Source organism: Scyliorhinus canicula, chromosome 7, assembly GCF_902713615.1.
Source record: "Scyliorhinus canicula chromosome 7, sScyCan1.1, whole genome shotgun sequence".
Taxonomy (NCBI): Eukaryota; Metazoa; Chordata; class Chondrichthyes; order Carcharhiniformes; family Scyliorhinidae; genus Scyliorhinus; species Scyliorhinus canicula.
Genome location: NC_052152.1, coordinates 2,230,082 through 2,337,316, shown reverse-complemented (window position 1 = coordinate 2,337,316; position 107,235 = coordinate 2,230,082). Strand labels below are relative to the sequence as shown.

The 107,235-nt window shown below is 53.4% G+C and overlaps 1 protein-coding gene across 1 annotated transcript; it reads right to left on the bottom strand.

Moving 5' to 3' along the window:
- Positions 1-18,425: 18,425 nt before the first annotated feature.
- On the bottom strand, positions 18,426-99,994 carry trappc10 (trafficking protein particle complex 10). The gene is made up of 18 exons (XM_038801309.1): positions 99,861-99,994; positions 99,330-99,577; positions 94,642-94,788; positions 90,696-90,810; positions 80,885-80,961; positions 75,547-75,638; positions 72,741-72,881; positions 70,573-70,685; positions 69,504-70,018; positions 68,145-68,286; positions 65,682-65,840; positions 52,701-52,939; positions 50,839-50,939; positions 36,844-36,970; positions 34,483-34,650; positions 33,189-33,366; positions 30,894-31,088; positions 18,426-18,700 (listed from the first exon to the last, which is right to left on the bottom strand). Exons 1-18 carry the CDS (start codon positions 99,946-99,948, stop codon positions 18,462-18,464), a joined length of 3,084 nt encoding a protein of 1,027 aa, XP_038657237.1. The 5' UTR covers positions 99,949-99,994; the 3' UTR covers positions 18,426-18,461.
- Positions 99,995-107,235: the final 7,241 nt, after the last annotated feature.

Below are 107,235 nucleotides of genomic sequence, written 5' to 3'. Positions count from 1 at the left end.
TCAATTTATAAGAACATAAGATCATAATAACTAGGAGCAGGAGTAGGCCATCTGGCCCCTCGAGCCTGCTCCGCCATTCAATTAGATCATGGCTGATCTTTTGTGGACTCAGCTCCACTTTCCGGCCCGAACACCATAACCCTTAATCCCTTTATTCTTCAAAAACTATCGATCTTTACCTTAAAAACATGTAATGAAGGAGCCTCAACTGCTTCACTGGGCAAGGAATTCCATAGATTCACAACCCTTTGGGTGAAGAAGTTCCTCCTAAACTCAGTCCTAAATCTACTTCCCTTTATTTTGAGGCTATGTCCCCTAGTTCTGCTTTCACCCGCCAGTGGAAACAACCTGCCCGCATCTATCCTATCTATTCCCTTCATAATTTTAAATGTTTCTATAAGATCCCCCCTCATCCTTCTAAATTCCAACGAGTACAGTCCCAGTCTACTCAACCTCTCCTCATAATCCAACCCCTTCAGCTCTGGGATTAACCTAGTGAATCTCCTCTGCACACCCTCCAGTGCCATTACGTCCTTTCTCAAGTAAGGAGACCAAAACTGAACACAATACTCCAGGTGTGGCCGCACTAACACCTTATACAATTGCAACATAACCTCCCTAGTCCTAAACTCCATCCCTCTAGCAACGAAGGACAAAATTCCATTTGCCTTCTTAATCACCTGTTGCACTTGTAAACCAACCTTCTGTGACTCATGCACTAGCACACCCAAGTCTCTCTGAACAGCGGCATGCTTAATATTTTATCGTTTAAATAATAATCCCATTTGCTGTTATTCCTACCAAAATGGATAACCTCACATTTGTCAACATTGTATTCCATCTGCCAGACCTTAGCCCATTCACTTAACCTATCCAAATCCCTCTGCAGACTTCCAGTATCCTCTGCACTTTTCGCTTTACCACTCATCTTAGTGTCATCTGCAAACTTGGACACATTGCCCTTGGTCCCCAACTCCAAATCATCAATGTAAATTGTGAACAATTGTGGACCCAACACGGATCCCTGAGGGACACCACTAGCTACTGATTGCCAACCAGAGAAACACCCATTTATCCCAACTCTTTGCTTTCTATTAATTAACCAATCCTCTATCCATGCTACTACTTTACCCTTAATGCCATGCATCTTTATCTTATGCAGCAACCTTTTGTGTGGCACCTTGTCAAAGGCTTTCTGGAAATCCAGATATACCACATCCATTCGGCTCCCCGTTATCTACTGCACTGGTAATGTCCTCAAAAATTCCACTAAATTAGTTAGGCATGACCTGCCTTTTACGAACCCATGCTGCGTCTGCCCAATGGGACAATTTCTATCCAGATGCCTCGCAATTTCTTCTTGATGATAGATTCCAGCATCTTCCCTACTACCGAAGTTAAACTCACTGGCCTATAATTTCCTGCTTTCTGCCTACCTCCTTTTTTTAAACAGATTTCTCTTTATTTACCATCTCAATTATTCCCTCTCAGTCCCTCACCACTCATCCTGACACGGGACCGTTCCTTCACTGTCACTGAGTCAACATTGTCCCCAATGTCCTGACCGGTATTTATCCTTCAGAATTCTCCACTTCCTGCCACCGGCAGTGAGAATAGCGATTTGTGCCTGCCACCAATTCCATCGCCAAGTCTGGTACCCACTGGCAGTGTTACCGAACCTCCTGCCCCGCACCAGCAGTCCGTGCAAGACCGACATCTGCCTGGGTTTAAATATCATTAGCCAGTTGGACACTTCATGCTCGCCCCCTCACAAAGCTCCGCCCCTCCATGATGCTCCGCCCCTCTGCGATGCTCCACCCCTCCATGGTGCTCCGCCCCTCCATGATGTTGCACCCCTATGCGATGCTCCGCCCCTCTGCGATTATTCGCTCTCCACGCTGCTCCGTACTTTCGCGATGTTCCACCCTCTTAGGCAGAGGTCACACAGGCGCGAATGGGTCTAATTATTTACAGGCGGGGACTGGGCGCCATGGCTGCTGAGGGGGAGCAGGAGGTTAAAACTGAATAACTGTCAGGCTTACAGAGGGTTAATTACCCGGGCTGGGGGGTATAGATTACATAGAATTTACAGTGCAGAAGGAGGCCATTCAGCCCATCGAGTCTGCACCGGCTCTTGGAAAGAGCACCCGACCCAAGGTCAACACCTCCACCCTATCCCCATAACCCAGTAACCCCACCCAACACTAAGGGCAATTTTGGACACTACGGGCAATTTATCATGGCCAATCCACCTAACCTGCATATCTTTGGACTGTGGGAGGGAAACCGGAGCACCCGGAGGAAACCCACGCACACACGGGGAGGATGTACAGACTCCGCACAGACAGTGACCCAAGCCGGAATCGAACCTGGCACCCTGGAGCTGTGAAGCGATTGTGCTATCCACAATGCTACCGTGCTGCGGGGATAGACTTGGTCCCAGGTCCGTGGACTCGAGGTGTCCCCATCGGGATTGGGGTGGCCTAGCTCAGACTGCCATTGCTGCAGTATGTGGACTTCTTTTTCATTTTTAATTTTAAAAATTTAACACGGGGAGAATGTGCAAACTCCACAGGGTCAGTGACGCGGGGCTGGGATCAAACCTTGTTCCTTGGCGCCGTGACCATTTGCCTTCCTAACTGCCGACTGAACCTGCATGTTAACCTTAAGAGAATCCTGAACGAAGACTCCTAAATCACTTTGTGCTTCATAAGAACTAGGAGCAGGAGTCGGCCATCTGGCCCCTCGAGCCTGCTCCGCCATTCAATGAGATCATGGCTGATCTTTTGTGGACTCAGCTCCACTTTCCGGCCCGAACACTTTATTGGGGCAGCACGATAGTACAAGTGGATAGCACTGTGGCTTCACAGCTCCAGGGTCCCAGGTTCGATTCCGACTTGGGTCACTGTCTGTTCGGAGACTGCACATTCTCCCCGTGTCTGCGTGGGTTTCCTCCGGGTGCTCCGGCTTCCTCCCACAGTCCAAAGACGTGCAGGTTAGGTGGATTGGCCATGATAAATTGCCCTTAGTGACCAAAAAAGGTTAGGAGGGGTTATTGGGTTACGGGGATAGGGTGGATGTGAGGGCTTAAATGGGTCGGTGCAGACTCGATGAGCTGAATGGCCTCCTGCACTGTATGTTCCAAGATATCTATCTTTATCTTGAAAACATTTAATGAAGGAGCCTCAACTACTTCACTGGGCAAGGAATTCCATAGATTCACAACCCTTTGGGTGAAGATGTTCCTCCTAAACTCAGTCCTAAATCTACTTCCCCTTATTTTGAGGCTATGTCCCCTAGTTCTGCTTTCACCCGCCAGTGGAAACAACCTGGCCGCATCTATCCTATCTATTCCCTTCATAACTTTATTTGTTTCTATAAGATCCCCCCCGCATCCTTCTAAATTCCAATGAGTACAGTCCCAGTCTACTCAACCTCTCCTCATAATCTAACCCCTTCAGCTCTGGGATTAACCTAGTGAATCTCCTCTGCACACCCTCCAGTGCCAGTACGTCCTTTCTCAAGTAAGGAGACCAAAACTGAACACAATACTCTAGGTGTGGCCTCACTAACACCTTATACAGTTGCAGCATAACCTCCCTAGTCTTAAACTCCATCCCTCTAGCAATGAAGGACATATTTCCATTCGCCTTCTTAATCACCTGTTGCACCTGTAAACCAACTTTTTGCGACTCATGCACTAGCACACCCAGGTCACTCTGCACAGCAGCATGCTTTATTATTTTATAATTTAAATAATAATCCCTTTTGCTGTTATTCCTACCAAAATGGATAACCTCACATTTGTCAACATTGTATTCCATCTGCCAGACCCTAGCCAATTCACTTAACCTATCCAAATCCCTCTGCAGACTTCCAGTATCCTCTGCACTTTTTGCTTTGCCACTCATCTTAGTGTCATCTGCAAACTTGGACACATAGCCCTTGGTCCCCAACTCCAAATCATCTATGTAAATTGTGAACAATTGTGGGCCCAACACGGATCCCTGAGGGACACCACTAGCTACTGATTGCCAACCAGAGAACCAATCCTCTATCCAACTTTACCCTTAATGCCATGCATCTTTATCTTATGCAGCAACCTTTTGTGTGGCACCTTGTCAAAGACTTTTTGGAAATCCAGATATACCACATCCATTGGCTCCCCGTTATCTGCTGCACTGGTAATGTCCTCAAAAAATTCCACTAAATTAGTTAGGCACAACCTGCCCTTTATGAACCGATGCTGCGTCTGCCCAATGGGACAATTTCTATCCAGATGCCTCGCTATTTCTTCCTTGATGATAGATTCCAGCATCTTCCCTACTACCAAAGTTATGCTCACTGGCCGATAATTACCCGCTTTCTGCCTACCTCCTTTATTAAACAGTGGTGTCACGTTTGCTAATTTCCAATCCGCCGGGACCACCCCAGAGCCTGGTGAATTTTGGTAAATTATCACTAGTGCATCTGCAATTTCCCTAGCCATCTCTTTTAGCACTCTGAGATGCATTCCATCAGAGCCAGGAGACATGTCTACCTTTAGCCCCATTAGCTTGCCCATCACTACCTCCTTAGTGATAACAATCCTCTCAAGGTCCTCACCTGTCATAGCCTCATTTCTATCAGTCGCTGGCATGTTATTTGTGTCTTCCACTGTGAAGACCGACCCAAAAAACCTGTTCAGCTCCTCAGCCAATTCCTCATTTCCCATTATTAAATCTCCCTTCTCATCCTCTAAAGGACCAATATTTACCTTAGCCAATTTATTTTGTTTTATATATTTGTAGAAACTTTTACTGTTTGTTTTTATTCTGAGCAAGTTTACTTTCATCATCTATCTTACTCTTCTTTATAGCTTTTTTAGTAGCTTTCTATTCACAGAACATACAGTGCAGAAGGAGGACATTCGGCCCATCGAGAACGTGCAGACTCCGCACAGACAGTGACCCAGCGGGGAACGAACCTAGGACCCTGGCGCTGTGAAGCCACAGTGCTATCACTTGTGCTACCGTGTTACCCCTAATGATTTCCCAATCCTCTAGTCTCCCACTAATCTTTGCCACTTTGTGTGCTTTTTCCTTCAATTTGATACTCTCTCTTATTTCCTACGATATCCATGGTTGATTTTCCCTCTTTCTACCGTCCTTCCTTTTTGTTGGTATAAACTTTTGCTGAGCACTGTGAAAAATCATTTGGAATGTTCTCAACTGTTCCTCAACTATTTCACCATAGCGTCTTTACTCCCAGTCTACCTTAGCTAGTCCTTCTCTCATCCCATTGTAATCCCCTTTGTTTAAGCACAAAACACTAGTGTTTGATTTTATCTTCTCACCCTCCATCTGTATTTTAAATTCCACCATATTGTGATCGCTCCTTCCGAGAGGATCCCTAACTATGAGATCATTAATCAGTCCTGTCTCATTACACAGGACCAGATCTAGGACCGGTTGTTCCCTCGTAGGTTCCATTACATACTGTTCTAGGAAACTATCGCGGAAACATTCTATAAACTCCTCCTCAAGGCTGCCTTGACCAACCTGGTTAAACCAATCGACATGCAGATTAAAATCCCCCATGATAAATGCTGTACCATTTCTACATGCATCAGTTATTTCTTTGTTTATTGCCTGCCCCACCATAATGTTACTATTTGGTGGCCTATAGACTACTCCTATCAGTGACTTTTTCGCCTTACTATTGCTGATTTCCACCCAAATGGATTCAACCTTATCCTCCCTAGCATCGATGTCATCCCTTACTATTGCCCGGATGTCATCCTTAAATAACAGAGCTACACCACCTCCCTTACCATCCACTCTGTTCTTCTGTACAGTTTGATACCCTCGGATATTTAACTCCCAGTCGTGACCATCCTTTAACCATGTTTCAGTAATGGCCACTATATCATAGTCATTCACAATAATTTGCGGCATCAACTCATTTACCTTATTCCAAATACTACGAGCATTCAGGTAAAGTACCGTTATGTTGGCTTTTAGATCTCTGTTTTGAATCTTAACACCTCTATCAGTGACCTCTCCTAAGTTATTTTTCCTTTGAACTTTTCTAATTGTCCTTATCGTTGAACCCATATCCTCCTGTAACAACCTGCTGCACAGCTTTCCATTGATGTTTTTACTTCCTGTTGGGGTTTAGCTCAGTAGGCTAGACAGCTGGTTTGTAATGCAGAGCAAGGCCAGCAACACGGGTTCAATTCCTGTACCAGCTTACCCGAACAGGTGCTGGAATGTGGCGACTAGGGGCTTTTCACAGTAACTTCATACTTGTGATAATAAAAGATTATTATTATACAGGGGCTGGTTTAGCACAGGGCTAAATCGCTGTCTTTTAAAGCAGACCGAGGCAGGCCAGCAGCACGGTTCAATTCCTGTACCAGCCTCCCCGAACAGGCGCGGGAATGTGGCGACTAGGGGCTTTTCACAGTAACATCATTGAAGCCTACTTGTGACAAAAAGTGATTATTTATCTTTTATCTTTATTTTATTCTTTTTGGTATTACTGGGCCTATTCACTGAGCTCCCCTCAGTCACTACCCTGTACTGTCGCCCTTTAGTTTCTGTCCCTGTTTACTCCCCTCCGACTTCCCATATTGCTTCCCATCCCCCTGCCACATTATTTAAACCCTCCCCAACAGCTTATGATTTCCTAAGTCTTTTCCCATTTAGAACATAATCTATGCCTCCATTCTTCCGACCAAAGTGCATAACCTCACACTTTTCCACATTGTATTCCATCTGCCACTTCTTTGCCCACTCTCCTAGCCTGTCCAAGTCCTTCTGCAGCCCCCTTGCTTCCTCAATACTACCTGTCCCTCTACAAATCTTTGTATCATCTGCAAACTTAGCACAGTGCCTTCAGTTCCTTCTTCCAGATCATTAATGTATATTATGAAAGGTTGTGGGCCTAAGGCCGAGCCACCACTAGTCACCAGCTGCCATCCTGAAAAAGACCCCTTTATCCCCACTCTCTGCCTTCTGCAAGTCAGCCAATCCTCTATCCATGCCAGGATCTTACCCTTAACACCATGGGCTCTTACTTAACTTATTTAACAGCCTCCTATACCGCACCTTGTCAAAGGCCTTCTGGAAATCTAAATAAATCACATCCACTGGTTCTCCTTTGTCTAACTTCCTTGTTACCACCTCAAAGAATCCTAACAGATTTGTTAGATACGGCCTTCCCTTGACAAAGCCGTGCTGACTCAGTCCTATTTTACCATGCACTTCCAAGTACTCCGCGATCTCATCTTTAATAATGGACTCTAAAATCTTACCAATGACCGAAGTCAGGCTAACCGGCCTATAATTTCCCATCTTCTGCCTCCCTCCCTTCTGAAACAGTGGTGTTACATTAGCCACCTTCCAGTCCTCTGGGACCCTTCCTGCCTCCAGTGATTCCTGAAAGATCATCACCAATGTCTCTACAATTTCCTCAGCTATCTCTTTTAGGACCCTGGGGTGTAGTCCATCCGGTCCAGGTGACTTATCCACCTTCAGACCTTTCAATTTCCCCAGAATCTTCTCCTCAGTAATGGTCGCGGCACTCACCACTGCCCCCTGGTTCTCCTGGAGCTCTGGCATCCCACTGGTGTCTTCCACCGTGAAGACTGATGCAAAGTAACTATTCAGTTCATCTGCCATTTCTTTGTTTCCTATTATTACTTCTCCAGTCTCATATTCCAGTGGTTCAATGTCTATTTTTGCCTCTCTCTTACTTTTTATATATTGAAAAAATCTCTTCCTATCTTCCTTTATATTACTAACTAGCTTGCCCTCGTACTTCATCTTCTCTTATTGCTTTTTTCATTTTCCTCTGCTCACTTTTAAAGGCCTCCAAATTCACTGATTTCTCACTAATCCTCGCCACATTGTATGCTTTTTCTTTTGCTTTTATGCTGTCCTTGACATCCCTTGTCAGCCATGGATGCCTTGTCCTCCCTTAGCACGTTTCCTTCTCCTTGGAATGAATTTCTGTTGTGCCTCCCTAATAACCCCCTAAAACTCCTGCCATTGCTGTTCCACTGTCTTCCCTGCTCGGCTCCTTCTCCAATCAACTCGGGCACTGCTCCCTAAGCGTTCCTTTACCTTAAGCTCTTTAATCAAGTCTGCCTCATTACACATCACCAAATACAAAATTGCCTGTTCCCTAGTAGGCTCTGTCACAAGCTGCTCCAAAAAAAACATATCTTAGACATTCCACAAATTAATTTCCTTGGGACCCACTGCCAACCTGATTTTCCCAGTCCAGCTGCCTATTGAAGTGTCCCATGATTACTGTACTACTTAATATTAATACTATTCGGATTTAATATTACTGCTGTCATGTGAGTGTCCCTTTAAGAAAGGTTTTTGTCTTATCACATGGCTTCAGTGATGTCATTGTGTGGGTGGAGCTGGGCTGTGGCTCTGGGAGCTGTTTTGGTTTAGTTTTCACATTTTGGCTGCTGTGGACTCAGACAGAGAAGTGTTTTGGCCTGTTTCTCTAGCTTCATTTTAAATCTCCGTTCCAAGAAAAGAAAGCATTGATTATAGCTACCTGCTATTTTAGTAACTTAAAAGATATAGTTTGCTTTCTTGAAGGGTTTAAACCTGCTGGTGAGACGGGGTCAGAATCTCAGGAAAAGCCAGTCTCATTCAAGTGAGGATGCAGACTGCTGGGCCACGCCTTGAAAAGGGGTTTTTGGTTTGTGGGATTTTGTTTTTGAATTGGAACAGTTATGGGAGAATTCATTAGAGGTTGTACATGGATTACTGCAGCTGTGTGGGGTCCTTATGTTTGTAATTGTTAGAGCAGCATGGTGGCCTAGTGGTTAGCACAGCTGCCTCACGGCGCTGAGGTCCCAGGTTCGAATCTCGGCTCTGGGTCACTGTCCGTGTGGAGTTTGCACATTCTCCCCGTGTTTGCGTGGGTTTCGCCCCCACAACCCAATAAAATGTGGAGAGTAGGTGGATTGGCTACGCTAAATTGCCCATTAATTGGAAAAAATAATTGGGTTAACTAAATTAAAAAAAAAAAATGTTTGTAATTGTTTAAAAAAAAAGTCCTGCTGTGTGTGTTTATGCAAATGTTAACTAAATTCTTCGAATAAAGCTTGTTTTTTTGATTAAAGTGTCTGGGAAGACTGTTGAATCACACCTGAAGGATAGGATCTTGTGCTCACCCAGCCAAACTCAACATAAAAGGTTATTGGTCAGGTGAACTCCATAATACACTTCAGAGTTTATGGATTTTATGATATTGTGTCCAATATCTGTCAAATTTTATTTCTGATAACAGAACAAAATTCCAATTCTTTAAAAAAAATTTTTTTAGAGTATCCAATTATTTTTTTCCAATTAAGGGGCAATTTAGTGTGGCCAATCCGCCTACCCTGTAACTACATAAGCACTGGCATCGGATGAAGCATACAGGGTGTAGTGTTAATGAGGTCAGTCCATAAGAGGGTCATTTAGGAGTCTGGTGACAGTGGGGAAGAAGCTGTTTTTGAGTCTGTTCGTGCGTGTTCTCAGACTTCTGTATCTCCTGCCTGATGGAAGAAGTTGGAAAAGTGAGTAAACCGGGTGGGAGGAGTCTTTGATTATGCTGCCCGCTTTCTCCCAGGCAGCGGGAGGTGTAAATGGATGGGAGGCAGGTTCGTGTGATGGACTGGGCTGTGTTCACAACTCTCTGAAGTTCCTTGCGGTCCTGGGCCGAGCAGTTGCCATACCAGGCTGTGATGCAGCCCGATAGGATGCTTTCTATGGTGCATCTGTAAAAGTTGGTAAGGGTTAATGTGGACATGCTGAATTTCCTTAAGTTTCCTGAGGAAATATAGGCGCTGTTGTGCTTTCTTGGTGATAGCGTCGACGTGGGTGGACCAGGGCAGATATTTGGAGATGTGCACCCCTAGGAATTTGAAACTGCTAACCATCTCGATTCCTGTTTGGGCTACAGTCGACTTTTGATAATAATACACATTAGTGTCACAAGTCAGTTTATATTAACTCTGCAATGAAGTAACTGTGAAAACCTCCTCGCGCCAGGATGAAGCAGTAGCAAAAACCGAGCTTTTAGTAAATCTCCTCTTTACCATCACGAGCGCGATCAGGTGGGGGGGGGGGGGGGGGACCCAAATCCTCTTTTACAGGGTTGAAAATAAATTAATTTAAATGTTTTTCCTTACCATTCAGCATCTCCGGATCCCCAGTGAAGTATTTATTTTGCAAGTTTAGTTCATAAAACATTGAATCTGCAACATTTCCCCCTCATTCTTTCAGCCAGAAAGTAAAGGAGCTGCTTTCACTCTGCCTGGAGCACAGTGAACACAACCCCCCCCCCCCCCTCTCATCACCCCACCCCCACCCTGTCCCCCTCCCTCATCACCCCCACCCCCCCACCCTGTCCCCCTCCCTCATCACCCCCACCCCACCCTCCCTCATCACCCCCCACCCTCCCTCATCACCCCCCACCCTCCCTCATCACCCCCCCCCCCACCCTCCCTCATCACCCCCACCCTCCCTCATCACCCCCACCCTGTCCCCCTCCCTCATCACCCCCACCCTGTCCCCCTCCCTCATCACCCCTCCCCCACCCTCCCTCATCACCCCTCCCCCCACCCTCCCTCATCACCCCCCCCCCCCTCATCACCCCCCCCACCCCCCTCATCACCCCCACCCCCCCGACCCTCATCACCCCTACCACCCTCCCGACCCTCATCACCCCTACCACCCTCCCTCATCACCCCGCCCCCCACCCTCCCTCATCACCCCCACCCCCCCCACCCTGCCCCCCGACCCTCATCACCCCCACCCTGTCCCCCTCCCTCATCACCCCTACCATATCCCCCTCCCTCATCACCCCTACCACCCTCCCTCATCACCCCCACCCTGTCCCCCTCCCTCATCACCCCCACCCCCCCCCCCGACCCTCATCACCCCCACCCTGTCCCCCTCCCTCATCACCCCTACCACCCTCCCTCATCACCCCACCCTGTCCCCCTCCCTCATCACCCCCACCCTGTCCCCCTCCCTCATCACCCCCACCCTGTCCCCCTCCCTCATCACCCCCCCCACCCTCCCTCATCACCCCAGCCTGTCCCCCTCCCTCATCACCCCCCACCCTCCCTCATCACCCCTCCCCCCACCCTCCCTCATCACCCCAGCCTGTCCCCCTCCCTCATCACCCCCCACCCTCCCTCATCACCCCTCCCCCCACCCTCCCTCATCACCCCTCCCCCCACCCTGTCCCCCTCCCTCATCACCCCCACCCTCCCTCATCACCCCTCCCCCCACCCTCCCTCATCACCCCACCCCCCCACCCTGTCCCCCTCCCTCATCACCCCCCACCCTCCATCCTCCCTCATCACCCCCCACCCTCCATCCTCCCTCATCACCCCCCACCCTCCATCCTCCCTCATCACCCCCCACCCTCCCCCTCCCTCATCACCCCCTCCCTCCCTCATCACCCCCTCCCTCCCTCATCCCCCCCCATCCTCCCTCATCACCCCCCATCCTCCCTCATCACCCCCCATCCTCCCTCATCACCCCCCACCCTCCCTCATCACCCTTCGCCCCCAACCAGCATCCTGTCCCCCTCCCTCATCAGCTCTCCCCCCACCCTGTCTCCCCCCTCATCACCCCTGCCCATCCCATCTCCCCTACCCCCCAACCAGCACCGTCCGCCTCTCACCCTCCCTCATCTGCCCTCCCCCTCCACTCCCACCCTGTCCCCCCAACTCATCACCCCCACGCACACTATCTCCCTCCCACTTCCACCTCATCATCCCTCTACCTCCACCTTGTCTCCCCCCTCCCCACCCCTTCCCCCTCCCATCACCAGAGAAATCTATCTGCCTTTTTGAAGAGTTTGTGAACAGAAGGTTCCAGAAGATAAGTCAGACACTGATTGCAATGAAAAATGTTGAGATGCTGACCTTTAATCATGTTTTTACAATGTTGACAGTTTACTGACTATCCAGTATTTATACTCGGTGACCAGCCGTGAGGTTATTACTGACCTGTGAGTTACGCTGTAGATCATTGCCCCCTGACCTCACTGACAGCGTTTCATCCTCTGGCAACTGCATCTATACCGAGCAGTGTGGGGGGGCTGGAGAAGGCGGGGGGGCTGGGAAGGCGGGGGCTGGGAAGGCGGGGGCTGGAGAAGGCGGGGGGGCTGGAGAAGGCGGGGGGGCTGGAGAAGGCGGGGGGGCTGGAGAAGGCGGGGGGGCTGGAGAAGGCGGGGGGGCTGGGAAGGCGGGGGCTGGAGAAGGCGGGGGGGCTGGAGAAGGCGGGGGGGCTGGAGAAGGCGGGGGGGCTGGAGAAGGCGGGGGGGCTGGAGAAGGCGGGGGGCTGGAGAAGGCGGGGGGGCTGGAGAAGGCGGGGGGGCTGGAGAAGGCGGGGGGGCTGGAGAAGGCGGGGGGGCTGGAGGAGGCGGGGGGGCTGGAGAAGGCGGGGGGGCTGGAGAAGGCGGGGGGGGCTGGAGAAGGCGGGGGGCTGGAGAAGGCGGGGGGCTGGAGAAGGCGGGGGCTGGAGAAGGCGGGGGGGCTGGAGAAGGCGGGGGGGCTGGAGAAGGCGGGGGGGCTGGAGAAGGCGGGGGGGGTGGAGAAGGCGGGGGGGCTGGAGAAGGCGGGGGGGCTGGAGAAGGCGGGGGGGCTGGAGAAGGCGGGGGGGGCTGGAGAAGGCGGGGGCTGGAGAAGGCGGGGGCTGGAGAAGGCGGGGGCTGGAGAAGGCGGGGGGGCTGGAGAAGGCGGGGGGGCTGGAGAAGGCGGGGGGGCTGGAGAAGGCGGGGGGGCTGGGAAGGCGGGGGCTGGGAAGGCGGGGGCTGGAGAAGGCGGGGGCTGGAGAAGGCGGGGGGGCTGGAGAAGGCGGGGGGGCTGGAGAAGGCGGGGGGGCTGGAGAAGGCGGGGGGGCTGGAGAAGGCGGGGGGGCTGGAGAAGGCGGGGGGGCTGGAGAAGGCGGGGGGGCTGGAGAAGGCGGGGGGGCTGGAGAAGGCGGGGGGGGCTGGAGAAGGCGGGGGGCTGGAGAAGGCGGGGGGCTGGAGAAGGCGGGGGCTGGAGAAGGCGGGGAGGCTGGAGAAGGCGGGGGGGCTGGAGAAGGCGGGGGGGCTGGAGAAGGCGGGGGGCGGGAGAAGGCGGGGGGGCTGGAGAAGGCGGGGGGGCTGGAGAAGGCGGGGGGGCTGGAGAAGGCGGGGGGGCTGGAGAAGGCGGGGGGGCTGGAGAAGGCGGGGGGGCTGGAGAAGGCGGGGGCTGGAGAAGGCGGGGGCTGGAGAAGGCGGGGGCTGGAGAAGGCGGGGGCTGGAGAAGGCGGGGGCTGGAGAAGGCGGGGGCTGGAGAAGGCGGGGGCTGGAGAAGGCGGGGGCTGGAGAAGGCGGGGGCTGGAGAAGGCGGGGGCTGGAGAAGGCGGGGGCTGGGGAAGGCGGGGGCTGGAGAAGGCGGGGGCTGGAGAAGGCGGGGGCTGGAGAAGGCGGGGGCTGGAGAAGGCGGGGGCTGGAGAAGGCGGGGGCTGGAGAAGGCGGGGGCTGGAGAAGGCGGGGGCTGGAGAAGGCGGGGGCTGGAGAAGGCGGGGGCTGGAGAAGGCGGGGGCTGGAGAAGGCGGGGGCTGGAGAAGGCGGGGGCTGGAGAAGGCGGGGGCTGGAGAAGGCGGGGGCTGGAGAAGGCGGGGGCTGGAGAAGGCGGGGGCTGGAGAAGGCGGGGGCTGGAGAAGGCGGGGGCTGGAGAAGGCGGGGGCTGGAGAAGGCGGGGGCTGGAGAAGGCGGGGGCTGGAGAAGGCGGGGGCTGGAGAAGGCGGGGGCTGGAGAAGGCGGGGGCTGGAGAAGGCGGGGGCTGGAGAAGGCGGGGGCTGGAGAAGGCGGGGGCTGGAGAAGGCGGGGGCTGGAGAAGGCGGGGGCTGGAGAAGGCGGGGGCTGGAGAAGGCGGGGGCTGGAGAAGGCGGGGGCTGGAGAAGGCGGGGGCTGGAGAAGGCGGGGGCTGGAGAAGGCGGGGGCTGGAGAAGGCGGGGGCTGGAGAAGGCGGGGGCTGGAGAAGGCGGGGGCTGGAGAAGGCGGGGGCTGGAGAAGGCGGGGGCTGGAGAAGGCGGGGGCTGGAGAAGGCGGGGGCTGGAGAAGGTGGGGAGGCTGGAGAAGGCGGGGGCTGTCACACATTCACAATGAACTCCCTCCCATCGCGATCTTCTAGTGTCAGTTAATGTGAGCAATCGCAGAATCCCACTCACACAAACACCAATCTCTAAACTTTATATTAATCTTTTTCTCTCTCTCTCTATATATAATATATATATATTTATATAATTAAACTTAATGAGAAATGAAGGATTATGTAAATAAATAATTATTCAATTTGACCACAATCTGGTTCTGAAATCCGTTCAATCAGAAACGCTCGGTTTGGGGAAAGACTCGCACTGACCTGTGCTCACAGCAGTCAGGTCACAGGGCGACATGGAGAGCGAACGCAGGGCGACATGGAGAGAGAACGCAGGGCGACACGGAGAGAGAACGCAGGGCGACACGGAGACCCAACGCAGGGCGACATGGAGAGAGAACGCAGGGCGACATGGAGAGAGAACGCAGGGCGACACGGAGAGAGAACGCAGGGCGACATGGAGAGCGAACACAGGGCGACATGGAGAGGGAACGCAGGGCGACATGGAGAGGGAACGCAGGGCGACATGGAGAGAGAACACAGGGCGACATGGAGAGGGAACGCAGGGCGACATGGAGAGAGAACGCAGGGCGACACGGAGAGAGAACACAGGGCGACACGGAGAGAGAACGCAGGGCGACATGGAGAGAGAACGCAGGGCGACATGGAGAGAGAACGCAGGGCGACACGGAGAGAGAACACAGGGCGACACGGAGAGAGAACGCAGGGCGACACGGAGAGAGAACGCAGGGCGACATGGAGAGGGAACGCAGGGCGACATGGAGAGGGAACGCAGGGCGACATGGAGAGAGAACACAGGGCGACATGGAGAGAGAACGCAGGGCGACATGGAGAGAGAACGCAGGGCGACATGGAGAGAGAACGCAGGGCGACATGGAGAGAGAACGCAGGGCGACATGGAGAGGGAACGCAGGGCGACACGGAGAGAGAACGCAGGGCGACACGGAGACCCAACGCAGGGCGACATGGAGAGAGAACACAGGGCGACATGGAGAGAGAACGCAGGGCGACACGGAGAGAGAACGCAGGGCGACATGGAGAGCGAACACAGGGCGACATGGAGAGAGAACGCAGGGCGACACGGAGAGAGAACGCAGGGCGACACGGAGAGAGAACGCAGGGCGACATGGAGAGAGAACGCAGGGCGACATGGAGACCCAACACAGGGCGACATGGAGAGAGAACGCAGGGCGACATGGAGAGAGAACGCAGGGCGACACGGAGACCCAACGCAGGGCGACATGGAGAGGGAACGCAGGGCGACATGGAGAGAGAACGCAGGGCGACATGGAGAGAGAACGCAGGGCGACATGGAGAGAGAACGCAGGGCGACACGGAGAGAGAACGCAGGGCGACACGGAGAGAGAACGCAGGGCGACATGGAGAGAGAACGCAGGGCGACATGGAGAGAGAACGCAGGGCGACATGGAGAGAGAACGCAGGGCGACATGGAGAGAGAACGCAGGGCGACACGGAGAGAGAACGCAGGGCGACATGGAGAGAGAACGCAGGGCGACATGGAGAGGGAACGCAGGGCGACATGGAGAGAGAACGCAGGGCGACATGGAGAGAGAACGCAGGGCGACATGGAGAGAGAACGCAGGGCGACATGGAGAGAGAACGCAGGGCGACATGGAGAGAGAACGCAGGGCGACACGGAGAGAGAACGCAGGGCGACACGGAGAGAGAACGCAGGGCGACACGGAGAGAGAACGCAGGGCGACACGGAGAGAGAACGCAGGGCGACATGGAGAGAGAACACAGGGCGACATGGAGAGAGAACGCAGGGCGACATGGAGAGAGAACGCAGGGCGACACGGAGAGAGAACACAGGGCGACACGGAGAGAGAACGCAGGGCGACACGGAGAGAGAACACAGGGCGACACGGAGAGAGAACGCAGGGCGACACGGAGAGAGAACGCAGGGCGACACGGAGACCCAACGCAGGGCGACATGGAGAGGGAACGCAGGGCGACATGGAGAGGGAACGCAGGGCGACATGGAGAGAGAACACAGGGCGACATGGAGAGAGAACGCAGGGCGACATGGAGAGAGAACGCAGGGCGACACGGAGAGAGAACACAGGGCGACATGGAGAGAGAACGCAGGGCGACACGGAGACCCAACACAGGGCGACACGGAGAGAGAACGCAGGGCGACACGGAGAGAGAACGCAGGGCGACACGGAGAGAGAACACAGGGCGACATGGAGAGAGAACGCAGGGCGACATGGAGAGAGAACGCAGGGCGACATGGAGAGAGAACGCAGGGCGACATGGAGAGAGAACGCAGGGCGACATGGAGAGGGAACGCAGGGCGACATGGAGAGGGAACGCAGGGCGACATGGAGAGCGAACGCAGGGCGACACGGAGAGAGAACGCAGGGCGACACGGAGAGAGAACACAGGGCGACATGGAGAGAGAACACAGGGCGACATGGAGAGCGAACACAGGGCGACATGGAGAGCGAACGCAGGGCGACATGGAGAGCGAACGCAGGGCGACATGGAGAGAGAACGCAGGGCGACATGGAGAGAGAACACAGGGCGACATGGAGAGCGAACGCAGGGCGACATGGAGAGCGAACGCAGGGCGACATGGAGAGAGAACGCAGGGCGACACGGAGACCCAACGCAGGGCGACATGGAGAGAGAACGCAGGGCGACATGGAGAGAGAACACAGGGCGACATGGAGAGGGAACGCAGGGCGACATGGAGAGAGAACGCAGGGCGACACGGAGAGAGAACGCAGGGCGACACGGAGAGAGAACGCAGGGCGACACGGAGAGAGAACGCAGGGCGACACGGAGAGAGAACGCAGGGCGACACGGAGAGAGAACGCAGGGCGACACGGAGAGAGAACGCAGGGCGACACGGAGAGAGAACGCAGGGCGACACGGAGACCCAACGCAGGGCGACATGGAGAGGGAACGCAGGGCGACATGGAGAGGGAACGCAGGGCGACATGGAGAGAGAACACAGGGCGACATGGAGAGAGAACGCAGGGCGACATGGAGAGAGAACGCAGGGCGACACGGAGAGAGAACGCAGGGCGACATGGAGAGAGAACGCAGGGCGACACGGAGACCCAACACAGGGCGACATGGAGAGCGAACGCAGGGCGACACGGAGAGAGAACGCAGGGCGACACGGAGAGAGAACGCAGGGCGACACGGAGACCCAACACAGGGCGACATGGAGAGAGAACGCAGGGCGACACGGAGACCCAACACAGGGCGACATGGAGAGAGAACGCAGGGCGACATGGAGAGAGAACGCAGGGCGACACGGAGACCCAACACAGGGCGACATGGAGAGAGAACGCAGGGCGACATGGAGAGAGAACGCAGGGCGACATGGAGAGAGAACGCAGGGCGACACGGAGACCCAACGCAGGGCGACATGGAGAGAGAACGCAGGGCGACATGGAGAGAGAACGCAGGGCGACATGGAGAGAGAACGCAGGGCGACATGGAGAGAGAACGCAGGGCGACATGGAGAGAGAACGCAGGGCGACATGGAGAGAGAACGCAGGGCGACATGGAGAGAGAACGCAGGGCGACATGGAGAGAGAACGCAGGGCGACATGGAGAGAGAACGCAGGGCGACATGGAGAGAGAACGCAGGGCGACACGGAGACCCAACACAGGGCGACATGGAGAGCGAACGCAGGGCGACACGGAGAGAGAACGCAGGGCGACATGGAGAGAGAACGCAGGGCGACATGGAGAGAGAACGCAGGGCGACATGGAGAGAGAACGCAGGGCGACATGGAGAGAGAACGCAGGGCGACACGGAGACCCAACGCAGGGTGACACGGAGAGCCACACACAGGGCGACACGGAGAGCCACACAGTTTTGCAACTTCGCTCTGGCACTAGTTTGAGGGGCAGTCTCGCACAGGAGTGGGAATAGACTCCTGGGTCACTCCTGGGACCCGAATATGAGGATATGTACAGCTGGAGTGCCGAGACAGTGCAGGTTTTGTGGAGTAGTGCAAGGGACCAAACAGCTCCTACAAAGTGACTTTGGTATCAAATCACATCACGTCTTTCTCATTTTAAAGAAAGTCACTATTTTTTCAGTGTAACTGATACAGAGACTGAACATAAAGACACCACTCCCACATTAACATACTGTACAGCAATATTTACACAGGGTGATAGCTCTGCTCACGTTACACTACAGCACTGTCATGTTATGGAAAGCTGTAACATCACTGTACATTACAGAGGATCCTTCCATCACAGAGCACTGCTACATAACGTTACTGAGCAGTTAACCCATTGATGGTAGTCAGGTTACATTAATCTCCAACATGTGCTCATCCTGACTTGGAATCACTAGGATCTGCATGCTGGCACTAGTATTGAAGACCTGTCCAGTTGAGAATGGTAATAAGCGTGGCATCGGCACACCCTTGTGCTCACTGCTGCCCGAGGAATGGGTGCTTCCCCGGCTCCTCAAACTGCTGCTGTCAACCTGGTCATCGAGGTTCCTGTCCAAGGACAAGGTGTCGTTCTCAATCAAACTATCTGCAGAGACAGACACAAGACAATCAGACCAGAAATAACCATGACCCGTCCCCACCAGTACTGTATCCCAGTGTTATACAGTGACAGATCTGACCCCACCATACTGTAACCCAGTGTTATACAGCGACAGACCCATCCCCACCAGTACTGTACCCCAGTGTTATACAGTGACAGACCCGTCCCCACCAGTACTGTACCCCAGTGTTATACAGTGACAGACCCGTCCCCACCAGTACTGTATCCCAGTGTTATACAGTGACAGACCCATCCCCACCAGTACTGTACCCCAGTGTTATACAGTGACAGACCCATCCCCACAGGTACTGTACCCCAGTGTTATACAGTGACAGACCCGTCCCCACGAGTACAGTACCCCAGTGTTATACAGTGACAGACCCGTCCCCACCAGTACTGTACCCCAGTGTTATACAGTGACAGACCCATCCCAACCAGTACTGTACCCCAGTGTTATACAGTGACAGACCTGTCCCCACCAGTACTGTACCCCAGTGTTATACAGTGACAGACCCGTCCCCACCAGTACTGTACCCCAGTGTTATACAGTGACAGACCCGTCCCTACCAGTACTGTACCCCAGTGTTATACAGCGACAGACCCGTCCCCACCAGTACTATACCCCAGTGTTATACAGTGACAGACCAGTCCCCACCAGTACTGTACCCCAGTGTTATACAGTAACAGACCCATTCCCACCAGTACTGTACCCCAGTGTTATACAGCGACAGACCCATCCCCACCAGTACTGTACCCCAGTGTTATACATTGACAGACCCATCCCCATCAAGTACTGTACCCCAGTGTTATACAGTGACAGACCCGTCTCCACCAGTACTGTACCCCAGTGTTATACAGTGACAGACCCATCCCCACCAGTACTGTACCCCAGTGTTATACAGTGACAGACCTGTCCCCACCAGTACTGTACCCCAGTGTTATACAGTGACAGACCCGTCCCCACCAGTACTGTACCCCAGTGTTATACAGTGACAGATCTGACCCCACCATACTGTACCCCAGTGTTACACAGTGACAGACCCATCCCCACCAGTACTGTACCCCAGTGTTATACAGTGACAGACCCGTCCCCACCAGTACTGTACCCCAGTGTTATACAGTGACAGACCCATCCCCACAGGTACTGTACCCCAGTGTTATACAGTGACAGACCCGTCCCCACGAGTACAGTACCCCAGTGTTATACAGTGACAGACCCGTCCCCACCAGTACTGTACCCCAGTGTTATACAGTGACAGACCCATCCCAACCAGTACTGTACCCCAGTGTTATACAGTGACAGACCTGTCCCCACCAGTACTGTACCCCAGTGTTATACAGTGACAGACCCGTCCCCACCAGTACTGTACCCCAGTGTTATACAGCGACAGACCCGTCCCCACCAGTACTATACCCCAGTGTTATAGTGACAGACCAGTCCCCACCAGTACTGTACCCCAGTGTTATACAGTGACAGACCCATCCCCACGAGTACAGTACCCCAGTGTTATACAGTGACAGACCCGTCCCCACCAGTACTGTACCCCAGTGTTATACAGTGACAGACCCATCTCAACCAGTACTGTACCCCAGTGTTATACAGTGACAGACCTGTCCCCACCAGTACTGTACCCCAGTGTTATACAGTGACAGACCCGTCCCCACCAGTACTGTACCCCAGTGTTATACAGCGACAGACCCGTCCCCACCAGTACTATACCCCAGTGTTATACAGTGACAGACCAGTCCCCACCAGTACTGTACCCCAGTGTTATACAGTAACAGACCCATTCCCACCAGTACTGTACCCCAGTGTTATACAGTGACAGACCCATCCCACCAGTACTGTACCTCAGTGTTATACAGCGACAGACCCATCCCCACCAGTACTGTACCCCAGTGTTATACATTGACAGACCCATCCCCATCAAGTACTGTACCCCAGTGTTATACAGTGACAGACCCGTCTCCACCAGTACTGTACCCCAGTGTTATACAGTGACAGACCTGTCCCTACCAGTACTGTACCCCAGTGTTATACAGTGACAGACCCGTCCCCACCAGTACTGTACCCCAGTGTTATACAGTGACAGATCTGACCCCACCATACTGTACCCCAGTGTTACACAGTGACAGACCCATCCCCACCAGTACTGTACCCCAGTGTTATACAGTGACAGACCCGTCCCCACCAGTATTGTACCCAGTGTTATACAGCGACAGACCCATCCCCACCAGTACTGTACCCCAGTGTTATACAGTGACAGACCCGTCCCCACCAGTACTGTACCCCAGTGTTATACAGTGACAGACCCGTCCCCACCAGTACTGTATCCCAGTGTTATACAGTGACAGACCCATCCCCACCAGTACTGTACCCCAGTGTTATACAGTGACAGACCCATCCCCACAGGTACTGTACCCCAGTGTTATACAGTGACAGACCCATCCCCACAGGTACTGTACCCAGTGTTATACAGTGACAGACCCGTCCCCACGAGTACAGTACCCCAGTGTTATACAGTGACAGACCCGTCCCCACCAGTACTGTACCCCAGTGTTATACAGTGACAGACCCATCCCAACCAGTACTGTACCCCAGTGTTATACAGTGACAGACCTGTCCCCACCAGTACTGTACCCCAGTGTTATACAGTGACAGACCCGTCCCCACCAGTACTGTACCCCAGTGTTATACAGCGACAGACCCGTCCCCACCAGTACTATACCCCAGTGTTATACAGTGACAGACCAGTCCCCACCAGTACTGTACCCCAGTGTTATACAGTAACAGACCCATTCCCACCAGTACTGTACCCCAGTGTTATACAGTGACAGACCCATCCCACCAGTACTGTACCTCAGTGTTATACAGCGACAGACCCATCCCCACCAGTACTGTACCCCAGTGTTATACATTGACAGACCCATCCCCATCAAGTACTGTACCCCAGTGTTGTACAGTGACAGACCAGTCCCCACCAGTACTGTACCCCAGTGTTATACAGTGACAGACCCATCCCACCAGTACAGTACCCCAGTGTTATACAGTGACAGACCCGTCTCCACCAGTACTGTACCCCAGTGTTATACAGTGACAGACCCATCCCCATCAGTACTGTACCCCAGTGTTATACAGTGACAGACCCGTCCCCATCAGTACTGTACCCTAGTGTTATACAGTGACAGACCCATCCCCACCAGTACTGTACCCCATTGTTATAAAGTGACAGACCCGTCCCCACCATTACTGTACCCCAGTGTTATACAGTGACAGACCCATCCCCACCAGTACTGTACCCCAGTGTTATACAGTGACAGACCCAACCCCACCAGTACTGTACCCCAGTGTTCTAGTGACAGACCCGTCCCCACTAGTACTGTACTCCAGTGTTATTGTGACTGACCTGTCCCCACCAGTACTGTACCCCAGTGTTATACAGTGACAGACAGTGACAGACCCGTCTCCACCAGTACTGTACCCCAGTGTTATACAGTGACAGACCCGTCTCCACCAGTACTGCACCCCAGTGTTATACAGTGACAGACCCGTCCCCACCAGTACTGTACCCCAGTGTTATACAGAGATAACCCATCCCCACCAGTACTGTACCCCAGGGTTATACAGTGACAGACCCATCCCCACCAGTACTGTACCCCAGGGTTATACAGTGACAGACCCATCCCCACTGGTACTGTACCCCAGTGTTATACAGTGACAGACCCGTCCCCACCAGTACTGTACCCCAGGGTTATACAGTGACAGACCCGTCCCCATCAGTACTGTACCCCAGTGTTATACAGAGACAGACCCATCCCCACCAGTACTGTACCCCAGTGTTACACAGCGACAGACCCGTCCCCACCAGTACTGTACCCCAGTGTTATACAGTGACAGACCCATCCCCACCAGTACTGTACCCCAGTGTTATACAGCGACAGACCCGTCCCCACCAGTACCGTACCCCAGTGTTATACAGAGACAGACCCATCCCCACCAGTACTGTACCCCAGTGTTATACAGTGACAGACCCGTCCCCACCAGTACTGTACCCCAGTATTATACAGCGACAGACCCGTCCCTACCGGTACCGTACCCCAGTGTTATACAGAGACAGACCCATCCCCACCAGTACTGTACCCCAGTGTTATACAGTGACAGACACGTCCCCACAAGTAGAAATTCAAGAATAGTTAGAATGAATACGTGGCTTGAGAGATGGTGCAGGAGGGAGAGGTTCAGATGTTTGGGACATTGGAACCGGTTCTGGGGGGCGGTGGGACGATTACAAATCAGATGGGGTCTACACCTGGGCAGGACTGGAACCAATGTCCTAGGGGGTGCTTTTGCTAACACTGTTGGGGAGGTTTTAAACTAATGTGGCAGGGGGATGGGAACCAGATTAGGATGTTAGAGGTCAGTAAAGAGGCAGCAACTAAAGCCAGTAAGGTACGAGACAATAAACTCAATGTGACTAAGGGGAAGAGTAGACAGGGAAGAGATGATGAACGCAAAGGGACAGGTCTTCTGAGGTGCATTTGTTTTAATGCGAGAAGTGTAGCAGGTAAGGCAGATGATCTTCGGGCCTGGATTAGTACCTAGGAATATGATGTTATTGGTATTACTGAGACTTGGTTGAGGGAAGGGCAGGACTGGCAACTAAATATTCCAGGATATTGACGTTTCAGGAGGGATAGAGAGGGAGGTAGAAGGGGTGGAGGAGTTGCATTACTGGTCAGAGATGATATCACAGCTGTGATTAAGGAGGGCACGATGGAGGATTCGAGCACTGAGGCAATATGGGTAGAGCTAAGAAATAGGAAGGGTGCAGGAACATTGTTGGGACTTTACTACAGGCCTCCAGAAGCGAGCGTGAAGTAGAGGTACAAATATGTAGACAGATTATAGAAAAATGTAGGAGCAATAGGGTGGTCGTGATGGGAGATTTTAACCTCCCCAACATTGAATGGGACTCATGTAGTGTTGGAGGTGTAGATGGAGCAGAATTTGTAAGGAGCATCCAGGAGAGTTTTTTAGAGCAGTATGTAAATAGTCCAACTCGGGAAGGGGCCATACTGGACCTGGTATTGGGGAATGATCCCGGCCAGGTGGTTGAAGTTTCAGTCGGTGATTACTTTGGGAATAGCGATCACAATTCCGTAAGTTTTAGAATACTCATGGACAAAGACGACAGTGGTCCTAAAGGAAGAGTGCTAAATTGGGGAAAGGCCAAGTATAACAAAATTCGGCAGGAGCTAGGGAATATGGATTGGGAGCGGCTGTTTAAGGGTAAATCCACATTTGAAATGTGGGAGTCTTTTAAGGAAAGGTTGATTAGAGTGCAGGACAGACATGTTCCTGTGAAAATGAGGGATAGAAATGGCAAGATTAGGGAACCATGGATGACGGGTGGAATTGTGAGACTAGCTAAGATGAAAAAGGAAGCATACGTAAGATCTAGGCGACTGAAAACTGATGAAGCTTTGGAGGAATATCGGGAAAGTAGGACAAATCTCAAACGCGCAATAAAGAGGGCTAAAAGGGGTCATGAAATATCTTTGGCGAACAGGGTTAAGGAAAATCCCAAAGCCTTTGATTCTTATATAAAGAGCAAGAGGGTAACTAGAGAAAAGATTGGCCCACTCAAAGACAAAAGAGGGAATTTATGCGTGGAGTCAGAGGAAATGGGTGAGATTCTTAATGAGTACTTTGCATTGGTATTCACAAAGGAGAGGGACATGACGGATGTTGAGGTTAGGGATGGATGTTTAAACACTCTAGGTCAAGTTGATATAAGGAAGGGGGAAGTTTTGGGTATTCTAAAAGGCATTAAGGTGGACAAGTCCCCAGGACCGGATGGTATCTATCCCAGGTTGATTGAGGGAAGCGAGGGTTGAAATAGCTGGGGTCTTAACAGATATCTTTGCAGCATCCTTGAGCACGGGTGAGGTCCCGGAGGACTGGAGAATTGCTAATGTTGTCCCTTTGTTTAAGAAGGATGGCAGGGATAATCCAGGGAATTATAGACCTGTGAGCTTGACGTCAGTTGTAGGCAAACTGTTGGAGAAGATACTGAGTGATAGGATCTATTCACATTTGGAAGAAAATAGACTTATCAGTGATAGACAGCATGGTTTTGTGCAGGGAAGGTCATGTCTTACAAACCTAATAGAATTCTTTGAGGAAGTGACAAAGTTAATTGATGAGGGAAGGGCTGTAGATGTCATATACATGGACTTCAGTAAAGCGTTTGCTAAAGTTTCCCATGGCAGGTTGATGGAAAAAGTGAAGTCGCATGGGGTTCAGGGTGTACTGGCTGGATGGATAAAGAACTGGCTGGGCAACAGGAGACAGAGAGTAGTGGTGGAAGGGAGAGTCTCAAAATGGAGAAAGGTGACTAGTGGTGTTCCACAGGGATCCATGCTCGGATCACTGATGTTTGTGATATACATAAATGATCTGGAGGAAGGTATAGGTGGTCTGATTAGCAAGTTTGCAGATTGATGGAGTTGCAGGTAAGACAGTATTTTATTATTTTTATTTTAGAGTACCCAATTATTTTTTTCCAATTAAGGGGCAATTTAGCGTGGCCAATCCACCTAGCTGCCACATTTTTTTGGTTGTGGGGGCGAAACCCACGTAAACACGGGAAGAATGTGCAAACTCCACACGGACAGTGACCCAGAGCCGGGATCGAACCTGGAACCTCGGCACCGTGAGGCAGCAGTGCTAACCACTGCGCCACCGTGCTGCCCTGAGGTAAGACAGTATTAAACTAGAAATAAAGTATAGAATTGCAGAAAGACGGCTCAGAAGATTGGAAAGAATATAAAAAATACAAAGAATGACAAAATGATTAATGAGAAGGCACAAATTAGAGTACGGGGGAATAGAAATACATAAACAGACAGGGAGTTTCTGTTGATATTTAAAATGAGAGAAGAGTTAACAAATTGAGTTTTGATCCGATAGAAAGGGAGTCTGGGGAACCAATAATGGAGAATATGGAGCTGGCCAATGAATTGAACAGCTCTGAAGGAAATCTGGAAATGGGAGGGACTGAGGAAGGGAGGAAATTTACAATCACCAGGGAAGTGGCACTGAGTAAATTGTTAAGCTGCGGGCTGAGAAATCTCCCGGTGCTGATGGACTTCACCATAGGATTTTGAAAGAAGTGGCGAGATAGTTGATGCATTGATTTAAATTTTCCAAAATTCCTTCGATTCAGGGAAGGTTCTATTAATTTGGAAAATAGCAAATGTAACTTCATTATTCAGAAAGGGAGGGAGACAGAAAGTAGGAAACTGTTGGCCAGTTCGTCAAAAACTGTCACAGTGAAAATGTTAGAAGCTGTTATTAAAGATGCTATAGCAGGACACTTACAAAGAGTCAAAGAAACATCCAAGGCCATCACAGAATCCCTACAGTGCAGAAGGAGGCTATTTGGCAATTTAGCATGGCCAATCCACCTAACCTGCACATCCGGAGGAAACCCACGCAGACACAGGGAAAACGTGCAGACTCCACACAGACGGTCACCCGAGATTGGAATCAAACCGGGTCCCTGGTGCTGTGAGGCAGCAGTGCTAACCACTGTGCTACCTCGCAGAGTCAACATGGTTTTGCGAAAAGGAAATCATGTTTAATCAATTTATTGGACTTCTTTGAAGGAATCACATGATGTGGATAAAGGGGAACTTAGATTTCTAGAAGGTATTTGATAAGGTGCCACTTCAAAGGTTATTTCAGGCTCGAAGGGCCAGATGGCCTACCCCTGCTCCTAGTTATTCTGTAAATAAAGGATCACGGTGTGGAGGATAACATATTGGCAGGATTGAAGATTGGCGAATAACAGCAAACAGAGTCGGCACAAATGGGTCTTCTCCTGGTTTGCAGGATATAGAAGATTATAGAACAGTACAGCACAGAACAGGCCCTTCGGCCCTCGATGTTGTGCTGAGCAATGATCACCCTACTCAAACCCACGTATCCACCCTATACCCGTAACCCAACAACCCCCCCCCCTTAACCTTACTTTTTTTAGGACACTACGGGCAATTTAGCATGGCCAATCCACCTAACCCGCACATCTTTGGACTGTGGGAGGAAACCGGAGCACCCGGAGGAAACCCACGCAGACACGGGGAGGACGTGCAGACTCCGCACAGAGTGACCCAGCCGGGAATCGAACCTGGGACCCTGGAGCTGTGAAGCATTTATGCTAACCACCATGCTACCGTGCTGCCCCGATATGTTGAGTGGAGTACTACAGGGATCAGAGCTGGGGCCTCAACTATTTCAAATTTATATCAATGACTTGGATGAAGGGACTGAAGATCTGGTTGTGAAATTTGCTGGTGACACAAAGATAGGTAGGAAAGTAAGTTGTGAAGAGGACATAAGGAGTCGACAGAAGGACATGGATAGGTTCCGTGAGTGGGTAAAAGTCACTGAAAGTCAATGGAGTACAATGTGGGTAAATGTGAAATTGTCCCTTTTGGCAGGAAGAATAAAAAAAGATGATATAAATGGTGAGAGATTGCAGAGCTCTGAGACGCAGTTTGTGTCGCGTCCAACAAGAACGGATGCACTGCTTGACCTGGTTCTGAAAAACGAGGTGGGCCAAGCAGATCGAATCTCAGTGGGGGAAATGAAAATCGCTTATTGTCACAAGTAGGCTTCAATGAAGTTACTGTGAAAAGCCCTTAGTCACCACATTCTGGCACCTGTTCGGGGAGGCTGGTACGGGAATTGAACTGTGCTGCTGGCCTGCCTTGGTCTGCTTTAAAAGTCAGCCATTTAGCCCTGTGCTAAACCAGCTCGTTCATTTAGGAGACAGTGATCATTGGGGCAGCACGGCAGCACAGTGGTTAGCACTGTTGCTTCACTGCAGTGGAGCCAGTGGTGCAGGAGGCGAAAGAGGCCCGTGTTCTGGCCTTTGCATCCCTAGTAGCCTGGCGGAGGATCTTGCTTCAGTGGAAGGATGCGAGGCCCCCAAGCGTGGAGACCTGGATCAATGATATGGCGGGGTTCATTAAATTGGAGAGGGTGAAATTTGCCATGAGGGGATCAGTACAGGGGTTCTTTAGGCGGTGGCAGCCTTTCCTAGACTTCCTGGCAGAACTGTAGGATAATAGGCCGCCAGCAGCAGCAACCCGGGGGTGGGTATGGGGGGGGGGGGTTGTTTCGGCGGAAGGGAGAAATGTGTATGTGTTTATTGAATATGCCGGGTGTTTATCTATTTCTTCTTTGTGTAGTTACGGGGGGGGGGGGTTTGGTTTTGGGTGTTAGTGTGTTTTTCTTGTTGATGTTGGTAATATTGTTTTCTTGTTGTTATTTTCTGTGTTTGATATGTTTACGAAAATCTCAATAAAAATTATTTAAACAAAAAAAGCACTGTTGCTTCACAGCTCCAGGGTCCCAGGTTTGATTCCCGGCTGGGTCACTGCACGGAGTTTGCACGTTCTCCCCGTGTGTGTGTGGGTTTCCTCTGGGTGCTCCGGTTTCCTCCCACAGTCCAAAGATGTGCAGGTTAGGTGGATTGGCCAGTGCAGACCTGATAGGCCGAATTGCCTCCTTCAGCACTATAAATTCTATAATTGTTTTGTAAGGTTTAAGATGATGGTAGAAAAGGAAAACAGACAATCCAGAGTACAAATAATTAACTGGGAGAAAGTCGACTTCAATGGGAAAGGAAGGGAGCCGGGCTGGTTACACTGGACACAGTACAGGTATATTCCCTTGAAAAAGATAGGAGGGAAAACAAATCCAGAGATTCCTGGATGAAAAAGGAGACAGAAATTAAGATTATGAAGAAAGAGTATGCTTCGGCAGGTGTCAGCTGGAAGATATAGTTGAGAACCAAGACGAATACAGAAGGTTCAGAGGGATTCGGGAAATGTCAGTCAACGTAAAAGGGAATCCCAAAGTCTTCTATAGGCAAATCGACAGTAAAAGGGTGACAAATGGAGTAGCAGGGCCGATGAGGGGGCTGAGGGAATTCACACATGGAGGCTGGGAGCACAGCAGAGAGATTAAATTAATACTGTGAATGAGTCAGATGCTGCACAGGACATGGAGACAGACAAGATAACTGTGTCCCTCCAAGGGTTCAAAGTTGCTAAGGACGAAGTGTTGAATGGGCATGTCGGTACTGAAAGTTGACAAGGTGCCTGGGCAGGATGAGATGCATCCAAGGATATTGAAGGAAGTGAGAATGGAAATTTATGGCACACTGACCATAATCTTTCAGTCGTTCCTTATTCCAGAAAGGTTTAGGAATAGCCCCAGAAATTACAGAGCAGTCAGTTTAACATCAGCGGTGGGCAAGCTTCTGGAAACAATTATTCGGGATAGAATTAAGAAACATGTGGAAAACTGTGGGTTGATTAGGAAGAGGCAACAAGGATTTCTAAAGGAGAAACAGTGTTTAACTAACTTGCCGGAGTTTTTTGAGGAGATGTAAGTAACATAGAACATAGAACATAGAACAGTACAGCACAGAACAGGCCCTTCGGCCCTCGATGTTGTGCCGAGCAATGATCACCCTACTTAAACCCACATACCCGTAACCCAACAATCCCCCCATTAACCTTACACTATGGGCAATTTAGCATGGCCAATCCACCTAACCCGCACATCTTTGGACTGTGGGAGGAAACCGGAGCACCCGGAGGAAACCCACGCACACACAGGGAGGACGTGCAGACTCCACACAGACAGTGACCCAGCCGGGAATCGAACCTGGGACCCTGGAGCTGTGAAGCATTGATGCTAACCACCATGCTACCGTGAGGCCCCATCTTTTAAAGGTGTGTCCTTTGCGTCCCTAGTAGCCTGGCGGAGGATCTTGCTTCAGTGGAAGGATGCGAGGCCCCCAAGCGTGGAGACCTGGATCAATGATATGGCGGGGTTCATTAAATTGGAGAGGGTGAAATTTGCCATGAGGGGATCAGTACAGGGGTTCTTTAGGCGGTGGCAGCCTTTCCTAGACTTCCTGGCAGAACTGTAGGATAATAGGCCGCCAGCAGCAGCAACCCGGGGGTGGGTATGGGGGGGGGGGGGGGGGGGGGGCCCAAGCGCATCCTTCCACTGAAGCAAGATCCTCCGCCAGGCTACTAGGGACGCAAAGGACACACCTTTAAAAGATGGGGCCTCACGGTAGCATGGTGGTTAGCATCAATGCTTCACAGCTCCAGGGTCCCAGGTTCGATTCCCGGCTGGGTCACTGTCTGTGTGGAGTCTGCACGTCCTCCCTGTGTGTGCGTGGGTTTCCTCCGGGTGCTCCGGTTTCCTCCCACAGTCCAAAGATGTGCGGGTTAGGTGGATTGGCCATGCTAAATTGCCCGGACCTCTTTTAAATCCTCGTGCCCCTTTTAATTACTGTCTTGCTGGCTGCTGCAACATTGCAGATTTTGGGTTTAAACAACAGATTTGACCCCCCCCCCCCTCCCAACACTGCATGCTACTAGTCCAAAGATGTGCAGGTTAGGTGGATTGGCCATGCTAAATTGCCCTTAGTGTCGGTTGAGTGGGGGTTGAGTGGGGTTGAGTGGGGTTGCTGGGTTATGGGGATAGGGTGGAGGTGTGGGCTTGGGTAGAGTGCTCTTTCAAAGAGGCAGTGCAGACTCGATGGGCCGAATGGCCTCCTTCTGCACTGCAAACTCTATGATCTATTTGAACTGGGGATTCCTCTCCATCCAGTGTGCTATGTGGCAGGGTCTCGTGATGCCATTTTGATGAACTTGGCTAGCAGCCAATCAGCTCTTTTGAAATCCAGGTCTTTGTCCGGTTCTCCAGAAAGTTCTACAAAGAAAGGCAGGCTAGCTTTGAGACAGAGCTGATGAAGGCCTCGCGCTCTCTCTCCCTGAAGGGGGTAAGATCTGTCTCAAACCCAAACGTTGGCGGCTCTGTTTTCTCCCCAGCCGAGCTTTCACCTCATTGAGGCTGAGGGTTAATCTGGCTGAGACCAGTCAGGATTGAATCGACCCCAGTGGAGAAAGTCAAGTCCTGGAGTGAATCCTGTACAACATTGTTACTCACTCACATGTACCACCCTTCCCTCTTTGTGTCTATTCCTTCTCTTCTAACCAGCTTTTTCAAACAACTTGTTACCTTCCACATCCTTACCCTTCTCAAAGGATCTCCTGTGAGGATCGTTCTTCCTCAATCCCTTACCTGTGTCCATTTGTCCAGATTGGCTGGGCTGGAACGGGAGGTACTTGAAGAGTCGGATGTCAGGAAATGGGAGGAATCCAGCAAACAGAGGCATCACTTCCAGACGGACTTTGTGAGTGGCACGAGCAGCAAGTGGCATGGAAATAACCCCGGAACTCTTCCCACACACTGCCCAGTTACTGCTGTTATCAACAACTGAAAAGCAAAATCAAACCATTTTCAAACTCTACACAGCTGAATAGATTAACTGACGGACAAAAGCAAATTACTGCGGATGCTGGAACCAGAAACAAAAGGGAAATTGCTGGAAAATCCCTGCAAGTCTGGCAGCATCTGTCGGGAGAGAAAAGAGCTAACGTTTCGATTCCCATGACTCTTTGTCAACGCCTTTGTCAAAGCTTTGACAAAGAGTCATCGGACTCGAAACTTTAGCTCTTTTCTCTCCCTACAGATGCTGCCAGACTTGCTGAGATTTCCAGCATTTTCCCTTTCGTGAATAGATTACCTGCAGGACTCAGGAAGCAGGTCACACACATTCTTCAATCAAATCATTTTAAACATATTTCTACTGTGTACACTATAGCATCAGGTGTCAGGGACTGTTTCACTTCATTTGTAATGTCAACATCAACTAGATCCAGAGTAAAGCTCCCTCTACACTGTCCCCATCAAACACTCCCAGGACAGGTACAGCACGGGGTTAGATACAGAGTAAAGCTCCCTATACACTGTCCCCATCAAACACTCCCAGGACAGGTACAACACGGGGTTAGATACAGAGTAAAGCTCCCTCTACACTGTCCCCATCAAACACTCCCAGGACAGGTACAGCACGGGGTTAGATACAGAGTAAAGCTCCCTCTACACTGTCCCCATCAAACACTCCCAGGACAGGTACAGCACGGGGTTAGATACAGAGTAAAGCTCCCTCTACACTGTCCCCATCAAACACTCCCAGGACAGGTACAGCACGGGGTTAGATACAGAGTAAAGCTCCCTCTGCACTGTCCCCATCAAACACTCCCAGGACAGGTACAGCACTGGGTGAGATACAGAGTAAAGCTCCCTCTACACTGTCCCCATCAAACACTCCCAGGACAGGTACAGCACGGGGTTAGATACAGAGTAAAGCTCCCTCTGCACTGTCCCCATCAAACACTCCCAGGACAGGTACAGCACGGGGTTAGATACAGAATCAAGTTTTTCTGGAAGCATCAGGGTTGATGGTGAGAGTGACTAAGGAAAAGGAAGCGATTTAGAATCTGAGAAATTAAGATACAAGATCAGGAAGAGATGATATCCTGATTTCAGGTTGTAATGGGTGACCTCATTGCGCAAATGTATCTCAATTCCTTTATAAATATATATCAATCTCCACCTTAGGGCAGCACGGTGGCCTAGTGGTTAGCACAACCGCCTCACGGCGCTGAGGTCCCAGGTTCGATCCCGGCTCTGGGTCACTGTCCGTGTGGAGTTTGCACATTCTCCCCGTGTCTGCGTGGGTTTCGCCCCCACAACCCAAAAATGTGCAGAGTAGGTGGATTGGCCACGCTAAATTGCCCCTTAATTGGAAAAAATAATTCGGTAATCTAAATTTAAAAAAAAAAAATCTCCACCTTGAGCATTCTCAAAAAAGTACCACCCAGTGCCCTGTGGGCAGGGTATTCCCACCCACCGCCCTCTGGGCAGGGTATTCCAACCCAGTGCCCTCTGGGCAGGGTATTCCAACCCAGTGCCCTCTGGGCAGGGTATTCCAACCCAGCGCCCTGTGGGCAGGGTATTCCCACCCACCGCCCTCTGGGCAGGGTATTCCAACCCACCGCCCTGTGGGCAGGGTATTCCCACCCACCGCCCTGTGGGCAGGGTATTCCCACCCACCGCCCTGTGGGCAGGGTATTCCCACCCACCGCCCTGTGGGCAGGGTATTCCAACCCAGCGCCCTGTGGGCAGGGTATTCCAACCCAGCGCCCTGTGGGCAGGGTATTCCAAAGATCCCTAACTCTCTAATTGAAGACATTACTCCTAACCTTAGTCCTAAATGATCAACCAACCCGTGTCCTCAGTCCCTCCCCATTCCGGAATGTCCAGCCAGCCATCCCCCTTTCTATCCGATCACTTCCTATTCTTTAAACACCAGTAAATCTAGGCCCAATCCTCCCTGTGACAAATGAGAGGTTTTATGTGGACTAATGAGGCACTGAGACTGGGCCGGTCCATAGGCAGACACTGGCACAAGCAGCCATGAAGTTTAAAACACTGAAGCATATTGGTTAAAATGGAGTGGACACACCGTACCTTCATACATCAACTTTGTGGTACAATACCCATCACAATCCACTAAAGCTTCATCCTTATCCACCTCTGTCAGCTCAGAGAGACGAACAATCGATACTTCCAAGTTACACAGAGTTCCTGTTTTACACATCTCGGCTCCGAATGGAGGGAATATTTCAGCTTTAACATCGTACAATGTCTGAAAAGAGACAACAGTTACTGTGTTACCGGCGACACTGTTATTGCACTGTACAGTGCCCGGGGACGCGGTCACTGCACTGTACAGTGCCCGGGGACAGGCTTACTGCACTGTACAGTGCCCGGGGAGACGGTCACTGCACTGTACAGTGTCCGGGAGATGGTTACTGCACTGTACAGTGTCCGGGGACATGGTTACTGCACTGTACAGTGCCCGGGGACGCGGTCACTGCACTGTACAGTGTCCGGGAGATGGTTACTGCACTGTACAGTGTCCGGGGACATGGTTACTGCACTGTACAGTGCCCGGGGACATGGTTACTGCACTGTACAGTGTCCGGGGACAGGCTTACTGCACTGTACAGTGTCCGGGGAGACGGTTACTGCACTGTACAGTGCCCGGGGACACGGTTACTGCATTGTACAGTGCCCGGGGACACGGTTACTGCACTGTACAGTGCCCGGGGACACGGTTACTGCACTGTACAGTGCCCGGGGACACGGTTACTGCACTGTACAGTGCCCGGGGACACGGTTACTGCACTGTACAGTGCCCGGGGACACAGTTACTGCACTGTACAGTGCCCGGGGACACGGTTACTGCACTGTACAGTGCCCGGGGACACGGTTACTGCACTGTACAGTGCCCGGGGACACGGTTACTGCACTGTACAGTGCCCGGGGACACGGTTACTGCACTGTACAGTGCCCGGGGAGACGGTTACTGCACTGTACAGTGTCCGGGGAGACGGTTACTGCACTGTACAGTGTGCGGTGACACAGTTCCTGCACTGTACAGTGTGCGGTGACACAGTTCCTGCACTGTACAGTGTCTGTACTGCCAGCAAAGTGTCACGGGAGCGGCAAGTGCATTACAAATATACATTGTTCGCAAAGAGTGAGCCAGTGTAATTTGGAAAAAGGGAACCGTCAAACGCAAAGAAAAACATTGGGAAAATCCAAAAAATTGTCAAGGACTCAAAGGAGGTCGGCTTTGCCAGTAAACACATAAGGGAACGTTCATGGTGATCTGTACTGATTCTCAACACACACTGGGGTTAATTCCTTACAGTCGGTGCTGGCTGAAGACCCGGATTTGTGAATTGCTACAACTTACACAGAAATTGTCGAGTTTGAGCTCGTAGGTAAACGGTTTCATCAATCCAAGTTCTTGGCCTGTAAGTGGTGTGAAGGACACACTGAATTGGCAGTGCAGCGAGGCCCCTGGCTCCTGGATCCACTTGAACTCCCACAGGAAGAAGGTGGCTTGCTTGCTGTACATGCACTAACACAGTAAAACAGAGCATATATAGATCACATTAAACATGCTGTCACTGACTGTGTGGAGTCTGCACATTCTGCCCGTATCTGCGTGTGCTCCGGTTTCCTCCCACAGTCCAAAGATGTGCGTGTTTGGTGGGGTTAGGGGGATAGAGTGGTCGAATGGACCCAGGTAAGGTGCTCTTTCAGAACTTCGGTGCAGACCCAATGGGCTCCTCATGCGCTATTGGGAATGTATGGATTGCCAATGTTAATCACTCCCCACCTACTGCCCATCAGTATTAATCTGGGATAATAGAGCGGAATGCAGATAATCCCCCTGACCCAGAATATTGAGGTAGTGAGGGGGACGAGAAAGCAAGAGGCACTGACTAGCTCGAATTTCAAATATTGAGATACAGGAGCTGCAGTCGGCCAGATTATCTTCCAATCTGCTAACCCTTCAGAATGATTGTGTGGCTGAACCTCGTAACTCCACGTTGTGTCCTGTCCCCACATCCTACCACTGCCCAAGTCCAACAATCTCGGAATCTCGGTCTTGAACATATTCAACAATTGGAACCTCTCCCCGTTTCCCTCCGGAACCTCTCCCCGTTTCCCTCCGGAATCTCTCCCCGTTCCGCTCCGGAATCTCTCCCCGTTTCCCTCCGGAACCTCTCCTCGTTCCGCTCCGGAACCTCTCCTCGTTCCGCTCCGGAACCTCTCCCCGTTCCGCTCCGGAACCTCTCCTCGTTCCGCTCCGGAACCCCTCCCCGTTTCCCTCCGGAACCTCTCCCCGTTCCGCTCCGGAACCTCTCACCGTTCCGCTCCGGAACCTCTCCTCGTTCCGCTCCGGAACCTCTCCTCGTTCCGCTCCGGAACCTCTCCCCGTTTCCCTCCGGAACCTCTCCCCGTTTCCCTCCTGAACGACCCACCCTTATTCTGAGGTTCTGACCTGTCACCTGTGGTCCAGAGTTTGCAGCCAATGGAAGAAGCCGCTCAGCATCAACCTTCTCATCATCTCTCCATGATTGGCCCATTCTCCGCAATGGGAACTATGATTGGCCCATTCTCCCCAATGGGAACAATGATTGGCCCATTCTCCGCAATGGGAACAATGATTGGCCCATTCTCCCCAATGGGAACAATGATTGGCCCATTCTCCCCAATGGGAACAATGATTGGCCCATTCTCCCCAATGGGAACTATGATTGGCCCATTCTCCGCAATGGGAACAATGATTGGCCCATTCTCCGCAATGGGAACAATGATTGGCCCATTCTCCCCAATGGGAACAATGATTGGCCCATTCTCCCCAATGGGAACAATGATTGGCCCATTCTCCCCAATGGGAACAATGATTGGCCCATTCTCCGCAATGGGAACAATGATTGGCCCATTCTCCCCAATGGGAACAATGATTGGCCCATTCTCCCCAATGGGAACAATGATTGGCCCATTCTCCCCAATGGGAACTCTGATTGGCCCATTCTCCCCAATGGGAACAATGATTGGCCCATTCTCCGCAATGGGAACAATGATTGGCCCATTCTCCCCAATGGGAACAATGATTGGCCCATTCTCCCCAATGGGAACTATGATTGGCTCATTCTCCCTAATGGGAACTATGATTGGCCCATTCTCCCCAATGGGAACTATGATTGGCCCATTCTCCCCAATGGGAACTATATTTGGCCCATTCTCCCCAATGGGAACTACGATTGGCCCATTCTCCCCAATGGGAACTATGATTGGCTCATTCTCTCCAATGGGAATTATGATTGGCCCATTCTCCCCAATGGGAACTATGATTGGCCCATTCTCCCCAAATGGGAACTATATTTGGCCCATTCTCCCCAATGGGAACTATATTTGGCCCATTCTCCCCAATGGGAATTATGATTGGCCCATTCTCCCCAATGGGAACTATGATTGGCCCATTCTCCCCAATGGGAACAATGATTGGCCCATTCTCCCCATGGGAATTATGCCAAAGATAGTGAAAGTCAAAACTTTTATATCTATTGTCCAGGAATGGGATAAACTGATGATTCAGATAGATGGTGCTATCGTGGGAGGGGAAGGGTTGGGAGGGGAAGGGTTGGGAGGGGAAGGGGGAGAGGGAGGGGGAGGGGAAGGGGCAGGGAGGGGGAGGGGAAGGGGCAGGGAGGGGGAGGGAAAGAGGGAAATGTTGTGAAACAGCCAATAAGAAGCTTACCTGCTGTTTGAGGGAATTCATCGAGACAAAGTCCAGCTCTGAGCTTTTGGTAACTTCCACCAACTGGGGGTCAAACAACTGGAAGCCAATATGTGACAGGTTGTACGCACACACCTGCAGATACTTCCTACACAGCAGAGAGAGGTAGAGACACTCAATAATCAGCACAGATCCAGGGGAACAGATCATCAAACATTCAGTATAACCAGTAATATTTAACAGACTGAAACTGTGTCATTCCAATTCACATGACACACTTTCACACTCAGAGAGAGAGAGGAGGCAGCACAGTGAAGATTCACTGGATTGGTCGCTGTGAAAAGAGGCTGAGTAAGTTGGGTTTATATCCTCTGATTTCATAAGAACGTAACTAGGAGCAGGATTCGGCAATTCAGTCCCTCGATCAGCTCTGCCATTCAATACCATCATGATTGATCTCCTCTCGGCCTCAACTCCACTTTCCCACCCGTTCTCCAGAACCCTTCAACCCCATTACCAATCAAAAATCTGTCTGACTCCTCCTTAAATTTACTCACTGTCCCAGCATCCACTACATTCTGGGGTAGCGAATTCCACAGATTCACAACCCTTTGAGAAGTAATTTCTCCTCATCTCGGTTTTAAATCTGCTGCCCTTTATCCTAAAACTAGGACCTCCAGTTCCAGATTGCCCACAAGAGGAAGCATCCGCTCTAAGTCTACTTTGTCAATACCTGTCAGACACAGACATAGAATTTACAGTGCACAAGGAGGCCATTTGGCCCATTGAGTCCGTACAGAATTTACAGTGCAGGAGGAGGCCATTTGGCCCATTGAGTCCGCATTGGAAAGACCAACCCACCTGAGCCCACACCTCCACCCCATTCTCACAACCCAGTAACCCCACCTAACCATTTTAAAAAATATATATTTTTTCTCCTCCTTTTTCATATTTTCTCCCAAATTTACACCCAACAATAAACAATAATCAGTAACAAATATAATGTCAATCCCCATATCAATAACAACGATCCCACCCTCCCACCAAACCCCAAACATTGGCCCGCATGTTAACATAAACAAATGACCAAAAGGAATCAGGAATCACCCATAGTCACCATTAACACACAGTTCCCCCCCCCCCCCCCCCCACCAACGCTCCCACCCCCCAACCCCCAAGTGATCCAATTCTCGAAAGTGCATAATGAATAACGCCCATGAATTGTAGAACCCCTCCATCCTTCCCCTCAGTTCAAATTTCACCTTTTCAGGCATTAAGAATTCCAGCAGGTCCCCCACCACGCCAGGGCACAGGGTGGAGAGGTTCATCTCCACCCCAACAGGATCCGCCTTCGGGCGATCAACGAGGCGAAGGCTACAACATCTGCCTCCGCACCCGTTTCCAACCCTGGCTAGTCCGACACCCCGAATATGGCCTCCCGGGAACCTAAAACCTCCTTCCAGTCTTCCAGTAATCCTCCAGCTTTGGACAGGACCAAATCATATGAACGTGGTTTGCCTGCCCCCCCCCCCCCCCCCCCCCCGCAATGCTCACACACATCGTCTACCCCGTCAAAGAGCCGACTCATCCTCGCCCATGTGAGGTGGCCTCTATACACCACCTTCAGCTGTATCAGCCCCAATCTCGCACACGAGGTGGGGGAATTCACTCTCCATAACACCTCACACCAGAACCCCTCCTCCATACCCTCTCCCAACTCTTCCTCCCACTTTGCCTTGATCCCTTTTAGCGGTGCCTTCTCCTCCTCCAAAATAGCCCGTAAGCCGCTGACACTACCCCCTTCTCCAGTCCCCCTGGCGTCAGCACCTCCTCCAGCAATGTGGAACCCGGCTCTACCGGGAAGCTCTGTACCTCCTTTCTGGCAAAGTCTCGAACCTGCAAGTATCTAAATATTTCTCCCTGCTCCAGTCCATACTTCGCTTCCAGCTCCTTCAATCCGCAAAACGACCCCCAAGAAACAAATCTTTTAGTTACCCAATTCCTTTCTCCTCCCACCTAGAAAAATTTCCATCCCACGTCCCTGGCTCAAATCTATGGTTCCCCCGAATCGGCATTTCACTTGACCCTGCCCCCAACCCGAAATGTTGGCAAAACTGCCTCCAAATTCTCCCAGATTCACCTGAGGAAGGAGCTGCGCTCCGAAAGCTCGTGTTTGAATCAAACCTGTTGGACTTTAACCTGGTGTTGTAAGACTTCTTACTGTCCAAATTCTCAACAAAGCTATTACTACCGGACTCCCAGAGTATCATCCCGGGGCAGTCAGGAACGGCCCTATCGCTAGCGCCTTCAAGCCAGACCCGCCACCCAAACTTCACGGAACCATTTTGAACACTATCAGCAATTTAGCCTGGCCAATCCACCTAACCTGCACATATTTGGACTGTGGGAGGAAACCGGAGCCCCCGGAGCAAACCCACGCAGACACGGGGAGGAGGTGCAGACTCCGCACAGACAGTGACCCAAGCCGGGAATCGAACCCGGGACCCTGGCGCTGTGAAGTAACTGTGCTATCCACTGCGCTACCGAACTGCCCTTTTATACATCAATTAGATCTCCTTTCATCCTTCTAAACTCTTGAGAGTATCGTCCTAAACTGCTCAATCTCTCTTCAAACGACAAACCCCTCATCTCTGGAATCAATCTAGTGAACCTCCTCTGAACTGCCTCGAATGCCACTACATCTTTCCTCAAATAAGGGGATTAATACTGTGCCCAATACTCCGGGTGGGGTCTCATCAATACTCCAGGGGCCGTGTCACCAATACTCCGGGTGGGGTCTCACCAATACTCCGGGGGCCGTCTCACCAATACTCCGGGTGGGGTCTCACCAATACTCCAGGGGCCGTCTCACCAATACTCCGGGTGGGGTCTCACCAATACTCCGGGTGGGGTCTCACCAATACTCCGGGTGGGGTCTCACCAATACTCCGGGTGGGGTCTCACCAATACTCCGGGTGGGGTCTCCCCAATACTCCGGGTGGGGTCTCCCCAATACTCCGGGTGGGGTCTCCCCAATACTCCGGGTGGGGTCTCCCCAATACTCCGGGTGGGGTCTCCCCAATACTCCGGGTGGGGTCTCCCCAATACTCCGGGTGGGGTCTCCCCAATACTCCGGGTGGGGTCTCCCCAATACTCCGGGTGGGGTCTCCCCAATACTCCGGGTGGGGTCTCACCAATACTCCGGGTGGGGTCTCACCAATACTCCAGGGGCCGTGTCACCAATACTCCAGGGGCCGTGTCACCAATACTCCGGGTGGGGTCTCACCAATACTCCGGGTGGGGTCTCACCAATGTCTTGTACAGTTGCAACAACACTTGCGAACCTTTGTATTCTATTCCTTTAAGCTCTAAAATGGCAAACTCCATTTGCCTTCTTATCACCTGCTGGATCTGCATGCTAGTTTTGAGATTCATGCACAACGACACCCAGATCCCTCTGCACTGAAGCATTCTAAATTTTCTCTCCATTCAGACAATAAGCTGCCTTTCCATTTTTCCGACCAAAATGGATAACCTCACATTAAACTCCATCTGCTACATTTTGGCCCATCTCCTACCCTATCTACATCCATTTGGAAGGTTCTCACTGCAACTTAACTGTCCCACCTACTTTAGTGTTGCAATAATCTGCACGAGACCTACAGACTTGGAGCAATCAGTCTCCCCATGAGTCTCGTCGAATAGGACCCCCCCCCCCCCCCCCCCCCCCCCCCCCCCCCCCCCCCCCCCCCCCCCCCCCCCCCCCAGTAAGGGGGCAGGAAGCTCGAGGACATTCATGATTGAACTCTACATAGTCGTTCAGGTATGGAACCAACAGAACAGACCAGCTGGGATCTGATGTACAATGCAAAATCATTGCTTTGCAATAAACATAGTGTTCTTTTTACCAACTCGATTCCAACTTGTTTGTGGCCTTCAAAACTGGCAATGAGGATAAAATTGATTAGTGTTGATGCTGCTACATCATGGAATGATCAGCCACCTCCTTTCCATTGCTGGACTAAGATTGAAGTATTTTTTTCCCCTATCGCAAGAATGCCTTTGTTCGGAAGACTGGCCGTGTTCCATGCGAGCGTAGATTATTGGCATAATACACAGAACGCATGCGTAATGTTTTCTGGCCGATCTTTATCACAAATGATGATTGACAGGCAGTGATATTACTGACTGCCCGTGCACAGTCTCCACCTCGGCATCATTGATTTTTTTTTCTTCTTTTTTTAAAATATAAATTTAGAATACCCAATTATTTTATTTTCCAATTAAGGGGCAATTTAGTGTGGCCAATCCACCTATCCTGCACATCTTCGGGTTGTCTAAAACAGGGGTTGGGGAGGGGAGGGTCTCGGAATTATATAAGGAACTGATGGAGTGGGAAGGGGCCCCAATCGGGGAGGTGAAGAGGAAGTGGGAGGAAGAGTTGGGAGGGGAGTTGGCAGTCGGGCTATGGGAGACGGCCCTGAGGAGAGTCAATGCTTCCTGATGGAGTGGGAAGGGGCCCCAATCGGGGAGGTGAAGAGGAAGTGGGAGGAAGAGTTGGGAGGGGAGTTGGCAGTCAGGCTATGGGAGAAGACCCCGAGGAGAGTCGATGCATCCTCTCCGTGTGCCAGGCTCAGCCTGATCCAGTTCAAGGTGGTTCACATGACTGTGGACGAGTAGGTTCTTTGGGGAGGTGAAGGACAGGTGTGGGTGGGGGTGCGGGGGGAGTTTTGCGAACCATGTGCACATGTTCTGGGCGTGTCTGAGGCTGAGGTGATTTTCAGATGTCATGTCAGAGGTCCTGGAGGCATGGAAGTGACGAATAAGGGCAGGGAACCTAATAGATTTTTTGGACACTAAGGGCAATTTATCATGGCCAATCCACCCCAACCTGCACATCTTTGGACTGTGGGAGGAAACCGGAGCACCCGGAGGAAACCCACGCAGACACGGGGAGGATGTGCAGACTCCGCACAGACAGTGACCCAAGCCGGAATCGAACCTGGGACCCTGGAGCTGTGAAGTAATTGTGCTATCCACAATGCTACCGTGCTGCCCTTAAGAACAAATTGATCCACACTCCATTATTCTACCGTAATCCATGTACCTATCCAATAGCCGCTTGAAGGTCCCTAACGTTTCCGACTCAACTACTTCCACAGGCAGTGCATTCCATGCCCCCACTACTCTCTGGGTAAAGAACCTACCTCTGACATCCCCCCTATATCTTCCAACATTCACCTTAAATTTATGTCACCTTGTAATGGTTTGTTCCACCCGGGGGAAAAGTCTCTGACTGTCTACTCTATCTATTCCCCTGATCATCTTATAAACCTCTATCAAGTCGCCCCTCATCCTTCTCCGTTCTAATGAGAAAAGGCCTAGCACCCTCAACCTTTCCTCGTATGACCTACTCTCCATTCCAGGCAACATCCTGTTAAATCTCCTTTGCACCTTTTCCAAAGCTTCCACATCCTTCCTAAAATGAGGTGACCAGAACTGCACACTAATGTATGGGGAGTGTGGGTTTAGGGATGGGGGAAGTTGGGTTTGTTATTGTGGGATTTTTGCATGCAATGAATCTCTGTTGTTTAAAATGTGAAAATGGTAAAATCATAAATGCCTCAAAAAATATTTTCTAAAAAAAAAACACAGGGCCTCCCGGCTGGATCCTTACCCGATGCTGAACATCGAGGTTCGAGACACAAAACTGGCCAGTGGACACATATTTATGAAGCTCGATATGAGCCATGTGTACTCGTAGTTAGAATTAGACCCTGCCTCATGTAAATGTGTCACCATAACACGCAGCGAAGCCTGGACGAGAACACCAGACTACCCTACGGAGTGTCATCGGCCGGTACAATTTTCAGAAGATAATGGAAAACATACTGAGGGGATTGCCGCGAGTGGCAGTGTATCTGGACAATGTGTTAGTCAGGGGAAACTGAACAGGACGTTTAAGTAATTAGGACGAGGATCACCGCTGTTTCTCAGAGACGGGCGTTCGCCTGCAGAGAGAACAATGTGTGTTCCATACGAGGAAGTAGTGTACCTGAGCTACCGAGGGGACCGTGAGGGGGTTACACCCGGTTGCAGAGAAAGTACGGGCAATTCAACAAGTTCCTAAGCTGAAAACACCACAGAGCTGAGGTCTACCCTGGGATTAGTGAACTAATACGGAAAGTTCACCCCGGCAATTTGCCCACCGACACCACCTCTTGAAAAAGAACCAGAAATGGGCGTGGGAAAAGCAACAGGAAGATGTATTCACACAGGTGAAAAAACAACAGACTTTCTCAGGCTTGTTAACACATTATGATCCCAGCAAACAAATAATCGTCACGCGTCACTGTACGGCACTGGCGCAGTTTTATCAAGCGGTATGGCAGATGTCAGAGAGGCCGATCGCTTTGGACACTGGCCGTGGCCGAGTGTAATTATGCGTAAATTGAGAAAGAGGGTCTGGCAGTTGTCTTCGCCGTGAAGTTCCATCAGTATGTGGACGGCCGACAGCTCACAAACATCACGGACCACAAGCCGATGCTGGGTCTTTTAAAATATGCAGCGATTCCACCTATTACCTCTGCCAGGATACAACGTTAGGCCCTCCTTCTGGCTGCTTCTGAATATGTCCAGGTCCCCAGATCGCTAACGTGGATGAGCTAAGCAGATTGCCTTGGCCATCACACTTCGCCTCCCAGGACTGGCGAGGTAGTGGACATGCTAAAGTTTATGGACCTGTTGCCTGCTACAGTATCCCAAATCCGTGAGTGGACACAGACTGACCCGGTCCTTTTGAAGGTTCGACACACAGTCCTATATGAGGGTCAGCAAAGACAACTGTCCAATGAGTTATTGGCATTCTTGACAAAACTGTTTGAGTTTAGTGAGGAAGACGGCATCCTTTTGTGGGGTCATCATGGGTAAGCGTCAAGATCTGATCTTGAGGGACCTGCACAATGGGCACCCAGGGGGCGTCCAAAATGGAAATGCTTGCCCGCAGCAATGTTTGGTGGCCGGGCCTGGACTCAGAGATAAAAAGGGTAGCCCAGCAGGTTGACATTTGCCAGGAACAGCAGCAGCTTTTGCCAGCTGCGCCCCTTCACCCATGGGAATGGCCGTGGCCAACATGGGTGCGGTTCCATACAGGCTTCACTGGTCCCTTATTCTCAGTACTGATTGGTGCCCACTCAAGTGGTTGGAAGTCCATCGAATGTCGTTGAGCATCGAGAAGGCGACCATTCAGAAACTGCGCCTGTCTTTCAGCACGCACGTTATCCCAGAGGTGTTGGTGACCGACAGCCTTTCACCAGTGAGGAATTCACGGGATTCATGAAAACAAACGGGGTAAGGCACATCCGTATAGCCCTGTATCTCCTGGCTTCCAACAGGCTGACAGAAAGGGTGTCACAAACATTCAAACAAGCGCTGAAAAAGCAGACTTCGGGATTAATAGACACGAGACTGGCCGAATTATTGTTCTGTTATCGGACCCTCCGCATGTCACGACTGGGGTAGCACTGGCTGGATTGCTGATGGGCCAAAGGCTTCGAACAACATGTAGCCTGGCTTTCCCTGATATTGTCGGGAAAGTATATCCCGGCTGGGAGCAGCAAGGGTGTTGCCGTGTTAGACGAAAGCAGCCAGACTCTTGTACCAGGTGACGCAGTCTATTTTCACAACTTTGCAGGTGGCGACCCATGGACTTCCAGGACAATCGTCCGCCAGACAGGTCCAGTATCATATCAAGTTCATACACAGGCCAAGTCATGACAAAAACACAGCGATTACACAAGGTCCAGGGGACCTTTTCCAAGAAATTACAGTCAAACAAAATCCGATGCCGGTATGGTTAGATCCACTATCTCCGCTGGCACTATCTCCGCTGGCACTATCGCTGCTGGCACTATCTCTGCTGGAACTTCCTTTAAGACCCTGACTTAAGTCCGCTCTGACTCTCAGCTCCCGCTCTTTACAAATCTCCACCCTAAGAATGAGATTTGATCTCATTCTAACATACAAGATACCGATGCCGTTGGATAGATGTTGAGAGGATAGACATTGAGAGATTGTTTCCACTGGCCGGAGAATCCCTGTCCCCGTTGCCGCTCCCTGTCCCCGTCGCCGCTCCCTGTCCCCGTCGCCGCTCCCTGTCCCCGTCGCCGCTCCCTGTCCCCGTCGCCGCTCCCTGTCCCCGTCGCCGCTCCCTGTCCCCGTCGCCGTTCCCTGTCCCCGTCGCCGCTCCCTGTCCCCGTCGCCGCTCCCTGTCCCCGTCGCCGCTCCCTGTCCCCGTCGCCGCTCCCTGTCCCCGTCGCCGTTCCCTGTCCCCGTCGCCGCTCCCTGTCCCCGTTCCCGCTCCCTGTCCCCGTTGCTGCTCCCTGTCGCCGCACTCTGTCCCCGTTGCCGCTCCCTGTTCCCGTTGCCGCTCCCTGTCCCCGTTGCCGTTCCCTGTCCCCGTTGCCGCTCCCTGTCCCCGTTCCCGCTCCCTGTTCCCGCACTCTGTCCCCGTTGCCGCTCCCTGTTCCCGTTGCCGCTCCCTGTCCCCGTCGCCGCTCCCTGTCTCCGTCGCCGCTCCCTGTCCCCGTCGCCGCTCCCTGTCCCCGTCGCCGCTCCCTGTCCCCGTCGCCGCTCCCTGTCCCCGTCGCCGCTCCCTGTCCCCGTCGCCGCTCCCTGTCCCCGTCGCCGCTCCCTGTCCCCGTCGCCGCTCCCTGTCCCCGTCGCCGCTCCCTGTCCCCGTCGCCGCCCCCGTCCCCGTCGCCGCTCCCCGTCCCCGTCGCCGCTCCCTGTCCCCGTCGCCGCTCCCTGTCCCCGTCGCCGCTCCCTGTCCCCGTCGCCGCCCCCCGTCCCCGTCGCCGCTCCCCGTCCCCGTCGCCGCTCCCTGTCCCCGTCGCCGCTCCCTGTCCCCGTCGCCGCTCCCTGTTCCCGTTGCCGCTCCCTGTCCCCGTTCCCGCTCCCTGTCCCCGTTCCCTGTCCCCGCTCCCCGTTCCCTGTCCCCGTTCCCGCTCCCTGTCCCCGTTGCCGCTCCCTGTCCCCGTTGCCGCTCCCTGTTCCCGCTCCGTTCCCATTGACGCTCCCTGTCCCCGTTGCCGCTCCCTGTCCCCGTTGCCGCTCCCTGTCCCCGTTGCCGCTCCCTGTCCCCGTTCCCGCTCCCTGTCCCCGTTGCTGCTCCCTGTCGCCGCACTCTGTCCCCGTTGCCGCTCCCTGTTCCCGTTGCCGCTCCCTGTCCCCGTTGCCGTTCCCTGTCCCCGTTGCCGCTCCCTGTCCCCGTTCCCGCTCCCTGTTCCCGCACTCTGTCCCCGTTGCCGCTCCCTGTTCCCGTTGCCGCTCCCTGTCCCCGTCGCCGCTCCCTGTCTCCGTCGCCGCTCCCTGTCCCCGTCGCCGCTCCCTGTCCCCGTCGCCGCTCCCTGTCCCCGTCGCCGCTCCCTGTCCCCGTCGCCGCTCCCTGTCCCCGTCGCCGCTCCCTGTCCCCGTCGCCGCTCCCTGTCCCCGTCGCCGCTCCCTGTCCCCGTCGCCGCTCCCTGTCCCCGTCGCCGCCCCCCGTCCCCGTCGCCGCTCCCCGTCCCCGTCGCCGCTCCCTGTCCCCGTCGCCGCTCCCTGTCCCCGTCGCCGCTCCCTGTCCCCGTCGCCGCCCCCCGTCCCCGTCGCCGCTCCCCGTCCCCGTCGCCGCTCCCTGTCCCCGTCGCCGCTCCCTGTCCCCGTCGCCGCTCCCTGTTCCCGTTGCCGCTCCCTGTCCCCGTTCCCGCTCCCTGTCCCCGTTCCCTGTCCCCGCTCCCCGTTCCCTGTCCCCGTTCCCGCTCCCTGTCCCCGTTGCCGCTCCCTGTCCCCGTTGCCGCTCCCTGTTCCCGCTCCGTTCCCATTGACGCTCCCTGTCCCCGTTGCCGCTCCCTGTCCCCGTTGCCGCTCCCTGTCCCCGTTGCCGCTCCCTGTCCCCGTTGCCGCTCCCTGTCCCCGTTGCCGCTCCCTGTTCCCGTTGCCACTCCCTGTCCCCGTTGCCGCTTCCTGTCCCCGTTGCCGCTCCCTGTCCCCGTTGCCGCTCCCTGTTCCCTGTTCCCGCTGCCGCTCCCTGTTCCCGTCGCCGCTCCCTGTTCCCTGTTCCCGCTGCCGCTCCCTGTTCCCGTCGCCGCTCCCTGTTCCCGTTGCCGTTCCCTGTCCCCGTCGCCGCTCCCTGTCCCCGTTGCCGCTCCCTGTTCCCGCTCCGTTCCCATTGCCGCTCCCTGTTCCCGTTGCCGCTCCCTGTCCCCGTCGCCGCTCCCTGTCCCCGTCGCCGCTCCCTGTCCCCGTCGCCGCTCCCTGTTCCCGTCGCCGCTCCCTGTCCCCGTTGCCGCTCCCTGTCCCCGTTGCCGCTCCCTGTCCCCGTTGCCGTTCCCTGTCCCCGTTGCCGCTCCCTGTCCCCGTTGCCGCTCCCTGTCCCCGTTGCCGCACTCTGTCCCCGTTGCCGCTCCCTGTTCCCGTTGCCGTTCCCTGTCCCCGTTGCCGCTCCCTGTCCCCGTTGCCGCTCCCTGTTCCCGTTGCCGCTCCCTGTCCCCGTTCCCGCTCCCTGTCCCCGTTCCCTGTCCCCGTTCCCGCTCCCCGTTCCCTGTCCCCGTTCCCGCTCCCTGTCCCCGTTGCCGCTCCCTGTCCCCGTCGCCGCTCCCTGTCCCCGTTGCCGCTCCCTGTTCCCGCTCCGTTCCCATTGACGCTCCCTGTCCCCGTTGCCGCTCCCTGTCCCCGTTGCCGCTCCCTGTCCCCGTTGCCGCTCCCTGTCCCTGTTGCCGCTCCCTGTCCCCGCTCCCTGTTCCCGTTGCCACTCCCTGTCCCCGTTGCCGCTTCCTGTCCCCGTTGCCGCTCCCTGTCCCCGCTCCCTGTCCCCGTTGCCGCTCCCTGTTCCCTGTTCCCGCTGCCGCTCCCTGTTCCCGTCGCCGCTCCCTGTTCCCTGTTCCCGCTGCCGCTCCCTGTTCCCGTCGCCGCTCCCTGTTCCCGTTGCCGTTCCCTGTCCCCGTCGCCGCTCCCTGTCCCCGTTCCCGCTCCCTGTCCCCGTTGCCGCTCCCTGTCCCCGTTCCCTGTCCCCGTTCCCGCTCCCTGTCCCCGTTCCCTGTCCCCGTTCCCGCTGCCTGTCCCCGTTCCCGCTGCCGCTCCCTGTCCCCGTTGCCGCTCCCTGTCCCCGTTGCCGCTCCCTGTTCCCGTTGCCGCTCCCTGTCCCCGTTCCCTGTCCCCGTTCCCGCTCCCTGTCCCCGTTCCCGCTGCCTGTCGCCGTTGCCGCTCCTTGTTCCCGCTCCGTTCCCATTGCCGCTCCCTGTCCCCGTTGCCGTTCCCTGTCCCCGTTCCCGCTCCCTGTCCCCGTTCCCGCTGCCTGTCCCCGTTGCCGCTCCCTGTTCCCGCTCCGTTCCCATTGCCGCTCCCTGTCCCCGTTGCCGCTCCCTGTTCCCGCTCCGTTCCCATTGCCGCTCCCTGTCCCCGTTCCCGCTCCCTGTCCCCGTTGCCGCTCCCTGTTCCCGCTCCGTTCCCATTGCCGCTCCCTGTCCCCATTCCCGCTCCCTGTTCCCGTTGCCGCTCCCTGTTCCCGTCACCGCTCCCTGTTCCCTGTTCCCGCTGCCGCTCCCTGTTCCCGTCGCCGCTCCCTGTCCCCGTTGCCGCTCCCTGTTCCCGCTCCGTTCCCATTGACGCTCCCTGTCCCCGTTGCCGCTCCCTGTCCCCGTTGCCGCTCCCTGTCCCCGCTCTCTGTTCCCGTTGCCGCTCCCTGTCCCCGTTGCCGCTTCCTGTCCCCGTTGCCGCTCCCTGTCCCCGCTCCCTGTCCCCGTTGCCGCTCCCTGTTCCCGCTCCCTGTTCCCGTCGCCGCTCCCTGTTCCCTGTTCCCGCTGCCGCTCCCTGTTCCCGTCGCCGCTCCCTGTTCCCGTTGCCGTTCCCTGTCCCCGTTGCCGCTCCCTGTCCCCGTTCCCGCTCCCTGTTCCCGTTGCCGCTCCCTGTCCCCGTTCCCTGTCCCCGTTCCCGCTCCCTGTCCCCGTTCCCGCTGCCTGTCCCCGTCCCCGCTCCCTGTCCCCGTTGCCGCTCCCTGTTCCCGCTCCGTTCCCATTGCCGCTCCCTGTCACCGTTGCCGCTCCCTGTCCCCGTTGCCGCTCCCTGTCCCCGCTCCCTGTCCCCGTTCCCGCTCCCTGTCCCCGTTCCCTGTCCCCGTTCCCGCTGCCTGTCCCCGTTGCCGCTCCCTGTTCCCATTGCCGCTCCCTGTCCCCGTTGCCGTTCCCTGTCCCCGTTCCCGCTCCCTGTCCCCGTTGCCGCTCCCTGTTCCCGCTCCGTTCCCATTGCCGCTCCCTGTCCCCGTTGCCGCTCCCTGTCCCCGCTCCCTGTTCCCGTTGCCGCTTCCTGTCCCCGTTGCCGCTCCCTGTCCCCGCTCCCTGTCCCCGTTGCCGCTCCCTGTTCCCTGTTCCCGCTGCCGCTCCCTGTTCCCGTCGCCGCTCCCTGTTCCCTGTTCCCGCTGCCGCTCCCTGTTCCCGTCGCCGCTCCCTGTTCCCGTCGCCGCTCCCTGTCCCCGTCGCCGCTCCCTGTCCCCGTCGCCGCTCCCTGTCCCCGTCGCCGCTCCCTGTCCCCGTTGCCGCCCCCTGTCCCCGTTGCCGCCCCCTGTCCCCGCTCCCCGTCCCCGTCGCCGCTCCCTGTCCCCGTTGCCGCTCCCCGTCCCCGTTGCCGCTCCCTGTCCCCGCTCCCTGTCCCCGTTGCCGCTCCCTGTTCCCGTTGCCGCTCCCTGTCCCCGTCGCCGCTCCCTGTCCCCGTCGCCGCTCCCTGTCCCCGTCGCCGCTCCCTGTCCCCGTCGCCGCTCCCTGTCCCCGTCGCCGCTCCCTGTCCCCGTCCCCGTCGCCGCCCCCTGTCCCCGTCGCCGCCCCCTGTCCCCGCTGCCGCTCCGTCCCCGTTGCCGTTCCCTGTTCCCTGTTCCCGTTGCCGCTTCCTGTCCCCGTTGCCGCTCCCTGTTCCCGTCGCCGCCCCCTGTCCCCGTCGCCGCCCCCTGTCCCCGCTGCCGCTCCGTCCCCGTTGCCGTTCCCTGTTCCCGTTGCCGCTTCCTGTCCCCGTTGCCGCTCCCTGTTCCCGTTGCCGCTCCCTGTCCCCGTTGCCGCTCCCTGCCCCCGTTGCCGCTCCCTGCCCCCGTTGCCGCTCCGTCCCCGTTGCCGCTCCCTGCCCCCGTTGCCGCTCCCTGCCCCCGTTGCCGCTCCCTGTCCCCGTTGCCGCTCCCTGTCCCCGTTGCCGTTCCCTGTCCCCGTTGCCGCTCCCTGTCCCCGTCGCCGCTCCCTGTCCCCGTCGCCGCCCCCTGTCCCCGTCGCCGCCCCCTGTCCCCGCTGCCGCTCCGTCCCCGTTGCCGTTCCCTGTTCCCGTTGCCGCTTCCTGTCCCCGTTGCCGCTCCCTGTTCCCGTCGCCGCCCCCTGTCCCCGTCGCCGCCCCCTGTCCCCGCTGCCGCTCCGTCCCCGTTGCCGCTCCGTCCCCGTTGCCGTTCCCTGTCCCCGTTGCCGCTCCCTGTTCCCGTTGCCGCTCCCTGTTCCCGTTGCCGCTCCCTGTCCCCGTTGCCGCTCCCTGCCCCCGTTGCCGCTCCCTGCCCCCGTTGCCGCTCCCTGCCCCCGTTGCCGCTCCCTGTTCCCGCTCCCTGTCCCCGTTGCCGTTCCCTGTTCCCGTTGCCGTTCCCTGTTCCCGTTGCCGCTCCCTGTCCCCGTTGCCGCTCCCTGTCCCCGTTGCTGCTCCCTGTCCCCGTTGCTGCTCCCTGCCCCCGTTGCCATTCCCTGTTCCCGCTCCCTGTCCCCGTTGCCGTTCCCTGTTCCCGTTGCCGCTCCCTGTCCCCGTTGCCGCTCCCTGTCCCCGTTGCCGCTCCCGTTTCCTCTCCCCGTTCCTGTTCAAGTTCGCATTCCCTGTTCCCAAACACACTCCTCCTTCCTGTTCCCACTCCCCGTTCGCAATCCCGTTCCTACTCCCCGTTCCTGGCCCCACTCCCCCTTCCCGTGCTCCACAAGTTGTTAAAAGTTTGTAATGTAGATGGAAAGTCCAGTTCTGATGCAGTTTTACCTTGGACCCGATGATAGGAGCAAGTGTTTGGCAGTGAATGGTATATTGAAGGTCAGGGAGATCAGGGTTGAATAAATGGTCCAGGGACAGTCAATGGAAATCTGCATCGAAAATACAAAAGCACAAGACAGTTATTAACTCAATGATATCAGGAGGACAGAGCTCAACACAGCTCACCAACACACTCGATACACTCCCCCCTCCCCCCGACAACAGCATTGACAGTCAGCCCCAGAGGACTGGAAAGTGGCTAATGTAACACCCCTGTTTAAGAAGGGAGGGAGGCAGAAGACGGGAAATTATAGGCCGGTTAGCCTGACTTCGGTCATTGATAAGATTTTAGAGTCTGTTATTGAAGATGAGATCGCGGTGTATTTGGAAGTGCACGGTAAAATAGGACTGAGTCAGCACGGCTTTGTCAAAGGGACGTTGTGTCAGACAAATCTGTTAGAGTCATTTGAGGAGGTAACAAGCAAGTTAGACAAAGGAGAACCAGTGGACATGATTTATTTAGATTTCCAGAAGGCCTTTGACAAGGTGCCGCATAGGAGACTGTTCAATAAGTTAAGAGCCCATGGTGTTAAGGGTAAGATCCTGGTATGGATAGAGGATTGGCTGACTGGCAGAAGGCAGAGAGTGGGGAAAAAGGGGTCTTTTTCAGGATGGCAGCCGGTGACTAGTGGTGTGCCTCAGGGGTCTGTGCTGGGACCACAACTTTTTACAATATACATTAATGATCTGGAAGAAGGTACTGACGGCAATGTTGCTAAGTTTGCAGATGATACAAAGATCTGTAGAGGGGCAGGTAGTATTGAGGAAGCAAGGGGGCTGCAGAAGGACTTGGACAGGCTAGGAGAGTGGGCAATGAAGTGGCAAATGAAATACAATGTGGAAAAGTGTGAGGTTATGCATTTTGGAAGGAGGAATCTAGGCATAGACTATTTTCTAAATGGGGAAATGTTTAGGAAATCAGAAGCACAAAGGGACTTGGGAGTCCTTGTTCACGATTCTCTGAAGGTTGTTGTGCAGGTTCAGCTGGCAGTTAAGAAGGCAAATACAATGTTTCAGGTCAAGAGGGCTAGAATACAAGACCAGGGATGTACTTCTGAGGCTGTATAAGGCTCTGGTCAGACCCCATTTGGAGTATTGTGAGCAGTTTTGGGCCCCATATCTAAGGAAGGATGTGCTGGGGCCTTGGAAAGGGTCCAGAGGAGGTTCACAAGAATGATCCCTGGAATGAAGAAGTTGTCATATGAGGAACGGTTGAGTACTCTGGGTCTGTACTCGTTGTAGTTTAGAAGGATGAGGGGGGATCTTATTGAAACTTACAGGATACTGCAAGGCCTGGATAGAGTGGACGTGGAGAGGATGCTTCCACTTGTAGGAAAAACTAGAACCAGAGGTCACCATCTCAGACTAAAGAGACAATCCTTTAAAACACAGATGAGGAGGAATTTCTTCAGCCAGAGGGTGGTGAATCTCCCACAGAAGGCTGTGGAGGCCAAATCACTTTAAGACTTCCCGTACCATTCTCCCGAACAGGCGTCGGAATGTGGCGACTAGGGGCTTTACACAGTAACTTCATTTGAAGCCTACTCGTGACAATAAGCAATTTTCAGACAGATATTGATAGGTTCTTGATCAATAAGGGGATCCGGGGTTATGGGGCGAAGGCAGGAGAATGGGGATGAGAAACTATCAGCCATGATTGAATGGCGGAGCAGACTCGATGGGCCAAATGGCCAAATTCTGCTCCTATGTTTTATGGTCTTTCCCCTAACACAGCAACCCCGCATCCCACAGCCGCTCCCCGCAGTCCCCCATCACCCCCTCCCCTCAATAAGGCAGCGCTCTAACTGCACCTTCTGTTCGATGGAGGTCATACAGGGCATGTCCAGTTTGCTTTTCTCTTGAGCTTTGCGATTTGCCTTTAAGTCGGTGCTGGGTCTCTCTGTATCTGGAGGTGTTGGCAGTGTGGATGGCAAGTGGCAGATTACATGCAGTTGAAACTCGATTTGGTGATAAGCAGGAGCCAGGGGCAAGGTGATGCTGCTGAGTTTTCCAGATGATTGAATGGTTAAGGGAGCCTCAGAGATTTTGTCTATTTCAAAAGAATACATCAGTTCGATTAAAACCAAATTAGGAAGATCTTTGTTAGAAACTGGTAGCACTGTGCTGATGGTTTGGGAACCAGCTTTCACACTGCTCAACACAGTTCAGATTGTTAACACCAGATATCCTGTATCGGATATCCCAAAACCAAACTATTTTGGATCAGACCAACGGATGTCAGTGACCTGAGGCGACACCAAACTCCACCAACATCTTGCTTCCCAATCCATGTTATTTGCTTTAGATTATAAATAGCCAAGACTTGAGTTATTGAATATAAGTAGGGCCAATTCTACATACATCTGAAAACTGCAAACTATCTGAATTCCAAATCACATTCAGGCCCAAGAGTTTTAGATAAAGCATTCTCAACCTGTACTACATTCCTCTATTCCCAGAACAGGTACAGCACGGGGTTAGATACAGAGTAAAGCTCCCTCTACACTGTCCCCATCAAACACTCCCAGGACAGGTACAGCACGGGGTTAGATACAGAGTAAAGCTCCCTCTACACTGCCCCCATCAAACACCCCCAGGACAGGTACAGCACGGGGTTAGATACAGAGTAAAGCTCCCTCTACACTGTCCCCATCAAACTCTCCCAGGACAGGTACAGCACGGGGTTAGATACAGAGTAAAGCTCCCTCTACACTGTCCCCATCAAATACTCCCAGGACAGGTACAGCATGGGGTTAGATACAGAGTAAAGCTCCCTCTACACTGTCCCCATCAAACACTCCCAGGACAGGTACAGCACGGGGTTAGATACAGAGTAAAGCTCCCTCTACACTGTCCCCATCAAACACTCCCAGGACAGGTACAGCAGTGGGTTAGATACAGAGTAAAGCTCCCTCTATACTGTCCCCATCAAACACTCGCATTACAGGTGTAAACATAGATAATCAGTGCAGGAGGAGGCCATTCTGCCATTCGAGCCCGCACCAACATTCAATATGACCATGGCTGATCACGCAAATTCAGTATCCCACTCCCGCTTTCTCTTCATACATCTGGATCCCTTTAGTCATAAGGGCCACGTCCAGCTCCCTCTGGAATATATCCAATGAACTGGCCCAACAGCTTTCTGCCGTGGAGAATTCCACAAGTTCGCAACTCTCTGAGACAAGTTCTTCCTCATCTCAGTCCTGAATGGCTGACCCCTTATTCTTAGGCTGTGACCCCTAGTTCTGGACATTCCCAACATCGGGAACATTCTTCCCGCATCCAGCCTGTCCAGCCCCATCAGGATTTTAGATGTTTCTATGAGATCCCCTCTCATTCTTCTAAACTCCAGTGAGTACAAGCCCAGTCCATCCAGTCCTGCCATCCCGGGAATTAGTCTGGGGAACCTTCGCTGGACACCCTCAATAGCCAGGGGGATTGTCCTTCCGCAAACTAGGAGACCAAAACTGTACACAATAAATTGATGCTTTAGCATTTCAAACTTTTCCTGCTCTTGAAGAGACTTCTAATTATTTTCTATATTTTTATTCCCCATATTGCTAACAGGACAGAGACCAACAGAAGTGGAGGTTAGCTTTCATCCCTAAGGATAACAGACAGACAATATCCACGTGTTGCAAAGCCCATTGGCAGACTGGGAAACTTTCAAACATAAATAAAGGGATACTAAAAAAGTAATAAGAGAATTACGAAAGTAAACTATCGCAAAATATGAGAAAGGACAGCAAAAGCTTCCATAAGTACATAAAAGGGAAGAGAGTCACTGAGGTGAAATTTGGTCCCTTGGAAGATGAAATCGGAGAGTTACTAGTGGGGAACATTGAAATGGCAAAGATTCTAAATCAATATTTTACCTCAGTTTTCACGCTGGAGGACACGAGTACCATTCCGATAGGAACGGGCAATTCAGAGGTGATAGAAAGGGTGGAATTTGGAACAATCAGCATCAATAGAGAAACGGTACTCAACAAACTATTGGGATTGAGGGCAGACAAGTCCCCAGGGCCTGATGGCCTACACCCGAGGGAGAGGGTGTTTCTTCTTCTTCTACCAGGTTCACAAAGTATACTCCCACATTGACTTCTTTGTAGTGGGTAAAGTGGTGCTTCGAGGGGTAGTGGGAGAGGAAACCTCTGCAATAGTAATCTCACGTTCCACTCTACTTGGACGTGAGTTTGGAGACGGGCTGGGCCTAGCTCACCCCATGGAGGCAGGACACAGCCCTCCTCGCTGACAAGGTGTTGTGTGTGAGAATGTCACAAGCCATCGAAGGACTGGAGGTGGTGATCAGGTGGGAATAGCATAGGGCACTCAGGAACAAGGAGAGGGCAGCTAGGCAAGAGCTGATCAACTCCATATTGGATGTGGATCAGCGATACTCCACGGCCCCAACTGTGGAACTACTGGCGGAGAGGAAAAATTTATAAATGGAATTTGACCTGCTCTCCATCGGGAAAAGAATGAACCAGCTCCTCCAGTCACGGAGGACCATCTGTGAACATGGAGGCAAGGCCAGCAGTCTGCTGGCTCACCAGCTCAGAAAGCAGACAGTTACGAGAGAAATAGCGCAGATGAAAGACAGAAACGACAGACTAGCTCCAATGCCAGATAATAAGGCGGCCTTCGGGACCTACTACCGAGAGCTGTACTCCTCCAAGCCCCTGGAGGGAGACTTAAAAGATGAGACAGTTTCTCGAGGGACTGGACATCGCAGTCATGCGGCTGGAGAGAAAGCAGAGACTGGAAACACCACTAGAACTGGGAGACATCACGGAGAGTATTAACTCCATGCAGTCAGCCAGGACCGGGTCCAGGTGGATTCAGAGCAGCACTGACCCAGGGACCCTGCCGCTCTGGCTGGCACAGGCCTCCATATCTCTGATCCCTAAAAAAGACAAGGACCCAATGGAGTATGGGATTTACAGACCCATTTCATTCCTAAACACCTGAAAGATACACCAAAATCCTGACGAAAGCCATGGCGAGGGGACTGGACAGTTGTGTGCCAGAGGTAGTAGAGGAGGATCAGATGGGCTTTGTCAAAGGCATACAGCTGACAACGAACATCAGACGCCTGCTGAATGTGATTCTGACCCCACCCCGCGGAGGAGACACCAGAAGTGATCATCTCTCTGGGTGCAGCGAAGGCCTTCAACACAGTCGAATGGAGGTATTAGAACGGTTTGGATTTGGGCTAGAGTCTCCTGGATGAAACCACTGTACAGCACTCCCATGGCGAGCGTACGGACAAACGCCAGCAGCTCAGAATACTTCTGGCCTCACAAAGGCACGAAGCAGGATTGCCCCTTATCCAGCTGGTATTTCGCCTGGCAACTGAGCCACTGGATCCACTGGCAGGAGCCACTGACACTCTTAGATCAACAAAGGGGTGGAGAAGCATCTGGAGGGGAGACTGAGAGCACAGAGTCTCACTCTGTGTGGATGACCTGCTCCTCTATGTGTCAAACCCCCTGGCTAGCATGGCAGGAATAATGGATCTCTTTAGGGAGTTCTCAGGTTGCAAATTAAACCTGAGCAAGATACAAATATTGCCCATGAACCTGCGTTGGAACGAGACGGGACAGGACGGGGTCAGAGCTGGGAAACCTGCCGTTCAAGTTGGTCAAAACCAAATTCCGACACCTGGGTATCCAGATAGCTCACGACTGGAACCTGTCAAGCCTGATGGAGATGGTAACGAGGGACCTGCGGAGGTGGGACTCACTCCTGCTCTCTCTGGTGGGGAGAGTGCAGACGATCAAGATGAACGTGCTGCCCAGATTCCTTTTTCTTTTCCGATTCCTCCTGTTCTTCGTCCCCAAGGCCTTCTTCACTAAGTTAGACAAAGCAATCATGGCGTTTGTGTGGGGGGGGGAAAGAAACCGGGAACCACAAGAGTGTCCCACAGAGATGGAAAACATGGGGGGGGGGGGGGGCGACTGGCCCTTCCAAATCTACAACTCAACACTGGGCAGCCACCACAGAGAGAGTACGGGGATGGGTGAAGGAATCAGGAGCGGAATGGGTAATGGAAGAGAGCTCCTGCTGTATGGAGACTTCCCTCTGAGCACTGGCCCAGTAGTGGCAGCCATGCTCAGAACATGGAACCAACTCGGGCGGCACTGTTGACTGGTAGCAATGTCCGCCACCTGCAAAAAAACGGAGGAGGGGAGGGGCAGGACACCAACCAGGGCACAGGGGAAGTAGGGCAAACGGATCAAGATGTACCATATGGGGAAGAACCCAGGAGGGCACAGCAACAACAAGAGGGCGCACCCAGGGGACCCCAGACAAGCCCTTGGTATGTTCTAATACACGGGACCACATGTGGAACAAAGCAGTCGGGAGAACCAGCTACTGGTGGCCCACGCCCAACAGGCCCCAAATCTGTACAGGGGCTGGTTTAGCACAGTGGGCTAACAGCGGGCTTGTAATGCAGAACAAGGCAGCAGCACGGGTTCAATTCCCGTACCAGCCTCCCTGAACAGGCGCCGGAATGTGGCGACTAGGGGCTTTTCACAGTAACTTCATTGAAGCCTACTTGTGACAATAAGCGATTATTATAATAAACCATCCAGGAGTCTATCCGGATCACTTTGTTCCCCATCTTCCTTATATTTCATACTCTGGGTTTTTTTCCTGGGACTGTTCATCCCCTTTTCCTGGATATTACGTTTTTTTTTCACAATGCTGTTACAACTTAGAAACAAACCAATAACTGTTGGAGGGGCCTTTTTCTTTCTGTTGCTTGTTTCCTATATTCTTGTTTGCTGTAGATATCGATGCAGGTTTTACTGTTTGATTGTTGTTTATATATAAAATGCTGACATTCAATAAAAATATTTTCAAATACATTTTTTACCCTGTCCCCAGCGCGCGAGGGGGCGGCACGGTAGCACAGTGGTTAGCTCTGTTGCTTCACAGCTCCAGGGTCTCAGGTTCGATTCCCGGCTTGGGTCACTGTCTGTGCGGAGTCTGCACTTTCTCCCCGTGTCTGTGTGGGTTTCCTCCGGGTGCTCCGGTTTCCTCCCACAGTCCAAAGATGTGCTGTTAGGTGGATTGGCCATGATAAATTGCTCCTTAGTGTCTAAAAAGGGTAGGTGGGGTTACTGGGTTAAGGGGATGGGATGGATGGAGACGTGGGCTTGAGTAGGGTGCTCTTTCCAAGGGCCGGTGCAGACTCGATGGGCCGGAAATGGCCTCCTTCTGCACTGTCAATTCTAAGATTCTGTGATTCCACAAGGAGCATGGGGAAGATAAGCATTTCCACCACCTATGTCCAGCGGAATATTACATTCCTCCTCCCCCATGAGGCCCCAAGGCCCCCTCAATGAGCAATGATGCCGAGGAGCAGGTGGAAGACATGAGAGTCTCTTTGGCTCTGGCAAATCACCATGGAGCAGGCGTGCCGGATCAGTCGGCAGATGCCTCGCCGGTGAATGGTGTCTGCGGTGGGAACGGCATGGCAGATAAACGTCAGGAGGCGGCTCAACTCTGGGGTTGGCGCTGGAGACCCAGGAAGTCTGCGATGCCATTTCAGAGTCAGGCATCTTGGTGATGAGAGTCTGGAAGCATCACGGCAGCTGGTTCAGTAATGGAGCTGGAGAATCCAGGCTTCTTTCAGGGCACTTCACGAGGGAACAACCTCCGTGAGCGAATGTGATCCAGGTACCGTCTTATTAGTTGCCCCCAGACCGAAACTTGGTAAGAGGCTGGCCCTGTTTGATGGACAACAATCCCAGATAGCCAGAGAGCACAGTCGTTGAAGTTATGAATGAACACCGTGTCGTCAGGTGCGAAGCGGTGAAGGTGTCGACGTTGGGTTCCGTCGGTCCTTTGCGCCAATATCCTGTAGAATCAAACTCCGTCAGGTATGAAGGCAACAAACCATTAACATCTCAGCGGGGGCCACCCCAGTTACTGCATGTGGTGTGGTTCAGTACGAGAACACAAATCTTGCCGTCAGTCTTGTGTCCATCAAGCCGGACGTCTGTTTCTTGAGCCCCCATTTAACCGTCTGCACGGTCCTCTGCCAAACCATTCAATGCCGGATGGTATGGGGAGGCGTGCACACGGCGAGTCCCGTTACTTTTCACAAAAGCGGCAAATTCGTCACTTGTGAAGAGGCCGTGTTATCAGCCACAAGCACCTCAGCAATTCCGTGGGTGGAAAAAGAAATGCATAATCGTTCGATGGTCGCCGGGAAGTGATTGTCACCATCTTGTGAACTTCCAGCCACTCTGAATGGGCATCCATCAGATTGAGAAACATGGAGCCCAAGAAGGTACTGCCAAAATCAGAGTGTACGTGAGCCCAAGGGCACCCTGGCCACACCCAAGGGTGCAGGGACGCAGCCGTGGGCACTTGACAGATGGAGCACTGCTGGGCCAGCATCTCGATATCCCGTCCCAACCCGCCCAACGCCCCGAAATCCCCGGCCAAACCCGGCCATTAGATGTAGCTTCTCACCAGCATCTTCATTTGGAATATTCTGGGATGTCCGTTGTGAAAGTCCTTCAAGATGACATCCTATCCCTTTGCCGGGAGAGCTTCTGCTGCCTCACAGGAGGATGCTGTTCGCCACAGTTCAGCTCCTCTGGCAGCTGTTGCTGCCGCCCACTGCTTAGCACCAGATGTCAAACTTTGGCAAGGAGTCTATGACATTCCGGACAGCAAACACTTCATCCGCCATAGCGGGTTTCACGGATTCAATCCGCGGGGAAGACAGCTCAACGCATCAGCATGCGCAATCCAGGTGCCTGGGTAGTGCTCGGAAGAGTATTCGTAGGTAGCCAATAACAGAGCTCAGTGCTGAATCCTTCCAAACACTACTGGCAGGATCACCTTGTTCTTTACAGAAGAGGCCGAGCAATGGCTTATGATTGATGACAATAAAATATAGACACACTGGTAAAACCAGATGTCACCAAATATGACCAATCTAGGCACATTTTCTCTCGGCCACAGCCAGCATCCTGGAAGCAAAAAGTGCCCCGACAATCATGGCCGTCACTCATCCGATGGGACAAAACTGCCTCAATGCCAATTGGCGAAGCATCAAATAGTTTTGAATAGTCAACACCCCGAGGAGGACATCCGCTGCTTCACCTTTTTAACGTTGCATCCTGGGCCTTGCCCCAAGTGCAAGGCTGCAACTACTTCAACAGCAAGTGGAGGGGGGGCAAGGACGGTAGCCAAATTTGGAAGAAATCACCCAGAGTAATTTACCTGTCCAAGAGAAGAGCGAAGGGCACATTCTCCCCGTGTCTGTGTGGGTCTCACCCCCACAACCCAAAGATGTGCAGGCTAGGTGGATTGGGCACACTAAATTGCCCCTTCATTGGAAAAAAATAATTGGGGACTCTAAATTTTTGAAAAAAGAGAAGAGCGAAGTGCTGCATCACACAGAATAGAATCACAGAATATAGTGCAGAAGAGGCCCTTCGGCCCCTCGAGTCTGCACCTACCTAACCCCATTTGCCAGCACTTGGCCCACAGCCTTGAATGTTACGATGGGCCAAGTTCTCATCCAGGTTCTTTTTAAAGGATGTGAGGCAACCCGCCCCTACCACCCTCCCTGACAGTGTGTTCCTGACCGTCACCACCCTCCCAGGCAGTGTGTTCCTGACCGTCACCACCCTCCCTGACAGTGTGTTCCTGACCGTCCCCACCCTCCCAGGCAGTGTGTTCCTGACCGTCGCCACCCTCCCAGGCCGTGTGTTCCAGACCGTCCCCACCCTCCCAGGCAGTGTGTTCCAGACCGTCCCCACCCTCCCAGGCAGTGTGTTCCAGACAGTCACCACCCTCCCAGGCAGTGTGTTCCTGACCGTCACCACCCTCCCAGGCAGTGTGTTCCTGACTGTCACCACCCTCCCAGGCAGTGTGTTCCTGACCGTCACCACCCTCCCAGGCAGTGTGTTCCAGCCTCTCCCACCCTCCCAGGCAGTGTGTTCCTGACCGTCACCACCCTCCCAGGCAGTGTGTTCCTGACCGTCACCACCCTCCCAGGCAGTGTGTTCCTGACCGTCACCACCCTCCCAGGCAGTGTGTTCCTGACCGTCGCCACCCTCCCAGGCAGTGTGTTCCTGACCGTCACCACTCTCCCAGGCAGTGTGTTCCTGACCATCGCCACCCTCCCAGGCAGTGTGTTCCTGACCGTCGCCACCCTCCCAGGCAGTGCGTTCCAGACCCTCTCCCACCCTCCCAGGCAGTGTGTTCCTGACCGTCACCACCCTCCCAGGCAGTGTGTTCCTGACCGTCACCACCCTCCCAGGCAACGTGTTCCTGACCGTCACCACCCTCCCAGGCAGTGCGTTCCAGACCCTCTCCCACCCTCCCAGGCAGTGTGTTCCTGACCCTCAACACCCTCCCAGGCAGTGCGTTCCTGACCTTCACCACCCTCCCAGGCAGTGCGTTCCTGACCGTCACCACCCTCCCAGGCAGTGTGTTCCTGACCGTCACCACCCTCCCAGGCAGTGTGTTCCTGACCGTCACCACCCTCCCAGGCAGTGCGTTCCTGACCGTCGCCACCCTCCCAGGCAGTGTGTTCCTGACCGTCACCACCCTCCCAGGCAGTGTGTTCCTGACCGTCACCACCCTCCCAGGCAGTGTGTTCCTGACCGTCACCACCCTCCCAGGCAGTGTGTTCCTGACCGTCACCACCCTCCCAGGCAGTGTGTTCCTGACCGTCGCCACCCTCCCAGGCAGTGCGTTCCTGACCGTCACCACCCTCCCAGGCAGTGCGTTCCTGACCGTCGCCACCCTCCCAGGCAGTGTGTTCCTGACCGTCACCACCCTCCCAGGCAGTGTGTTCCTGACCGTCACCACCCTCCCAGGCAGTGTGTTCCTGACCGTCACCACCCTCCCAGGCAGTGTGTTCCTGACCGTCACCACCCTCCCAGGCAGTGTGTTCCTGACCGTCACCCCCCTCCCAGGCAGTGTGTTCCTGACCGTCACCACCCTCCCAGGCAGTGTGTTCCTGACCGTCGCCACCCTCCCAGGCAGTGTGTTCCTGACCGTCACCACCCTCCCAGGCAGTGTGTTCCTGACCGTCACCACCCTCCCAGGCAGTGCGTTCCAGACCGTCACCACCCTCCCAGGCAGTGCGTTCCAGACCCTCTCCCACCCTCCCAGGCAGTGTGTTCCTGACCCTCAACACCCTCCCAGGCAACGCGTTCCTGACCGTCACCACCCTCCCAGGCAGTGTGTTCCTGACCGTCACCACCCTCCCAGGCAGTGTGTTCCTGACCGTCACCACCCTCCCAGGCAGTGTGTTCCTGACCGTCACCACCCTCCCAGGCAGTGTGTTCCTGACCGGCACCACCCTCCCAGGCAGTGTGTTCCTGACCGTCGCCACCCTCCCAGGCAGTGCGTTCCAGACCCTCTCCCACCCTCCCAGGCAGTGTGTTCCTGATCGGCACCACCCTCCCAGGCAGTGTGTTCCTGACCGTCACCACCCTCCCAGGCAGTGTGTTCCTGACCGTCGCCACCCTCCCAGGCAGTGTGTTCCTGACCGTCGCCACCCTCCCAGGCAGTGAGTTCCTGACCGTCGCCACCCTCCCAGGCAGTGTGTTCCTGACCGTCACCACCCTCCCAGGCAGTGTGTTCCTGACCGTCGCCACCCTCCCAGGCAGTGTGTTCCTGACCGTCGCCACCCTCCCAGGCAGTGAGTTCCTGACCGTCGCCACCCTCCCAGGCAGTGTGTTCCTGACCGTCACCACCCTCCCAGGCAGTGCGTTCCAGACCCTCTCCCACCCTCCCAGGCAGTGTGTTCCTGACCGTCACCACCCTCCCAGGCAGTGTGTTCCTGACTGTCACCACCCTCCCAGGCAGTGTGTTCCTGACCGTCACCACCCTCCCAGGCAGTGTGTTCCTGACCGTCACCACCCTCCCAGGCAGTGCATTCCAGACCCTCTCCCACCCTCCCAGGCAGTGTGTTCCTGACCCTCAACACCCTCCCAGGCAACGCATTCCTGACTGTCACCACCCTCCCAGGCAGTGCGTTCCAGACCTTCACCACCCTCCCAGGCAGTGCGTTCCTGACCGTCACCACCCTCCCAGGCAGTGCGTTCCTGACCGTCGCCACCCTCCCAGGCAGTGTGTTCCTGACCGTCGCCACCCTCCCAGGCAGTGTGTTCCTGACCGTCACCACCCTCCCAGGCAGTGTGTTCCTGACCGTCACCACCCTCCCAGGCAGTGTGTTCCTGACCGTCACCCCCCTCCCAGGCAGTGTGTTCCTGACCGTCACCACCCTCCCAGGCAGTGTGTTCCTGACCGTCGCCACCCTCCCAGGCAGTGTGTTCCTGACCGTCACCACCCTCCCAGGCAGTGCGTTCCAGACCGTCACCACCCTCCCAGGCAGTGCGTTCCAGACCCTCTCCCACCCTCCCAGGCAGTGTGTTCCTGACCCTCAACACCCTCCCAGGCAACGCGTTCCTGACCGTCACCACCCTCCCAGGCAGTGCGTTCCAGACCCTCTCCCACCCTCCCAGGCAGTGTGTTCCTGACCGTCACCACCCTCCCAGGCAGTGTGTTCCTGACCGGCACCATCCTCCCAGGCAGTGTGTTCCAGACCGTCACCACCCTCGGGGTAAAAAAGCTTTTCCTCAAATCACCCTGAACCTCCCCCCCCCCACCTTGAATTTGTGCCCCCTCGCGACTGACCCATCAACTAAGGGGAACAGCCGCCCCCTATCCACCCTGTCCACGCCCCTCATAATTCTGGACACCTCGATCACGTCACCCCTCAGTCTTCTCTGCTCCAGAGAAAACAACCCAAGCCTATCCAACCTGTCTTCATAACTGAAACGTTCCATCCCAGGCAACATCCTGGTGAATCTCCTCTGCACCCCCTCCAGTGTAATTACATCCTTACTGGAATGGGGCGACCAGAATTACACCCAGTGCTCCAGCTGTGGCCTCACCAATGTTCTATACAACTCCAACATGACCTCCCTGCTTTTGTAATCTATGCCTCGATTGATAACGGCAAGTGTCCCACATGCCTTTAACACCACCCTACTAACCTGCCCTTCTGCCTTCAGAGATCTGTGGACAAACACACCAAGGTCCCTTTGTTCCTCAGAAAATCCCAGTGTCAGGCCATTCATTGAATACTTCCTTGTCACGTTACTCCTTCCAAAATGCATCACCTCACACTTTTCAGGGTTAAATTCCAAGAGCCACTATTCTGCCCATTTGACCATCCCGTCTGTATCTGCCTGTAACCCAAGACTCTCAACCTCATTGTTAACCTCCTGGCCAATTGTCGGGCCATCCGCAAACTTACTGATCCCTACCCCCCACATAGACATCTGTGTCATTTATATAAATGACAAACAGTAGGGGGCCCAGCACAGATCCCTGTGGTACGTCACTGGTCACTGGCTTCCAGTCACTAAAGCAGCCGTCTGTCATCACCCTCTGGCTCCTACAGCTAAGCCAGCCTTGAACCCACCTTATCAAGTTACACTGTATCCCATGTACAGGCAGTAGGGTAGCATGGTGGTTAGCATAAATGCTTCACAGCTCCAGGGTCCCAGGTTCGATTCCCGGCTGGGTCACTGTCTGTGTGGAGTCTGCACGTCCTCCCCGTGTGTGCGTGGGTTTCCTCCGGGTGCTCTGGTTTCCTCCCACAGTCCAAAGATGTGCGGGTTAGGTGGATTGGCCATGCTAAATTGCCCGTAGTGTCCTAATAAAAGTAAGGTTAAGGGGGGGGGGTTGTTGGGTTACGGGTATAGGGTGGATACGTGGGTTTGAGTAGGGTGATCATGGCTCGGCACAACATTGAGGGCCGAAGGGCCTGTTCTGTGCTGTACTGTTCTATGTTCTATGTACATTTGCCTTCTTTATAAATCTCCCATGTGGGAACTTGTCAAAGGCTTTGCTGAAATCCATGTAAACTACATCAACTGCACTACCCTCATCTACACACCTGGTCACATGCTCAAACAATTCAATCAGATTTGTTAGACATCACCTCCCTCTGACAAAGCCATGCTGACTATTCCTGATCAGACCTTATCTCTCCAAGTGGAGATAGATTCTCTCCTTCAGAGTTTTCTCCAAATACTTTCCCTACCACTGGAGGAGTCCAACAACATCAGATTAGGGGCAGGTTAACACCAGGTTAAAGTCCAACAGGTTTATTTGGAATCACTAGCTTTCAGTGCGTAGCTCCTTCATCAGGTGAGTGAAGAGGTGGGTTACACAAACACAGCATGTATAGACAACACCAATGATGCAAGATGCTACCTTGAATGCGAATCTTTGCAGGTAATTAAGTGTTTACAGGTCCAGACAGTGCGACTGGAGAGAGGTAATTACAGGTTAAAGAGGTGATAATTGTCTCAATTCACCTGGAGAATTGAAACAAAGTTTTATTTACACAAATGATATTTGCACTACCCAATAGACCTCGACCGGGTTCCTGTTCTGGTCGGTGCCTTACTGGCCGACATTTCACACATTGGTTAATTGAGATTCGCCCCTAGTGGGGAGCTCATACTCCACAAGGACCACGGGGAAGGTACACATTCACTCCACGTAGGTCCCGTGTGCGATATTACAATAAGGATAGTATTAAACTGAAAGAAAAAATGAACACGGGCAAAGATTAGTAAGTAGCAAGCCAGAGAATTGGGCAAGTTGTAAAAACAAACAAAAGATGAGCAAAAAATAATAAAGAGGGAGAAGATAAACCATGAGGGTGAACTTGCAAGTAATATAAAAACGGACAGTAAGAGCTTCTTTAAAGATATAATACTCACCCCCGCTGTTGGTAGAGACAGTGGCAGTGCTGCTTGCCGAATGCAGGATGGGCAGAGTGTCGGTGATGCTCAGCTGCAGTGTGTCTCCGCTCTTCACCATGTAATGTCCTGTTTGTATAGTGAACTTCACACTCTGAGAAATACCGGCCAGGAGACTGTCTGAATAAAGTAGACAGGTCAGATTATTACACAGCGCAGCGCACAAAACACAACACTGATAAGAGTACTGCACTGTCAGAGGGTCAGTACTGAGGGAGTGCCGCACTGTTAGAGGGTCAGTACTGAGGGAGTGCTGCACTGTCAGAGGGTCAGTACTGAGGGAGTGCTGCACTGTCAGTGGGTCAGTACTGAGGGAGTGCAGCACTGTCAGAGGGTCAGTACTGAGGGAGCGCTGCACTGTCAGAGGGTCAGTACTGAGGGAGTGCTGCACTGTCAGAGGGTCAGTACTGAGGGAGTGCTGCACTGTCAGAGGGTCAGTACTGAGGGAGTGCCGCACTGTCAGAGGGTCAGTACTGAGGGAGTGCCGCACTGTCAGAGGGTCAGTACTGAGGGAGTGCCGTACTGTCAGAGGGTCAGTACTGAGGGAGCCCCGCACTGTCAGAGGGTCAGTACTGAGGGAGCCCCGCACTGTCAGAGGGTCAGTACTGAGGGAGTGCCGTACTGTCAGAGGGTCAGTACTGAGGGAGCGCTGCAATGTCAGAGGGTCAGTACTGAGGGAGTGCTGCACTGTCAGAGGGTCAGTACTGAGGGAGTGCTGCACTGTCAGAGGGTCAGTACTGAGGGAGTGCTGCACTGTCAGAGGGTCAGTACTGAGGGAGTGCCGCACTGTCAGAGGGTCAGTACTGAGGGAGTGCCGCACTGTCAGAGGGTCAGTATTGAGGGAGTGCCGCACTGTCAGAGCAGAATGGATAGTTAGGAAATACAGCGGGGTGGGGAGGGGGATAGAAGGGGATAGAACGCTGGTTGCAACAGGTCGCAAATGACAAAGCAATGACGGCCATCTTGGACCCGCAGCTTGGGGGGGGGGGGCACAGAAACTCCCCATCAGAATAGTCACACGTGAGGGAGAAGGACAGACTGAGCAGAAAGAGCTGGATAGGACAGATCTACCAAGTCTGTTATAGGACAAGGGCTACGAGGGTGGCCATACTGTTCAATAAGAGGGCGACATTCCCAGCAACAAAGACTCTGACGACCCTGCTGGGGCGATATGTCATAGTTAGTGGGGTCCTGGAAGGGGGGCTGGCAAATCTGTACGACCTCAACTTGGACAACACATACTTTCATGGCAGAAATCCCTGACACTGACTCATTATTTGGGGCTTGGGGGGGGGGGGGGTATCATTGGCCAGGTTCCGCACTACAAAAACGTGAGGATGGAGACGGGCTCGGCCAACCCCCCTTCCCCATGGAGGCTGGACACAGCTCTCCTCGCCAACAAGGCCTTCTGTCACATGCCATTAGTGGGTACATATCCTGCAACCAGAATGGGGAGGTCTTACCCTCCACATTCTGGGAGGCACTAAAGGTGGTGATAAGGGGGAAATAATAGCTCTGCGGGATAGGAAGGAGAGGCTAGGCTGCAGCTGTTTGATTCCATATTGGAGGTGGATCGGCAGTACATACAGAGCAAACGCTCTGTCCCTTCCTGACCCACTCTACTGCTCTTTACCCAGCTGTTCTGTTCTGAAGCTTTGACCTCCCTCTTAGTATTTCCAATCTTTCCTCAGCCGAAGACCCCCTTACCTAAAATTCTGGGGGTTACCATTTATCAGGAACTGAACTGGACCAGCCAGATGAATACTGTGGCTACCAGAGCAAGTCAGAGGCTGAGAATCTGCAGCAAGTAACTCACCTCCTGACTTCCTAAAGCCTGTCCACCATCTACAAGGCACAAATCAGGAGTGTGATGGAATACTCTCCACTTGCCTGGATGAGCGCAGCTCCAACAACACTCAAGAAGCTCCACACCATCCAGGACAAAGCTGCCCCACTCCATGGGCACCGCATCCAGCAATGAGGCAAGGGCTCAGAGTCACTCACCACCCTGACTGGGAAATATATTACAGTAAGAAGTCTTACACACCAGGTTAAAGTCCAACAGGTTTGTTTCAAACACGAGCTTTCGGAGCAGTGCTCCGAAAGCTCGTGTTTGAATCAAACCTGTTGGACTTTTACCTGGTGTTGTAAGACTTCTTACTGTGCTCACCCCAGTCCAACGCCGGCATCATCACATCAGGGAAATATATCACCATTTCCTTCACTGTCGCTGGGGCAACATCCTGGAACCCCCCTAACAGCACTGTGGGTGCACCTACACCACATGGGCTGCAGCGGTTCAAGTAGGCAGCTCACCACCACCTTCTGAAGGGCAATTAGGGATGGACAATAAATGCTGGCCTAACGAGCAATGCCCACATCCCGCAAAATAGTTTTTAAATCTTAAATTCCAAAAGAACTCACCAGTCATTGGTTCTACTTTGAGCAGAGGTTCCTGTGAGTACACTTCGTATTGAACAATTGGATAGATGTGAGGGAGAGTGAACTGAACCCGCCCCACAGATGCACAAAGCTGCCGCAATGTGTACGTCCCAGCTTCCTTAGCCTGAACAAAGAACAATAAAACCAAGGTTATAACTGGGGTACGGGTCCCACACACACTGACCCTCACTGGGGTATGGGTCCCACACACACTGACTCTCACTGGGGTACGGGTCCCACACACACTGACTCTCACTGGGGTACGGGTCCCACACACACTGACTCTCACTGGGGTACGGGTCCCACACACACTGACACTCACTGGGGTACGGGTCCCACACACTGACTCTCACTGGGGTACGGGTCCCACACACACTGCCTCTCACTGGGGTACGGGTCCCACACACACTGACTCTCACTGGGGTACGGGTCCCACACACACTGACTCTCACTGGGGTACGGGTCCCACACACACTGACTCTCACTGGGGTACGGGTCCCACACACACTTACTCTCACTGGGGTACGGGTCCCACACACACTGACTCTCACTGGGGTACGGGTCCCACACACACACTGACTCTCACTGGGGTACGGGTCCCACACACACTGACTCTCACTGGGGTACGGGTCCCATACACACTGACTCTCACTGGGGTATGGGTCCCACACACACCGACTCTCACTGGGGTACAGACCCACACACACTGACTCTCACTGGGGTACGGGTCCCACACACACTGACTCTCACTGGGGTACGGGTCCCACACACACTGACTCTCACTGGGGTACGGGTCCCACACACACTGACCCTCACTGGGGTACGGGTCCCACACACACTGACTCTCACTGGGGTAGGGGTCCCCCACACACTGACACTCACTGGGATACGGGTCCCACACACACTGACTCTCACTGGGGTACGAGGTCTCCCCTTGTTCTTTGACCCATTTACCCTCCACATTTTTCAGAGTTGAGGGACCTATTCCCTACCTAAACAGTGACCCGGCCATGACTCCTTGCCCCTCATGGTTGCCGGTCAGCTTCTTCATTGCTACTTCCTCGGTCCCATTCCCATACTGCCCTATCTCTCTTTTCATTCACACACCCATCATACATCACATCATCCCCGCTCTTCCAGCAACTCCCACATTCTGTTTCTGCCTCAAACCCCCCACCCCACTGCCATCCATTTCTCGCTTCAGGCTTCCTTGCCTCTCTGGCACATTGCTGTGAAAGTTTTGTAGTTTGTATAAAGGTGGGTGATCTCTCGATGGCACAGGCAGACCTACAGGGAGCTGCCATTATTTTGTTTAGTGTTTTGAGTTCTAAAAGCACTGGCCTCTGTCTTGAAGTGGATGGTGTTAATTCCTGGTTTCAGCAGTATGTCAGTGGTCCGTAACGCATGTGCAGCATCTTCCACAGCCAGCCCGGAGGATCGTTCCAGAGAGGAGCTGCTCTCCTGTCTCCCGAACAGCAGGTGCATGTTCTTGCAGATAATGCCGCTGGAATTTAGCGAGCTGTCTGAAGGACTTCGGTCATAAAGCTCGTACAGTTCAATGAAAGGCTGTTTGTTCCTGGGGAAAGGGTGGCCAATGGGCTCACTGGGGAAGAGGAAGATCCCATTCGCATTCCGACTGCGGCTGCCAAACTCACTGTTCCTCTTGGAGGTGTCCTTATTGACAGAGAGATTCAGGTGAATGGAAAACTGATGTAGGTGCACAGGGAGGGGCATGAGGCTGTGCACAGTCAGTTCAATCTCCAGGAGCCCACCTACATGAACCATCGCGCACACCGGCTTGAAACATAAACTCTGCAACTGGAGAAAGCCCTCCATCCCCAGCAGCAAGCGGTCATCTGAAAACACAGAACACAGCACAGCGGTTTAAACAAACCTTTCTCCCTGATCCAAACTTCGGCTCTGCCCACAAGTTAGTCTCATCCACCCAACCACAAACCATGGCATTTACAGTGCAGAAGGAGGCCTTTCGGCCCATCGAGTCTGCACCGGCTCTTGGAAAGAGCACCCTATCCAACCCCACACCTCCACCCTATCCCCATAACCCAGTAACCCCACCCAACACTAAGGGCAATTTTGGACACTGAGGGCAATTTAGCATGGCCAATCCACCTAACCTGCACATATTTGGACTGTGGGAGGAAACCGGAGCACCCGGAGGAAACCCAAGCAGACACGGGGAGAACGTGCAGACTCCGCATAGACAGTGACCCAAGCCGGGATAGAACCTGGGACCCTGGAGCTGTGGAGCAATTGTGCTAACCACTATGCTACCGTGCCGCCCACTCCCTCCCCAGTCTAACTCCACACCTCCAAACTCTGGAAGGCTGAGTTCGGACGGTGCAGTTTCATTCCCCTCAGCACATGGATGATGATAGTTTCCTGGTCTCACCTTGCCCGCTGTCAGGCTCCTTCGTCAGGTTCAGAATCTCCTGGCAGAAGTGTATCCGTTCTGTTTCAGTCAGGTTGGCGTCACCAGCCAGCAGGCTACTGGTCTGGAGGTAGCTAGGAAACTGGGTTAATGGACAGTAACAGAATATTGGGGAGGGAGGCCATTGGGCCCATTGAGTCTTCTACGCCATTCAATGTCATCATGTCTGGTTGTCTATCTCAATGCCATATTCCTGCACTCTCCCCACACCCCTGGACACGTTCAGTGCCTTGAAATCTATTTCTTTCTAAAATACATTCAGTGACTAGGCCTCAACAGCCTTTTGCAGTGAAGAATTCCTCAGGTTCACCATCTTCCAGGCGATGAGATTTCTCCTCATCTCAGTCCTAACTGTCCTCAGCCAGGGGAAACAATACCTCTGTACCCAGTGTGTGCAGCTCTGTCAGAAGCTAATACGTTTGAGATCCCCTCTCATTCTCCCTCCGTGTAAATAGTCAGGAAAATAAGTTTGGATTTTTGTTTTTGCAAAGTCATCATCATATCCTTGAAAACAAGCTCATGGAGATGTGATTGGTTTAATTGGATTAGAGACAGAAAGACCACAAAGGTCAACCATCAATAAAGCCGTAAAGGTAAGGGGTTTGATATGAAACCAGCGGTTTGAAGTTGGCTGTTGCATTCCAATAGGGAATATATACAATTGGAAGATTGTAAATAGATTTTTGAAAGTAAATTTAGAGTACCCAATTATTTTTTTGCAATTAAGGGGCAATTTAGCGTGGCCAATCCACCTACCCTGCACATCTTTGGGTTGTGGGGGTGAGACCCGCGCAGACACGAGGAGAATGTGCAAACACCGTATGGACAGTGACCCGGGGCCAGGATCGAACGCGGGTCCTCGGTGCAGCGAGGCAGCAGTGCTAACCACTGCACCACACTGCCGCCCGGGAAGATTGCAAATAGTGGCCATAAAGTTAAAAAGCCGTTCAATTCTAGGAAAGGGGGAATTCTAAAGGATTGTGGGAAACAATAGAGGGTCAGATCAAAGGGGAAAAGCATATTTAAGAAAACATCGAAGACTGTGGGCGTGGTGGCTGGCACGGTCTCAACAAAGATAGAGCTTGGACGAAGCCAGACTTGGAGAACTAGTTAGTGGTCACCCTCAGAGATACCCTAAAGCAGCAAGGCAATGTGTGATAAAGTTATTGCAATTTTATAAATGAGAAAATCTATAAGGACTGTTGCCAGCAGAAGGGGGATTTAGCTCTGTCTTTATTTTAAGCCAAGATCTTTTCAAAAATGTTCAAAAGTACTGTTAACGTGTAAAGGTATTATTGTGTTTTCAGTGTTAATTGTTTTTTTTAATTTTAATTAATGTTTAACCTTTCAGTGACTTGTGAACAAGAACACCCAGGTGGCTTTGTACATCAGCATTTCCCAATCTATTTAAATAATACTCTGCCATTCTGGTTTTTGTACCAAAGTGGATAACTTTACATTTATCCACATAATATTGCATCGACCATCTATTTGCCCAACTTGTCCAAGTCACCTTGAAGCCTCTAAACATCCTCTTCGCCACTCACATTCCCACCAAGTTTTGTGTCATCAGCAAACTTGTAAATATTACATTTGGTTCCCACATCCAAACCATTGATACACGTTGTGAATAACTGGGGCCCCAAGGACTGATTCCTGCAGCACCCCACTAGTCACTCCTACCACTCCAGAATTACCTATTTATTCCTACTCTCAGTTTCCTGACCGTAACCAATTCTTAATCCATGTCAGTATTATTAATCCCTCCTGCAGACTGATCACAGACAGCTCACCTCTGGGGTTCCTGGCTACTAACCACCTTCATCACCAAGTTAATCTCATAGAAACACAAACATCATGTTGGAGATTACACATGGCCCGGAGTGAGCAGCGAGATGGCCCTGCGGACAGTCCATTGAGATGGTCCGAGAGGGCTTCACCAATACACTGACAACTTGTATTTATATAGCCCTTCAGAATGTAAGAGTCCAATGAATGGCCAAGTCTAGGGGTAACAAAGGGGTTTCAGCAGCAAATGAGCTGAGACAGGGGTGAACCGGGGTCCCGAGAGTGTCACACTGGGTGTTTGGATTACTCGTCCTGTGACAGAGTGCCATGTACAAGGATACTTCTGGGTTTGCTGGAGCTGCTTCTGACACTCAGCCAGTTGTTTCCGTGTGTGTGCGATTAGCAGAGGCCAGCCCTCAGCCTGGTACGTTTTCAGTGCTTCCTGGAGATACATTTCTGCTTCCTGAGGCTGCCCTTTTTTCCTGGCAACAAGAAAACAATGATCAGATTAATAATAATCTTTATTATTGTCACAATTAGGCTTACATTAACAACTCAATGAAGTTACTGTGAAAATCCCCTCGTCGCCACATTCCGGCGCCTGTTCAGGTACACAGAGGGAGGATTCAGAATGTCTTGGGGGAAGAAACCGGAGCACCCGGAGGAAACCCACGCAGACACGGGGAGAACGTGCAGACTCTGCACAGACAGTGACCCGAGGCCGGAATTGAACCTGGGACCCTCGAGCTGTGACACAACAGTGCTAACCACTGTGCCGCCCATTAAAGAGAAATTCAAAGAGAACTGCCTGAAATACTCAGCAGCTCACTCAGCATTTTGCTTTTATGGCAGGTGACAGCTCTGGGTTGATTAATTGCAGATTCTGTGCTCAAAGGGAGCGTTCGAAAGGAGGCTCTAAATGATCATTAACTGCTCCATTTGTTGTAGAACCAGCACCTCACAGCACATGTGCAGCATCTTGGGACAGGATCTGGTTATCGCTGGAAGGCTGGCATTCCCTCAAGGTGCTGCCTATGAGCCATCTTGAAATCCTGCAGTTCTTGATCAAAATACTTCACAACCAGTAAGCACCACTGAAGACTTTGTCCTTCTCAGTGGGAGTAATTGAGGCTTTGGAAGGTGCAGTCACTGAAGACTTTGTCAGTAGCTGCAGTGCATCTTGTATCTTCTTCTGGAGCAGAATCACAGGATCTCCACTGTGCAATTGGTGGCCATTCAACCCATCAAGTGCGTAGAAACTCTCTGGAAGAGCAGATCAAAGATCACATACTTCCAAACCGGTCCGATGGATTTGGAGATGGCTGATAAATCCATTAAATTAAGTGACACTTTGGCATCCAAACTGGGCCTGTCGTAACGGGTAGAGGGCAGACCTGGGGTCCTGTCAGGTGGGGGGGGGGGGGGGGGGGGGGGGGGGGGGGGGGGGGGGGGGGGGGGGGCTACTTTTACAGGTCAAAGGATACAGACATCCTGAGACTTTGTCAGGAATGCAGACAGCCCAGGACATGAGGCACAGCTGCCACGAACACAGCATGATCTCTGGAAATATTGGATAGCTGGTCACCCTGATCCAATGTGCCATCTGTACACACTGCCACACATGGGTAGATGGAAGGGTTGGGTAGATGGGTTGTTTGGAGGTTAACACACTCTCTCGATGCCTCAGCTTCAACTCCCCGTGTTCCCAACAAAGTCCCTTGATGCGTTTGGTGCCTTCCCAAATAAACCTTTCCATTTTCGTTGGTCAGATGCCAGTCTCGCCCATCAGTATGTTTGACCTGGAGATGTGTTTGAGGACATCCCTACAGCCTTTCCGCTGTCTTCATGGGTGTCGCCTGGTGGAACACTTGCTTCACTGGTCTAGTGTCAGGCCTCTGAACAACATGCCCCTCCCAGTGGAGTGGGTTTGGAGTGATTATCAGCCTGATGTTGAGCAAAGTTGATTTAGGAGCGGGTGCAGATTTGGAGAATCTGGTGCTTCTCAGGTACTTGTCTGCTGCAGGTCGGCCAAGTCTCTGAAACATATAGAGTGCAGGATCACTGCTGTCTGGGAAACCATAATGTTAATCTCGAATTTGAAAATGTATATATGAATGGTACACACGGCTGCCACTGTTTATCGGTGGTGGAGGGTTTGAATGTTTGTGGAAGGAGGAGCAATCAAGTGGGGCTGCTTTGTCCTGGATGGTGTGGCGCTTCTTGAGTGTTGTTGGAGCTGCGCTCATCCAGGCAAGTGGAGAGTATTCCATCACATTCCTGACTTGTGCCCTGTAGATGGTGGACAGGCTTTGGGGGTCAGGAGGCGAGTTACTCACCGTAGGATTCCTAGCCTTTGACCTACCCTGATAGCCACAGTATTAATGTGGCTGGGTCCAGTTCAGTTTCTGATCAATGGTAACCCCCAGGAAGTTGATAGTGGGGGATTCAGTGATGGTAATGCCATTGACTGTCACGGGGCGGTGGTTAGATTCTCTCTTGCAGGAGATGGTCATTGCCTGGCACTTGTGTGACGCGAATGTAACTTGCCGCTTGTCAGCCCCAAGCCTGGATATTGTCCAGGTCTTGCTGCATTTGGACACGGACTGCTTCATTATCTGAGGAGTCGCCAATGGTGCTGAACATTGTGCAGTCATCCGCAAACATCCCACTCCTGATGTTAAGATGGTGGGAGGTCATTGATGAAGCATTGATTTGAGTGTCTTGATAAGGAACTATCTGTGAAAAGCTTTTAAACCCGCTTCGGGTTTTCATACATTGGTGACGCTTTTTGCAGCCATTATGGGATTATAGTTACTATCGTTACGAGTTAATGTTTACTACCCTAAATACACTTTTGACATCAAAACCACGGGCAGTGGTGTTAAACACCAAATCGCAAAGAATAATTCATGAGCTGAGTCCGCGTAACCCCGATACCAGGAGCAGTAAAAAGAAACTTCCCCCTTTACCCTCTCAAACCTGTGATCTCAATCATCCACTGGACAACTCCACTGTGGTGGAGCTGTGCCAATCAATCCTGAATGATCACTCAACACAGCGAGGAGGCTGCAGCCAATATCTGACCCCCCCCCCCTTACCAACATTGAGTATTGGTGTGGTTTGTTCTAGAACATTCCATGTACCTACATGTAGAAATCAGCAAGATCCTTCCCTAGCAGCTGCGATGAGCGGACCTGTCCAATGGTTTTATACATCTCGATTGCAGTGTGTGAAAGGTCCTAGAAAAGGGGTTAAGAAATATATAGATTAGTGCACCCTGTGAAACCCAATCTGACGGAGCCATGAGCCCCCCACTCCCCCATTTCACAAATCCCATCATCGTGCCTTCCATCCACGATTAAAGCCAATGGTACTGACACAATCCAGAGCTGCAAAGCTGGTTAGCTTCATTAAAACAAAATACTTTTCAGGAATAAGGAGAAAGATTTGGTTCACTGTCCTTTACAGAAGGAAATCTGCCGTCCTCACCTAGTCTGACCTACATGTACCCCTGTTGGCAGAACGGGCGATGAGGATAGGGGTGCCCCACATCACAGGCCAGGTGATCTCAAAGGGGCCTGGGGGATGGGGGGGTACAGCTTGGGGATGGGGTAGCAGTACAACTCAGGGTGACCAGGGAACCTAGCAGCATTGGAAAGTCACAGGAATCTCACCTTGCTAACATTCTCTGTCTCTTGCTCCGCAGCTTGGTCTGGAGCCTGCTCTGCCCAAGGCCGCAGGAAACTACAAAAGGTTGTGAATGTAGCCCAGTCCATCACCCAAACCAGCCTCCCATCCATTGACTCTGTCTATAATTCCCGCTGCCTCAGAAAGGCAGCCAGTATAATTAAGGACCCCACGCATCCCGGACATACTCTCTTCCATCTCCTTCCGTCAGGAAAAAGATACCAAAGTTTGAGGTCACGTACCAGCCGACTGAGGAACAGCTTCTTCCCTACTGCCATCAGACTTTTGAATGGACCTACCTGGTATTAAGTTGATCTCTTCTCTACACCTTGCTATAACTGTAACGTTATATTCTGCAGTCTCTCCTTCCTTCCCTATGTACGGTATGCATTGTTTGTACAGCATGCAAGAAACAATACTTTTTACTGTACACTAATACATGTGACAATAATAAATCAAATCAAATCAGAGATATGGGTTTCAGATGCCAGTCAGCTATGCTCGCTATCTACCTGCTGCTGCTGCCGTTGCACATGCAAAGCGGCAAGAGTGCCAGGGCCAGCCCATGGAGGACCCTACATAAGAGGAACCGCAGAGCAGCAGGGGCCAGCTGGTGAAGCTTAAATGCCAGCTATCCAACAGGCCAAGGAGGTTGTGGGCAGGAGGCAGCATCAGGCCTCGTGTGTACCGTCAGCGCCTGTCCTTAGAGGAGCTGCCAGAACACATGTGATGCTGCGACTCTGGCTTACCAGGCAAACAGTGCGCCACCTGTGCCAAATGGTGGCACACCTGGCATCAAGGGGGTTGGAGGAAGACACCCAGTAGCCGTCACGGTGACGGTCACCCTGAACATGCATATCTCTGGCTCATTCCAGGTCCAGGGGAAAGGCTTCAACTCCATGAATCCGCAACCACCAACTGCACATCATGCATATCTGCGCCTGATATACAGGCAGCGTGCAGCACGCATCCATCCTGGTGCGCTTGGAGGTTCCCGGCATCTTTGAGATGCTCCTGTGGGTGAAGGGTTGGCTTTTAGGTGACAAAGGTTACCCGCTGAGGTCATGGCTAATGAGGCATGTGCAGATGCCCCAGACCGGGGAACAGAATTGTTATAATGAAGCTCACTCAGCAACCAGGAGCGTCATTGAGCGGTGCATCAGTGCTCTCACGGTGCACTTCCGATGCCTGGCCCGCCCTGGTGGGGATAGCCACCAAGAGGGTCTCCTGCAATGTGATGGCCTGCTGGAGGAGGAGGAAAATCAGCAGGCCTCACCTGACCAGGAGGATCCGGATGGTGTCCAGGAGGGTCCGGAGGTGGCAGGGCAGGCCTGCCGCCCAGTGAGAGATCCAGGGCTGCCGCATACGGGACAACCTCATCACCTCCTGATTTGCCAACTCGGATTCCTGGCCGCCGGCGGCTCCACCACCCTCTCACACCTCTTCGCCCCACACAGATTCCACCTACCCCTGAACCTCTCACCCTTTCTCTCTCCCTCAGTCCTTCCAGCCCTTCCCACAAACAGAGCTCCCCCACCCCCCTGTAAGGGCCCTACCAGCATCACGCAGGGCCCTGGGTTGGCAGTATCAGCGGGTCTTGTCCACGGGGTGGAGGATGTTGATGACTCGCTTTGAGGTGAGCTCTGCTGCTCCTCGTTGACTGCCAACGCCTGACTCCTGTCTTTAAGATAATACACCATTTTCCACATGATTCCTGCATGTGTGCTGCTGATTCCTTCTCATGGGCCGAAATATGTTTTGGGGCCAGAGATGGTGAACAGTTAGGGCTCACTCACCGGGTGAGCTGTCATATAAAGGGGGGGCTCACGTTGCTGGCCCCATGCCCTGCCACGTCTCGGTTAGGGTCTCCCAGTGTCCCCCACAAACACCCAGCCATAGCTCATCCTCCACATCCGTGAGACAGAGGTTAGAGACAGATCGGACTGGTGGAGAAAACGTGTTTGTAATTGTTTGCGTTTACAGCGGGTGTGCCTTTTCCCCTTACTATCTCCTACACCTGTGCCAATCATACAAGCCCGACAGTGCAGGAGGCCTTCGGCCCATCGAGTCTGTACCTGCTCTCTGTAAGAGCACCCTCTCTAGACACTCACCTCCACCCTATCACCGCAACCCAGTAACCCCACCTAACCTTTTGGACACTAAGGGCAATTTATCACGGCCAATCCACCTAACCACTTTGGACTGCGTGAGGAAACCGGAGCACCCGGAAGAAACCCAGGCAGACAAGGGAGAACGTGTGACTCCGCACAGTCATCCGAGGCTGGAATTGAACCCGGGTCACCGATGCTGTGACGTATCAGTGCTAACCACTGTGCCCTTGCCACCAACTTAAGTGTCATCTATCTTTCTACTCTTTCGTGGTGTACTGCGCCTTCTAAGTGTTACCCCAGACAGGGCATCAATAGTGAAGCCAGCCTGCTACGTGTCTGTGCCTGTCCTGTGATGCCTTTGGCGGCTGTCCCCTGGAAGGTCTGGACGGAACTGGTCAACTTTCAGGTGTTCTGCCCGCTGCTCATCAGTGTCAGGTGGGGGGGGGGGGGGGGGGGTATTCGGAAGTGCTGCGGCGTTCCAGCACCTCCCCTGCTGGAAGCACCGACAAGGGTCCCATCACTTCCTCCTCCATCGGGGTGCACTATGGCCCCCAGGCTACTCCATGGGGCAGTGGTTAGGCCGGAGTGACTCCGGAGGCTCCTGGGCTGCAGTCCTGGAGGCCCACCTCAATGCCCTCAACCATGGAGCACGGAGACTGGGACACGCTCCCTCAATGAGTCAGACATGTTCCTCTATTCCTGCGAGAGGTCCCTCTGGGCCTAGCCAAGGTCAGTCTGCACCCAACCAATGCTTTTGATGCCCTCAACCATGACTCTTTGTAACTGGGCCAAGCTCTGGAGCAGCAATGTCCATGTGCGACAGGACATGTCGCGTGTGACTGAGCTCAGTCCTGTACCTCAGCCATGGACAACACAAGCCTTGGACGCCTGACCCATTGCTCTGACGTCTTGCCCCACCGTGGACGCCATCCTTTCAGTCTTCATCCCAAGCGCTGTTGATTTGGGCGGCCTCGAGTCTCCGCCCCACCCTGGGGAAGAGGGATTCTCTCCTCTTCTCAATGCATTCGGTCAATCCAGGACTCTGGGAGCTGGACTGCATTCAGCCATCTTCTTGGGATGCCAGTCTGTGGGGAGTGGAGCATTTAAAGGTTGCTCCAGCTTAGAACATAGAACAGTACAGCACAGAACAGGCCCTTCGGCCCTCAATGTTGTGCCGAGCCATGATCACCCTACTCAAACCCACGTATCCACCCTATACCCAAAACCCAACAACCCCCCCCCCCCATTAACCTTACTTTTATTAGGACACTACGGGCAATTTATCATGGCCAATCCACCTAACCCGCACATCTTTGGACTGTGGGAGGAAACCGGAGCACCCGGAGGAAACCCACGCACACACGGGGAGGATGTGCAGACTCCACACAGACAGTGACCCAGCCGGGAATCGAAACTGGAGTCAATGGGAATTGGGGGAAGGTCTCAGCTTCCAAATGTTTCTCAGGTCCTAGGGCAAGCCATGTGCAGCTGTTTCCTCCCAATATAAAGGTCAGATGTGAGGATGTTTACTGATGATTTGCACAATGTTCAGTTTCGTTTGCATCTCACCAGGTGCTGTATGTGGAAGTTGCAGCAAGACCTGGACAATATCCAGGCTTGGGCTGACAAAATGACAAGTTAGATATGTGTAGTAGCAGTAATCTTTATTGTCACAAGCAAGCTTACACTGCAATGAAGTTACTGTGAAAAGCCCCTAGTCGCCACATTCCGGTGCCTGTTCGGGTACACAGAGGGAGAATTCAGAATGTCCTATTCACCTAACAGCATGTCTTTCAGGACTTGTGGGAGGAAACTGGAGCACCCGGAGGAAACCCACGCACACACGGGGAGAACGTGCAGACTCCACACAGACAGTGACCCAAGCTGGGAATCGATCCTGGGACCCTGGTGCTGTGAAGCAACAGTGCTAACCACTGTGCTACCGTGCTGCCCAGCACATCTGCCACAAGTGTGAGGCAGAAATCATCTCCAATGAGAGAATCTAAGCAACACCCCTTGACATTCAATGTGATTACCATCGCAGAATCCTCCACTATTAACATCCCCGGAGTTACCAACGACCAGAAACTGGACTGGGTCAACCGTGTAAATAATGTGGCTCCAAAAACAGGTCAGAGGATGGGAACTGCGTAGAGAGTAACTCACCTCCAGGGTCCCAAAGTCTGTCCACCCTCTATGAGGAACGTGCCTGGATGAGGGCAGAACTAACAACATTCGTGAAGCTCGACACATCCAGCACAAAGCAGTCCGCCTGATCGGCACTCCATCTACCACCGAACCAAACCTGAAACATCTCCCAACTGGAAGGACAAGGTCAGCAGATACCTGTGACCCCACCACCTGGAGGTTCCCCTCCAGGTCACTCACCATCCTGACTGGGAAATATATCACCGTTCCTTCACTGGGTCAAAACATGGAACTCCCTCCCCAACAGCTCTAATAATAATAATCTTTATTAGTGTTTGTGGGTGTAGCTACACCACATGGACTTCAGCTGTTGAAGAAGGCAGCTCACCATCACCTTCTGGAGGGCAAATAGGAATGGGCAATAAATGCTGCCCGGATTCCATGAAAGAATATCACACGCGCATGCACAAAGACGCACACACCCCTTCCCCACCCTGCCCCCAGATGCAACAGAACATACTGTGGAAGAGCAGCCTTACCAGGTAGTGCTTTTCAAAGGTCTCCACAGATGACAGTGCTTCATTCAGTGTCTTGTAGGGGCTTTGTGGGCTATTTGCTGGAAGAGAGCACAGGGAGAAATGTCAGTGTTTAGAGTAGATCAAAAAAAAAAGACCAACTGCATCCAAATGTTTACAGATCTTTCACACGGAGATAATCATAAGAACATAAGAACTAGGAGCAGGAGTAGGCCATCTGGCCCCTCGAGCCTGCTCCGCCATTCAATTAGATCATGGCTGATCTTTTGTGGACTCATCCATTGATAATCATCACAAGTAGGCTTCAATGAAGTTACTGTGAAAAGCCCCTAGTCGCCACATTCCGGCGCCTGTTCGGAGAGGCTGGGACCGGAATCGAACCGTGCTGCTGGCCTGCCTTGGTCTGCTTTAAAAGCCCCATTGCAGTGTCCAAGCAGTTTTTGATGGGGACAGTGTAGAGGGAGCTTTACTTTGTATCTAACCCCGTGCTGTACCTGTCATAGAATTTACAGTGCAGAAGGAGGCCATTCGGCCCATCGAGTTTGCACTGGCTCTTGGAAAGAGCACCCTACCCAAGGTCAACACCTCCACCCTATCCCCATAACCCAGTATCCCCACCCAACACGAAGGGCAATTTTGGACACGGTGGGCAATTTATCATGGAAATTAGCAAACGTGACACCACTGTTTAAAAAAGGAGGTTGGCAGAGAGCGGGTAATTATAGGCCAGTGAGCTTAACTTGTTGGATGCTTCACTGGGCAAGGAATTCCATTATCCACCTAACTTGCACATCTTTGGACTGTGGGAGGAAACCCGGAGCACCCGGAGGAAACCCACGCACACACGGGGAGAACGTGCAGACTCCGCACAGATAGTGATCCAAGCCGGGAATCGAACCTGGGACCTTGGAGCTGTGAAGCAACGGTGCTAACCACTGTGCTACCGCTCCGCCCTGGCAATCAAGCTGTTCCCCACGCAGAACAATTCCACTCGATTTTGTAAATCCCTTTCAGTGCTCAGTTTTGTTGCAGTAACATAAATCTGGAGCAGAGATCATTTCATTAGCTGTCCCTCGATTTGAGGATATCTACTCAGGGACACGAGGTTCTGCCATGGTTCTTCATGTGATTGAACAGGCTGATTCTAGACCTGCAAAGCCGTGGGCACATGAAACAGGACTTCCCACAAGGCATTGAGATCCCGAGGGCAGGATTTGCTTCGTTTTGTTTCCTTCTCTGCCGCTCTGCCTCATCGTTAAGGACACTGGGGCTCAAAGTGTGAAGCAGCTTGATGGAGAGGTTGTTACCATTTTGGACAATTGCAGCAATCTCCTCCCAGTCATCAATGTCAATGCTGTCACACACCAAGGAGAGCTTCACACCGTCTTTGATGTGTTTCCTTCAGTTCCTCTGGCACATTGACCATTTGAGAGTTGATAAAACAGGGCCTGCTCGGGAGATGGTTGACGGCCAACCAGACACGGTGTCCAGTCCGTCAGAGTGACTTTGCAGGAGTGTTACCCGAATGCTGGTGGAACTGGCTTCGAGAAGGATACCAGTGTTTTGTTCAATTATCCTCCCACTGAATCTGGAGGATTTGCTGATGGAATTTCTCCAGCAATCATACGTGTTGCTGAGACACAGTCCAGGTCTCACTGCAGCACAGGACTGTGGCGATAAAACGGATCTGTACACTTGGACTTTTGTGGACTTGTGGAAGTTTTTGTTGTGAAACACTCGCTGCTGTAGTTTGTGGAGGTTTGAGCTGAAGCAGCCGATCTGCTGTTGGATCCCCTTGTCAATGGCGGATTTCTGAGAATGCATGGGAAGAGTTCAACATCTTCCAGAGTCTCTCCTTCAATAGAAGTCCGCATTGTAATACTTTGCTGATCAGCTCTAGGTTGATGTCTGAGTTTTGGCAACAATCGAGGTTCTTCTTTGTAAAATTGAAGAGATCGAGAGTGGTTTTCCAATCTGGTGCCAAGTGGGCAATGACACTGCAATCATCCCCAAACTGTGGATCATGTCTGTCTGTGATGATCACTTTAGTTTCGGCAGGGTGGCGGCTGAGGTTAAAGAGTTTTCAAACTCTAATACTGACACCAGAGGGCATTGATTATTTGAATGGGTGTAAATTGAGAGAGGTGAATACTCAGCGATATCTTGGTGTCCTCGTGCACCAGTCACTGAAAGTAAGCGCGCAGGTACAGCAGGCAGTAAAGAAAGTAACTGGCATGTTGGTCTTCATAGCGAGAGGATTTGAGTATAGGAATAGAGATGTTTCACTGCAATTGTTTAGGGCATTGGTGAGGCCACACCTGGAGTATTGTGTGTAGTTTTGGTGTCCTTATCTGAGGAAGGATGTTCTTGCTATGGAGGGAGAGCAGAGAAGGTTTACCTGACTGATTCCTGGGATGGTGGGACTGTCATATGAGGAGAGACTAAATCGGTTGGGATTATATTCATTGGAGTTTAGAAGAGTGAGAGGGGATCTCAGAGAAACTTACAAAATTTTAACAGGATTAGACAGGGTAGATTCAGAAAGAATGTTCCCGATAGTGGGGAGTCCAGAACTAGGGGTCCTAGTTTGAGGATAAGGGTAAACCTTTAGGACTGAGGTGAGGAGAAATTTCTTCACCCAGAGAGTGGTGAATCTGTGGAATCCACTATTACGAAAAGTAATTGTGACCAAAACGTTGTGAAATTTCATAAAGGAATTAGATACAGCTCTTGGGGGTGAAGGAATCGAGGGATATGGGGGGGAGGCAGGATCAAGGTATTGAACCATGATCATAATGAATGGCAGAGCTGGTTTGAAGTGCCGAATGGCCTCATTATATCCCCCTCACCATTGAGGTGACAGTATTGCTAATCAGTAAGACTACTCCACACCCTCTACCATCTTCCCCATCTCTCGTAAACTTTACAACCAGGGATATTCCGTTCCCAGTCTCGACCATCCAGCAGCCATGTCTCTGTAACAGCGACTACATCAGAATCTTCAACTTGCATTGGGACCTGCAACTCATTGTAAGTTTATTGCTTACACTCTGTGCATTTGTATATAGAACTCTTCATTGGGCTACACCCCCTAACCTGTCCCTCAGCACTGATGTTTTAGTTGCTTGTTTATTATTTTTCTCTTTTGGTTTAACCAGTATACATCTTGTAATTTTGCCATTAGCTGCAGTTCCTGAGGTTGGGTTCCTGACCAGTTCTTTACTCACTGCTCTGCTACTTGTTTTTGGAACTGTACGGAGTTCTCCTAAGGTCTTAAGAGAGGTGGCTAATGAGATAGTAGATGTGTTGGTGTTAATTTTCCAAAATTCATTAGATTCCGGAGAGGTTCCATCAGACTGGAAAGTAGCAAATGTAACTCTTCTTTTCAAGAAGGGAGAGAGGCAGAAACAGGAAACTATCAGCCAGTTAGCTTGTCACCTGTCGTGGGGAAGGTGCTAGAATCGATCATTAAAGGGGTTTTAGCTGAGAGAAACACAAGGTAATTGGGAAGAATCAACATGGCTTTGTTAAAGAGAAATCATGTTTAACCAATTTATTGGAGGTTTTTGAAGGAGTAACATGTGCTGTGGATAAAGGGGAGTCTGTAGACGTACTGTACTTGGATTTCCAGAAAGCATTTCGTAAGATGGCACTTCAAAGGATATTGCAGAAAATAACAATAATTTTTTATTAGTGTCAAAAGTAGGCTTACATTAACACTGCAATGAATGTGAAAATCCTGTAGTCGCCACACTCAGGCGCCTGTTCGGGTACACCGAGGGAGAATTCAGAATGTCCAATTCACCAAACAGCACGTCTTTAAGGACTTATGGGGGAAACCGAGGGAAACCCACGCAGACACGGGGAGAACGTGCAGACTCCGCATAGACAGTGACCCAAGCCTGGAATCGAACCTGGGTCCATGGCGTTGTGAAGCAACAGTGCTACCCACTGTGGTACCATGCCACCCTAGAATAGAAGCTTATGGTGTAGGGGCTAACGTATTAGGCTGGACAGAACACTGGTTGCTGGCAGAAACCAGTGAGTAGGGATAAATGGATCTTCTTCCGATTGGCAGGTTGTGACAAGTGGACACCCACAGGTGTCTGTGCTAGTGCCTCGACCTTTTACAACTTGCATCAATGACTTAAGCGAGGGGAGTGAAGGCACGGGAAGTAAATTTGCAACCGACACAAAGAGAAGTAGGAAAGTATGTTGTGAAGAGGACATGTGGAGTTTGCAGATGGGTACAGATAGATTGAGTGAGTGGCAGAAATCTGGCAGATGGAATACAATGTGGGGAAGTGTGAAGTTGTTCACTTTGGCAGGTAGAATAAAAAAGCAGAGTGTTACTTAAAGGGAGAACGGCTGCAGAATTCTTTTTTATAAAAATTTGTGTACCCAATTCATTTTTTCCAATTAAGGGGCAATTTAGTGTGGCCAATCCACCTAGCCTGCACGTTTTTGGGTTGTTGGGGCGAAACCCACACAAACACGGGGAGAATGTGCAAACTCCACACGGACAGTGACCCAAAGCCGGGATCGAACCTGGGACCTCAGCGCCGTGAGGCTGCAGGGATAACCCACTGCGCCACCGTGCTGTCCAGGCTGTAGAATTCTGAGGTGCAGAGGGATCTAGGTATTCCCGTGCATGAGTCGCAAAAAGTTAGCATAAGAAATAGAAGCAAAATTAGACCACACGGCCCATGTCATGACATGCAGACATACAGAATAGGACATAACCAATGAGCAGTCAAGACACCCAGAGGTGACACTACCACAAGGGGGCAATACACACCCATACAAGGACAGGGCACATATGTTCTGTCTCTTTCCACAGGCGACACTTAGAGAGTAGGACAGGGGCAGATCAGAAGCACCACACCCACCACATGGCTTGGAGCAGACTGGTTAGTTAAACTAAGTTACTATAGCAAGATTAGCAGGAGAGTCAAACTCAGAGAACTGTGCTAATGGTTCAATAAATCACATTGAACTTACTTCAAAGTCTGGAGTATCTTTTGGTTAAAGCTGCATCGAGTTGCAGACTGTGTTATCCCAGAGTACATAACACATGGTACCAGTAATGCCTGTTGAATCTATATAGTTCAACTCATCAAGATCCGTGACTACCAGCAACAGCACTCAGGCAAGATGATCGAGATTCTGGGTCCTCAGCAGCTCAGGTACCACGGCAATCTCAGTGCCAACTGGCGTGCAATGAAGCAGAGATTTGAGATTTACATGGTAGCATCCGACCTAGATGGTGTGGCTGATGGAGGAGATAGATCTTCGACTCACCATTGCGGGTGAAAGTGCAGCAGAAATCTTCAATTCCTTCAAGTACTCCAAGGGGCAGGACAAGAGAGACTTCCAGACAGAGCTGGACAAGTTTGAAAACTACTGCGAGGTGAACACAACAGAAATCGGTAAAACTGGCGCCTATACTCACCACGAGGCAAAGGTAGGCTAGCAACAGAAGCAAACGGCAATTTTGATTGGCAGCCATCTTGCGCAAGGAGCTGCACATGCGCAGTTCCCGAGAAGACGCGATCTGGTAAACCAGTGTTTTGCGCATGCGCGAGAAGCCGCGCATGCGCAGTTCTGAAAAACGCGCACAGTAAAGTCCGTTTGCGCATGAGCGAGAAGCCGCACACGCGCAGTTGCGCTAAGGACGCACAGTAAAGGAAAAGCGATCGGCGCATGTGCAATCCATTCCTACGTTCTACGTCACAAGCGTCATGACGTCAGAGACCCTGGACCACGCCCACTTAAAGGGGAAAGCCAGAAAACACAATTCTTTCACCTGGAACGACAGCACAATGCCTGAACTTCGACCAGTAGCTGAAAGTAACCTCCACAGCAAGCAGTTAGCACTGCACTAAGAGATGATTTCGTCCTTGAAGACTACGACTCAGGCGGTGATTTCATCATTGGACGTGGCAACCTCAGTCCTAGATCCGAACCGCGAGATGTGTTGTACAGTGAAGAATCCGACACAGACATGGAAGAGTTCTTCGGATTTGAGGATCCTCAGCCCAGCATAGACATCCCGACCCATGTGTACAGGATTCTGCTGCGGCCTGACGCCAAGAGGCAGAGAGCGGTACTAGCCCACAGAGAGCGGCCTGACGCCAGAGAGCGGTACTAGCCCACAGAGAGCGGCCTGACGCCAGAGAGCGGTACTAGCCCACAGAGAGCGGCCTGACGCCAAGAGGCAGAGAGCGGTACTAGCCCACAGAGAGCGGCCTGACGCCAGAGAGCGGTACTAGCCCACAGAGAGCGGCCTGACGCCAGAGAGCGGTACTAGCCCACAGAGAGCGGCCTGACGCCAGAGAGCGGTACTAGCCCACAGAGAGCGGCCTGACGCCAGAGAGCGGTACTAGCCCACAGAGAGCGGCCTGACGCCAGAGAGCGGTACTAGCCCACAGAGAGCGGCCTGACGCCAGAGAGCGGTACTAGCCCACAGAGAGCGGCCTGACGCCAGAGAGCGGTACTAGCCCACAGAGAGCGGCCTGACGCCAGAGAGCAGTACAAGCCCACAGAGAGCGGCCTGACGCCAGAGAGCAGTACAAGCCCACAGAGAGCGGCCTGACACCAAGAGGCAGAGAGCGGTACTAGCCCACAGAGAGCGGCCTGACGCCAGAGAGCAGTACAAGCCCACAGAGAGCGGCCTGATGCCAAGAGGCAGAGAGCGGTACTAGCCCACAGAGAGCGGCCTGACGCCAAGAGTGGTCCATGCATCACGAAGAGTCCCTGACTCCACACAGAGAGTGGTCCACACACCACAAAGAGGCCTCACCTCCACACAGAAAGCGATGACAGACTCCACAGCGAGACCACTGCACGACTCCACACAGGGAACAATGCCAGACTCCACACAGAGAGCGATACAAGCCTCCAGTGAGCTCGTTGACAGACTCCACAATGGAAGCAACACAAGACTCCAGAGCGCAGTCCTTGCATGAACAAGACCATGAAGGTCTAGCAACCAGCAGCAGACGATGCAAGTCTGCCACGCTCAAGTGCACAGCAAGACGACTATGACAGCCTACCACACTCATGTGAACAACAAAAAGACTATGAGTCTACCCAGATTATTTGAGCCACCAGAAGACTCTTGACAGTCTACCCAGCTCATTTAACCGATAAGAAGACACTGAAAGTCTACCCACTGTCTGTGCGACAAGTGACAAAGGCATCACAATTCCCATACAGGATGTGCGACATCTCAGCGAGACTGACAGATCTCTGCTAGTATGTACAGAGGCACTCGACAATCAAAGTGAGGCTACTAGTGACTCCAGTGACACACGTTAATTCAAACGTCATCGACTCGAGCCTCTCCACAAGAACCTGAAATGACTCCAGAAGGGGAGCATCAAGAAACCAAAGATGATTCCAGTGAACCGGACATGACTCAAGACAGGGAGCGCCGAGGAATCAGAGACGAAATGCTCAATGAAACAGCAGATGCCACAAAGGACATTGACACAAGTAACTTTGTGAAAGACTCGAATTCTCCACTCGGAATGGTCATTGAGTGCAACAAACACAACAAAACCTACAAAAACAACACAGACAACAAGAAGCGTACCAAAGGCACCAACGTCAACAACAAGCACGACAAAACCAACAACACTGGAACAACGAATGGTACGATATGGTACAACTCAGCCAATGCAGGACACTGTGACAGCACAGCTCAAGTCAATGGCAAGTGTGCAGACATACCATGGCATGATAATGCAGCTTACAAATTCACGTTTGCTACACTACAAACAAGCAGACCAGCTTTCAAGGTAGCTGACATATGGCATCAATACCGCAAACACAGACACCAGTCCAGGTCAGGCAGTAAAGATGACATCAGGAATCGCTACCACAAGCATCGAAAAAAAGAGAGTCCAAATTAGACAACGACGTGATTTGACCACTTGAACACCTCCTGATGACTTCTTGGTTACGTAAACACCAGGACACTGACGGCGTTCACAAGGGAATGACAACATCGACACTTCCAAAACAGCAGAAGAAAGCCACTCGACCTTGTAAATTCATGAACTTTGGACTCATAACTATTATTTGGTATTGTATAATCCTCAATGTCATCATAACTATTCTTTGACCTTGTATCGTCATCACAGTCATCATAACTTGTACATGTCATCACTTATTTACCTGTCTTTGTTCAATTTTTCTTTAACACTACAGAAAATATGTAAAAAGGGGGATGTAGTGATATGCATCACTGCAAATACACACGGGGTTAATGTGAATACACCATAACTAAGTAGACACTAGAGGGAGCACCAGAGACATCATGACATGCAGACATACAGCTAATGAACACATAGAATTGGACACGACCAATGGGCAGTCAAGACACCCAGAGGTGACACTACCACAAGGGGCCATTACACAACCCATATATAGGACAGGGCACACATGCTCTGTCTCTTTCCACAGGCGACACTTGGAGAGTAGGACAGGGGCAGATCAGAAGCATCACACCCACCACGTGGCTTAGAGCAGACTGGTTAGTCAGACTGAGTTACTATAGCAAGATTAGCAGGAGGGTCGAACTCATAGAGAACTGTGCTAATGGTTCAATAAATCACATTGGACTTACTTCAAAGTCTGGAGTATCTTTTGGTCAAAGCTGCATCGAGCTGCAGCCTGTGTTATCCCAGAGTACATAACACAACACTATCTATCTCTGTCTTAAAGAAACTCAGTGATTTTAGGTATGCAGGTACCACAAGAAGGATAATCAAATGCTGTTCCCCTGTATTACACGAGGAATTGAATGTAACAGTAAGGATATTATTCTTCAGTTATACTGGGCATTGATTTTTTTATTTTTTAAATTTAGATTACCCAATTATTTTTTCCAATTAAGGGGCAATTTAGTGTAGCCAATCCACCTACTCGGCACATTTTTGTGGGTTGTGGGGGCGAAACGCACGCAGACACGGGGAGAATGTGCAAACTCCACATGGACAGTGACCCAGAGCCGGGATTCGAACCTGGGACCTCAGCGGCGTGAGGCGGTTGTGCTAACCACTAGGCCACCGTGCTGCCCTATACTGGGCATTGATGAGACCACATGTCGACTACTGTGTGCAGCTTTGGTCACTTTATTTAAGGAAGGATGAAAATGCCTTGGAGACAGTGCAGGGGTTTATTAGATTGATACCCGGAATGAGTGGGTTGTCTAATGAGGAAAGGTTGGACAGACCGGGACTGTATCCACTGGAGTTGAGAAGAGTGAGGGTGGGTTGATTGAAGGATATCAGACCCTGGACAAGGTGGAGGTGGAAAGGACGTTTCCTCTTGTGGCTGAGTCCAGAACTAGAGGACACAGTTTTAAAATTAGGAGCCTCCCTTTTCAGACAGAGATGAGAAGGCGGCAAAGTCACTGAATATGTTTTAAAGCGGAGGCAGATAGATTCTTGTTGGGAAAGAGGAGTAGATGGAAATGTGCAATTCGAAACATAAACAGATTAGCAATAATCTTATTGAATGATGGAGCAGGCTTGAGGGGCCGAATGGTTACTTCTGCTCCTAGTTTGTAAGTTTGTGTGGAGGGGGTGCTTCTGAACAGAATTGTACAGCTTCTGGGTAAGAATGTGAAAGATTGCATCCACAGTGAGCCAGGGTCCATCTGTCGGTGCTAAATGACTGCTCAGGGAATTTAATGTGAAAGAGGTGCTTAGAAAGTGTGTGGAATTTTAGTGCTAAAGTACTACACATCCTGATTGAGCTGCCATGATTAGTGAAAAGGAATGAAACGGTGCAGATTGCCAGTTACCAGTCTCAGGACGTTCCGCTCCCAGACCTGCCAAAACATCCACTGTCCTTTTCAGATCTTCAGAATCGGGTCCTTTGTTCGAGATCAGACCGCACAGGTAGCCCAGTGACTTCAGCTGGCGGGGTTAGAAAGTGAGGAGATGTTACTGAAGAGCAGGCCAGTACACACACACACACACACACAGACACACAGACACACAGACACACAGACACACAGACACACAGACACACAGACACACAGACACACAGACACACACACACAGACACACACAGACAGACACAGACACAAACCCCACACAACTGTGTCAAAGAACCCCCCCCCCAGTGCAATTCAAATAACTGTACTGCCAGGGATCCAAATAATCCCCTCCCACTTCAAGGGAAAATAATAATAATCTTTATTAGTGTCACAAATAGGCTTACATCAACACTGCAATGACGTTACTTACTGTGAAAAGCCCCTAGTCGTCACATTCGAGCGCCTGTTCGGGTACACAGAGGGAGAATTCAGAATGTCCAATTCACCTACGCAGACACAGGGAGAACGTGCAGACTCCGCACAGAGAGTGACCCAAGCCGGAAATTGAACCCAGCTTCCTGGTGCCATGAAGCAACAGTGCTAACCACTGTGCTACCGTGCTGCCCATTTCAGACAAAGCATTAATTTGCTTCCAAACCCTCCCACCCAGCCAGCCCCCCTCACCAAACCCTCCCACCGCCCCACCCACCCACTCTCTCCGTCAACAAACTCTCTTACAAACTTAGAAACAAGAGGAGTAAGCCATTTGGCCCTTCGAGCCTGATCCACCATTCAATATGATTATGGCCAATCCTCTACCCCAACACCACACTCCCGCTCTCCCCATACCCCTGGACACCTTTAGAATCTAGAAATCTATTTCTTTCCTTGTGAAATATATCCACTAGCTTGGCCTCCGCAGCTTTCCGTGGTGGAGAATTCCACAGGTTCACCACCGAGTGAAGAGGTTCCTCCTCATCTCAGTTCACAATGGTCTGTTCGTATCCTGAGTCTCTGGCCCCTTGTTCTAGACCCCCCCCCCCCCCCCCCCCCCCGCCAGAGGAAACAACATCTCTGCATCCACTCTGTGCAGCCCTGTCAGTGAGATCCCCTCTCTAGCTTCTAAACCCCAGTGAACACAGGCCCAGTGGGCCCAAACCCTCCTAATAAGACAATCCTGACATCCCAGGAATCAGTCTGGTGAACCTTTGCTGCACAGACCCAAACTCCACACAATCCTCCAGCTGTGGTCTCACCAAGGCCCTGTACAGCTGCAGTAAGACCTCCACTCGAGTCCTCTTGCAATGAAGGCCAACAAACCATTTACCATCCGAACTGCTTGCTGCATGTTTGCTTTTAGTGACTGGTGTACAAGGACACCCAGGTCCCTCTGTATATCAACATTTCCCAATCTATCGCCATTTAAATAATACTCTGCTCTTCTGGTTTTCCTACTGACGTGAATAACTGTACAGGCATCCCCGTTACATGTTGCATCTGCCATGTATCTGCCCACTCACTCAACTTGTCTAAATCCCCTTGAAGCCCATTAATAGACATATGGATGAAAATGGAATAGTGTAGGTCAGATAGGCTTCAGATGGTTTCACAGGTCGGCGCAACATCGAGGGCCGAAGGGCCCGTACTGCGCTGTAATGTTCTATGTTCTAACACCCTCCTTACCACTCTCAATTCTACCGAGTTTTGTGTAGTCAGCAAAGTTGGAAATATTATGTTTGATTTCTTTATCCAAATCATTGATTTATATTATGAATAACTGGGGTTCAAGCAGTGGTCCCTGCAGGACCCCACTAGTCACTGCCTGCAAACTCAAAACAGACCCATTTGTTCCGACTGTTTCCTGTCTGTGAATCAATTCTCAATCTACTAATATATTCAACTTAATTCCAGGTGCTTTAATTTTGCTCACTAACCTCTTTTGTGGAACTTTATCAAAAGCTGTCTGAAAATCCAAATACACCATATCAACTGGTTCACCCTTATTTATTCCACTAGTTTCATCCTCAATAAACTCCAAAAGATTTGTCAAACATGATTTCCCTTTCCAAAACCCATAGTGAGTTTGTCATTAATACTATAGACGTGTCCTGTTATCAAATCCTTTATAATAGACTAAAGCATTTTCCCTGCTCCTGATGTTAGTCTAACCGGTCTTCAATGGCCTGTTTACCCCCTCCCTCCTTTTTTAAACAGCGGGGTTACATTTGTCACCCTCCAATCTGCTGGGGCTGTTCCAGAATCCACAGAACACATCCACTATATCATGCCCACCTCCTGTGGTGCCCTGGGATGTTGATTATCAGACGCTGGGAGGTCGATTCTCAGACGCTGGGAGGTCGATTCTCAGACGCTGGGAGGTCGATTCTCAGACGCTGGGAGGTCGATTCTCAGACGCTGGGAGGTCGATTCTCAGACGCTGGGAGGTCGATTCTCAGACGCTGGGAGGTCGATTCTCAGACGCTGGGAGGTCGATTCTCAGACGCTGGGAGGTCGATTCTCAGACGCTGGGAGGTCGATTCTCAGGTGCTGGGGGTTTAACTGCTTTCAATCGGCACCACTTTCTTTCAGTAATACTGATTTCCTTCACTTCTCACTAACTCCTCGGTTACATGCATTTCTGGGAAGTTAATTGCATCGTCCGCCGTGAAGATAGAACTAAGTTCCTCCCGGTCACCCCCATCCTCCCACCCATTAACCCTGCCTCCCCGCCATCTCATCACCCCCCCCCCCACCCCCCCCCCCCCCCCCCGACCCTCTCACACGCTCAACCCCACCCAGTCTCCCACCCCCTCACCAACCCCGGTCATCCAACCAGCTCACCCCCGCACGGTCTCCCACCCGCTCACCCACCCACCAGGCCCTCCCACCCCTCCCACTCACCCCTGCCTGGCCCTCCCACCCCCTCACCAGGCCCTCCCACCCTCACCCACCCCTCCCACTCACCCCCGCCTGACCCTCCCACCCCCTCACCCACCCTCACCCCCGCCCAGCCCTCCCACCCCCTCACCCCTCCCACCCCCGCCCAGCCCTCCCACCCCCTCACCCCTCCCACCCTCTCACTCCCGCCCAGCCCTCCCACCCCCTCACCCACCCAGCCCTCTAACCCCCTCACCCACCTGTCCCTCCCCCCACCCTCTCACCCCCGTCAGGCCCGCTCACCCCCCCCCCCCCCCCCCCCCCCGGGCCCTCCCACCCCCTCACCCCCGGCCCTCTGACCCCCCCCCCAAACCATGCACGGCCCTCCCACCCCCGCCTGGCCCTCACCCCCCCTTGACACATGGTCACCCCACGCCCTCCACACTCCGGCCCGGTCACACCCTCCTCCCTCCCATGCGGTCATGCCCACCCTGTCACCCACCCACCTATTGTCACTGCCCCAGGTTACTCTCCAGGGGTCCCGTGGCCTCCTCCTTTCCCAATCTGCCTGGGTTTGGGATACAGACCGAGATCAAGTTCTCTTCTGCTCCCTTTGTCCTGATGGATGTTCACAGGAGGAGTGAGCGTGGGAAACAGAGGCACAGTCTGCGTTCCAGCACAATGTCGGGGCTTCCATAAAGGACGTTACTGAACGAGATGGGTTTTCATGATATTCGGGGGGTTTTATGATTATGAATATTAATGAGACTAGCTTTTTGTTCCTGATGTATTAAATTTAAACTTCCCTGGGCGCGGTAGGTGACAGGATTTGTCCTGGACTTTGGCTCCTTAGTCCAGGCCGCTGGATTCCTAGAACAGGATTTTCACCACTGAGCCTGTGTTCCTTACCCTGATGTACAGAATGCCCCCTCATCAGTGTTTAATCTGTATCAAGGGTTAATTCATATTCTTTATGCCAATTTAGATCATTTCAGTATCTGGCTGCCACACATGTTCACGGCGGAACCCAGCTCACCACTCACTCAGATACCTTTTCTGTAGCATAGCTCCAAAGCCCAACCGTGTGGCAGGAATTATTCTCCAGCTCAGCTGCATCACAACAGCCTTCAATTCTCTGCAGGACCTCAAGGCAGCTCAGGAAGACCCAGCAATCCAGGGCTCCAACTGGGACCGACACCTGAACAGGAAACAGACAAGTGATCAAATTTATTTATCTCTAACCCCGTGCTGTACCTGTCCTGGGAGTGTTTGATGGGGACAGTGTAGAGGGAGCTTTACTCTGTATCTAACCCCGTGCTGTACCTGTCCTGGGAGTGTTTGATGGGGACAGTGTAGAGGGAGCTTTACTCTGTATCTAACCCTGTGCTGTACCTGTCCTGGGAGTGTTTGATGGGGACAGTGTAGAGGGAGCTTTACTCTGTATCGAACCCCGTGCTGTACCTGTCCTGGGAGTGTTTGATGGGGACAGTGTAGAGGGAGCTTTACTCTGTATCTAACCCTGTGCTGTACCTGTCCTGGGAGTGTTTGATGGGGACAGTGTAGAGGGAGCTTTACTCTGTATCGAACCCCGTGCTGTACCTGTCCTGGGAGTGTTTGATGGGGACAGTGTAGAGGGAGCTTTACTCTGTATCTAACCCTGTGCTGTACCTGTCCTGGGAGTGTTTGATGGGGACAGTGTAGAGGGAGCTTTACTCTGTATCTAACCCCGTGCTGTACCTGTCCTGGGAGTGTTTGATGGGGACAGTGTAGAGGGAGCTTTACTCTGTATCTAACCCCGTGCTGTACCTGTCCTGGGAGTGTTTGATGGGGACAGTGTAGATGGAGCTTTACTCTGTATCTAACCCCGTGCTGTACCTGTCATAGAATTTACAGTGCAGAAGGAGGCCATTCGGCCCATCGCGTTTGCACTGGCTCTTGGAAAGAGCACCCTACCCAAGGTCAACACCTCCACCCTATCCCCATAACCCAGTAACCCCACCCAACACGAAGGGCAATTTTGGACACGCAGGGCAATTTATCATGGAAATTAGCAAACGTGACACCACTGTTTAAAAAAGGAGGTTGGCAGAGAGCGGGTAATTATAGGCCAGTGAGCTTAACTTGTTGGATGCTTCACTGGGCAAGGAATTCCATTATCCACCTAACTTGCACAACTTCGGACTGTGGGAGGAAACCGGAGCACCCGGAGGAAACCCACGCACACACGGGGAGAACGTGCAGACTCTGCACAGACAGTGACCCAAGCCGGGAATTGAACCTGGGACCTTGGAGCAGGGAAGCGATTGTGCTATCCACAATGCTACCGTGATGCCCTGGGAGTGTTTGATGGGGAAGGGTGTACTTGGATTGTAACAGAGATTCACTGGACTGCTTCCTGAGATGAGAGTAATGTCCTTTGAGGAGTGTTTGAGTAAACTAGGATTATATTCCAGAGTAGTGAGAAAAATTGAAACAGTCTGCAGTGTTTTAAGGATTAGAGAAGGATCAGGTAAAGACTGAGAAATGTTTCCTATTACTGGGTAATTTTAAATTCCATCTAGAAGGACAAGAGCAGCAGATACCTGGGAACCCCACCACCTGGAGGTTCCCCTCCAAGTCACTCACCACACTGACTGGGAAATATATCACCGCTCCCTCACTGTCACTGGGACAACATCCTGGAACTCCCTCCCTAACAGCACAGTGGGTGTACCTACACATGCGGGATTGAAGCGGTTCAAGAAGGCAGCTCACCACCACCTTCTGAAGGGCTATTAGGGTGTGGAATAAATGTTGGCATAACCAGCCACGCCCATATTCTGTGAAAAACATTGAATCTGATCAGCCCTGATCTTTCTGAATTTTGGAGGTGAATAAGATTTCATTGGCAGGAGAGAAGTTGTGTGCAACATATACATGGTGTACATGAACCTCTCCCCAGCAAAAGGAAGGACGGTAGAAAGAGGGAAAATCGACCGTGGATATCTAAGAAAATAAGGGAGAGTGTCACATTGAAGGAAAAAGCATACAAAGTGGCAAAGGTTAGTGGGAGACTAGAGGACTGGGAAATCTTTAGGGGGCAACAGAAAGCTACTAAAAAAGCTATAAAGAAGAGTGAGATAGAGTACGAGAGTAAACTTGCTCAGAATATAAAAACAGACAGTAAAAGTTTCTACAAATATATAAAACGAAAAAGAGTGGCTAAGGTAAACATTGGTCCTTTAGAGGATGAGAAGGGAGTTTTAATAATGGGAAATGAGGAAATGGCTGAGGAACTGAACAGGTTTTTTGGGTCGGTCTTCACAGTGGAAGACACAAATAACATGCCAGCGACTGATAGAAATGAGGCTATGACAGGTGAGGACCTTGAGAGGATTGTTATCACTAAGGAGGTAGTGATGGGCAAGCTAATGGGGCTAAAGGTAGACAAGTCTCCTGGCCCTGGTGGAATGCATCCCAGAGTGCTAAAAGAGATGGCTAGGGAAATTGCAAATGCACTAGTGATAATTTACCAAAATTCACTAGACTCTGGGGTGGTCCCAGCAGATTGGAAATTAGCAAACGTGACACCACTGTTTAAAAAAGGAGGTTGGCAGAGAGCGGGTAATTATAGGCCAGTGAGCTTAACTTGTTGGATGCTTCACTGGGCAAGGAATTCCATAGATTCACAACCCTTTGGGTGAAGAAGTTCCTCCTAAACTCAGTCCTAAATCTACTTCACCTTACTTTGGAGCTATGCCCCCTAGTTCTGCTTTCACCCGCCAGTGGAAACAACCTGCCCGCATCTATCCTATCTATTCCCTTCATAATTTTATATGTTTCTATAAGATCCCCCCCGCATCCTTCTAAATTCCGAGTACAGTCCCAGTCTAATCCAACCCCTTCAATTGTGGCATTAACCTAGTGAATCTCCTCTGCACACCCTCCAGTGCCAGTACGTCCTTTCTCAAGTAAGGAGACCAAAACTGAACACAATACTCCAGGTGTGGCCGCACTAACACCTTATACAATTGCAACATAACCTCCCTAGTCTTAAACTCCATCCCTCTAGCAATGAAGGACAAGACTCCATTTGCCTTCTTAATCACCTTTTGCACCTGTAAACCAACTTTTTGCGACTCATGCACTAGCACACCCAGGTCTCTCTGCACAGCGGCATGCTTTAATATTTTATCATTTAAATAATAATCCTGTTTGCTGTTATTCCTACCAAAATGGATAACCTCACATTTGTCAACATTGTATCCCATTTGCCAGACCCTAGCCCATTCACTTAACCTATCCAAATCCCTCTGCAGACTTAGTTATGCTGAGAGGTTATGCTGCAATTATTCAGGTGTTAGTGAGGCCACACCTGGAATATTGTGTTCAGTTTTGGTCTCCTTACTTGAGAAAGGGAAGATGCTGGAATCTATCATCAAGGAAGAAATAGCGAGGCATCTGGATAGAAATTGTCCCATTGGGCAGACGCAGCATGGGTTCATAAAGGGCAGGTCGTGCCTAACTAATTTAGTAGAATTTTTTGAGGACATTACCAGTGCAGTAGATAACGGGGATCCAACGGATGTGGTATATCTGGATTTCCAGAAAGCCTTTGACAAGGTGCCACACAAAAGGTTGCTGCATAAGATAGAGATGCATGGCATTAAGGGTAAAGTAGTAGCATGGATAGAGGATTGGTTAATTAATAGAAAGCAAAGAGTGGGGATTAATGGGTGTTTCTCTGGTTGGCAATCAGTAGCTAGCGGTGTCCCTCAGGGATCAGTGTTGACAATTTACATAGATGATTTGGAGTTGGGGACCAAGGGCAATGTGTCCAAGTTTGCAGACAACACTAAGATGAGTGGTAAAGCAAAAAGTGCAGAGGATACTGGAAGTCTGCAGAGGGATTTGGATAGGTTAAGTGAATTGGCTAGGGTCTGGCAGATGGAATACAATGTTGACAAATGTGAGGTTATCCATTTTGGTAGGAATAACAGCAAACAGGATTATTATTTAAACAATAAAATATTAAAACATGCTGCTGTACAGAGACACCTGGGTGTGCTAGTGCATGAGTCGCAGGTGTAACAGGTGATTAAGAAGGCAAATGGAAATTTGTCCGTCATTGCTAGAGGGATGGAGTTTAAGACTAGGGAGGTTATGTTGCAATTGTATACGGTGTTAGTGAGGCCACACCTGGAGTATTGTGTTCAGTTTTGGTCTCCTTACTTAAGAAAGAAACATTTAAAATTATGAAGTGAATAGTTAGGATTGATGCGGACAGGTTGTTTCCACTGGCGGGTAAAAGCAGAACTAGGGGGCATAGCCTCAAAATAAGGGGAAGTAGATTTAGGACTGAGTTTATGAGGAACTTCTTCACCCAAAGGGTTGTGAATATATGGAATTCCTTGCCCAGTGAAGCAGTAGAGGCTCCTTCATTAAATGTTTTAAGGTAAAGATAGATAGTATTTTGAAGAATAAAGGGATTAAGGGTTATGGTGTTCGGGCCGGAAAGTGGAGCTGAGTCCTACAAAGATCAGCCATGATCTAATTGAGTGGCAGAGCAGGCTCGAGGGGCCAGATGGCCTACTCCTGCTCCTAGTTCTTATGTTTCCCAGTCACCTGTTCAACTCAGCAGTGTTACAGACAGGATGGGGAAATCTCCTGCCTTTAATAAAGGATCCATCTCCTTGAATGAAAGCTCATTCCCCTGATGGGTTGGAAAGGAATTGGAGTGAGGTTTCCACTGTGCCTTACCTCCAGCAGCTTCAGCTCCTGGACACAGTTGTGTAAGAGCTCGAGGGCACGCTGCGCCACCTCCCACGGCCTCTGCAGGAAGACAAGCAGTGTGCACTGCCTGGAGAACAGGTAGCTGCGCAGGTCCAGGAGTGTGGCCTTGTTCTTCTGGATCAGTTCCCTCTTCTCCATGTCGATTGGTTTGCGAAGGATCAGCCCATTCCAGTTCTGAACCGGCTGGCAGAATGAAGTCAGCCAATTGGCTCCATCTTAAAAAGGGAAGAGCAGGAAACATCAGATTGGCACAGATTTCGAAAGCTACCCACATTGGGGGTTCGCACACACACACACCAGGGGCTGGTTTAGCTCACTCACTCGGCTAAATCGCTGGCTTTTAAAGCAGACCAAGGCAGGCCAGCAGCACGGTTTGATTCCCGTACCAGCCTCCCCGGACAGGCGCCGGAATGTGGCGACTAGGGGCTTTTCACAGTAACTTCAGACAAACCCAGATCTGCTCCTTAGTTAACTGGGGAAAGACGGATTGACATTTACCTCCAGCACCATAGTTGACTACGTATTGTGTAAAGAGCGCATCAAGTTCATCGTATTGTACCAAAGCATCCTCAAACTGCTGCAACATCTCAAACACAAAGGCCAACTCCTCCTGCAATCAGAGAGACAAAAACAATGTCAGCACACTCAGACACACAGGGAGGGCGGCAGATGAGTGAGCGAGGGGGCGAGAGAGGAAGGCAGAGTAACGAGCAGGCGGGTTAGGGAGGCGGAGAAGCGAGTGAACAGGCGAGGGAGGGAGGTGGAGTAACGAGCGAGCAAAGCGATGGAGAAAGCAGGGGGGGGCGGCGAGGGAGGCGGAGGAGCGAGGGGGGTCGGGGGGGACGAGGGAGGTGGAGGGGTGAGGGGGGGGCAAGGGAGGTGGAGGAGCGAGAGGAGGGCGAGGGTGGGGATGAGGGGAGGGATGCGGAGGGAGGTGGAGGAGCGAGAGGGAGTGAGGGGGGGGGGGGGCGAAGGGTGGGGGGCGCGAAGGGGGGGGGACGAGGGGGGCGGCCAGCCAGACACTGAAATGAAATGAAAATGAAAATCGCTGATTGTCACGAGTAGGTTTGAAGTTACTGTGAAAAACCCCTAGTCTCCACATTCCGGCACCTGTTCGGGGAGACTGGTACGGGAATCGATCCGTGCTGCTGGACTGCTTGGTCTGCTTTAAAAGCCAGCGATTTAGCTGAGTGAGCTAAACCAGCTGGACACTGGGTCAGGGTGCGGCTCCCAGCTGGGCACTGGGTCAGGGTGCGGCTCCCAGCTGGGCACTGGGTCAGGGTGCGGACACTGGGTCAGGGTGCGGCTCCCAGCTGGGCACTGGGTCAGGGTGCGGGCACTGGGTCAGGGTGCGGACACTGGGTCAGGGTGCGGCTCCCAGCCCGGCACTGGGTCAGGGTGAGGCTCCCACCTGGACACTGGGTCACGGTGCGGCTCCCAGCCCGGCACTGGGTCAGGGTGAGGCTCCCACCTGGACACTGGGTCAGGGTGCGGCTCCCAGCTGGACACTGGGTCACGGTGCGGCTCCCAGCCCGACACTGGGTCAGGGTGCGGACACTGGGTCAGGGTGCGGCTCCCAGCTGGACACTGGGTCAGGGTGCGGCTCCCAGCTGGGCACTGGGTCAGGGTGCGGCTCCCAGCTGGACACTGGGTCAGGGTGCGGACACTGGGTCACGGTGCGGCTCCCAGCTGGGCACTGGGTCAGGGTGCGGACACTGGGTCAGGGTGCGGACACTGGGTCAGGGTGCGGACACTGGGTCAGGGTGCGGACACTGGGTCAGGGTGCGGACACTGGGTCAGGGTGCGGACACTGGGTCACGGTGCGGCTCCCAGCTGGACACTGGGTCACGGTGCGGCTCCCAGCTGGACACTGGGTCAGGGTGCGGACACTGGGTCAGGGTGCGGCTCCCAGCTGGACACTGGGTCACGGTGCGGCTCCCAGCTGGACACTGGGTCAGGGTGCGGACACTGGGTCAGGGTGCGGGCACTGGGTCAGGGTGCGGCTCCCAGCTGGGCACTGGGTCAGGGTGCGGCTCCCAGCTGGACACTGGGTCAGGGTGCGGACACTGGGTCAGGGTGCGGCTCCCAGCTGGACACTGGGTCAGGGTGCGGCTCCCAGCTGGACACTGGGTCAGGGTGCGGCTCCCAGCTGGACACTGGGTCAGGGTGCGGGCACTGGGTCAGGGTGCGGACACTGGGTCAGGGTGCGGACACTGGGTCAGGGTGCGGCTCCCAGCTGGGCACTGGGTCAGGGTGCGGGCACTGGGTCAGGGTGCGGGCACTGGGTCAGGGTGCGGACACGGGTCAGGGTGCGGCTCCCAGCTGGACACTGGGTCACGGTGCGCTCCCAGCCCGCACTGGGTCAGGGTGCGGACACTGGGTCAGGGTGCGGCTCCCAGCTGGGCACTGGGTCAGGGTGCGGCTCCCAGCTGGGCACTGGGTCAGGGTGCGGACACTGGGTCAGGGTGCGGACACTGGGTCAGGGTGCGGACACTGGGTCAGGGTGCGGACACTGGGTCACGGTGCGGACACTGGGTCAGGGTGAGGCTCCCAGCCCGACACTGGGTCAGGGTGCGGACACTGGGTCAGGGTGCGGACACTGGGTCAGGGTGCGGACACTGGGTCAGGGTGCGGACACTGGGTCACGGTGCGGACACTGGGTCAGGGTGAGGCTCCCAGCCCGGACACTGGGTCAGGGTGCGGACACTGGGTCAGGGTGCGGACACTGGGTCAGGGTGCGGCTCCCAGCTGGACACTGGGTCAGGGTGCGGCTCCCAGCTGGACACTGGGTCAGGGTGCGGCTCCCAGCTGGACACTGGGTCAGGGTGCGGCTCCCAGCTGGACACTGGGTCAGGGTGCGGACACTGGGTCACGGTGAGGCTCCCAGCTGGGCACTGGGTCACGGTGCGGCTCCCAGCTGGGCACTGGGTCAGGGTGCGGACACTGGGTCACGGTGCGGCTCCCAGCTGGACACTGGGTCACGGTGCGGACACTGGGTCAGGGTGTGGCTCCCAGCTGGGCACTGGGTCAGGGTGCGGCTCCCAGCCCGGCACTGGGTCAGGGTGCGGCTCCCAGCTGGACACTGGGTCAGGGTGCGGACACTGGGTCAGGGTGCGGCTCCCAGCTGGACACTGGGTCAGGGTGCGGCTCCCAGCTGGGCACTGGGTCAGGGTGCGGACACTGGGTCAGGGTGCGGCTCCCAGCTGGACACTGGGTCACGGTGCGGCTCCCAGCTGGACACTGGGTCAGGGTGCGGACACTGGGTCAGGGTGCGGACACTGGGTCAGGGTGCGGCTCCCAGCTGGACACTGGGTCAGGGTGCGGACACTGGGTCAGGGTGCGGACACTGGGTCAGGGTGCGGCTCCCAGCTGGACACTGGGTCAGGGTGCGGACACTGGGTCAGGGTGAGGCTCCCAGCTGGACACTGGGTCAGGGTGCGGACACTGGGTCACGGTGCGGCTCCCAGCTGGGCACTGGGTCAGGGTGCGGACACTGGGTCAGGGTGAGGCTCCCAGCTGGACACTGGGTCAGGGTGCGGCTCCCAGCTGGACACTGGGTCAGGGTGCGGGCACTGGGTCAGGGTGCGGACACTGGGTCAGGGTGCGGCTCCCAGCTGGACACTGGGTCAGGGTGCGGGCACTGGGTCAGGGTGCGGACACTGGGTCAGGGTGCGGCTCCCAGCTGGGCACTGGGTCACGGTGCGGACACTGGGTCAGGGTGCGGACACTGGGTCAGGGTGCGGACACTGGGTCAGGGTGCGGACACTGGGTCAGGGTGCGGACACTGGGTCAGGGTGCGGACACTGGGTCAGGGTGCGGACACTGGGTCAGGGTGCGGACACTGGGTCAGGGTGCGGACACTGGGTCAGGGTGCGGACACTGGGTCAGGGTGCGGAAACTGGGTCAGGGTGCGGACACTGGGTCAGGGTGCGGACACTGGGTCAGGGTGCGGACACTGGGTCAGGGTGCGGACACTGGGTCAGGGTGCGGACACTGGGTCAGGGTGCGGACACTGGGTCAGGGTGCGGACACTGAGTCAGGGTGCGGCTCCCAGCTGGGCACTGGGTCACGGTGCGGACACTGGGTCAGGGTGCGGCTCCCAGCTGGACACTGGGTCACGGTGCGGACACTGGGTCAGGGTGCGGACACTGGGTCAGGGTGCGGACACTGGGTCACGGTGCGGACACTGGGTCAGGGGCGGACACTGGGCATGGTGCGACACTGGGTCAGGGTGCGGACACTGGGTCAGGGTGCGGACACTGGGTCAGGGTGCGGACACTGGGTCAGGGTGCGGCCACTGGGTCAGGGTGGCGGACACTGGTCAGGGGTGCGGACACTTGGGTCAGGGTGCGGACACTGGGCAGGGTGCGGACACTGGGTTCCAGGGTGAGGAACTGGGTCAGGGTTTCGGACACCTGGGTCAGGGTGCGGACACTGGGTAGGGTTGCGGACACTGGGTCAGGGTGCGGACACTGGGGTCAGGGTGTGCGGACACTGGGTCCCGGTGCGGACACTGGGTCAGGGTGCGGACACTGGGTCAGGGTGCGGACACTGGGGGGTCAGGGTGCGGACACTGGTCAGGTGGTCGGACACTGGGTCAGGGTGCGGGACACTGGGTCAGGGTGCGGACACTGGGTCAGGGTGCGGACACTGGGTCAGGGTGCGGACACTGGGTCAGGGTGCGGACACTGGGTCACGGTGCGGACACTGGGTCACGGTGCAGCTCCCAGCTGGACACTGGGTCACGGTGCGGACACTGGGTCACGGTTTGGCTCCCAGCTGGACACTGGGTCACGGTGCGGACACTGGGTCACGGTTTGGCTCCCAGCTGGACACTGGGTCACGGTGCGGCTCCCAGCTGGGCACTGGGTCACGGTGCGGCTCCCAGCTGGACACTGGGTCACGGTGCGGACACTGGGTCAGGGTGCGGCTCCCAGCTGGACACTGGGTCAGGGTGCGGACACTGGGTCAGGGTGCGGCTCCCAGCCCGACACTGGGTCAGGGTGCGGCTCCCAGCTGGACACTGGGTCAGGGTGCGGCTCCCAGCTGGACACTGGGTCAGGGTGCGGACACTGGGTCAGGGTGCGGCTCCCAGCTGGGCACTGGGTCAGGGTGCGGCTCCCAGCTGGGCACTGGGTCACGGTGCGGACACTGGGTCAGGGTGCGGACACTGGGTCAGGGTGCGGACACTGGGTCAGGGTGCGGACACTGGGTCAGGGTGCGGCTCCCAGCTGGACACTGGGTCACGGTGCGGACACTGGGTCAGGGTGCGGACACTGGGTCAGGGTGCGGACACTGGGTCAGGGTGCGGACACTGGGTCAGGGTGCGGCTCCCAGCTGGGCACTGGGTCAGGGTGCGGACACTGGGTCACGGTGCGGACACTGGGTCAGGGTGCGGACACTGGGTCAGGGTGCGGCTCCCAGCTGGACACTGGGTCAGGGTGCGGACACTGGGTCAGGGTGTGGACACTGGGTCAGGGTGCGGACACTGGGTCAGGGTGCGGACACTGGGTCAGGGTGCGGGCACTGGGTCAGGGTGCGGCTCCCAGCTGGACACTGGGTCACGGTGCGGACACTGGGTCAGGGTGCGGGCACTGGGTCAGGGTGCGGCTCCCAGCTGGGCACTGGGTCAGGGTGCGGCTCCCAGCTGGACACTGGGTCAGGGTGCGGCTCCCAGCTGGGCACTGGGTCAGGGTGCGGACACTGGGTCAGGGTGCGGACACTGGGTCAGGGTGCGGCTCCCAGCTGGACACTGGGTCAGGGTGCGGACACTGGGTCAGGGTGCGGCTCCCAGCTGGACACTGGGTCAGGGTGCGGCTCCCAGCTGGGCTCTGGGTCAGGGTGCGGACACTGGGTCAGGGTGCGGGCACTGGGTCAGGGTGCGGACACTGGGTCAGGGTGCGGCTCCCAGCTGGGCACTGGGTCAGGGTGCGGACACTGGGTCAGGGTGCGGCTCCCAGCTGGACACTGGGTCAGGGTGCGGCTCCCAGCTGGACACTGGGTCAGGGTGCGGACACTGGGTCAGGGTGTGGACACTGGGTCAGGGTGCGGACACTGGGTCACGGTTTGGCTCCCAGCTGGACACTGGGTCAGGGTGCGGACACTGGGTCAGGGTGCGGCTCCCAGCTGGACACTGGGTCAGGGTGCGGCTCCCAGCTGGACACTGGGTCATGGTGCGTGCACTGGGTCAGGGTGCGGACACTGGGTCAGGGTGCGGCTCCCAGCTGGACACTGGGTCATGGTGCGGGCACTGGGTCAGGGTGCGGACACTGGGTCAGGGTGCGGCTCCCAGCTGGACACTGGGTCAGGGTGCGGCTCCCAGCTGGGCACTGGGTCAGGGTGCGGCTCCCAGCTGGACACTGGGTCAGGGTGCGGCTCCCAGCTGGACACTGGGTCATGGTGCGGACACTGGGTCAGGGTGCGGCTCCCAGCTGGACACTGGGTCATGGTGCGGACACTGGGTCACGGTTTGGCTCCCAGCTGGACACTGGGTCAGGGTGCGGACACTGGGTCACGGTGCGGCTCCCAGCTGGGCACTGGGTCAGGGTGCGGCTCCCAGCTGGACACTGGGTCATGGTGCGGACACTGGGTCAGGGTGCGGCTCCCAGCTGGACACTGGGTCATGGTGCGGACACTGGGTCACGGTTTGGCTCCCAGCTGGACACTGGGTCAGGGTGCGGACACTGGGTCAGGGTGCGGACACTGGGTCACGGTGCGGACACTGGGTCAGGGTGCGGACACTGGGTCAGGGTGCGGACACTGGGTCACGGTGCGGCTCCCAGCTGGACACTGGGTCACGGTGCGGACACTGGGTCAGGGTGCGGCTCCCAGCTGGGCACTGGGTCACGGTGCGGACACTGGGTCACGGTGCGGACACTGGGTCAGGGTGCGGACACTGGGTCAGGGTGCGGACACTGGGTCACGGTGCGGCCCCCAGCTGGGCACTGGGTCAGGGTGCGGACACTGGGTCACGGTGCGGACACTGGGTCACGGTGCGGCCCCCAGCTGGACACTGGGTCAGGGTGCGGACACTGGGTCACGGTGCGGCCCCCAGCTGGACACTGGGTCAGGGTGCGGACACTGGGTCACGGTGCGGCTCCCAGCTGGACACTGGGTCAGGGTGCGGCTCCCAGCTGGGCACTGGGTCACGGTGCGGACACTGGGTCACGGTGCGGACACTGGGTCACGGTGCGGCCCCCAGCTGGACACTGGGTCAGGGTGCGGACACTGGGTCACGGTGCGGCCCCCAGCTGGACACTGGGTCAGGGTGCGGACACTGGGTCAGGGTGCGGACACTGGGTCAGGGTGCGGACACTGGGTCACGGTGCGGCTCCCAGCTGGACACTGGGTCACGGTGCAGCTCCCACCTGGACACTGGGTCAGGGTGCGGACACTGGGTCACGGTGCGGCTCCCAGCTGGACACTGGGTCAGGGTGCGGACACTGGGTCAGGGTGCGGACACTGGGTCACGGTGCGGCTCCCAGCTGGACACTGGGTCAGGGTGCGGACACTGGGTCAGGGTGCGGACACTGGGTCAGGGTGCGGACACTGGGTCAGGGTGCGGACACTGGGTCAGGGTGCGGACACTGGGTCAGGGTGCGGACACTGGGTCACGGTGCGGACACTGGGTCACGGTGCGGCTCCCAGCTGGACACTGGGTCAGGGTGCGGACACTGGGTCAGGGTGCGGCTCCCAGCTGGACACTGGGTCAGGGTGCGGCTCCCAGCTGGGCACTGGGTCAGGGTGCGGACACTGGGTCAGGGTGTGGCTCCCAGCTGGGCACTGGGTCAGGGTGCGGCTCCCAGCTGGACACTGGGTCAGGGTGCGGACACTGGGTCAGGGTGCGGCTCCCAGCTGGACACTGGGTCAGGTG

Coding starts and splice junctions, on each gene's coding strand:
- trappc10 (XM_038801309.1), bottom strand. CDS start 99,948: ATGTTGCAGCAGTTTGAGGATGCTTTGGTACAATACGATGAACTTGAT. Junction 72,882..75,546: donor GATCTTGCTGATTTCTACAT/GTAGGTACATGG, acceptor TCTTGTTGCCAG/GAAAAAAGGGCAGCCTCAGG. Junction 31,089..33,188: donor CACAAAGTTGATGTATGAAG/GTACGGTGTGTC, acceptor TTTGCTTTTCAG/TTGTTGATAACAGCAGTAAC.